At 55.4% G+C, this 126,583-nt stretch overlaps 10 protein-coding genes and 1 long non-coding RNA gene across 17 annotated transcripts; 9 read left to right on the top strand and 2 right to left on the bottom strand.

Moving 5' to 3' along the window:
* Positions 1 to 5,486: 5,486 nt before the first annotated feature.
* Positions 5,487 to 69,082, bottom strand: LOC127491461 (uncharacterized). Of its 3 annotated transcripts, none has more exons than XR_016225883.1 (3): positions 68,916 to 69,082; positions 44,943 to 45,057; positions 5,487 to 5,617 (listed from the first exon to the last, which is right to left on the bottom strand). It is a non-coding gene; the product is annotated as an uncharacterized LOC127491461 (long non-coding RNA). The 3 variants fall into 3 exon arrangements; XR_016225881.1 differs by lacking the exon at positions 5,487 to 5,617 and adding an exon at positions 31,740 to 32,189; XR_016225882.1 differs by lacking the exon at positions 5,487 to 5,617 and adding an exon at positions 36,843 to 37,599.
* LOC149120516 (zymogen granule membrane protein 16-like) lies at positions 15,196 to 16,718 on the top strand. Its single transcript, XM_089321186.1, has 3 exons — positions 15,196 to 15,257; positions 15,399 to 15,531; positions 16,306 to 16,718. Exons 1-3 carry the CDS (start codon positions 15,203 to 15,205, stop codon positions 16,661 to 16,663), a joined length of 546 nt encoding a protein of 181 aa, XP_089177312.1. The 5' UTR covers positions 15,196 to 15,202; the 3' UTR covers positions 16,664 to 16,718.
* On the top strand, positions 26,408 to 28,121 carry LOC100346271 (zymogen granule membrane protein 16). Its single transcript, XM_002711881.6, has 3 exons — positions 26,408 to 26,659; positions 26,801 to 26,933; positions 27,709 to 28,121. The coding sequence occupies exons 1-3, from the start codon at positions 26,605 to 26,607 to the stop codon at positions 28,064 to 28,066; spliced, it is 546 nt and encodes a 181-aa protein (XP_002711927.5). The 5' UTR covers positions 26,408 to 26,604; the 3' UTR covers positions 28,067 to 28,121.
* LOC100359023 (zymogen granule membrane protein 16) lies at positions 42,430 to 44,015 on the top strand. Its single transcript, XM_070064879.2, has 3 exons — positions 42,430 to 42,540; positions 42,682 to 42,814; positions 43,590 to 44,015. The coding sequence occupies exons 1-3, from the start codon at positions 42,486 to 42,488 to the stop codon at positions 43,903 to 43,905; spliced, it is 504 nt and encodes a 167-aa protein (XP_069920980.1). The 5' UTR covers positions 42,430 to 42,485; the 3' UTR covers positions 43,906 to 44,015.
* ZG16 (zymogen granule protein 16) lies at positions 52,407 to 55,689 on the top strand. The gene is made up of 3 exons (XM_070064880.2): positions 52,407 to 53,891; positions 54,033 to 54,165; positions 55,289 to 55,689. The coding sequence occupies exons 1-3, from the start codon at positions 53,837 to 53,839 to the stop codon at positions 55,593 to 55,595; spliced, it is 495 nt and encodes a 164-aa protein (XP_069920981.2). The 5' UTR covers positions 52,407 to 53,836; the 3' UTR covers positions 55,596 to 55,689.
* Positions 69,083 to 69,163: 81 nt separating the features above from the next.
* Positions 69,164 to 83,694, top strand: KIF22 (kinesin family member 22). Of its 2 annotated transcripts, none has more exons than XM_051839786.3 (14): positions 69,164 to 69,305; positions 76,638 to 76,833; positions 78,123 to 78,250; positions 78,338 to 78,492; positions 78,675 to 78,884; positions 78,963 to 79,193; positions 79,295 to 79,448; positions 79,538 to 79,673; positions 81,524 to 81,692; positions 82,072 to 82,240; positions 82,543 to 82,610; positions 83,141 to 83,353; positions 83,431 to 83,490; positions 83,574 to 83,694. In XM_051839786.3, the coding sequence occupies exons 1-14, from the start codon at positions 69,248 to 69,250 to the stop codon at positions 83,619 to 83,621; spliced, it is 1,995 nt and encodes a 664-aa protein (XP_051695746.2). In that variant the 5' UTR covers positions 69,164 to 69,247; the 3' UTR covers positions 83,622 to 83,694. The 2 variants fall into 2 exon arrangements, with proteins under 2 accessions (XP_051695746.2, XP_089177311.1); XM_089321185.1 differs by having other exon boundaries at positions 69,188 to 69,305; positions 76,641 to 76,833.
* Positions 83,695 to 85,000: 1,306 nt separating this feature from the next.
* Positions 85,001 to 89,239, top strand: MAZ (MYC associated zinc finger protein; the record flags this gene model as incomplete). The annotated part of the gene is given in 9 exon segments (NM_001082041.1): positions 85,001 to 85,080; positions 85,083 to 85,090; positions 85,092 to 85,106; positions 85,109 to 85,112; positions 85,114 to 85,203; positions 85,296 to 86,152; positions 86,474 to 86,537; positions 86,815 to 86,986; positions 88,205 to 89,239. Coding segments are annotated over 9 exon segments (1,434 nt in total). The 5' UTR covers positions 85,001 to 85,011.
* LOC149120517 (uncharacterized) lies at positions 88,025 to 90,984 on the bottom strand. The gene is made up of 3 exons (XM_089320816.1): positions 90,931 to 90,984; positions 89,622 to 90,459; positions 88,025 to 88,440 (listed from the first exon to the last, which is right to left on the bottom strand). The coding sequence occupies exons 1-3, from the start codon at positions 90,982 to 90,984 to the stop codon at positions 88,025 to 88,027; spliced, it is 1,308 nt and encodes a 435-aa protein (XP_089176942.1).
* On the top strand, positions 90,155 to 92,645 carry PRRT2 (proline rich transmembrane protein 2). Its single transcript, XM_008257963.5, has 4 exons — positions 90,155 to 90,292; positions 90,961 to 91,895; positions 92,229 to 92,361; positions 92,503 to 92,645. The coding sequence occupies exons 2-4, from the start codon at positions 91,020 to 91,022 to the stop codon at positions 92,511 to 92,513; spliced, it is 1,020 nt and encodes a 339-aa protein (XP_008256185.4). The 5' UTR covers positions 90,155 to 90,292; positions 90,961 to 91,019; the 3' UTR covers positions 92,514 to 92,645.
* Positions 92,646 to 93,681: 1,036 nt separating this feature from the next.
* Positions 93,682 to 95,952, top strand: PAGR1 (PAXIP1 associated glutamate rich protein 1). Its single transcript, XM_002711862.6, has 3 exons — positions 93,682 to 94,687; positions 94,826 to 94,908; positions 95,501 to 95,952. The coding sequence occupies exons 1-3, from the start codon at positions 94,206 to 94,208 to the stop codon at positions 95,698 to 95,700; spliced, it is 765 nt and encodes a 254-aa protein (XP_002711908.1). The 5' UTR covers positions 93,682 to 94,205; the 3' UTR covers positions 95,701 to 95,952.
* A 338-nt stretch (positions 95,953 to 96,290) lies between these two features.
* On the top strand, positions 96,291 to 118,366 carry MVP (major vault protein). Of its 4 annotated transcripts, none has more exons than XM_008257934.5 (15): positions 96,291 to 96,453; positions 106,051 to 106,210; positions 106,339 to 106,534; positions 109,592 to 109,715; positions 109,817 to 109,948; positions 110,922 to 111,016; positions 111,288 to 111,524; positions 113,523 to 113,804; positions 114,506 to 114,750; positions 114,845 to 115,042; positions 115,803 to 116,189; positions 116,506 to 116,622; positions 116,938 to 117,064; positions 117,512 to 117,700; positions 118,022 to 118,366. In XM_008257934.5, exons 2-15 carry the CDS (start codon positions 106,086 to 106,088, stop codon positions 118,238 to 118,240), a joined length of 2,673 nt encoding a protein of 890 aa, XP_008256156.2. In that variant the 5' UTR covers positions 96,291 to 96,453; positions 106,051 to 106,085; the 3' UTR covers positions 118,241 to 118,366. The 4 variants fall into 4 exon arrangements, with proteins under 4 accessions (XP_008256156.2, XP_089177310.1, XP_008256155.2 ...); XM_089321184.1 differs by having other exon boundaries at positions 106,066 to 106,210; XM_008257933.5 differs by having other exon boundaries at positions 96,291 to 96,380.
* The last annotated feature ends 8,217 nt before the right edge of the window (positions 118,367 to 126,583 follow it).

A 126,583-nucleotide genomic window follows, 5' to 3' on the forward strand; every position in this document is an offset into this window, starting at 1 on the left:
AGGGCGCCAGCCTTCGGTTTAGAATTTAAGCTGTCAGAGTCAAACGGTTTAACCTAAACAACTTCCCGTTGCAGCTTTCCCAATCAAGACTCATAATGGCAATAAAAACGCGAAAACTTCAAGACAGGTGAACGCTCTCAGATAAGTCAGGGACAGCAGCACAGAAAAGAACTCATCATCAGCGTATGAGCCCATTGCTTAGGCGTCCATAACTGCAAAGAGAAAAACCCATCAGGTTGGAAAGGTTGATGGATTAAGGGTCTCGCTCCCTTAGGTGAGGCCAGCAGTGGTACTGAATTGGAACTTCCTCCCGGGGAGGAAAAGAGCTGCCCTGGGGGCGCGCTCCCTAGAGACATCTGGCTATGCCTGCCTGGGTGCGGCAGGCCACGAGGACTGGAATAAAGTGCACAGAAAGGCTGTGGTCCCCCATTTACAGGGAAGACTGCGCACACCGGGGCCTGGCAGGACTAGCCGTGGGGTTGGGTAGGTGCGCCATTTCACCAAGAGTGCTGGGAACCTCCTATAATTCAACCAAAGCCAGATCAATTAGGACTACTGCAGACACTCAGTCAATTACAACAGGTAGTAAACTTTAGCTCTTTTCCAGATTTAGTCCTCAGGCAATCAAAGCTTAGCAACAGGAATAGTTCACAAAAACTTTAAGACGCACCAGAGCTACCATAAGCTGCAAAGATGGAAAACTTTCTACCAGATTGGGAAGGGTTAACAGGTAACAGGTAACAGCTTTTCCCTTAGGTGGAGAGACCAGTGGAATTTCCCTCTCCCTTTCTCCTGGCCAGTGGTATAGGAATGGAGATGAGGAGAGCAAAAGAGTGGGTGAGGGAGCCCCGGGAGGAGGAGGAAGGCAGAAAGCAATGGAGGACAAGACGTGCCCTCACCTTCCCCTGTGAATCTCAGCTGGAGGAGAGCATAGGGAAAGGCCCTCCTGTCTGGGGGCTGAGTGGAGTTCGAAATCTCCTATCGCTCAAGGTTACCCACTACCTAGTTGTCTGAGTTTACCTGGAGGGCCAATATTAGCTTCGACCGAAGCTAAGCCCTGCTCGCGTAGCAGTAGGCAGCGTGACCAGGCGTCCCTCCGAGAGAGAGACCTGGTCCTCGGGTCGCAGTCCAGCTGCCGGGAAGCTGAAGAGAGCTCAGGGGGTCTCCAGGCTCTCAGCCAACTGCCCTTCCTAATTTCCCTCCCATTTCTTACAATCCCTCTGGAGTTTCGGCCGTAGCTAAGCCGTGTCCGGGGGGCCTCCGCGTTCTCGGAGAGCTGTGGGGTGCAGCACACTCAATGGTCACTTCCACAGATCTGTTCCCACTTGAGGGAAGGAATACTGACCTCCGATGTCCTCAAAATCCCTTCGTGGTTGCCAAAAATGTTACCGGAGAAATTGCAGGGTTCTTGTCTTCGCGCAAGAAAGAATTCAGGCGTGAGACAGAGAGTAGTGGGAGGTAAAAGTAGCAAAGTTTATTAGGGAAGGGACATCCGTAAGAACGGATGGGCACCTCTCCAGACAGGACCTGAGAGAGAGTGCCCAGTCGCTCGGACTCGGGGGGGGGGGAAGGAGCGAGGTTACATAGTTGAGTGCAGAGATTACGCCTGGCCAGACCAGGCAGGCGACTCAGCAGAGAGGAAGAGGGCTGAGCACGCAGTCAGGTTGAGGCCAGGGGTTTTTAAGGAGATGGGTCTTGCTTCCCACCTCTGTTCCCCTTGGAACAAAGGGCTTTTGGGATGTAAATAGAAAAACTTCTACCTGAGTTTTCTCTTGAAGGTCTGAAACAAAGGACTTTATGGAAGCAAATGTTATCAGCCAGGAGGAAGGGTGGGCAGGACCCCCTAGAGAATGGGGATCCAGAGCAGGGTGTCTGAAATGCAGATACTGGGCTGCACCTGAGAGACATCAGGTGGAAGGGGTCAGGCAGGGCAGGATGTGAATACCGGGCTGCCCCTGACTTTGAGATGCAGCATATGCTGGTCATAGAGGTCTTCTCTTTAGGCCTTTATGTCGCACACACATAAGCTCATAACTGACTTCCTACCTAACAGCCACATTGCCACCATTCCAGAAGGATCTGTTGTACAACACTTCCGGTCCAAGGGTCACCCCATTGGTGTCTCCTGGAAGCACACTGCAGTGCGGTCGCAGGCTCCCCAAGACTGCAGAGTTGGAACGTTTAGCTCATCAGGCAACTCAGCTGAAATGCAGGGCACTGGCCCCCTGTTCTCAGCATCGGGAGCCCCCCGGGAGCTTTTAGGAGTGCCAGATGGCTTGGCTGAGCCGCCATCTGTGGGACCATGGCCAAACGTCTGTAAGTCAGAGTCCCCCCGGTTGGAAGGGCATGGCAACACAGGGAGGTTTGCTCAGCCTTGACCGGCACCATCCTGGAGGGCAGAGCGTGGCACACGGTGTGTCCTGCAGTGTACCAGGGCCCGGTCAGGTGCCAAGACAGGGGACAGGGCTGCAGGGTCGGGGAGGGGAGAGCTGCCCCTCATCCTTCATGCAATACACATTGATGGGCAACCTTGTGCTAAACTATTCTTTAAAAAACAAAGATTTATTTTGTTTGTTTGAAGGAGTCACAGAGAGAGGTAGACAGAGAGATCTTCCATTCGCTGGTTCACTCCTCAGATGGCAGCTTTACCCACCATGTCATGGTGTCAGCCCCCAAAACCCAACTTTCCAGACTTAACTTTATTACATGTGCCCTAATCTCACAATGAGACAAAGCCATAGCTCCCTGACTGACCTATGTATGTACTTATTTATCCATTCATCTGACCATCCACCCATCCATCCATCTGTCCATTGGTCCATCCGTCTGTCTGTCCTGGGCCACCTCTCTGTGCATCCATCTGTCTGTCCAGAGTCCTGTGACTACATCCCTGTGTTAGCTGCAGCGTCATTCACAATAACCAAGCTTTTAAATCAACCTGAACGCCCATCGGCAGATGAACGGAGAGAGAAAAACATGGTGTTTCTACACAGTGAGATCCCGTTCACCCACGAAAAGAAGGAAGTCCTGGCCCTCGAGACATCCAGGACGAACAAACCTGGAGGACAGTGTGGCCAGACACAGAAGCACAAACACCCAGGGCCTCACTCAGATGGGGGAATCTCAAAAATGCTGACATCATAGTGGTCAGTTGTAGAACAGTGGTTGGGAGAGATGGGGGAGGGGTGGAAGAGGGAGGTGAGGGGGAGGATGCCAGCAGCTACAAAGGGACACTAAGAGAAGAGGGGTGTGGCCTGGTAGGGTGACCTGGTTAACAAGAAGGTGTTGGATATTACAGCTAGAAGAAGGTTTGAGTGCTTCCACCAGGGAGTGATAATAAATCTATGAGGTGATACGCTAACCACTCTCATTCGATCCACATACGGTGCATACATATATTGAAACACCAAAAAGTGCCCCATAAATATGTACTCAAAGAGAGTCTGTTTATTACTTTCTTGCAAGATGTGTTGATTTAAAAGGCAGAGTGGCCAGAGGGAGGAAGAGAGAGAGAGTGATCATCCATCCTCTGGTTCATCCCCCTACATGGCCGCAACAGCTGGGCCTGGGGCCAGGCTGAAGCCAGGAGCCAGGAATTCCATCTGGGGCTCCCATGTGGGCCACAGGGGCCCGAGCACTTGGGCCATCCTCTGCTGCCTTCCTAGGTGCATTAGCAGGGGGCTGGATTGGAAGCAGAACAGCTGGGAGAGTCCATGTTGTGAATCCAGTGCTTTGGCTCTCTACCAGGTGCTGGGATCCACAGCCTTGGCCCTTGACGTTGGAACACCTTCTGTCTGGTTCACTTTGACTATTCCAACAGGGCTCAGCTGAAGCATCATCCCCGTGGAAACCTGGGATCTCTGCAGACGGACAGATGGAATTGTTTCAGGAGTGGGGGTACAGAAGGCACACCTCCCAGGGGGGAGCCATGCTGTCTCTTCACCCAGTGTTCACCCAGCGATTCCCAAAGAATGACTTCACTTCTGGGCTGGGTTTCAAGGACAATGATCAGGCAATACCCAGGATGGGTTGGCCTAGATTTCTGGACGCGACAGCCAAGCCAAGCTCACCGGCAGATTCAGCGTGCTCAAGGCGAGCTGAAATTCTCAGGAAGAGAAGCCAGTGGGGGTCAGAGTGTGGAAGTGTGTGTTCCCACATCTGTGAGTGCTGGCCCCAGCAGATGATGATTTAAAGTCCTCGAGCCCCTGCCCCCCATGGGGGGAGACCCAGATTGAATTCCTGGTGTTACAGTAGAATTAGAGTTGAATTGCTCTTGCCACCCCAAAAATACTCCAAGAGACCTTCTCTCATGTAATTAACAAAGGGTCAAGTTTATTGATGTTCCGACATGTCGGGGCCCCCGTCCCAGTACAGGCGAGCGGCCTCGAATAGTCTTGGGTTGGGGTTTTTATACACGTTTAAACAAAGAAAATCAATCATTGCGTAGAGCAGACAGTGGTATAGAGTAAACAATTGATACAAGTTAAGTGATTTTACAATCAGTTGATTTATGAACACAGGGAGTATCAAAAAGCCTCCTATTGCCAAAAGGGAGGGCCACACAAGATTGCAGGAACTGCCTTGATGATACCTAGGAATGCAGCCGAATGGCGATAAGGGACACCTGGTGGAGTCAGGGGTCCAGGAGGCAGAGATATATGGTGACTTCTTCTCTCTCACTTAGGTGAAACTGAGGTTACCTCACATTGGGGTAATTTACTGACTAATGGCTATGCAGAGCAAGTGTAACAAGTCAGGAAAGTTCACCAGAGGAGGTTGGGGGGGGAGCAGCTTTTAACTTTTTAACCCTTCATTCCCCACTCCTCTTAGGCCAGGGTCTCTAATCTTAGAGACCATCTGTTTCCCCTTTCCCATGTGTTACATATTGTTGACGAATTACCATGAGTTTAACATTTTTAGCTAGGGAGACTTAGTGAACCACGACTCAAACCATCCCTGTTGCTGAAGTCTGTCCCACTGTCTTTCCTCTAAGCGTTTACGTAGTTGAGCCATGTTGTCCCTCGCCACCCCTGTCTTGTCTACATAGAAGCAGCATTCCTCCTTAAGGGCTGCGCATAACCCCCCCCTCCTCTATGAAAATGAGATTCAACCCCCGCCTGTTCTGCAATACTGAAATGCAGATACTGGGCTGTATCTGGGAGGTTGTGGAAGATTTGTCAGGCAGAAGGGGTGGGGATCTCCACCTGGCAGGTTATCAGGTAGAAGCGGGCAGGGCAGGATGCAAAGGCCGGGCTGCCCATGAAACATTGTCAGGATGACTGAGGTGCAGATGCATACGCTGGACACATTAGGCCTTTATGTCACACACACATAAGCTCATAACTGACCTTCTGTCTAATATTTTCCCCTCAAGAGGTAATACCCAAAATTCTTCTTTGGGATTATGGATGGAGTTCCGTTTTCTGTAACTTCTTCGAAGCTGGCATGTGGGCGTCGAGGGGGGGGTTTGGGTATTTCCTCTTGCTACCTGTCTTATGGTGTGCAACAGTGGCCTTGGAAAGACGGTGCCGCTCGGTCCAGAGGGCTGTTCAGGTAGTCCAGTGGAATGGGCTGGAAGCCTTGCCTGATGACCATTTGGAGTTTAACAGCTTTTAGTCTGTTAGAGACAAAACGAACAAGGGCATTAAAAACACACAGTGCAAAGAGAAGCATCAAGATTGCAGAAGTTATTGGGCCAATGAGAGGAAACAGCCAGGATTTCCGTGACCAGCTATCAGGCCAGAAATCCCAGCCCTGCTTTGCCTGGTCCTGGAGCTGTTTGGCTTTTTCCAGGAAAATTTGGATTTGTACCTGTCTAGTCTGATTGACCCAGAGACAACATTTTTCCTAGAACATGGCACAGACACCCCCCAGAACAGCACTTAGCATGTCTAATTTTTTTTATAACCTTTTGTGACTTCACACACCCTCTTTAACTTACTTGTGTGGGGAGCAGCTCGGACTGGACTGAGTTACTGGAATTAAGACTTATTCTATGCATCTGCTCTCCCACAATATGGCGCTGGGAGAGAAGTAAACAGCTTCCGCACAGCTGCCTCCAGTTCAACCAATAAACTGTAGGACCTGCTCCTGATTGGAGAGCAGCGTACTCGGCGTGTGGGCAGCCGAGTTGGGATTGGCGGAGGAGGACTATAAAGGAGGAGAGAGACGGCATGCACCGGGGAACATCTAAGGGGAACATCTAGCTGAAGGAACACCTGTGCAGCCCCCGAGAAGAGCCGGCCAGCGGTGTGCCGCTCCCCTGCGGAAGTGGGGAATGTGGCCAGGGGGAACTGCCCTTCCACGGAGGTGGAAGGGACAGTAGCCAACCCGGGAAGAACCAGCAGCAAACCCGGGGAGGGCCGAGCAGACGAAAGAGCAGCGCAGGGTCTTGTGTCGTTCCCCCATGAAGACGGGGAGCGACAACTTGAAACATTTTATCATTTTTATTTTAGTTTAGAGTAAACTAGCCACCAGGATTCTTACAAACCATGTCCTTTTCTTATTTAAAAAGCTCTTTTCTTTTTAACCCTTTTTACCAAGAACACTCTTTCCTTCTAAACCTTACTTACCAAGTACTTATTTTTATCCTTGTGATAGAGCCTGGTTGGCTCTTTCTGCCTTACCGGAAGACTGAGGTCTCCATGCAGAGTGAAGGTGCCTTACAAATCCCTTGTGTGATCTAGAGCTCTGGTTAAGGCAATCAGTTCTGCTAAATGAACAAAAGTTCCTGGGGGCAGAGCATGCTGTAACTGTTGCATACCCTGAGAAGCAGGTCCCGTCTGACAAAGCTGCTTCCATCTATGAACCAAACTTTATCTGTGTTAGTCAGGGGGCTATCTTTTAGGTCCCTTCTGCTGGTATAGATCAAGTCTATAGTCTCAGTACAGGAGTGGAGGGGACCACTTTCCCCTGGAACTGGCAGGGAGGGCTTTTTAAGTTTATTTTTAAGGCCTGGCTGGGTGTGTGAGGCCCAGACCTATCCATGGGGTGCTATTAAGAGAATTGTAAGAGATGCAAATCTCCCTTAAGGGAGGCACCCTGTTGACTTGCATTACATGGCTGGACTAGGAGGAGAGCTGAATAGGAGGCTGATAGAAATAGGCAACTTGCATTTTACTGACCCTAGGCCATCCCCAATAGCAGTGGCTGGAGCTGGAAGCTGGGCAGAGGCTGGGCAGAGCCAAAGGCTTTTTAGCTCAGGGCCACAGGGTCTGTGGTTCTGAACCAGGAGTCCTTCGACACCCAGGGCAGTTCCATGTCCAGTAGCCTTGCTCTTGGCAGAGTTGACAGAAGGCAGTCGCTGTTACAACAGCTGCTTGCCCAATGCCCTGGCTCCTTATGTCAGCAACAGGTGCCATTTGGGGTACATTGGCTTTGCTGGGTTTCCTTGACAGTGGATCACCGTGTAAAGCAGCCACTGATTGGCCTGTTGCCCATCCTTATATCGCTCCTGCTGCTAGCTTGCTCCTCATTTTCCTGGTCTCTAATAAAGTGGACCAAGGAGGCAGCCTCTATGATGTCAGTCAAGGGGGTGCTCAACCCCGTCCCTGATTTTTGGAGTTTTTTTTTTTTTTTTTTTAACATTTTAAAACTTTTTATGACTTGTTTATACCTTTGGAAACTTTACATCCGTAGTTACTTTTATATAGCCTTGAATTGTCATGTGTGGACAACCTATGAGAATACATGCTAACAAACTCAAACAGTCTCTCTTATCGAATTTGAGATGTTAAAAGTACACATAATACACTTTTCCAAGTTTTACTTAGTACTGATGCCTAGATGACTTAAGACACAGAGTTATTCATGAATACCATACCAGTATCTGAAGTAAAAGTCAAAATTACATTTCCATGCTTTTAAGTAATATAAGGACAACACCTCCTGAGCAGCAAACACGGTCACTAGTGCATGGTTACAACTTTGAAAAGATCTTTATCATTAAGAGAAACAAGTTTAAAGCACATCAAAGACATGTAAAACTGAGCAAGCAAGCCACTGAGCAAACCGAAGGGTATTTGCATTACCTCAATTTTCTGAACCAATCTGCATTGGCTTACTTTAGTTAACAACATAAAGGCTTGTATACACAGAATTTACTCTTATTTTTATAAGACCATTTTAGCTGGAAAGTAAAAACATGAATACAGCATAGGTCTGACACCATTTATAACATTTTAATACATTTCACATAGTCTGAATTGACTCAAGCAGCTGTTACTTTAACAAATTCAGAGTCTCATCCTTTGAGAGTTCCAGGGATCCGACTGGAAGCCCAAAGTTGGAAGACTCGATTTAGAATTTAAGCTGTCAGAGTCAAACCATTTAGCCAAAATTAGTACATTTTTGATCAGTTGGGTAATTACTCAAACATTAAAAACAGATAAACAACGTAGTCTCAGTACTACAAATAATAAAACATGAAACCTTCAAGACAGGTGAACACTCTCATCAGATAAGTCAGGGACAGCAGCACAGAAAAGAGCTGATAAAAACCCATTTACATTTTGGAATAACCTGTTAAGAATTTTTAAATTAAGACAACATTTTTAAAGTTTTTATTATATAGTTTAGAACAGTTGGTTCTGAATGGAATTTTCCCATAATGTGTCCCCCTTGGTTGTACAAAACAAGAGATAAAGACCTCCGGAACAGGCACTGATCTGGAGTGAGATTGCTTCGCCCGCCTGGTGAACACGGAGCTGCAGGTTATGGCCCATTTAGACTCTGTAGCTGCAGGGCCGTGGAGCCACAAACACATTTACACCACACACACGCTCTTTTCCATTGCAGACACCAGGCAGGTCCCTGGTAGAGGGGCAACAGAAGCCCCCCCTTCCGCACAAAGGCGGGCCTGAGTACTGAGTGCCCCAGGGTGACTTACCGGGTCCTGAAGTCCAGGAGATCCATCCATTTGCCCCATTTGGTCGGCCATGGGGAGTCAGTCTGGGGGGACGGGTATGGCTCGGGGAGTTAGGGTCCTGAGGAATAAGTCAGGAGGCGCGCCTTCCCATCCTCCGCCTGCCATTCCTGGGCCCCAGCTGAGTCCTGCAGGTTGAGGCTCACAGGGCCAGCTTTGTTTGAACACACAGGGGGTTTCAGCACTTGCTAATGGCACAGCAGGGGTTTCCCTGCTGCCTGTGAAGGGAGAGTGGAGGGATCTGCTGGCCCCTGGGGAGCTGCTTCTCGTACCCTCTCCTGTGGCCCCCTCTGCCGGCCCCACAGCCAGGGCCGGGCGGCTGGTAGGGAGGAGGGAAAATCAAATCTTCAGAGTCGCCCTGTAAAACAGAATAGAGCGGCACCGAGGCTGAAGTCTTAGTTTGTTTTATCTGCTTTGCTGGGACGGTCCTGGACGACTAAAATCTTTTTTTGAAGGTTGTTTCTGAGGGAGTAAAAGAGGCTTTAACCAGGAAAGGGAGTTTTTACCAGATCTTGCCAGACCAGGATGTCAAGGGTGCCCTCAGGCGCCCACCCTACTTCAAAGGTAGGCCAATCTGCAGAACAAAGGGTGGTTAGTCTCCCTTTCTAAGAGTTGTCTAAATCCGTCCCATTGTCTGAATTTCAGAAAGGCAAATACAAATAGCCAAAAACAAACACCAAAGAGACTCACAAAAAGGCACTGAACAAAACAAAAAAGACAAAAAATGGAACATCGGCCTCACGCCTGCGGAGCGACCGGCTGCGTTCCTACAGAGGTGGGGAGCCTGCCCCCCTACAGAGTCCCAGGTGGGGTCCGAGAACCACACTGACACACAGACACAGATATGAATGCAAGTCCCGGAACCACTTCAGAACCTACAAATGCAGACTCTGGGACCACTTCAGAGTCTCGCGACAATGCCACACACAAACAGACAGACACAGACTCTGGAACCGCCTCAGAGCCCTGTGACAATGCCGGCAATACAAAATGTGAGTCTGAAAACAGTTTATGCAATAGAAGTAAAACCTGAAAGAAAAGGATGAATACTGATGCTGGCACCAAATTCCCGACCGCGGGAATTCCAGATGGGAATTTCGCTGAGCGTCCTCAGTCTCCCGGTCCTCCCGAGGCGTCCCTCGAGGCTGTAGCGTTGTGGCTTCCGGGCACATCTGCCAGCCCAACGTCTACCATGCCAGCCCGAAACCGCTTCAGGCCTGAACCAGATACAGAAACAGAAATGCACGTGCACAGAGTCCCTATCCTTTAGGCGCCTTTACTTACCCCGAGAGATGTCCATTGGACACGTCCGTGGGCAGCAGAGCCATCTCGGTGGAACCTCCATATGTTACAGTCGAATTAGAGTTGAATTGCTCTTGCCACCCCAAAAACGCTCCAAGAGACCTTCTCTCATGTAATTAACAAAGGGTCAAGTTTATTGATGTTCCGACATGTCGGGGCCCCCGTCCCAGTACAGGCGAGCGGCCTCGAATAGTCTTGGGTTGGGGTTTTTATACACGTTTAAACAAAGAAAATCAATCATTGCGTAGAGCAGACAGTGGTATAGAGTAAACAATTGACACAAGTTAAGTGATTTTACAATCAGTTGATTTATGAACACAGGGAGTATCAAAAAGCCTCCTATTGCCAAAAGGGAGGGCCACACAAGATTGCAGGAACTGCCTTGATGCTACCTAGGAATGCAGCCGAATGGCCATAAGGGACACCTGGTGGAGTCAGGGGTCCAGGAGGCAGAGATATATGGAGACTTCTTCTATCTCACTTAGGTGAAACTGAGGTTATGCTCACATTGGGGTAATTTACTGATTAATGGCTATGCAGAGCAAGTCTAACAAGTCAGGAAAGTTCACCAGAGGAGGTTGGGGGGGGAGCAGCTTTTAACTTTTTAACCCTTCACTAGCTTCCAGGGCCGGCACTGTGGCCTACTAGTGCAGCGATATTAGGCGCACGAGGCAATCCAAAGATGGCGCCCAAAGGAAGTAAGGTGGGTGGAACCCGAGGTTGTTTACCACCAAAGCTGATTGGCCGTGCAGCATCAGGAGAGATGACGACGACTGATGACAAGTCTACAGACATATGGCTGGTTCCGTAAAAATCGCCCCATAAAATGACCTTTTAAGCAATTGGTTGGTCCTTATGCTCTGACCCAATAATCGTGCAGTTTTGTGCTTTAAAAGGTTTTACTACGCGTGCAATAAACGAGTTCCTGCTTGACTCGACTTCCCGCTGCGTCCGATTGTCTCCGGGATCGGGAGGCTGGGGAACGGGTGAGTGGCGCACTTGCCTTTCCTGGGACCCAGTCCATCCGCGTTTGGGTGGACTCAGACCCTGCACACTAGGTTAAGCCTCTGCCTGCAGTGCTGACATCCCATATAGGTACCAGTTCAAGTCCCGTCTGCTCCCCTTCCAATCCAGCTCCCTGCTAATGGCCTGGGAAAGCAGTGGAAGATGGCCCAAGTGTCTGGGCACCTGCACCCATGTGGGAGACCCAGAAGAAGCTCCTGGCTCCTGGCTTCAGCTCAGCCCAGCTTCAGCCATTCTGGTTACTTGGGGAGGGAACTATTGGATGGAAGAACTTTCTCTCTTCCTGGCTCCCAGCTTCAGCCTGGTCCAGCCCAGCTGTTGCAAGAAGGTGTCAGAGTCGACCACCCGAAAAACGTCACCAAGAGACACGTCTCTTATGCAAACAGCACGGGGAAGTTTTATTGATTATCCAGCATGCTGGGGCTGTCTGATCATCATGAACAGAGCAGCCCCGAATAACCAAAGGTTAGGGTTTATAAAGGCAAAAACCGCAAAACCGGGAGAGGGGGGGAGAATACACAGTTGCTAAGCGGTTGCTAATATCTTACAATCAGCAATTATGATTTTAAGACATAGACAAATCACATCTTCATTATTAGCCCAGGTAATCCAGGTGCAACCTTTCTACTTTTAAGCTTGAGCAATCATGCTAGGGGGTTTTTGTGCATTGCCAAGGGTGATGTAGTGCACTGCTATTGTCCGACTAGTTGAGATCATAGTTTCAGACCAGAGTCTCACGGTGGGGGGGTTGCTTTCCCAGAATGCACTCTCAAGTGCTCCAAAATGGAGTCCCTACTGTCAAGGTGCTACTTTACTCTGTCTTATTTTCACAGCTGCACCAGGAAGGTTTAAACCTGTAAGCTTAAGCTTAACTTTTTACATCCGCACATATACAATTTTAACTCTTCAAAGGTAGGGAGTAAACCAGCAGATTGGAGCTCTCACTCCCTTTCTTTCTGCCTCTCAAATAAAGAACACATTAAAAATTAAAAAAAAAAAAAAAGGCAAGACAAACATACATTGTCCGCGCTAAAGTGAATTTAGGACATTTTGGCTACCAATGAAACTATGACTCCAAGCCCCATTTACTGAGTATCTGTACGCCAGGACTCAACCGGCAGTCTTCATGGGGCCTGCTCTTAGGAAGTTAACTTAAGGAGGACGGACAAGCAAACAAGCCTCACAGACCAGCAATGAGAGCCGGCAGCCCGCGCAGCCCAAGCCCCTGCTGTTCTCAGCGTGTGTTCTCTGTGTGTGGAATTCTTGGGGAGGCTTCCAGAATAAGTCTCCCTGATGGGTGTGGGGAGAGGGGAGACGGGGGAGGGGGTGGACTCAGGCCTTTCTAGTCGGACAGCTTCATGGAGGGCATGGGAACCCCCAAGGTCACGGTTCTGGGCTATGTTGTCTAACCAGAGGCCCAGAGGAGGCCAGGCCCAGTGGACATGGTCCCCAAGGGACAGGAAGCTCAGTGAAAAATCTCCTGGTTTCTCCCTGAATGCCTCCACAATTGTCTCCGAGAATTGCCCAGTCATATTATTGTATGTCATTTCATCCCCTAAAATAACGCGACACAGCCGGCGCCGCGGCTCACTAGGCTAATCCTCCGCCTAGCGGCGCCGGCACACCGGGTTCTAGTCCCGGTCGGGGCACCGGATTCTGTCCCGGTTGCCCCTCTTCCAGGCCAGCTCTCTGCTGTGGCCAGGGAGTGCAGTGGAGGATGGCCCAGGTGTTTGGGCCCTGCACCCGCATGGGAGACCAGGAAAAGCACCTGGCTCCTGGCTCCTGCCATCGGATCAGCGCGGTGCGCCGGCCGCGGCGGCCATTGGAGGGTGAACCAACGGCAAAAGGAAGACCTTTCTCTCTGTCTCTCTCTCTCACTGTCCACTCTGCCTGTCAAAAAAAAAAAAAAAAAACAAAACCCGACACAGGTGTTGTCACGTATTTACTAACAGGAAACAGGCTGGCCTGGGGTGGGTGGCAGATTTGAATGTCCACCAGCTTCGCCCGCTATCGTGGTCTGGAAGTCTGTTTTTGGAGAGTGGCCATCAGCCAAGACAGCCACTCCCCGGGAGAGCCTCAAGCAGGACAAGGCTTCTGTTCGTGGGGCCAGGGGGCATCTGTCGGGTCAGACGGAGGAGGCAGCTGAAGGAAACGCATGAAATAACAGAAACAAGGGCTTTTTTATTATTATACTTGAAGATTCCAGAGGGGGAAGGTAACATGACTTGTATGGCCAGTGGGAAGGTTAGCAGGGAGGGACTGCAGAACGAGAGAGAGAGAGAGAGAGAGAGAGAGAGGACCAAAGCTGTCATTGGGCCAGGGCATTCTCCAAGCAGGTTTCCCGTGGGGCGATCTAATTGGAGGGTTTAGCTCCAGCAGGCATGGTTCCTGGAGGCCACGCTGTGAAGGACAGATGGGCACCGCGGCCCCTGTGCACAGCCCGTGTGGAGTGGGGTCAGTGGAGTCAGTCATGTGGGTTGCATCCAGCTGTCCCACCAGGTGAAGGGCTGGTAACCAGGCCCCTGCTCCTGGGGTGAGCAGCCTGGACGCCACGGCAGCACAAACCCTGGGAACTCACTACGCTCTGAGGGCAGAGTGCGAAATCCTTTTGCAAGCATTTGGGTGTGTGAACCAGTGAATGAGAGTGTTTCTCTCTCTCTCTCTCTCTCTCTGCACCTCACATTAGAAAAACAAAAACAGTGCCAGCACCGCGGCTCACTAGGCTAGTCCTCCACCTTGGGGCACCGGCACACTGGATTCTAGTTCTGGTCGGGGTGCCGGATTCTGTCCCGGGTGCCCCTCTTCCAGGCCAGCTCTCTGCTGTGCCCAGGGAGTGCAGTGGAGGATGGCCCAAGTGCTTGGGCCCTGCACCCCATGGGAGACCAGGAGAAGCACCTGGCTCCTGCCGTCGGATCAGCGCCATTGGAGGGTGAACCAACGGCAAAGGAAACATTTCTCTCTGTCTCTCTCTCACTGTCCACTCTGCCTGTCAAAAAAAAAAAAAAAAAAGAGCAGGAGGGAGTGCTAGGAGCTGGTATAAAAGTTCTGGAAGGTTCTAAGGGGTTACCTTGCACCTGAAGCTCCCAGGTGAGAGGTGTTAGGGATTCCTGGGTCTGCCTTTGAGGGGGTGGGGATTCAGATCTGATCTGGTCTGGGGAAGGGGATGCCTGGATTGAGTGGCAGGGAGTGTTAGTGAAGTGGGCACCTGGGTTGAAGCTATCTTGGTGCAGAGATGTGTCAGCTGTCAGTTGAAGGACTAGGAACCTGGGACACTCAGGTCACTGGGAAAGGCCAGGCGTGTGTCGGTGGACAAAGAATCGTGACAAAGATCCCATCTGCTGGTTCACTCCCCCACATGGCCGCAATGGCCAGAGCTGGGCCAATCTGAGCCAGGAGCCTGGAGCTTCTTCCAGGTCTCCCAAGGGGGTGTAGAGTCCCAAGTGCTTGGGCCATCTTCCACCGCCTTCCCAGGGCACTAGCAGAGAGCTGGATCGGAAGTGGAGCAGACGGGACTTGAACAGGTGCCCATATGGGATGGCGGCTCCAGGGGCGGAGGACTCACCTACTGCACTCCAGCGGCCAGCTTGTCGGTGTTGGCTCTGATGCTGGGTTCAGGAAATTCAGCCGTCTCCAGGCTGAGGCCTATCCTCCAGTCCTTCTTCAGAAAGTCCCGGTCCTGGCTGTGTCAGGACACAGCGCACACCAAGAGTGAGCGCTGACCTTCTGCTTGGAGGGGAAAAGGAGGGCGTGGCTACAGCCAGACCAAGGGCGGGCCAGAGACAGTTGGACCCTGGAACACCAAGTCTGGAGGATGCACTGCAGGCTGTGGACAGTGCTGTGCACCTTGAGCCTGGGTCTGGCTAGGTGGGAGCTGAAGGGTCAGGCCACCCGGAGGCCAGAGGGAAAGGGGGAAACCTCCCCCTCTGCTCTCTTCTTCCCCACTGCAGCCTCACGATGTGGACCTTCATGCTCCTGGGCCTTCTCTGTGCCTCGGCCTCTGCCAGTGCCAGTAAGTGAGCCGCTGGGACTCTGGTGGCAGGTGGTGGGAAGGGGCCCCTGCTCGGCTGGTGGCCAAGGCTTGCAGGGCTGACCATGAGTGGTGGGAACCGGGAGGTCTTTGCCTCCAAGCCCCCCTTTCTTTCCACTGCAGTCCAGGCCAGGTCCTCCTCCTACAGTCGCGAGTATGGAAAGGGAGGAGGGGAGCCATTCTCCCACTCCGGCCTCCAGCTGGAAGGGCCCATCACAGCCATCCGTGTCCGGGCTGACAGCTTCAATATCGTGGGGTAAGGCTCCTCCGCGTTCCTCAAGCTCTTACTAGCTCAGGAAGTGCTCTTTCGCTCTGGGCCACCTGTGCCTCAACCAACAGGTCCCTAGTGTGGCAGGATATGGGGATAGCTGTGAGAGGACTCGGCTTCCAGAACCGTACCCTTTGGACTCCTCCCTCCCCGAATATGCCTGGTGGTGGCAAATCATTAATAACCACTAACTCTCAGGGGCCTGGAAGTCGACCAGCCCAGCCCACCCGCCTTCTGCGGTTTAAAGTTTCTTTCCAATATCCCTGCTGGGTGCCCTGCAACTTTGCTCAACGCCAATCTTGAGCAGTCCCCACTCCATTGCTAGTCGGAAAATTCTATCACGTGCAGAGCCAAAGTGTGTCCGCTGATCCTGGATCTGCCTCCTGGGACAGCAGGGACAAGCCTCTTCCCTCTCCCACAAGGGAGCCACTCAGCTGTTAGAAAATCCCTTTGCTTCCACAAGTGCGGGAAAGGGTGGGGCATCGTAGGAAGCTGGACTCTCCAAATTCAAGGCCTGCCATGTGCTGTGTGTGGGCGACTCTGGGCAAGCTGCCTTCCTTCTCTGCACCTGCTGTCAGCCAGGCCAGGAGCTGAAGTTCTTTGTGTGGTCCTCCAGGGCTCACCCGGCCTACACTTTTGGGGCAACTAGCAGGGACTGCTCATGCTAGCGTCCAGTTTGGAGGACTCCACGTGCAGGTCAAAAGGTCCTGAACTCTGATGACCTAATCAGTGTCCCCGTTCCTGCCCTCCCACCCGCCCCAGTCTCCAGGTGCGCTATGGCCAGGTGTGGAGCGACTACGTGGGTGGCAACCTGGGAGACCTGGAGGAGATCTTTCTGCACCCAGGGGAGTCAGTGATCGAGGTGTCTGGGTCATACGGTAACTATCTGAAGACCCTGAAATTTTTCACCAACTACGGTCGCATCCTGTCCTTTGGGAAAGGAAGAGGTGTAATCTTCTATGCTGTCCCTTTGCACCGGGACGAAGTGCTCCGATTCATCAGTGGCCGAGTTGGCTTATTCATCATCGCCATTGGCCTGCACTGGGACACCATCCCAGAAACTACCCCAGCAACTGCTGAGCCCGCCTCCTCCGTGGCAGGGCCCCGTGGTGGGGTGTGACAACTCCCTGATCACCATTCCCATACAAATGGCTCAATAAAAGGACATGGCTAAAGCTGGTGTGCATGTGGGTGTGTGCAGGCGGGACCCACTCTTGGAGGCGGTGTGACTCTCAGCTCTGGCTACCTGCTGCTAAGAGTGGGAGCACGAGGGAGACAGGTGTTGAGAATCCTGGGCTCTTCCGTACGTCGCAAGGAGAGGAGACGCTGGTTTGAACCAACTCTTTTCGGGGTTAGCTCTTGAGAATGTCTGTCCAAACAGGAGTTCTGAAGGGAAGGCTCAGCGGGGGCACACCGCCGAGCCCCAGGTGTGCCTCTCTGGCGCCCTCCCCCCTGAGAAGGGGCTTCTCTGACCAAAGGCTGTCCCCTCTCCCTGGAGCTCAGCTGCAGGTGGGTGGTCTGACCTCTGTCCTCCCATCTGTCCCAGATGCGATCTCCCTGCTGAAGTTTCGCCCAAGTTTGTGCTTAAGGACTCCACCCCATTCCCCAGGCCAGTTCTTCCTCGTCTTTACCCCTAACCTGGTGCTCTTGCTTAGCCCTCTCGGAACTGGCGCTCAGGCAGATGAGAAGCCCGTGGCTAAGACACATCCATGTCCCGTATTAGAGCGAGTGGGTTTCATTCCTGACTCCACCTTCCTGCTGACGTGGTTCCTGGGAGGCAGCAGGGACGGTTCAGGATGGTTCAAGTGCCACCCACATGGGAGAGCCGGTTGAGTTCTCCTCCAGCTTCTGCCCCCACTCCCACCTCTCTAACAAACAGAAAATAAAAACAGGGCCGGCGCCATGGCTCAATAGGATAATGCTCCGCTTATGGCGCCGGCAGACCCAGTTCTAGTCCCGGTCGGGGTGCCGGATTCTGTCCCGGTTGCCCCTCTTCCAGGCCAGCTCTCTGTTGTGGCCAGGGAGTGCACTGGAGGATGTCACAAGTGCTTGGGCCCTGCGCCCCATGGGAGACTAGGAAAAGCACCTGGCTCCTGCCTTCGGATCAGTGTCATGCGCTGGCCGCAGCGGGCCGGCCTCGGCGGCCATTGGAGTGTGAACCAACGGCAAAGGAAGACCTTTCTCTCTGTCTCTCTCCCTCACTGTCCACTCTGCCTTGAAAAAAAAAAAAAGATCGGAGAGTCTTTCCTTAGGGACCCACCATTTCAACAGTGTGAACTTGGCCAACACCACAGCCAAAGTGGAAATTCTGGGGCAGGTACTTAGTATGGTGGTTAAGTTGCCACTAGGGGCTGAGTCCCATATCTGAGTGCCTGAGTTCAAGGCCTGGCTCTACTTTTGTTTTTTAAGACTTTTGCAAAAAATATATTTATTTGAGAGTTACAGAGAGGCAGAGGCAGAGAGAGAGAGAGGTGTTGACATCTGCTGGTTCACTCCCAGATGGCGACAACGGCCGGAGCTGGGCCGATCTAAAGCCAGGAGCCTCTTCTGGGTGTCCCACGTGGATACTGGGACCCAAGGACTTGGAGCATCTTCTACTGCTTTCCCAGGCCATAGCAGAGAGCTGGATCACAAGTGGGGTAGCCGGGTCTCGAACCGGTGCCCATACAGAATGCCAGCACTGCAGGCGGCAGCTTTACCCACTACTCCACAGCCTGGCTCCACATTTGATTCCAGCTTCCTGTTAATGCCAACCATGTGGGAGGCCTGCATTGAGTTCTGGGCTCCTGGCTTCAGTCTGGCCCAGCCTGCCTATCATGGGCATTTAGGGAGTGAACCAATGGATGGGACATCTCTGTCTGCCTTTCATAGAGCATGAAAATAAATTTTTTACAAAAGTAAAGCCAAAGTAGAGACATTTTCATCTTTGATTGCCCCAAGTACAAGGGGTTAGTTAGAATTCAGGGGAAGCATTAGGATGGCTGGATAGAGTCAGTGAGGACACGAAGCGGCTTTGGGAAGAATTTCGAGGACTCTAAAATACTGGCAGTTTTGGTTTCGGTGGTAGTGGTGGGCAGTAACATATTGCTTCCCATAGAGGCCAATGTCAAAATCATATTTCGCCCAGTTAGACAAAGAGAATTTACAGACATGTAATTTTGTAAAAAACAAAAACAAAAACAAAAACCCCAAACACTATAAAAATAAGCCCACCACTAGCACGTTTTTATAACAATTCCTTGGGTGCCAGATGTTGCTGTGGATCCATTTTGAGAGGAGGATCATGGTGGGGGCAAGAGGCGTGGAGTCACCACAACACCCCAGGTGTGGGTGAAAGCAGGCCAGAGGCGAGCAGCTGGAAGACTCATTTATTTCAGTTGGTACAGCAGCGTATAGAGCCAAGGCAGCCAATCTGGTCAAGGGGTGGTCTATGCCCTAACCAATCACAGCCTGTTGCCAGGCAGTTTCCAAAGCCATCCAATCACAGCGTGTTGCCAGGCAGGCTCCGTTGCCATGTCATTCCTGAAGCCATCCAATCACAGCCTGTTGCCAGGCAGTTTCCGTTGCCTGCGGCCATCTTGGCATGGCCTTCTCGTTCCACCACAAATTCCATCACAGATTATTATGCCATTGGAATTCTTTTTGAGCTATAAATATCATAGATCTTACCCTTTTCAAGTGTGCAAGTGATTTTTAGTATATTTATAAGGTTTGTACATCCAGCATCGCCAATTCCAGAATACTGAAGAAAACAACAACAGCAACAACAAAAAAACAAAAAACGTGAATTGTCTCCCCAGCCTCCCTTTAGCCCAGCAGAGTCATGTTCTCATGTGTGAACCTGAGGAAGAATTAAGTCAGGCTGATAACAAAGCCATTGCCTTACATACTCATTTGTGGTGAAAACATTTAGGATCTACTTTTAGCAATTCTGACGAAAGTCACCATTCCATGAGATCTATTGATCACTAAAGGCTGCTTCTTCCTTTCACCTGAAACTTTGTATGCTCTGATCAACATCTTGCCTCTCTCCATCCAGTGTTCTGCCAAGCTTCTCATGACTACCACTTTTTTTTTTGTAAAGATTATTTATTTGAAAGGCAGAATGACAGAGAGAGGGAGAGACAGGGAGAGATCTTCCATCCACTGATTTACATCCCAAACAGCTACAATTGCTGGGGCTGGTCCAGGCTGTAATCAGGAGCCTAGAATCTCATCTAGGCCTCCCACGTGGGTAGCAGGGACCCAAGCAGTTAGGCCACCCTCCACTGCTTCCCCAGGTGCATCAGCAGGAAGCTGGATCAGAACTGGAGCAGCTGGGAGTCAGATCAGCCTCTGATACAGGAAGCCGCTTAGCCCACTGTGTCATTACTCTGGCCCCTGCTGACGGCCACCCTGCTCTCAAATTCTGAGTTGGTATTTCTTAGATTCTACACGTAAGTGGGATATGGTATGTATTTGTCTCTCTGTGCCTGATTTCCCTTAGCATAGTGCCTTCAGGTTCACCCCTAGGATTACAAAGGACAGCTTACTCAAAGGTCATCAGCACATAAATAGTGAAGTTCAAGTGCTACAGTGAAGTTCATGTGCTGGGTGTGGAAGAAGCCATTCAGGAAAGCAACAGGTATAGAAAAGGAGAAAGGCAGGAGTAAGCGAATTGGGAAACACCAGTGGTGGTTGGTACAAAGAGGAGGCAGTTACAGAACTATAGAAGGGAGGTTAATGTTGTGGCACAGCAGGTTAAGGCACCACACTGCATCCCATACTGGAGTGCCCGTTGGAGACCTGGCTACTCCCCTGGTCCAGCTCCCTGCCTCTGATAATGGCTCAAGTGATTGTGTTCCTGCTACCCATCTTGGATGGAGCTCCTGGCTCCTGGCTTTATGCAGGCCCAGCCCCAGCTGTTGTAGGCTTCTGGGAAGTGAACCAATGGATGGAAGATCTCTCTCCTTCTCTGTCTGCATTTCAAATCAATAAATAGGGAAAAAAGAACTAGAGAATGGAGTGGTATGGGAGGCAATGAGAAGGCAAGAGAGAAATTCCAAGAAGTGGCTAAGGCCACGATAATGGAGAAAAGGAAAGATCTCCGTTTCTTCCATGGTGGCCGTGAGGAGGTCATTCATTTTCATGACAAGCACAGCTTCAGTGGCCTGCAGGAATCAGCTGAAGCAGGCTGCAATTTGCTAAGGAATGAATGGGAGGTGAGGATTCCCAGAGGCGAGGGCTATTTCAAGAAGTTTGTCTCTAGAGAGACAAAAATAAGCTGGTAGTCATAGCTCTGGGGACTGTGATGTTGTGGTGGATTCCTTCTGAGAGGAGGAGCATGGTAGGGGAAGAGGCATGGAGTCACCACACAGACCCCAGGTGTCAGGTGAAAGCAAGCCAGAGGTGAGCAGCCCACAGACTCGTTTACTTCAGTTGGTAGAGCAGCTTAAATAACCAAGGCAGTCAATCGGGTCAAGAGGCGGTCTATGCCATAACCAATCACAGCCTGTTGCCAGGCAGTTTCCAAAGCCATCCAATCACAGCCGGTTGCCAGGCAGGCTCCATTGCCATGTGGTTCCCGAAGCCATCCAATCAAAGCCTGCTGTCAGTCAGGCTCCATTGTCATGTTGTTTCCCGAAGCCATCCAATCATAGCCTGTTGCCAGGCAGTTTCCATTGTCAGCGGCCATCTTGGCATGACCTTCTCTTTCCACCACATTTCTTCCTTTTCATTTATTTTTGAGCAATGGGAGGCATGATTCTTGGCCATACCATTGCTGACCCCGTTTCCATGTGGTCTCTGCACGTGGCTGTGCTTCTCTTAGGTTGTCTCCCAGAGGATCTTACCCATTGTTGACTAACCAGTGCTTAAAACCAGAGGCCACAGGAGTGCTTGCTCAGATAGGGAAAGGAATGAGGAACAGTGGTAATCAGGAATGGCGTGTCTGCACACAGGCTGTGGGCCGTTTGAGTGGCTGACCAGAGCTAGTGGGGTATAAAGCAGTAGCAGATGTGGCTATGGGCACTTTCTCAGGGTAGGATGATAGGGCAGGTGCATCCGCTAACAAGGCAGACTCTCAGTCGTGTTCAGCTGGTTCTGGTTGGCTGAGAGTTGTAGGCTTGATGTTTCTGGCTGGTACCCAAATGGGCTGTCCCGCATGCTCTGGAAAGACACAAGCATATCCTCGGCCCTAGGTTAGCAGAAGCCTTTTTACAGGCGTTGGAATCCAGGGCCTGAATTCTGTGTTCACTTCGAGATTAACGGCAAACATGTGGGTGGGATGGGGTCTAGCAGCTGTCCTGAGAGCCTGGGTGCCTGGGGACTGCCACAAACGTGGGGATCCTCACTGGGTGCGGATGGGATGACCTCGCATGGGTTACTGCTTGGAGATTGTCTAAGTTCAGCCCATGGATATTTGGGGGTGGTTGTCTAGGGATTTCTGCATTGTTTGCTACATTGTCGTTTTCACTGTTGGAGCTCTCTCTCCCTAAGTTTCAGCTGTTGCCTGTGAGGCAGCAGCCTGAAGTGACAGGCTCTTATCACTCACAGACTCACTATATTTCTCCTGTGCTTAGTGGGGGACTTCCTTGATTCATTAGGTCAAGGCCGTATGCCCACACGGTGTCTCCGGAGCGTCACCTCTCTCGAGTGAGGGACAATGACATGCTTCCGAATTCTGGCATGATCAGTCCTTATGTGAATTCGCCGGGCGAACCGACAGTAAAAGGAGGAGCTGAGAATTGGCGTTAGGCTTCTGGGTGGTGTGTGCCTGCCTAACCTGGGGGGACTTAGACCGAGGGCAAGGACCTGGAAAGGGGCGTAGGAGGGGGTCCACAGGAACACCTGTCCTATTTTATACACAGAAGTGTTCAGCCTGATTCTAGAATCACAGACAAAAGCCAGTTAGGATCTTTTTGATTAAACTTGTTGTATTTTGTCTTTTGACAGGTGAAGGAGGCTCAGTCCCACCATGGGGTCTGGATTGCACCAAGACTCGAAAAGAGGGCAAAGGCTGCTTTGTCGTTTTCAGGCCACACAGGAGGGGAGGAGAGAGCTGGGACCCAGTGACATGGAAGCCATTGCCTCCCTTTTCTGCTGTCACTTTTGCAAAGTCCTGAGAGGAACTCCCTGGAACTCCTTGTCACACGTGACAAGATCAGGTTGCTCTGAGCTAGGTAGCTCCGCTGCCCTCTTGGTCAAAACACAACCTGTGTTGCTGGTCCTTTGAGAGAGGAGCTGTGTCATTGGCTCAAAGGAGGCAGGAGCATGTGACGGTTCCAAGCTGCTTCCCCCATGGTGTGGGGGTGCAGGGGGCATTTTATAGATGACGCAGCAGACAGCTGGTGTTGGGAGATGCAGGTTGGGCAAGTTCTCATTGGAGGAGCTTGGAAACAGGCTAGCATGGCACTGGCTCCTGCATACAGCTGCTTTGCCAAGCAAAACACTGAAAACACAAAGACCTTTGGACTTTCATAGCCTGTAGCACTGGGGCTGGGTGAAGTTTAAGGCAACGTCCTTGACATTTTCAGGGGCAGTAGGCCGGGCCCCTGGGTTAAATGGAAAACAGGGGGCAGGGGTTCAGGGCAACGGATTAAGCCACCACTTGGGATGCCTGCATCCCACATCAGAGTTCCCGGTTGGACTCCCAGCTGCTCCACTTCCACTCCAGCTCCCCTAATGCATCCTGGGAGACAACAGATGATGCACAAGTGCTTGGGCCCTGCTGCTCATGTGGGAGCCCAGATAGAGTCCCTGGCTAGTGGCTTCAGCCTGGCCTAGGACTGGCTGTGCGGGCACGTGGAGAGCGAAACCGTGGATGGAAGATCCCCATCTCTCTCTCTCTCCCTGTCACTCTACCTTTCAAGGAGAAGAAAATAAACACGTTTTAAAATTGCCAAAGAGAGAATAAACACGTTTTTAAATTGCCAAAGAGAGGACCGGCATTGTGGCACAGCGGGTTAAACTGCCTACCTGCTACACCACAATCCTATAACTTATTTTATTTTTACTTTTTATTATTTTTTATAGAAAGCTTTTTTAATAAACATAAATTTCAAAAGTAGAACTTTTGGATTCTCCAGTGCATCCTGTAAGTTGAAGTGCTGGTTCGAGTCCTAGCTACCTGCTTCCCATCTAATTCCCTTGAACACCCCTCAGAAGGTAGCAGACAAGGGAACAAATATTTGGGACACTGTCACCATGTCTGAGACCCTAAGAGAGAAGCCTGGCTCCTGGCTTTGGGCTGTCCCATCCTCAATGTGGTAGCTATTAAAAATATATTTATGTCTTATTTGAAAGAGTGACAGAGATAAAAGAGAGAAAGAGAAAGATCTTCCATTCCTGGCTTCACTTCCCAGATGACCACAACGGACAGGCCTGGACCAGGCCAAAGCCAGGATCCAGGAGCTTCATCCGGGTCTCCCACATGGGAGCTGGGGTCCAGGCACTTGGGCCATTCTCTGCCTCTTTCCCAGGCGCATTAGTAGGGAGCTGGGTTGGAAGTGGAGCAGCCGGGACACGAACTGGTGCCCATACACGGGGTGCTGGCATTGCCGCCAGCAGCTTTACCCACAACGCCACAACGCCGGCCCCCTAAATAAATAGTGTTACAAATTCTAGTGTGAACAGATGGACAGGTGGGAGCTTGGTGTTCCACCGCCTTCCCGCTCTGCGCTGGTGCTTCAGTCACTACATGGGCAAATGTGGACTCCTGGAAAGGACCGGGCGGGGCCCTGGGACCCCTTCAGGGCCTCTGTCTTAAGGGTCCTGGGCGTTTCCTGCAGGCATCAAGGGAGAGAATCAGCAGAGAAAGGCAGACAGAGGACAAGGGACAAGGCCAAGCCCAGTGGCTGGGTGAGGAGACAGTTCCGTCAAAGGGTACCTGAAGGCCAAGGAGAAGAGAGGAGACACCTTGGCGTTCCTGGCCTGGGTGCACCTGTGCTCCCGGAAGTGCGCCGCCCTACTTCTGGCTCTGGAGGGCGGGACTCCCTTTGCCATCTGGGCTGAGCCCCCAGTCCCAGATGATGAGCCAGCTGGAGGGGAGGGAGTGGGATGCCCTGAGCGACGGGTCAGGAGCCACTGATAAGCGATGCTAGTTACTCCAGACCCTCCCTGGCCTCCATGCTTCTGTCTTCTTGGAAGACCTGCTGACTCAGAGGGGTCACAGGGACCAGTCCTGGAGACGCCAGACAACAGGACTCGGGGCTTGAGGTGGCCGAAAGATCCACCCTCGCGGGGCCGAAGGAGTCTGACACCCAATCTGAAGTCTCAGACCCGAGGGTGGGGGAGGGCTCCAGGACCTTTCTGCCATGGTGTCTGAGAGTCTGGGGCAGGGGCCCAGCCCCACCCTGCCCCAAGGAGCACCTGCACCCCCTCAGCCCCTCAGCTTCCTTCATGCTCCCTGGAATGACATCTCTTGGGAGGGGGGCAACTTGCAGCCCAAGTCACCCTTCTCAGAGACAGAGATGGTTTGAGAAGGCGCTGGCAGGTTGAGGCTGGCTGGCTGGCTAGACTTGCTAATTTATAAGATAGTCCCCATGATGTGATAGAACTCATAAAGTGGTATATGGTTGTACGGGTGTTTGCCATGCCATTGTTAACCTTTACTGCCTGCTTGTTTTTCGTTTTTTTTTTTTTCTTCGTTTTTTTTTTTTAATTTTGTATCAAAATATCAGGAAAGAGGGGGAAAAATTCTTTTTTTAAAAAATTTATTTATTTATTTGAAAGTCAGTGTTACACAGACGGAGAAGAAGACGCAGAGAGAGAGAGAGAGAGAGAGATAAAGAGAGAGGTCTTCCATGTGATGGTTCTCTCCCCAGATGGGGGAACTTCCATAGCGATCCATCGGATCGGCTCAGTTCTGGCCATTGCAACCATGTGGGGAGTGACCAGTGGATGAAGACCTTGCTCTCTCTCTCTCTCCCTTCCCACACTTAATAAATAAAATGAGTTAATCGAAAGCTGTGGTGACCATGTCTCAAGCTTGTCCTGCCCCTCCTGGGCTCTGGCACTCAGCCGAGTGGACCCCACCTTGTCATCCCTAAGCTTTACGAGAGCGACAGACCCTGCCCAACACCTGATCCCAAGAGGTTGACCTTGTTTGCTCAGGAGGTGAGGTTCCCTTGATAAAGAGCAGGAGGGAGGGCTAGGAGCTGGTATAAAAGTTCTGGAAGGTTCTAAGGGGTTACCTTGCACCTGAAGCTCCCAGGTGAGAGGTGTTAGGGATTCCTGGGTCTGCCTTTGACGGGGTGGGGATTCAGATCTGATCTGGTCTGGGGAAGGGGATGCCTGGATTGAGTGGCAGGGAGTGTTAGTGAAGTGGGCACCTGGGTTGAAGCTATCTTGGTGCAGAGATGTGTCAGCTGTCAGTTGAAGGACAAGGAACCTGGGACACTCAGGTGACTGGGAAAGGCCAGGCGTGTGTCGGTGGACAAAGAATCGTGACAAAGATCCCATCTGCTGGTTCACTCCCCCACATGGCCGCAATGGCCAGAGCTGGGCCAATCTGAGCCAGGAGCCTGGAGCTTCTTCCAGGTCTCCCAAGGGGGTGCAGGGCCTCAAGTGCTTGGGCCATCTTCCACCGCCTTCCCAGGGCACTAGCAGAGAGCTGGATCGGAAGTGGAGCAGACGGGACTTGAACCGGTGCCCATATGGGATGGCGGCTCCAGGGGCGGAGGACTCACCTACTGCACTCCAGCGGCCAGCTTGTCGGTGTTGGCTCTGATGCTGGGTTCAGGAAATTCAGCCGTCTCCAGGCTGAGGCCTATCCTCCAGTCCTAATTCAGAAAGTCCCCGTCCTGGCTGTGTCAGGACACAGCGCTCGCCAAGAGTGAGCGCTGACCTTCTGCTTGGAGGGGAAAAGGAGGGCGTGGCTACAGCCAGACCAAGGGCGGGCCAGAGACAGTTGGACCCTGGAACACCAGGTCTGGAGGATGACACTGCAGGCTGTGGACAGTGCTGTGCAACCTTGAGCCTGGGTCTGGCTAGGTGGGAGCTGAAGGGTCAGGCCACCCGGAGGCCAGAGGGAAAGGGGGAAACCTCCCCCTCTGCTCTCTTCTTTCCCCCTGCAGCCTGGCGATGTGGACCTTCATGCTCCTGGGCCTTCTCTGTGCCTCGGCCTCTGCCAGTGCCAGTAAGTGAGCCGCTGGGACTCTGGTGGCGGGTGGCAGGAAGGGGCCCCTGCTCGGCTGGTGGCCAAGGCTTGCAGGGCCGCCCCTGAGCGGTGGGAACTGGGAGGTCCTTGCCTCCAAGCCCCCCTTTCTTTCCACTGCAGTCCAGGCCAGGTCCTCCTCCTACAGTGGCGAGTACGGAAGTGGAAGAGGGGAGCCATTCTCCCACGCCGCCCTCCAGCTGCAAGGCCCCATCACAGCCATCCGTGTCCGGGTTGACAGCTTCAATATCGCGGGGTAAGGCTCCTCCGCATTCCTCAAGCTCTTACTAACTCAGGAAGTGCTCTTTCACTCTGGGCCACCTGTGCCTCAACCAACAGGTCCCTAGTGAGGCAGGATATGGGGATAGCTGTGAGAGGACTCGGCTTCCAGAACCGTACCCTTTGGACTCCTCCCTCCCCAAATATGCCTGGTGGTGGCAAATCATTAATAACCACTAACTCTCAGGGGCCTGGAAGTCGACCAGCCCTGCCCACCCCACCTTCTGCAGTTCAAAGTTTCTTTCCAATATCCCTGCTGGGTGCCCTGCAACTTTGCTCAATGCCTCTCTTGAGCAGTCCCCACTCCATTGCTAGTCGGAAAATTCTATCACGTGCAGAGCCAAAGTGTGTCCGCTAATGTGGATCTGCCTCCTGGGACAGCAGGGACAAGCCTCTTCCCTCTCCCACAAGGGAGCCACTCAGCTGTTAGAAAATCCCTTTGCTTCCACAAGTGCGGGAATGGGGGAGGGGCATCGTAGGAGGCTGGACTCCAAATTCAAGGCCTGCCATGTGCTGTGTGTGGGCGACTCTGGGCAAGCTGCCTTCCTTCTCTGCACCTGCTGTCAGCCAGGCCAGGAGCTGAAGTTCTTTGTGTGGTCCTCCAGGGCTCACCCGGGCTACACTTTTGGGGGAACTAGCAGGGACTGCTCATGCTAGTGTCCAGTTTGGAGGACTCCACGTGCAGGCCAAACGGTCCTGAACTCTGATGACCTAATCAGTGTCCCCGTTCCTGCCCTCCCACCCGTCCCCAGTCTCCAGGTGCGCTATGGCCAGGTGTGGAGCGACTACGTGGGTGGCAACCTGGGAGACCTGGAGGAGATCTTTCTGCACCCAGGGGAGTCGGTGATCCAGGTGTCTGGGTCATACGGTAACTATCTGAAGACCCTGAACTTTTATACCGACTACGGTCGCATCCTTTCCTTTGGGAAAGGCACAGGCGTAATCTTCTATGCTGTCCCCTTGGACCTGGACGCCGTGCTCCGATTCATCAGTGGCCGAGCTGGCTTATTCGTCAACGCCATTGGCCTGCACTGGGACACCATCCCAGAAACTGCCCCAGCAACTGCTGAGCCCGCCTCCTCCGTGGCAGGGCCCCGTGGTGGGGTGTGACAACTCCCTGATCACCATTCCCATACAAATGGCTCAATAAAAGGACATGGCTAAAGCTGGTGTGCATGTGGGTGTGTGCAGGCGGGACCCACTCTTGGAGGGCGGTGTGACTCTCAGCTCTGGCTACCTGCTGCTAAGAGTGGGAGCACGAGGGAGACAGGTGTTGAGAATCCTGGGCTCTTCCGTACGTCGCAAGGAGAGGAGATGCTGGTTTGTGCCAACTCTTTTCGGGGTTAGCTCTTGAGAATGTCTGTCCAAACAGGAGTTCTGAAGGGAAGGCTCAGCAGGGGCACACCGCCCTAGCCCCAGGTGTGCCTCTCTGGCGCCCTCCCCCCTGAGAAGGGGCTGGCTTCTCTGACCAAAGGCTGTCCCCTCTCCCTGGAGCTCAGCTGCAGGTGGGTGGCCTGCACCTCTGTCCTCCCATCTGTCCCAGATGCGATCTCCCTGCTGAAGTTTCGCCCCAGTTTGTGCTTAAGGACTCCACCCCATTCCCCAGGCCAGTTCTTCCTCGTCTTTACCCCTAACCTGGTGCTCTTGCTTAGCCCTCTCGGAACTGGCGCTCAGGCAGATGAGAAGCCCGTGGCTAAGACACACCCATGTCCCGTATTAGAGCGAGTGGGTTTCATTCCTGACTCCACCTTCCTGCTGACGTGGCTCCTGGGAGATAGCAGGGACGGTTCAGGATGGTTCAAGTGCCACCCACACGGGAGAGCCGGATGAGTTCTCCTCCAGCTTCTGCCCCCACTCCCACCTCTCTAACAAAAAGAAAACAAAAATGGACAGTCTTTCCTTAGGGACCCACCATTTCAACAGTGTGAATTTGGCCAACACCACAGCCTAAATGGAAATTCTGGGGATAGGCACTTAGTATGGTGGTTAAGTTGCCACTAGGATCTGAGTCCCATATCTGAGTGCCTGGGTTCATGGCCTGGCTCTACTTTTGTTTTTTAAGATTTTTTCAAAAATGTATTTATTTGAGCGTTAGAGAGAGTCAGAGGCAGAGAGAGCGAGCGAGAGAGAGAAAGATGTCTTCCACCTGCTGGTTCACTCCCAGATGGCTACAACGGCCAGAGCTGGGCCGATCTGAAGCCAGGATCCAGGATCCAGGAGCTTCTTCTGGGTCTCCCACGTGGATACAGGGACCCAAGGACTTGGAGCATCTTCTACTGCTTTCCCAGGCCATAGCAGAGAGCTGGATCACAAGTGGAGCAGCCGGGTCTCGAACCGGCGCCCATACAGAATGCCAGCACTGCAGGCGGCAGCTTTACCCACTACTCCACAGCCTGGCTCCACTTTTGATTCCAGCTTACTATTAATGCCAACCTTGTGGGAGGCCTGCATTGAGTTCTGGGCTCCTGGCTTCAGTCTGGCCCAGCATGCCTGTCGTGGGCATTTAGGGAGTGAACCAATGGATGGGACATCTCTGTCTGCCTTTCATAGGGCATGAAAATAAAGTTTTTACAAAAGTAAAGCCAAAGTAGAGACATTTTCATCTTTGATTGCCCCAAGTACAAGGGGTTGGTTAGAATTCAGGGGAATCATTAGGATGGCTGGATAGAGTCAGTGAGGACACGAAGTGGCTTTGGGAAGAATTTCCAGGACTCTAAAATACTGGCAGTTTTTGGTTTTGGTGGTAGTGGTGGGCAGTAACATATTGCTTCCCATAGATTTCTTTGTGTTATAGGAATGCAAATTCATATTTCTTCCCAATTAGACAAAGAGAAGTTACTGACATGTAATTTTGTAAAAAGAAATTTATAAACCCCAAGCACTATAAAAAGAAGCCCACCACTAGCATGTTTTTATAACAATTCCTTGGGTGCCAGATGTTGCTGTGGATCCATTCTGAGAGGAGGATCGAGGTGGGGGCAAGAGGCGTGGAGTCACCACACAGACCCCAGGTGTGGGTGAAAGCAGGCCAGAGGCGAGAAGCCTGAAAACTCATTTATTTTAGTTGGTACAGCAGCTTATTGAGCCAAGGCAGCCAATCTGGTCAAGGGGTGGTCTATGCTCTAACCAATCACAGCCTGTTGCCAGGCAGTTTTCAAAGCCATCCAATCATAGCTCGTTGCCAGGCAGGCTCTGTTGCCATGTCATTCCTGAAGCCATCCAATCACAGCCTGTTGCCAGGCAGTTTCCATTGCCTGCGGCCATGTTGGCATGGCCTTCTCATTCCACCACAGAATATTATGCCATTGGAATTCTTTTTGAGCTATAAATAGCATGGATCTTACCCTTTTCAAGTGTGAAAGTGATTTTTAGTATATTTGTAAGGTGTGTACATCCAGCATCGCATATTCCAGAATACCTAAGTAAAAAAAAAAAAAAACCCGAGGCCATGAGTTGTCTCCCCAGCCTCCCTTGAGCCCAGCAGAGTCATGTTCTCATGTGTGAACCTGAGGTAGAATTAAATCAGGCTGATAACAAAGCCATTGCCTTACATACTCATTTGTGGTGAGAACATTTACGATCTACTTTTAGCAATTCTGACGAAAGTCACCATTCCATGGGATCTATTGATCACTAAAGGCTGCTTCTTCCTTTCACCTGAAACTTTGTATGCTCTGATCAACATCTTGCCTCTCTCCATCCAGTGTTCTGCCAAGCCTCTCATGACTACCACTTTTTTTTTGTAAAGATTATTTATTTGAAAGGCAGAATGACAGAGAGAGGGAGAGACAGGGAGAGATCTTCCATCCACTGATTTACATCCCATACAGCTGCAATTGCTGGGGCTGGTCCAGGCTGTAATCAGGAGCCTAGAATCTCATCTAGGCCTCCCACGTGGGTAGCAGGGACCCAAGCAGTTAGGCCACCCTCCATTGCTTCCCCAGGTGCATCAGCAGGAAGCTGGATCAGAACTGGAGCAGTGTGGTGGAATGAGAGGGCCATGCCAAGGTGGCCACTGGCAAGTGAGCATTAGTTACTCAGGAATGGCTTTGGAAACTGCCTGGCAACAGGCTGTGATTGGATGGCTTTGGAAACTGCCTGGCAACAGGCTGTGATTGGATGGCTTTGGAAACTGCCTGGCAGGCTGTGATTGGATGGCTTTTGTATGAGGTGAGCAGTGGCCCCTAGAATTGGGGGTGAATCTTACTTGTAGGTTCTCCATTAAAGCTGCTGGCTTGTGGAGATTTGTGATCCGTAGCGAGGACCGCTTGCATTTGTGAGAGTACATCTCTCCCCCATACGGTCATGGAAACTTCAGCAATCAGTGGAAAGATGGTTCCTGTATCTCCATTGTCATCTCGCCAAGTTACAGTTGTGATGACCTGATTAGCCAATTTTAATCCTCCAACACCTTGGAGGTCAGGTCCGGGTGCTGTCTTCCAATGTTGTATTTTTCTGGCATCTCTAGCTTTTAAGACAGTAACATCTGTTCCCGTATCAATTAAACCCACAAAGGCAATGTCATCTAAATATAGGGTCAATTTCAGCCTCAGATTGAAGATGGGCATCGACCAGTTAATGGTAGTGGGACTCCCTCTTACTTGCTGGGCGGAGGGCCGCCCCACTGGGAGTTTAAAGGTTTGGTCTTGCAATCTTTTGCCCAATGAAAGCCTTTTTTACATCTGGGACACAGCGTTTTCGGTTTGCCCCATTGTTAGACCCTCTGAGTGAGGATGCTAACACGTCGAGAGGCACACCCCAAAGACTCAGATTCCAGACCAGCTGATGCAAAAGCAAGAGGATTTATTCGGCGTCTGCGCAGACGGGCCTCCTGAACTCGGGAGTCCAGAGAGCACCCCCAGCACAGAGCCACACGGTTTATATACCCGCAGCGACCAATCAAAAGCACTATAGTGTCCATGTACACAGCAGTCCAATCCGTGAGCTGATCATGTGAAAGGCATGCGTCTTCTGTCCAATCAGCTACGGGATCACATGGGAGGCATGCACACAGCAGTCCAATCCGTGAGCTGATCATGTGAAAGGCATGCTTCTTCTATCCAATCAGCTACGGGATCACATGGGAGGCATGCACCTCGTCGCCATTTTGTTGTTTACTTCTTCAGCAGTTCCTTTCCCTGCCAGCGCCATCTTGTTCACCCTGAGGGGGACGACATCTTGCTCCCTTCGTTCCCCTGGAGGGAGAGCAGTGTCCCGCTTCCCACACCGTTATCTGAGTATTAGGAGGCATACAAACTGGGTTAGGTCTTAGCACAGCCAGGCACAAGTGTCGCAGCTAGCTAAGCATAGGGCCCCTTATTTTGATAGCTGCACCTAATGTTAGCTTTGGGGGAAAAAGTCTAGGGCTATAATTTTTAAACTTTAATTTTATTTGGGGCAAAGGTGACTTCTTGTTTTTAATAGTGTTAGCTTAAGTCACTCCATCTTGGTTTGATTTTTAAGGTTCTTCACCATCTTTTAGCGTTTGGGCAGTTTTGCCATAGGTGTCCTATTTCCTGGCATCCCCAACAAACTGGAGGGTCATTAGACTTCTTTGTGCTCGATTTGTTAATGGCTGCAGTCAGGGCCTGTATGGGAAAATTGGCAGGGTTTACTTCCTTTGTGGCTATTATCCATTTAGAAATGTCTTCATTACAGACTGGGGCGATTGCTGCTTTTGCTCTTTGGTAGCACCTTCCCAAGCTCATTGTTTGACCAAATTGTCTTGATCGGGGCCAGGCAGTAATCTTTTCTCTACTGCCTCCAAGACTCTGGCAAGGAAATCGGGGAACCATTCGCCTGGGCCTTGAGCTAGATTTCTAAAGAGCTGACTATAATCAGGAGGATTTATATTTTTTAAGGCTTTAATTGCCAAATCTTTGACCTGATCAAAATAGGCAACTACTCCAATGCGGGCCTGTTCTTGAGGATCTATGTAGGCGCCACGGCTTGTAAGCATATCAAAGGTTACTGCTGTTCCATAGGCAGCATCATTCCTCGCCACAGTTTCAGCCTCTTCCTCCTAGGAGGCTTTCCACTGTAAGAACTGTGGTCTCGACAAACATGCTTTGAGCAGGGCAACCCAGTCAAAATGAGTTTGAAGGTTCACTGCCCGTTGTGTGAGCACCTGTTCAAAGTAGGGAGAGTCGGGGCCTGACCCTTGAGAAGCCTTTTTTAGCATAGTAAGGTCATTTATGGGTGTTGGAATCCAGGGCCTGAATTCTGCATCTGCTCCTACATTAACAGCAAATGTGCAGGTGGGATGGGGTCCAGCTGCTGCCCTAAGAGCTTGGGGTGTCCGAGTACTGCCACAAATGTGGGGATCCTCACTGGGTGCGGATGGGATGACCTTGAATGAGTTATTGTGTAGAGGTCCTCTAAGTTCATCCCACGGGTATGTGGGGGGTGGCTGACTAGGCATTGCTACCTTGTTTGCTACCTTGTTTGCTACATTGCTATTTTCACTGTCCGTGCTCTCTCTCCCTAAGTCATCAATTGTCTGTGAGACAGGGACCTGGAGTGCCAGGCTCTTATCACTCACAGATTCACTATCTTTGATAATCTGCGCAGGATTCTGAGAAGGGGCTATCTTTCCCATGTCTGAGTGCTTAAGAGCGGCACGGCATGCCAGCTCTAGCCAAAGGAAAGACACGCACAGAACTGCTGCCACAACAAAGCAAATTCCTAGCACCTCAGCTGTTGATGGCATTTTGCAGGAGGTTTCCCTACGTTAGACAAACAGATAGTGGTATATCACATCCTAAGTATGTCCTGTGCTTAGTGGGGGACTTCCTTGATTCATTAGGTCAAGGCCGTATGGCCACACGGTGTCTCCGGAGCGTCACCTCTCTCGAGTGGGGGAAGATGACTTGGTTCCGAATTCTGGGATGATCAGTCCCTTATGTGAATTTGCCGGGCGAACCGAAAGTAAAAGGAGGAGCCAAGAGGCGACGTACGCTTCTGGGCGGTGTGTGCCTAACCTGGGGTGACTTAGACCGAGGACAAGGACAAGGAAAGGGACGTAGGAGGGGGTTCTGTGCTCACCCTCACAGAACCGAACAGTACACAAAACACTGAGGGGCCTTCTTGCTGAAAGCAATGGGGGACCTCGCCGAGTCCGACACACTGTCTTTTCTCTCAGTCAGGTTGGCGTGCCAGATGTTGCCGTTGATTTCTCAACAATGTTGCAGTGGATTCCTATCTGAGAGGAACAGCGAGCGTGGTGGGGGCAAGAGGCGCAGAGTCACACAGACCCCGGGAGTCGGGTGAAAGCAGGATTCAGGGGCGCAGCCCGCAGACTCAGACTCGTTTATTTCAGTTGAAACTACGTCTTATATAGCCAAGACCAGCCAATCTGGTCGAGGGGCAGTCTATGCCCCATCCAATCACAGACTGCCAGGCAGTTTCCAAAGCCATCCAATCACAGCCTGCCAGGCAGTTTCCAAAGCCATCCAATCACAGCCTGCCAGGCAATTTCAAAGCCATCCAATCACAGCCTGTTGCCAGGCAGTTTCCAAAGCCATCCAATCACAGCCTGTTGCCAGGCAGTTTCCAAAGCCATCCAATCACAGCCTGTTGCCAGGCAGTTTAAAAGCCATTCCTGAATAACTAATGCTCACTTGCCAGTGGCCACCTTGACATGGCCCTCTCATTCCACCACATTAGATGTTACTGTCTTAAAAGCTAGAGATGTAAGAAAAATACAACATTGGAAGAGAGCACCCGGACCTGACCTCCAACAAACCTGCAACTGACAGCCAACCAGAACCAGCTGAACAAAACCAAGACTCTGCCTTGTTAGCAGACACACCTGCCCTATCATCCAACCCTGAGAAACTGCCCATAGCCATGCCTGCTACTGTTTTGTACCCCACTAGCTTGGTCAGCCACTCAGATGTCCCATAGCCTGTGTGCGGTCATGCCATTCCTGATAACTATTATTCCTCATTCCCACCCCTATCTGAGCAAGCAATCCTGTGGTCTCTTGATTTGAGTGCTGGTTAGTCAATGACGGGTATGATCCCCTGGGGGACAACTTAAGACAGGCACAGCTGCGCACGGAGACCATATGGAGATGGGGTCAACAATGGTATGGTCAAGAATCATGCCTCCCGTTGCTCAAAAATAAACGAAAAGAGGGCAATGTGGTGGAATGAGAGGGCCATGCCAAGGTGGCCACTGGCAAGTGAGCATTAGTTACTCAGGAATGGCTTTGGAAACTGCCTGGCAACAGGCTGTGATTGGATGGCTTTGGAAACCGCCTGGCAACAGGCTGTGATTGGATGGCTTTGAAACTGCCTGGCAGGCTGTGATTGGATGGCTTTGGAAACCGCCTGGCAACAGGCTGTGATTGAATGGCTTTGGAAACTGCCTGGCAGGCTGTGATTGGATGGCTTTGGAAACCGCCTGGCAACAGGCTGTCATTGGATGGCTTTGGAAATTGCCTGGCTGGCTGTGATTGGATGGCTTTGGAAACTGCCTGGCAACAGGCTGTGATTGGATGGCTTTGGAAACTGCCTGGCAACAGGCTGTGATTGGATGGCTTTGGAAACTGCCTGGCAGTCTGTGATTGGATGGGGCATAGACCACTCCTTGACCAGATTGGCTGGTCTTGGCTATATAAGACGTACTTTCAACTGAAATAAATGAGTCTGCAGGCTGCTCACCTCAAGCCTGCTTTCACCCAACTCCCGGGGTCTGTGTGACTCCACGCCTCTTGCCCCCACCACACTGTTCCTCTCAGAAACTAATCCACTGCAACATTGTTGAGAAATCAACAGCAACATCGCAGCTGGGACTCAGATCAGCCTCTGATATGGGAAGCCGCTTAGCCCACTGTATCATTACTCTGGCCCCTGCTGACGGACACCCTGCTCTCAAATTCTGAGTTGGTATTTCTTAGATTCTACACGTAAGTGGGATATGGTATGTATTTGTCTCTCTGTGCCTGATTTCCCTTAGCATAATGCCCTTCAGGTTCACCCCTAGATTTACAAAGGACAGGGTTTGGGAATGCAGCTTACTCAAAGGTCATCAGCACATAAATAGTGAAGTTCAAGTGCTACAGTGAAGTTCATGTGCTGGGTGTGGAAGAAACCATTCAGGAAAGCAACAGGTATAGAAAAGGAGAAAGGCAGGAGTAAGCGAACTGGGAAACACCAGTGTTGGTTGGTACAAAGAGGAGGCAGTTACAGAACTATAGAAGGGAGGTTAATGTTGTGGCACAGCAGGTTAAGACACCACACTGCATCCCATACTGGAGTGCCCGTTGGAGACCTGGCTACACTCCTTCTGGTCCAGCTCCCTGCCTCTGATAATGGCTCAAGTGACTGAGTTCCTGCTACCCATCCTGGATGGAGCTCCTGGCTCCTGGCTTTATGCTGGCCCAGCCCCAGCTGTTGTAGGCATCTGGGGAGTGAACCAATGGATGAAAGATCTCTCTGTTTCTCTCTGTCTGCACTCAAATCAATAAATAGGGAAAAAAGAACTAGAGAATGGAGTGGTATGGGAGGCAAGGAGAAGGCAAGAGAGAAATTCCAAGCAGTGGCTAAGGCCAGGAGAAATGGAGAAAAAGAAAGATCTCCGTCTCTTCCATGGTGGCCGTGAGGAGGTCATTCATTATCTTGACAAGCACAGCTTCAGTGGCCTGCAGGAATCAGCTGAAGCAGGCTGTAATTTGCTAAGGAATGAATGGGAGGTGAGGATTCACAGAGGCGAGGGCTATTTCAAGAAGTGTGTCTCTAGGAATACAAAAATAAGCTGGTAGTCATAGCTGTGGGGACTGTGATGTTGCTGTGGATCCATTCTGAGAGGAGGATCATGGTGGGGGCAAGAGGCGTGGAGTCACCACACAGACCCCAGGTGTCAGGTGAAAGCAGGCCTAAGGTGAGCAGATGGAAGACTCATTTATTTCAGTTGGTACAGCAGCTTATAGAGCCAAGGCGGCCAATCTGGTCAAGGGGCGGTCTATGCCCTAACCGATCACAGCCTGTTGCCAGGCAGTTTCTAAAGCCATCAAATCACAGCTTGTTGCCAGGCAGGCTCCATTGCCATGTGGTTCCCGAAGCCATCCAATCACAGCCTGTTGTCAGTCAGGCTCCATTGTCATGTTGTTTCCAAAGCCATCCAATCACAGCCTGTTGCCAGGCAGTTTCCATTGTCAGTGGCCATCTTGGCATGACCTTCTCTTTCCACCACATTTCTTCCTTTTTGTTTATTTTTGAGCAACAGGAGGCATGATTCTTGGCCAGACCGTTGCTGACCCCATTTCCATGTGGTCTCCGCACGTGGCTGTTCCTGTCTTAGGTTGTCTCCCAGAGGATCGTACCCATCGTTGACTAACCAGTGCTCAAAACGGGAGGCCACAGGAGTGCTTGCTCAGATAGGGATAGGAATGAAGAACAATGGTAATCAGGAATGGCGTGTCTGCACACAGGCTGTGGGCCGTTTGAGTGGCTGACCAGAGCTAGTGGGGTATAAAGCAGTAGCAGATGTGGCTATGGGCACTTTCTCAGGGTTGGATGATAGGGCAGGTGCATCCGCTAACAAGGCAGACTCTCAGTCGTGTTCAGCTGGTTCTGGTTGGCTGAGAGTTGTAGGCTTGATGTTTCTGGCTGGTACCCAAATGGGCTGTCCCGCATGCTCTGGAAAGACACAAGCATATCCTTGGCCCTAGGTTAGCAGAAGCCTTTTTACAGGCGCTGGAATCCAGGGCCTGAATTCTGTGTTCACTTCGAGATTAACGGCAAACATGTGGGTGGGATGGGGTCTAGCAGCTGTCCTGAGAGCCTGGGTGCCTGGGGACTGCCACAAACGTGGGGATCCTCACTGGGTGCGGATGGGATGACCTCGCATGGGTTATTGCTTCGAGGTCGTCTAAGTTCAGCCCATGGATATTTGGGGGTGGTTGTCTAGGGATTTCTGCATTGTTTGCTACATTGTCGTTTTCACTGTTGGAGCTCTCTCTCCCTAAGTTTCAGCTGTTGCCTGTGAGGCAGCAGCCTGGAGTGACAGGCTCTTATCACTCACAGACTCACTATATTTCTCCTGTGCTTACTGGGGGACATCCTTGATTCATTAGGTCAAGGCCGTATGCCCACATGGTGTCTGCGCAGCGTCACCTCTCTCGAGTGAGGGACAATGACATGCTTCCGAATTCTGGCATGATCAGTCCTTATGTGAATTCGCCGGGCGAACCAACAGTAAAAGGAGGAGCTGAGAAGCGGCATTAGGCTTCTGGGTGGTGTGTGCCTGCCTAACCTGGGGTGACTTAGACCGAGGACAAGGACAAGGAAAGGGGCATAGGAGGGGGTCCACAGGAACACCTGTCCTATTTTATACACGAAAGTGTTCAGCCTGATTCTAGAATCACAGACAAAAGCCAGTTAGCATCTTTTCGATTAAACTTGTTGTATTTAGTCTTTGACAGGTGAAGGAGGCTCAGTCCCACCATGGGGTCTGGATTGCACCAAGACTCGAAAAGAGGGCAAAGGCTGCTTTGTCACTTTCAGGGCCACACAGGAGGGGAGGAGACAGCAAGGACCCAGTGACATGGAAGCCATGGCCTCCCAGTTCTGCTGTCACTTTTGCAAAGTCCTGAGAAGAACTCCCTGGAACTCCTTGTCACACGTGACAAGATCAGGTTGCTCTGAGCTAGGTAGCTCCGCTGCCCTCTTGGTTGAAACACAACCTGTGTTGCTGGTCAATAAGAGATAGCTGTGTCATTGGCTCAAAGGAGGCAGGAGCATGTGACAGTTCCAAGCTGCTTCCCCCATGGTGTGGGGGTGCAGGGGGCATTTTATAGATGATGCAGCAGACAGCTGGTGTGTGGAGATGCAGGTTGGGCAAGTTCTCATTGGGGGAACTTGGAAACAGGCCAGCATGGCACTGGCTCCTGCATACAGCTGCTTTGCCAAGCAAAACGCTGAAAAGGCAGAAGACCTTTGGACTTCCATAGCCTGTAGCACTGGGGCTGGGTGAAGTTTAAGGCAACTCCTTGACATTTTAAGGGGCAGTAGGCCGGGCCCCTGGGTTAAATGGAAAACGGGGGCAGAGGTTCGGGGCAACAGATTAAGCCACCGCTTGGGATGCCTGCATCCCACATCAGAGTTCCCGGTTGGACTCCCAGCTGCTCCACTTCCACTCCAGCTCCCCTAATGCATCCTGGGAGGCAGCATATGATGTACAAGTGCCCTGGCCCTGCTGCTCATGTGGGAGCCCCAGATAGAGTCCCTGGCTTGTGGCTTCAGCCTGGCCTAGGCCTGGCTGTGTGGGCACGTGGAGAGCGAAACCGTGGATGGAAGATCCCCATCTCTCTCTCTCTCCCTGTCACTCTACCTTTCAAGGAGAAGAAAATGATAAACACGTTTTTAAATTGCCAAAGAGAGGACCGGCATTGTGGCACAGCGGGTTAAACTGCCTACCTGCTACACCAGCATCCTATAAATTTTTTTATTTAATTTTTTACTTTTATTATTATTAGAGAAAGATTTTATTTAATAAATATAAATTTCAAAAGTAGAACTTTTGGATTCTAGCAGTGCATTCTGTAAGTTGAAGTGCTGGTCGAGTCCTAGCTACCTGCTTCCCATCTAATTCCCTTGAACACCCCTCAGAAGGTAGCAGACAAGGTAACAAATATTTGGGACCCTTTCACCATGTCCAAGACCCTAAGAGAGAAGCCTGGCTCCTGGCTCCTGGCTTTGGGCTGTCCCATCCTCAATGTGGACATATATTTATGTATTATTTGAAAGAGTGGCAGAGAGAAAAGGGAGAAAGAGAGAAAGATCTTCCATTCCTGGCTTCACTTCCCAGATGACCACAACGGACAGGCCTGGACCAGGCCAAAGCCAGGATCCAGGAGCTTCATCCGGGTCTCCCACATGGGAGCTGGGGTCCAAGCACTTGGGCCATTCTCTGCCTCTTTCCCAGACGCATTAGTAGGGAGCTGGGTTGGAAGTGGAGCAGCCGGGACACGAACTGGTGCCCATACACGGGGTGCTGGCATTGTCGCCAGCAGCTTTACCCACAACGCCACAAAACCGCCCCCTAAATAAATAGTGTTACAAATTCCAGTGTGAATTGATCGACAGGTGGAGCATGGTGTTCCACCGCCTTCCCGCTCTGCGCTGGTGCTTCAGTCACTACATAGGGCAAATGTGGACTCCTGGAAAGGACCGGGCGGGGCCCTGGGACCCCTTCAGGGCCTCTGTCTTAAGGGTCCTGGGAGTTTCCTGCAGGCATCAAGGGAGAGAATCAGCAGAGAAAGGCAGACAGAGGACAAGGGACATGGCCAAGCCAAGTGGCTGGGTGAGGTGACATTCCGTCAAAGGTTACCTGAAGGCCAAGGAGAAGAAAGGAGACACCTTGGCGTTCCTGGCCCGGGTGCACCTGCGCTCCCGGAAGTGCACCACCCTGTTTCAGGCTCTGGAGGGCGGGGCTCCCTTTACCCTCTGGGCTGAGCCCCCAGTGCCAGATGGTGAGCCAGCTGGAGGGGAGGGAGTGGGATGCCCTGAGCGACGGGTCAGGAGCCACTGATAAGCGATGCTAGTTACTCCAGACCCTCCCTGGCCTCCACGCTTCTGTCTTCTTGGAAGACCTGCTGACTCAGAGGGGTCACAGGGGCCAGTCCTGGAGACGCCAGACAACAGGACTCTGGACTTGAGGTGGCCGAAAGATCCACCCTCAGAGGGCCCAACGAGTCTGACACCCACTCTGAAGTCTCAGACCCGAGGGTGGGGGAGGGCTCCAGGACCTTTCTGCCATGGTGTCTGAGAGTCTGGGACAGGGGCCCAGCCCCACCCTGCCCCAAGGAGGACCTGCACCCCCTCAGCCCCTCAGCTTCCCTCATGCTCCCTGGAAGGACATCTCTTGGGAGGGGGGCAACTTGCAGCCCAAGTCACCCTTCTCAGAGACAGATGGTTTGAGAAGGGGCTGGCAGGTTGAGGCTAGCTGGCTGGCTAGACTTGCTAATGTACAAGATAGTCCCCATGATGTGATAGAATCCATAAAGTGGTATATGGTTGTACGGGCGTTTGCCATGCCATTCTTTAAACTTTACTGCCTGCTTGTTTTTCAGTTTTTTTTTTTTCTTTTTTTTTTGTATCAAAATATCAGAAAAGAGGGGGAAAAATTCTTTTTTTAAGATTTACTTATTTATTTGAAGGTCAGAGTTACACAGACAGAGAAGAGGCAGAGAGAGTGAAAGAGAGAGAGAGAGAGAGAGAGAGAGAGAGAGAGAGAGAGAGGTCTTCCATGTGCTGGTTCTCTCCCCAGATGGGGGAACTTCCATAGCGATCCTTCAGATCGGCTCAGTTCTGGCCATTGTGACCATGTGGGGAGTGAAGCAGTGGATGAAGACCTCGCTCTCTCTCTCTCTCCCTTCCCACACTTAATAAATAAAATAAGTTAATCGAAAGCTGTGGTGACCATGTCTCAAGCTGTCATGCCCTCCTGGGCTCTGGCACTCAGCCGAGTGGACCCCACCTTGTCATCCCTAAGCTTTCCGGGAGGGACAGACCCTGCCCAACACCTGATCGCAAGAGGTTGACCTTGTTTGCTCAGGAGGTGAGGTTCCCTTGATAAAGAGCAGGAGGGAGGGCTTGGAGCTGGTATAAAAGTTCTGGAAGGTTCTTAGGGGTTACCTTGCACCTGAAGCTCCCAGGTGAGAGGTGTTAGGGATTCCTGGGTCTGCCTTTGAGGGGGTGGGGATTCAGATCTGATCTGGTCTGGGGAAGGGGATGCCTGGATTGAGTGGCAGGGAGTGTTAGTGAAGTGGGCACCTGGGTTGAAGCTATCTTGGTGCAGAGATGTGTCAGCTGTCAGTTGAAAGACTAGGAACCTGGGACACTCAGGTGACTGGGAAAGGCCAGGCGTGTGTCGGTGGACAAAGAATCGTGACAAAGATCCCATCTGCTGGTTCACTCCCCCACATGGCCACAATGGCCAGAGCTGGGCCAATCTGAGCTAGGAGCCTGGAGCTTCTTCCAGGTCTCCCAAGGGGGTGTAGAGTCCCAAGTGCTTGGGCCATCTTCCACCGCCTTCCCAGGGCACTAGCAGAGAGCTGGATCGGAAGTGGAGCAGACGGGACTTGAACCGGTGCCCATATGGGATGGTGGCTCCAGGGGCGGAGGACTCACCTACTGCACTCCAGCGGCCAGCTTGTCAGTGTTGGCTCTGATGCTGGGTACAGGAAATTCAGCCGTCTCCAGGCTGAGGCCTATCCTCCAGTCCTAATTCAGAAAGTCCCCGTCCTGGCTGTGTCAGGACACAGCCCACACCAAGAGTGAGCGCTGACCTTCTGCTTGGAGGGGAAAAGGAGGGCGTGGCTACAGCCAGACCAAGGGCGGGCCAGAGACAGTTGGACCCTGGAACATCAGGTCTGGAGGATGCACTGCAGGCTGTGGACAGTGCTGTGCACCTTGAGCCTGGGTCTGGCTAGGTGGGAGCTGAAGGGTCAGGCCACCTGGAAACCAGAGGGAAAGGGGGAAACCTCCCCCTCTGCTCTCTTCTTCCCCCCTGCAGCCTCACGATGTGGACCTTCATGCTCCTGGGCCTTCTCTGTGCCTCGGCCTCTGCCAGTGCCAGTAAGTGAGCCGCTGGGACTCTGGTGGCGGGTGGCGGGAAGGGTCCCCTGCTTGGCTGGTGGCCAAGGCTTGCAGGGCTGACCCTGTGCAGTGGGAACTGGGAGGTCCTTGCCTCCAAGCCCCCCTTTCTTTCCACTGCAGTCCAGGCCAGGTCCTCCTCCTACAATGGCGAGTACGGAAGTGGAGGAGGAGAGCGATTCTCCCACTCCGGCCTCCAGCTGGAAGGCCCCATCACAGCCATCCGTGTCCGGGTCAACAGCCTCTATATCGTGGGGTAAGGCTCTTCCGCGTTCCTCCAAGGTCTTAGAACTCAGGAAGTGCTCTTTCACTCTGGACCACCTGTGGCTCAACCTGTTGGTCCCTAGTGAGGCAGGATATGGGGATAGCTGTGAGAGGATTCGGCTTCTAGATCTGTGCCCTTTGAACTCCTCCTTTCCCGAATGTGCCTGATGGTGGCAAATCGTTAATAACCACTAACTCTCAGGGGCCTGGAAGTCGACCAGCCCAGCCCACCCGCCTTCTGCGGGTTAAAGTTTCTTTCCAATATCCCTGCTGGGTGCCCTGCAACTTTGCTCAACGCCTCTCTTGAGCAGTCCCCACTCCATTGCTAGTCGGAAAATTCTATCACGTGCAGAGCCTAAGTGTGTCCGCTAATGCTGGATCTGCCTCCTGGGACAGCAGGGACAAGCCTCTTCCCTCTCCCACAAGGGAGCCACTCAGCTGTTAGAAAATCCCTTTGCTTCCACAAGTGCGGGAATGGGGGAGGGGCATCGTAGGAGGCTGGACTCCAAATTCAAGGCCTGCCATGTGCTGTGTGTGGGCGACTCTGGGCAAGCTGCCTTCCTTCTCTGCACCTGCTGTCAGCCAGGCCAGGAGCTGAAGTTCTTTGTGTGGTCCTCCAGGGCTCACCCGGGCTACACTTTTGGGGGAACTAGCAGGGACTGCTCATGCTAGTGTCCAGTTTGGAGGACTCCACGTGCAGGCCAAACGGTCCTGAACTCTGATGACCTAATCAGTGTCCCCGTTCCTGCCCTCCCACCCGTCCCCAGTCTCCAGGTGCGCTATGGCAAGGTGTGGAGCGACTACGTGGGTGGCAAGCTGGGAGACCTGGAGGAGATCTTTCTGCACCCAGGGGAGTCGGTGATCCAGGTGTCTGGGAAGTACAAGTACTATCTGAGGAAGCTGGTCTTTGTGACCGACAAGGGTCGCTACCTGTCCTTTGGGAAAGACACAGGCACGAGCTTCAACGCTGTCCCCTTGCACCCAAACACCGTGCTCCGATTCATCAGTGGCCGAGCTGGCTTATTCGTCAACGCCATTGGCCTGCACTGGGACAACTACCCCAGCAACTACCCAAGCTACTAACCCAGCAACTGCTGAGCCCGCCTCCTCCATGGCAGGGCTCCATGGTGGGGTGTGACAACTCCCTGATCACTATTCCCATACAAATGGCTCAATAAAAGGACATGGCTAAAGCTGGTGTGCATGTGGGTGTGTGCAGGCGGGACCCACTCTTGGAGGGCGGTGTGACTCTCAGCTCTGGCTACCTGCTGCTAAGAGTGGGAGCACGAGGGAGACAGGTGTTGAGAATCCTGGGCTCTTCCGTACGTCGCAAGGAGAGGAGACGCTGGTTTGTACCAACTCTTTTCGGGGTTAGCTCTTGAGAATGTCTGTCCAAACAGGAGTTCTGAAGGGAAGGCTCAGCGGGGGCACACCGCCGAGCCCCAGGTGTGCCTCTCTGGCGCCCTCCCCCCTGAGAAGGGGCTGGCTTCTCTGACCCAAGGCTGCCCCTCTCCCTGGAGCTCAGCTGCAGGTGGGTGGCCTGCACCTCTGTCCTCCCATCTGTCCCAGATCCGATCTCCCTGCTGAAGTTTCGCCCAAGTTTGTGCTTAAGGACTCCACCCCATTCCCCAGGCCAGTTCTTCCTCGTCTTTACCCCTAACCTGGTGCTCTTGCTTAGCCCTCTCGGAACTGGCGCTCAGGCAGATGAGAAGCCCGTGGCTGAGACACACCCATGTCCCGTATTAGAGCGAGTGGGTTTCATTCCTGACTCCACCTTCCTGCTGACGTGGCTCCTGGGAGGCAGCAGGGACGGTTCAGGATGGTTCAAGTGCCACCTACACGGGAGCGCCGGTTGAGTTCTCCTCCAGCTTCTGCCCCCACTCCCACCTCTCTAACAAACAGAAAATAAAAACGAGGACGGTGCCGTCGCTCAATAGGCAAATGCTCCGCTTATGGCGCCGGCACACCGAGTTCTAGTCCCGGTCGGGGCGCCGGATTCTATACCGGTTGCCCCTCTTCCAGGCCAGCTCTCTTCTGTGGCCAGGGAGTGCAGTGGAGGATGATCCAAGACCTTGGGCCCTGCACTCCATGGGAGACCAGGGGAAGCAACCGACTCCTACCTTCAGATCAGTGCAGTGCGCTGGCTGTAGCGCCCCGGCCTCGGCTGCCATTTGAGGGTGAACCAATGGCGAAGGAAGACCTTTCTCTGTCTCACTCCCTCACTGTCCACTGTGCCTGTCAAAATAAAAAATAGAATTAAAAAAAAAAATCGGTGAGTCTTTCCTTGGGACCCACCATTTCAACAGTGTGAACTTGGCCAACAGCACAGCCAAGTGGAAATTCTGGGGCAGGCACTTAATATGGTGGTTAAGTTGCCACTAGGGGCTGCGTCCCATATCTGAGTTCCTGAGTTCAAGGCCTGGCTCTACTTTCGTTTTTTAAGACTTTTTCAAAAAATGTATTTATCTGAGAGTTACAGAGAGGCAGAGGCAGAGAGTGAGAGAGAGAGAAAGATGTCTTCCATCTGCTGGTTCACTCCCAGATGACTGCAATGGCCGGACCTGGGCCGATCTGAAGCCAGGAGAAAGGAGCTTCTTCTGGGTCTCCCACGTGGATACAGGGACCCAATGACTTGGAGCATCTTCTACTGCTTTCCCAGGCCATAGCAGAGAGCTGGATCACAAGTGGAGCAGCCGGGACTCCAACCGGTGCCCATACAAAATGCCGGTGCTGCAGGCTGCAGCTTTACCCACTACTCCACAGCCTGGCTAAACTTTTGAGTCCAGCTTCCTGTTAATGCCAACCAAGTGGGAGGCCTGCATTGAGTTCTGGGCTCCTGGCTTCAGTCTGGCCCAGCCTGCCTGCCGCGGGCATTTAGGGAGTGAACCAATGGATGGGACATCTCTGTCTGCCTTTCATAGAGCATGAAAATAGATTTTTTTTTTTTTTTACAAACATTAAGCCATTAGAGACATTTTCATCTTTGATTGCCCCAAGTACAAGGGGTTAGTTAGAATTCAGGGGAAGCATTAGGATGGCTGGATAGAGTCAGTGAGGACACAAAGTGGCTTTGGGAAGAATTTCCAGGACTCTAAAATACTGGCAGTTTTTGGTTTTGGTGGTAGTGGTGGGCAGTAACATATTGCTTCCCATAGATTTCTTTGTGTCATAGGGAATGTCAAAGACATAATTCTTCCCAAATAGACAAAGAGAAGCTATAGACACGTAATTTTGTTAGAAAAAATTTTAAAAACCCCAAGCACTATAAAAAGAAGCCCACAACTAGCATGTTTTTATAACAATTCCTTGGGTGCCAGATGTTGCTGTGGATCCATTCTGAGAGGAGGATGGTGGTGGGGGCAAGAGGCGTGGAGTCACCACACAGACCTCAGGTGTGGGTGAAAGCAGGCCAGATGCGAGCAGCTGGAAGACTCATTTATTTCAGTTGGTAGAGAAGCTTATAGAGCCAAGGCAGCCAATCTGGTCAAGGGGTGGTCTATGCCCTAACCAATCACAGCCTGTTGCCAGGCAGTTTCCAAAGCCATCCAATCACAGCGTGTTGCCAGGCAGTTTCCGTTGCCTGTGGCCATCTTGGCATGGCCTTCTCATTCCACCACAAATTCCATCACAGAATATTATGCCATTGGAATTCTTTTTGAGCTATAAATATCATAGATCTTACCCTTTTCAAGTGTGCAAGTGATTTTTAGTATATTTATAAGGTTTGTACATCCAGCATCGCATATTCCAGAATACCTAAGTAAAACAAACCAACAAACAAACAAACAAACAAAAATACACGAGGCCATGAGTTCTCTCCCCAGCCTCCCTTTAGCCCAGCAGAGTCATGTTCTCATGTGTGAACCTGAGGAAGAATTAAGTCAGGCTGATAACAAAGCCATTGCCTTACATACTCATTTGTGGTGAAAACATTTACGATCTACTTTTAGCAATTCTGATGAAAGTCACCATTCCATGTGATCTATTGATCACTAAAGGCTGCTTCTTCCTTTCACCTGAAACTTTGTATGCTCTGATCAACATCTTGCCTCTCTCCATCCAGTGTTCTGCCAAGCCTCTCATGACTACAACTTTGTTTGTTTTTTTGTGTTTTTTTTTTTTTTGTAAAGATTATTTATTTGAAAGGCAGAATGACAGAGAGAGGGAGAGACAGAGAGAGATCTTCCATCCACTGATTTACATCCCATACAGCTGCAATTGCTGGGGCTGGTCCAGGCTGTAATCAGGAGCCTAGAATCTCATCTAGGCCTCCCACGTGGGTAGCAGGGACCCAAGCAGTTAGGCCACCCTCCACTGCTTCCCCAGGTGCATCAGCAGGAAGCTGGATCAGAACTGGAGCAGCTGGGACTCAGATCAGCCTCTGATACGGGAAACCGCTTAGCCCACTGTGTCATTACTCTGGCCCCTGCTGACGGCCACCCTGCTCTCAAATTCTGAGTTGGTATTTCTTAGATTCTACACGTAAGTGGGATATGGTATGTATTTGTCTCTCTGTGCCTGATTTCCCTTAGCATAATGCCCTTCAGGTTCACCCCTAGATTTACAAAGGACAGGGTTTGGGAATGCAGCTGACTCATAGGTCATCAGCACATAAATAGTGAAGTTCAAGTGCTACAGTGAAGTTCATGTGCTGGGTGTGGAAGAAGCCATTCAGGAAAGCAACAGGTATAGAAAAGGAGAAAGGCAGGAGTAAGCAAACTGGGAAACACCAGTGTTGGTTGGTACAAAGAGGAGGCAGTTACAGAACTATAGAAGGGAGGTTAATGTGGCACAGCAGGTTAAGACACCACACTGCATCCCATACTGGAGTGCCCGTTGGAGACCTGGCTACACTCCTTCTGGTCCAGCTCCCTGCCTCTGATAATGGCTCAAGTGATTGAGTTCCTGCTACCCACCTGGATGGAGCTCCTGGCTCCTGGCTTTATGCAGGCCCAGCCCCAGCTGTTGTAGGCATCTGGGGAGTGAACCAATGGACGGAAGATCTCTCCTATCTGTCTGCATTCAAATCAATAAATAAAGAAAAAAAGAACAAGAGAATGGAGTGGTATGGGAGGCAAGGAGAAGGCAAGAGAGAAATTCCAAGCAGTGGCTAAGGCCAGGAGAAATGGAGAAAAAGAAAGATCTCCGTTTCTTCCATGGTGGCCGTGAGGAGGTCATTCATTATCTTGACAAGCATAGCTTCAGTGGCCTGTAGGAACTGGCTGAAGCAGACTGCAATTTGCTAAGGAATGAATGGGAGGTGAGGATTCCCAGAGGTGAGGGCTATTTCAAGAAGTGTGTCTCTAGGAATACAAAAATGAGCTGGTAGTCATAGCTCTGGGGACTGTGATATTGCGGTGGATTCATTTTGAGAGTAGGAGTGTGGTAGTGGAAGAGGCATGGAGTCACCACACAGACCCCAGGTGTCAGGTGAAAGCAAGCCAGAGGTGAGCAGCCCACAGACTCGTTTACTTCAGTTGGTAGAGCAGCTTAAATAGCCAAAGCAGTCAATCGTGTCAAGGGGCGGTCTATGCCCTAACCAATCACAGCCTGTTGCTAGGCAGTTTCTGAAGCCATCCAATCACAGCCTGTTGTTAGTCAGGATCCATTGTCATGTTGTTTCCCGAAGCCATCCAATCATAGCCTGTTGCCAGGCAGTTTCTGTTGTCAGTGGCCATCTTGGCATGACCTTCTCTTTCCACCACATTTCTTCCTTTTTGTTTATTTTTGAGCAACGGGAGGCATGATTCTTGGCCATACCATTGCTGACCCCGTTTCCATGTGGTCTCCGCACGTGGCTGTGCCTATCTTAGGTTGTCTCCCAGAGGATCGTACCCATCGTTGACTAACCAGTGCTTAAAACCAGAGGCCACAGGAGTGCTTGCTCAGATAGGGATAGGAATGAAGAACAATGGTAATCAGGAATGGCGTGACTGCACACAGGCTGTGGGCCGTTTGAGTGGCTGACCAGAGCTAGTGGGGTATAAAGCAGTAGCAGATGTGGCTATGGGCACTTTCTCAGGGTTGGATGATAGGGCAGGTGCATCCGCTAACAAGGCAGACTCTCAGTCTTGTTCAGCTGGTTCTGGTTGGCTGAGAGTTGTAGGCTTGATGTTTCTGGCTGGTACCCAAATGGGCTGTCCCGCATGCTCTGGAAAGACACAAGCATATCCTCGGCACTAGGTTAGCAGAAGCCTTTTTACAGGCGTTGGAATTCAGGACATGAATTCTGTGTTCACTTCGAGTTAACGGCAAACATGCAGGTGGGATGGGGTCTAGTAGCTGCTCTGAGAGCCTGGGGTACCTGGGGACTGCTACAAGTGTGAGAAACCTCACTGGGTGTGGATGGGATGATCTTCAATGGGTTATTGCCTCGAGGTTGTCTAAGTTCATCCCACGGATATTTGGGGGTGGTTGTCTAGGGATTTCTGCATTGTTTGCTACATTGTCGTTTTCACTGTTGGAGCTCTCTCTCCCTAAGTCACCAACTGTTGCCTGTGAGGCAGCAGCTTCAAGTGACAGGCTCTTATCACTCACAGACTCACTATGTTTGTCCTCTGCTTACTGGGGGACTTCCTTGATTCATTAGGTCAAGGCCGTATGCCCAACGGTGTCTCCAGAGCGTCACCTCTCTTTTTGAGAAAAGATGTCTTGGTTCCGATTTCTGGAATGATCAGTCCCTTATGGGAATTCGCCGGGTGAACTGACAGTAAAAGGAGGAGCTGAGAAGTGGTGTTACGTTTCTGAGAGGTGTGTTCCTAACCTAGGGTGACTTAGACCAAGGACAAGGACAAGGAAAGGGGCATAGGAGGGGGTCCACAGGAACACCTGTCCTATTTTATACACGAAAGTGTTCAGCCTGATTCTAGAATCACAGACAAAAGCCAGTTAGCATCTTTTCGATTAAACTTGTTGTATTTAGTCTTTGACAGGTGAAGGAGGCTCAGTCCCACCATGGGGTCTGGATTTGCACCAAGACTCGAAAAGAGGGCAAAGGCTGCTTTGTCGCTTGCATGGCCACACAGGAGGGGAGGAGAGAGCAGGGACCCAGTGACATGGAAGCCATGGCCTCCCAGTTCTGCTGTCACTTTTGCAAAGTCCTGAGAAGAACTCCCTGGAACTCCTTGTCACACATGACAAGTTCAGGTTGCTCTGAGCTAGGTAGCTCCACTGCCCTCTTGGTCAAAACACAACCTGTGTTGCTGATCCTTTGAGAGAGGAGCTGTGTCATTGGCTCAAAGGAGGCAGGAGCATGTGACAGTTCCAAGCTGCTTCCCCCATGGTGTGGGGGTGCAGGGGGCATTTTATACATGACGTAGCAGACAGCTGGTGTGTGGAGATGCAGGTTGGGCAAGTTCTCATTGGAGGAGCTTGGAAACAGGCTAGCATGGCACTGGCTCCTGCATACAGCTGCTTTGCCAAGCAAAAAGCTGAAAAGGCAGAAGACCTTTGGACTTCCATAGCCTGTAGCACTGGGGCTGGGTGAAGTTTAAGGCAACGTCCTTGACATTTTAAGGGGCAGTAGGCCCGGCCCCTGGGTGAAATGGAAAACAGGGGGCAGGGGTTCAGGGCAATGGATTAAGCCACCGCTTGGGATGCCTGCATCCCACATCAGAGTTCCCGGTTGGACTCCCAGCTGCTCCAATTCCAATCCAGCTCCCCTAATGCATCCTGGGAGGCAGCATATGATGCACAAGTGCCCTGGCCCTGCTGCTCATGTGGGAGCCCCAGATAGAGTCCCTGGCTTGTGGCTTCAGCCTGGCCTAGGCCTGGCTGTGTGGGCACGTGGAGAGCGAAACCGTGGATGGAAGATCCCCATCTCTCTCTCTCTCCCTGTCACTCTACCTTTCAAGGAGAAGAAAATGATAAACACGTTTTTAAATTGCCAAAGAGAGGACCGGCATTGTGGCACAGCGGGTTAAACTGCCTACCTGCTACACCAGAATCCTATAACTTATTTCATTTTTACTTTTTATTATTTTTTATAGAAAGCTTTTTTAATAAACATAAATTTCAAAAGTAGAACTTTTGGATTCTAGCAGTGCATCCTGTAAGTTGAAGTGCTGGTTCGAGTCCTAGCTACCTGCTTCCCATCTAATTCCCTCGAACACGCCTCGGAAGGTAGCAGACAAGGGAACAAATATTTGGGACCCTGTCACCCATGTCCAAGACCCTAAGAGAGAAGCCTGGCTCCTGGCTTTGGGCTGTCCCATCCTCAATGTGGTGGCCATTAAAAAATATATTTATGTATTATTTGAAAGAGTGGCAGAGAGAAAAGAGAGAAAGATCTTCCATTCCTGGCTTCACTTCCCAGATGGTCACAATGGACAGGGCTGGACCAGGCCAAAGCCAGGATCCAGGAGCTTCATCCGGGTCTCCCACATGGGAGCTGGGGTCCAAGCACTTGGGCCATCTTCTGCTGCCTTCCCAGGCGCATTAGTAAGGAGCTGGGTTGGAAGTGGAGCAGCCGGGACACGAACTGGTGCCCATACACGGGGTGCTGGCATTGTCGCCAGCAGCTTTACCCACAACACCACAACACTGGCCCCTAAACAAATAGTGTTACAAATACCACTGTGAACAGATCGACAGGTGGAGCATGGTGTTCCACCGCCTTCCCGCTCTGCGCTGGTGCTTCAGTCACTACATAGGGCAAATGTGGACTCCTGGAAAGGACGGGGCGGGCCCTGGGACCCCTTCAGGGCCTCTGTCTTAAGGGTCCTGGGCGTTTCCTGCAGGTATCAAGGGAGAGAATCAGCAGAGAAAGGCAGACAGAGGACAAGGGACATGGCCAAGCCAAGTGGCTGGGTGAGGTGACAGTTCCGTCAAAGGTTACCTGAAGGCCGAGAAGAGAGGAGACACCTTGGCGTTCCTGGCCTGGGTGCACCTGTGCTCCAGGAAGTGTGCCGCCCTACTTCCGGCTCTGGAGGGCGGGACTCCCTTTGCCATCTGGGCTGAGCCCCCAGTGCCAGATGGTGAGCCAGCGGGAGGGTGGGGTGGGATGCTCTAAGCTACAGGTCTGGAGAAACTGATAAGAGATGCTACTTACTCCAGCCCCTCCCTGGCCTCCATGCTTCTGTCTTCTGGAAGACCTGCTGACTCAGAGGGGTCACAGGGGCCAGTCCTGGAGACGCCAGACAATAGAACTCGGGGCTTGAGGTGGCCGAAAGATCCACCCTCGCGGGGCAGAATGAGTCTGACACCCACTCTGAAGTCTCAGACCCGAGGGTGGGCAACAGCTCCAGGACCTTTCTGCCATGGTGTCTGAAAGTCAGGGGCAGGGCCCAGCCCCACCCTGCCCCAAGGAGCACCTGCACCCCCTCAGCGCCTCAGCTTGCCTCATGCTCCCTGGAAGGACATCTCTTGGGAGGGGGGCAACTTGCAGCCCAAGTCACCCTTCTCAGAGACAGATGGTTTGAGAAGGGGCTGGCAGGTTGAGGCTGGCTGGCTGGCTAGACTTGCTAAGGTACAAGATAGTCCCCATGATGTGATAGAATCCATAAAGTGGTATATGGTTGTACGGGTGTTTGCCATACCATTCTTTAACTTTACTGCCTGGTTGTTTTTCAGTCTTTTTTTTCTTTTTTTTTTTTTTTTTTTGTATCAAAATATCAGAAAAGAGAGGGAAAAATTCTTTTTTTAAGATTTATTTATTTATTTGAAGGTCAGATTTACACAGACAGAGAAGAAGAGGCAGAGTGAGTGAGAGAGAGAGAGAGAGAGAGAGAGAGGTCTTCCATGTGAGGGTTCACTCCCCAGATAGGGGAACTTCCATAGCGATCCATCAGATCAGCTCAGTTCTGGCCATTGTGACCATGTGGGGAGTGAAGCAGTGGATGAAGACTTATCCTTCTCTCTCTCTCTCTCTCTCCCTTGCCACACTGAATAAATAAAATAAGTTAATCGAAAGCTGTGGTGACCATGTCTCAAGCTGTCATGCCCTCCTGGGCTCTGGCACTCAGCCGAGCGGACCCCACCTTGTCATCCCTAAGCTTTCCGGGAGGGACAGACCCTGCCCAACACCTGATCGCAAGAGGTTGACCTTGTTTGCTCAGGAGGTGAGGTTCCCTTGATAAAGAGCAGGAGGGAGGGCTTGGAGCTGGTATAAAAGTTCTGGAAGGTTCTTAGGGGTTACCTTGCACCTGAAGCTCCCAGGTGAGAGGTGTTAGGGATTCCTGGGTCTGCCTTTGAGGGGGTGGGGATTCAGATCTGATCTGGTCTGGGGAAGGGGATGCCTGGATTGAGTGGCAGGGAGTGTTAGTGAAGTGGGCACCTGGGTTGAAGCTATCTTGGGTGCAGAGATGTGTCAGCTGTCAGTTGAAGGACTAGGAACCTGGGACACTCAGGTGACTGGGAAAGGCCAGGCGTGTGTCGGTGGACAAAGAATCGTGACAAAGATCCCATCTGCTGGTTCACTCCCCCACATGGCCACAATGGCCAGAGTCGGGTCGATCCGAAGCCAGGAGCTTGAGCTTCTTCCTAGTCTCCCAAGGGGGTGTAGAGTCCCAAGTGCTTGGGCCATCTTCCACCGCCTTCCCAGGGCACTAGCAGAGAGCTGGATCGGAAGTGGAGCAGACGGGACTTGAACCGGTGCCCATATGGGATGGTGGCTCCAGGGGCGGAGGACTCACCTACTGCACTCCAGCGGCCAGCTTGTCAGTGTTGGCTCTGATGCTGGGTACAGGAAATTCAGCCGTCTCCAGGCTGAGGCCTATCCTCCAGTCCTAATTCAGAAAGTCCCCGTCCTGGCTGTGTCAGGAGACACAGAGTGAGCGCTGACCTTCTGCTTGGAGGGGAAAAGGAGGGCGTGGCTACAGCCAGACCAAGGGCGGGCCAGAGACAGTTGGCCCCTGGAACATCAGGTCTGGAGGATGCACTGCAGGCTGTGGACAGTGCTGTGCACCTTGAGCCTGGGTCTGGCTAGGTGGGAGCTGAAGGGTCAGGCCACCCGGAGGCCAGAGGGAAAGGGGGAAACCTCCCCCTCTGCTCTCTTCTTTCCCCCTGCAGCCTGGCGATGTGGACCTTCATGCTCCTGGGCCTTCTCTGTGCCTCGGCCTCTGCCAGTGCCAGTAAGTGAGCCGCTGGGACTCTGGTGGCGGGTGGCGGGAAGGGTCCCCTGCTTGGCTGGTAGCCAAGGCTTGCAGGGCTGACCCTGAGCGGTGGGAACTGGGAGGTCCTTGCCTCCAAGCCCCCCTTTCTTTCCACTGCAGTCCAGGCCAGGTCCTCCTCCTACAATGGCGAGTACGGAAGTGGAGGAGGAGAGCGATTCTCCCACTCCGGCCACCAGCTGGAAGGGCCCATCACAGCCATCCGTGTCCGGGTCAACAGCCTCTATATCGTGGGGTAAGGCTCTTCTGTGTTCCTCCAAGGTCTTAGAACTCAGGAAGTGCTCTTTCACTCTGGACCACCTGTGGCTCAACCTGTTGGTCCCTAGTGAGGCAGGATATGGGGATACTGTGAGAGGACTCGGCTTCTAGATCTGTGCCCTTTGAACTCCTCCTTTCCCGAACGTGCCTGATGGTGGCAAATTGTTAATAACCACTAACTCTCAGGGGCCTGGAAGTCGACCAGCCCAGCCCACCCCACCTTCTGCGGTTTAAAGTTTCTTTCCAATATCCCTGCTGGGTGCCCTGCAACTTTGCTCAACGCCTCTCTTGAGCAATCCCCACTCGAATGCCAATTGGAAATTTCTATCACATACAGGCCAGCACCCCTGCTCAAGAGGCTAATCTCCTCAAGCGGCGCCGGGACACCAGGTTCTAGTCCCATTTTGGGTGTCGGATTCTGTCCCGGTTGCTCCTCTTCCAGTTCAGCTCTCTGCCTTGGCACGACAGTGCAGTGGAGGATGGCCCAAGTCCTTGGGTCCTGCTCCCGCATGGGAGACCAGAGGAAGCACCGGGCTCCTGGCTTCGGATCAGTGCGGTTTGCCCGCCGCAGCGAACCGGGTGTACTGGCCACTGGAGGGTGAACCAACGGAAAAGGAAGACCGTTCTCTTTGTCTCTCTAATCACTGTACACTGTGCTTGTGAAAAAAAAATTTTCTAACATGTGCAGAGCCAAAGTGTGTCCGCTGATCCTGGATCTGCCTACTGGGACAGCACACAAGCCTCTTCCCTCTCCCACAAGGGAGCCACTCAGCTGTTAGAAAATCCCTTTGCTTCCACAAGTGCGGGATGTGGGAGGGGCATCGTAGGAGGCTGGACTCCAAATTCAAGGCCTGCCATGTGCTGTGTGTGGGCGACTCTGGGCAAGCTGCCTTCCTTCTCTGCACCTGCTGTCAGCCAAGCCAGGAGCTGAAGTTCTTTGTGTGGTCCTCCAGGGCTCACCCAGCCTACACTTTTGGGGGAACTAGCAGGGACTGCTCATGCTAGTGTCCAGTTTGGAGGACTCCACGTGCAGGCCAAACGGTCCTGAACTCTGATGACCTAATCAGTGTCCCCGTTCCTGCCCTCCCACCCGTCCCCAGTCTCCAGGTGCGCTATGGCAAGGTGTGGAGCGACTACGTGGGTGGCAAGCTGGGAGACCTGGAGGAGATCTTTCTGCACCCAGGGGAGTCGGTGATCCAGGTGTCTGGGAAGTACAAGTACTATCTGAGGAAGCTGGTCTTTGTGACCGACAAGGGTCGCTACTTGTCCTTTGGGAAAGACACAGGCACGAGCTTCAACGCTGTCCCCTTGCACCCAAACACCGTGCTCCGATTCATCAGTGGCCGAGCTGGCTTATTCATCAACGCCATTGGCCTGCACTGGGACAACTACCCCAGAAACTGCTGAGCCCACCTCCTCCGTGGCAGGGCCCCGTGGTGGGGTGTGACAACTCCCTGATCACTATTCCCATACAAATGGCTCAATAAAAGGACATGGCTAAAGCTGGTGTGCATGTGGGTGTGTGCAGGCGGGACCCACTCTTGGAGGGCGGTGTGAATCTCAGCTCTGGCTACCTGCTGCTAAGAGTGGGAGCACGAGGGAGACAGGTGTTGAGAATCCTGGGCTCTTCCGTACATCACAAGGAGAGGAGACGCTGGTTTGTACCAACTCTTTTCGGGGTTAGCTCATGAGAATGTCTGTCCAAACAGGAGTTCTGAAGGGAAGGCTCAGCGGGGGCACACCGCCGAGCCCCAGGTGTGCCTCTCTGGCGCCCTCCCCCCTGAGAAGGGGCTGGCTTCTCTGACCAAGGGCTGTCCCCTCTCCCTGGAGCTCAGCTGCAGGTGGGTGGCCTGCACCTCTGTCCTCCCATCTGTCCCAGATCCGATCTCCCTGCTGAAGTTTCGCCCAAGTTTTTGCTTAAGGACTCCACGCCATTCCCCAGGCCAGTTCTTCCTCGTCTTTACCCCTAACCTGGTGCTCTTGCTTAGCCCTCTCGGAACTGGCGCTCAGGCAGATGAGAAGCCCGTGGCTAAGACACACCCATGTCCCGTATTAGAGCGAGTGGGTTTCATTCCTGACTCCACTTCATGCTGACATGGCTCCTGGGAGGCAGCAGGCACATTTCAAGTGCCACCCACACGGGAGCGCCGGTTGAGTTCTCCTCCAGCTTCTGCCCCCACTCCCACCTCTCTAACAAACAGAATTAAAAATTGACAGTCTTTCCTTAGGGACCCAGCATTTCAACAGTGTGAACTTGGCCAACACCACAGCCAAAGTGGAAATTCTGGGGATAGGCACTTAGTATGGTGGTTAAGTTGCCACCAGGGGCTGTGTCCCATATCTGAGTGCCTGGGATCAAGGCCTGGCTCTACTTTTGTTTCTTAAGACTTTTTCAAAAAATGTATTTATTTGAGAGTTACAGAGAGGCAGAAGCAGTGGCAGAGGCACAGAGAGAGAGAGAGAGAGAGAGGTCTTCCATCTGCTGGTTCACTCCCAGATGGCTACAACGGCCAGAGCTGGGCCAATCTGAAGCCAGGAGCCAGGAGCCAGGAGCTTCTTCTGGGTCTCCCACATGAATACAGGGACCCAAGGACTTGGAGCATCTTCTACTGCTTTCCCAGGCCATAGCAGAGAGCTGGATCACAAGTGGAGTAGCCGGGACTCCAACCAGCGCCCATACAGAATGCCAGCACTGCAGGCGGCAGCTTTACCCACTACTCCACAGCCTGGCTCCACCTTTGATTCCAGCTTCCTATTAATGCCAACCATGTGGGAGGCCTGCATTGAGTTCTGGGCTCCTGGCTTCAGTCTGGCCCAGCCTGCCTGTCGTGGGCATTTAGGGAGTGAACCAATGGATGGGACATCTCTGTCTGCCTTTCATAGAGCATGAATATAAATTTTTTACAAAAGTAAAGCCAAAGTAGAGACATTTTCATCTTTGATTGCCCCAAGTACAAGGGGTTAGTTAGAATTCAGGGGAAGCATTAGGATGGCTGGATAGAGTCAGTGAGGACACGAAGTGGCTTTGGGAAGAATTTCGAGGACTCTAAAATACTGGCAGTTTTTGGTTTCGGTGGTAGTAACATATTGCTTCCCATACATTTCTTTGTGTCACGGGCAATGTCAAAATCATATTTCTCCCAGTGAGACAAAGAGAAGTTACAGACATGTAATTTTGTAAAAAAAAAAAAACAAAAACAAAAACCCAATGCCTATGAAAATAAGCCCACCACTAGCACGTTTTTATAACAATTCCTTGGGTGCCAGATGTTGCTGTGGATCCATTCTGAGAGGAGGATGGTGGTGGGGGCAAGAGGTGTGGAGTCACCACACAGACCTCAGGTGTGGGTGAAAGCAGGCCAGATGCGAGCAGCTGGAAGACTCATTTATTTCAGTTGGTATAGCAGCTTATAGAGCCTAAGGCAGCCAATCTGGTCAAGGGGTGGTCTATGCCCTAACCAATCACAGCCTGTTGCCAGGCAGTTTCCGTTGCCTGTGGCCATCTTGGCATGGCCTTCTCATTCCACCACAAATTCCATCACAGAATATTATGCCATTGGAATTCTTTTTGAGCTATAAATATCATAGATCTTACCCTTTTCAAGTGTGAAAGTGATTTTTAGTATATTTATAAGGTTTGTACATCCAGCATCGCATATTCCAGAATACCTACGAAAACAACAACAAAAAACAAAATCCGAGGCCGTGAGTTGTCTCCCCAGCCTCCCTTTAGCCCAGCAGAGTCATGTTCTCATGTGTGAACCTGAGGAAGAATTAAGTCAGGCTGATAACAAAGCCATTGCCTTACATACTCATTTGTGGTGAAAACATTTACAATCTACTTTTAGCAATTCTGATGAAAGTCACCATTCCATGTGATCTATTGATCACTAAAGGCTGCTTCTTCCTTTCACCTGAAACTTTGTATGCTCTGATCAACATCTTGCCTCTCTCCATCCAGTGTTCTGCCAAGCCTCTCATGACTACCACTTTGTGTTTTTTTTTTTTTTTTTTTTTTTTTTTTGTAAAGATTATTTATTTGAAAGGCAGAATGACAGTGAGAGGGAGAGACAGGGAGAGATCTTCCATCCACTGATTTACATCCCATACAGCTGCAATTGCTGGGGCTGGTCCAGGCTGTAATCAGGAGCCTAGAATCTCATCTAGGCCTCCCACGTGGGTAGCAGGGACCCAAGCAGTTAGGCCACCCTCCACTGCTTCCCCAGGTGCATCAGCAGGAAGCTGGATCAGAACTGGAGCAGCTGGGACTCAGATCAGCCTCTGATACGGGAAGCCGCTTAGCCCACTGTGTCATTACTCTGGCCCCTGCTGACGGCCACCCTGCTCTCAAATTCTGAGTTGGTATTTCTTAGATTCTACACGTAAGTGGGATGTGGTATGTATTTGTCTCTCTGTGCCTGATTTCCCTTAGCATAATGCCCTTCAGGTTCACCCCTAGGATTACAAAGGACAGCTGACTCAGAGGTCATTAGGACATAAATAGTGAAGTTCAAGTGCTACAGTGAAGTTCATGTGCTGGGTGTGGAAGAAACCATTCAGGAAAGCAACAGGTATAGAAAAGGAGAAAGGCAGGAGTAAGCGAACTGGGAAACACCAGTGGTGGTTGGTACAAAGAGGAGGCAGTTACAGAACTATAGAAGGGAGGTTAATGTTGTGGCACAGCAGGTTAAGGCACCACACTGCATCCCATACTGCAGTGCCCGTTGGAGTCCTGGCTACACTCCTTCTGGTCCAGCTCCCTGCCTCTGATAATGGCTCAAGTGATTGAGTTCCTGCTACCCACCTGGATGGAGCTCCTGGCTCCTGGTTTTATGCTGGCCCAGCCCCAGCTGTTGTAGGCATCTGGGGAGTGAACCAATGGACGGAAGATCTCTCTCTGTGTCTGCACTCAAATCAATAAATAAAGAAAAAAAGAACAAGAGAATGGAGTGGTATGGGAGGCAAGAAGAAGGCAAGAGAGAAATTCCAAGCAGTGGCTAAGGCCAGGAGAAATGGAGAAAAGGAAAGATCTCCGTTTCTTGCATGGTGGCTGTGAGGAGGTCATTCATTATCTTTTTTTTTTGGACATGGCAGAGTTAGAGAGTGAGAGAGAGAGAGAGTGAGAAAGGTCTTCTTTTTCTGTTGGTTCACTCCCCAAATGGCTGCTCCAGCTGGCGCTGCGCCGATCCAAAGCCAGGAGCCAGGTGCTTCCTCCTGCTTCCCATGCGGGTGCCGGGCCCAAGCACTTGGGCCATCCTCCACTGCCTTCCCAGGCCACAGCAGAGAGCTGGACCGGAAGAGGAGCAACCGGAACAGAATCCAGCGCTCCAACCGGGACTAGAACCTGGTGTACCGGTGCATTCATTATCTTCATAAGGACAGCTTCAGTGGCCTGCAGGATTTGGCTGAAGCAGACTGCAATTTGCTAAGGAATGAATGGGAGGTGAGGTCACACAGCAGCGCTGGTATTTCAAGAAGTTTTTCTCTAGAAAGACAAAAATAAGCTGGTAAGTCATAGCTGTGGGGGCTGTGAGGAAGAACTTTCTTTTTTTTGTACAGACGAGAGAGGAGAATGTTAATGTGATGGAGAGGAAGGAGGAAGCTGATGATTCTGGAAAGATGAGATAATGACTGGAACAGGTGAGAGGAGACCGAGGAAGCTAACTGGAGAGTGAGAAAGGCAGGAAGAAGACTGACATGTGTGAAGTTACAGGTTACTCTGCATGGGGGGCAGTGAGAGTAAAACTTGAGGGAATGCTGAACTCTTATTTGTTAGGTTAAATAGAGTTATGGCTGTACAGTCTAGCAAGAGAGAAACATACACATACATAAAGGTGTTTCTGCGTTAAATCACAGAAGGCCAATGTTTTGGATTAAGGTCCCCACGCAGGGTCCCGAGACACCAGATCAAAACAGGGTCACTCATACTAAACGTCATCATCACCAAACTGAAACTGGTCTTCTAAGAAACCAGGAGGGGGATGAAAACCCAAACAGGCCAATTTCAATTGGCATCATAATGAAGTCCCTTACAGAAAGGGAACCTAAGGGCCAGCACTGTGGCGTAGTGGGTAAAGCCTTGCAGTGCTGGCATCCCATATGGGCACTTGGTGAGTCCCGGCTGCTCCAGCTCCGATCAAGCTCCCTGTTATGGCCTGGGAAAGCAGTGGAGGATGGCCCACGTGGGAGACCCACAAAAAGCTCCTGGCTCCTGATTGGCACAGCTCTGGCCATTGTGAGCCAGGAGCCAGGAGCTTCTTCCGGGTCTCCCAAGTGGTGCAGGGGCCCAAGGACCTGGGCCATCTTCTACTGCTATCCCAGGCCATAGCAGAGAGCTGATCGGAGGTGGAGCAGCTGGGTCTCGAACCGGAGCCCACATGGGATGCTCACACCATAGGCGGCAGCTTTACCCACCATGCCACAGTACCGGTCCTCCACGGCCCCCCAGGGTGTTTTTTGTTTCTGCTTTCTTCAGCTCTTCTCTATTTATTTATTTATTTTTTGGACAGGCAGAGTTAGACAGTGAGAGAGACAGAGAGAGAGTTATAGACAGTGAGAGGGACAGAGAGAAAGGTCTTCCTTCTGTTGGTTCACTCTCCTAATGGCCGCCACGGCCGGCGTGATCCAAAGCCAGGAGCCGGGTGCTTCCTCCCGGTCTCCCATGCAGGCGCAGGGACCCAAGCACTTGGGCCATCCTCCACTGCTTTCTCGGGCCACGGCAGAGAGCTGGACTGGAAGAGGAGCAGCTGGGACAGAATCTGATTCCCCAACTGGGACTAGAACCTGGGGTGCTGGCGCCGCAGGCAGAGGATTAGCCTAGCTGGCCAGCTCTTCTCTGTCTATAAAACTGAAATCAAGTCCTTGTGGTACTCACCGAAGTTGTGAGTTCACTTCCTGGTGAGTACTAAGAAATGTGCCAGGGGGCCGGCGCCGTGGCTCACTTGGTTAATCCTCAGTCTGCGGCACTGGCATCCCATATGGGCGCCAGGTTCTAGCCCCGGTTGCCCCTCTTCCAGTCCAACTCTCTGCTGTGGCCAGGGAGTGCAGTGGAGGATGGCCCAGATGCTTGGGCCCTGCACCCGCATGAGAGACCAGGAGGAAGCACCTGGCTCCTGGCTTCGGATTGGTGCAGCGCCGGCCGTGGAGACCATTTGGGGGGTGAAGCAACAGAAAAAGAAGACGTCTCTCTCTGTCTGTCTCAAAAAAAAAAAAAAAAAAAAAAAAAGAAAGAAAGAAAGAAAGAAAGAAAGAAAGAAAGAAAAGAAAAAGGAAATGTGCCAGAGAAGCTGTCTCACAAAGTAATGTATTTGCAGCAAATCAAGAGAGCACAAGGATTCATTCCCAAAGCCCTGACTCCAAGAGCAGGGGTAAATGTGCATCTTTTCTTTTTAGGGGAAATCAATCTATCAGAGGGAAAGTTCCCGCCATCACATGTAAGGGCAGGCACAAGCTCGTGCTGGCCCAGTTTAGAACATGTTCCTGGCCAGCGCCGTGGCTCACTAGGCTAATCCTCCGCCTGTGGCGCCAGCACCCCGGTTGCTCCTCTTCCAGTCCAGCTCTCTGCTGTGGCCCCAGAGTGCAGTGGAGGATGGCCCAAGTGCTTGGGCCCGGCACCTGCATAGGAGACCAGGAGGAAGCACCTGGCTCCTGGCTTCAGATAGGCGCAGCGCGCTGGCCATGGCGGCCATTTGGGGGGTGAACCAAGGGAAAGAAGGCCTTTCTCTCTGTCTCTGTCTAACTCTGCCTGTAAAAAAAAAAAAACAAACAAACAAAAAAAAAAAAAAAACACGTTCTCACACAGGTTACACGTGATGGTAAGAAGGCTTAAGGTGCCAGCGCTGTGGTGTAGCGAGTAGAGCCGTTGCCTGCAGCGCCAGCATCCCATATGGGCGCTGGTTCAAGTCCTGGCTGCTCTACTTCCGATCCAGCTCTCTGCTGTGGCCTGGGAAAGCAGTAGAAGATAGCCCAAGTGCTTGGGCCCCTGCACCTGCTCCTGGCTTCGGATTGGCCCGGTTCCAGCTGTTGCAGCCATCTGGGAAGTGCACCATCAGATGGACGACCTCTCTCTCTCTCTGCCTCTGCTTCTCTGCAACTCTGCCTTTCAAATAAATAAATAAATCTTAAAAAAAAAAAAAAGGCTTTAGCTCCTCCTGGAGCAGATATCTTCGTAATTTTTAAAAAGATTTATTTATACGAAAGGTAGAGTTAAAGAGTTAGAGAGAGAGAGACAGGGAGAGAGACAGAAAGATCTTCCATCTGCTGGTTCACTACTCAAATAGCCAAAACAGCCGGGGTCAGGTCAAAGCCAGGAGCCTGGAATTACATCTGGATCTCCCACGTGGGTGGCAGGGGGTCAAGTACCCAGGCCATCTGCTGCTGCTTTTCCAGGCAGATTATCAAGGAGCTGGATTGGAAGTCGAACAGCTGGGCCTCAAACCAGGGTTCATATGAAATGCCAGTGTCACATATCTGCATATGAAAATGAAGTGTCACCTATCTTAGAATTAAAATGAAGCAGTGGAGCCAGTGTTGTGGAGTAGCAAGCTAGGCTGCAGCCTGCATCCCATATCAGAGTGCTCCCCTCTAGAGCGCCTGGGAAAGAGGAAAAAGGCCCAATGCTTGGGCTTCTGCCACCCTTGTGGAAACCCTGGATGGAGTTCCAGGCTCCAGGCTGCCGCCTGGCTCTGCTCCAACCCTTGTTGCCATGTGGGGAGTGAACCAGCACATGAAAGAGCTCTCTCTTTCTCTCACTCTGCCTTTCAAATAAATCTTTATCAGAAATAAAAGGAGGGGCCAGCATTGTGGCACAGAGTGTATAGCTGCTACCTGCGACGCCAGCATCCCATATGGACACTGGTTCTTGTCCTGGTTGTTCCACTTCCGATCCATCTCCCTGCTAATGGCCTGGAGAAAGCAGTGGAAGATGGCCCAAGCCCTTGAGCCCCTGCCAGCCACGTGGGAGACCCGGAGGAAGCTGCTGGCTTTGGCTTGACCCAACCCTGGCCATGGCAGCCATCTGGGGAGTGAACCAGCAGATAGAAGAATTCTCTCTTTCAAATAAACAAATAAATCTTCAAAAGAACAACAACAAAAAATTCAGTGGTGATCACTTTAAAAAAAATAAACAGATTAAGCCAAAGGTGACCTTTGGATGCTTCCTGGGCCGTCTGCACAGGTAACTGCCCTTGTAGTAGGGTGTGGACCCGTCCAGCATGGGCCGGGATTGTACCTCTCCCTGGAATATGAGTAAAAACCTCAAAGACAGCTTTGGAGAACATCAGGCGCTTTTAGGGTCTTTGAAATAGAGATGAGTCACTATACAGACTTTTGAGCTGCTTGGGGGCACCGTTAGCCAGGGACGACCTGGCCCCGGGCCAGCTGTTTCGCGGGCAGATCTCCAGGGCGGTGGACTGCTCCTGAGTTGGGAGGCGCCCAGTCTGTCATCACAAAAACCGGCCTCTCCAGTGTAGTGATCCGATCGGATCGGAGTGTAGGATCATCCGATCCTGACCACAAAAAAAGCCACTCGCGATCTTTACGTAACGGGTCGCTGAACCCAGTGTCCGGGCCGGTGTCACCTCAGACATGCAACAAACACAAGACGACAGCACACGGTGGCCTCGGGCTCTGCAGGAGGGGAGCGCTGACCCGCCGCTGACAGCACCCAGGCCCCGATCCGCGGACGACCCCCGCCCCGCACACAACCTGTAGGACCCCAAAAGCGGTGTCCTCTTGTGACGACCCCAGAAACACAGACTCCGGACCAGACGATGCAATAGAACAGGAGGTAATTTATTTCATTTGTACAAATGGGCCCTCTACTGCTGCAAGCAGCAAGCAAGCGAGAGGAGCCCCGAGCAGCTATCTCACACAGCTTTTAAGGGGCAAAACCACAAAATTAACATATTATAGGCTGGCGTAAGTTTATTGGATAATTTTCAGTAGCAGGCCTTGTATGGCAGTCTAAAAGTGGTAATGTCGGTGGAAAAGTACTAGGTCAAAGGGATACATTAGGGGAGGGGGTCTCTAGGAGAGAGGAATAGGTTGCTACATGCCTTGCAGCTTTCTTAGTTAACCTTGAGCAAGCGTAGGGAAGGGGCTTATCTACAAGGCAGGTGTTCTGTGTATCTCTGGTTAGTAGCTGACTGCTTTCTCTGTGAACCGGTTTACTCCCCATTTCCCAAGGCCGTCTCTGGAACGGTTTGTCTCAGGAGCCCCATTTTTTTTATGGTGGCTCTTGGCTCCTTTCATTCCCCCATTTTCTCTTTGAACTAATTTTAATCCTAAAATTGTGTGCCGTTAATGAGGGGTTTTAATACGGTCACTGGTGGCCAGGGCTTGATACTGTTGCGTGAGGACTAATGCCAATGATCAGCAAGCCAGGCCTTAGCATGTGGGCCCATGGCCAGCCATGGGTCCCCACATTTTCCCCTTTTTTTATTAAATTGAGAATGGCCTCTGTCTTAGGTTGCCCTCAGTCATCTCTGTCCTTACCCGTCATCGGTAACTCTGGCAGCTTGGCCTAGAGCCCTGTCTTAGGTTGGTACAGGATGCTGAGCGTCTTACCCGTCTTTGAGTACCATTCCAGCCCAACATTAGGTGAGAGATGAAACATACAGCCAAATATCAATTATTTTGATTACAAAGGAGGTTTGGTACGAAGTTTTAAATGATGAATCTCAGTCCATTTATACTATAGGGAAGTCAGCATAAAATGCAGAACACACGGAAGACATCCCATACAAAGTGGGAAAAGCAGTAGCAGTCCAGCCAACATTAATAACCAATGACTCCATTGAAACCCTTTAAATGAATAGTGGGTTAGTAATAAACATATGTTGCATTTTACTCTTAAGTTTATCAATAACAGACTCTGTATATGGCACATTGTTAGTAATGTTAAAGCAATATCCCCCAGGTGCAGGTTTACAACTTAAATGATCTTTTTAACAGCAAGTAATTGTTAGCTGCATGGCTTAAAAGCACTCCTGAGTGAACTTGATTCAATTCTTTGGCTATATTGGATAGCACAGTAGCAGTAAGATTGATTGCTTTGGTCACCAAACATGTAAGCCTTTATAGTCCACGATTATTTCCAAAAGCCAGTCCAGGAACACTTACTACTGATGCAGTCATGGTAAGGGCAGTGTCCTCTCCTATTAGGATGATTGTTATTGTAGTCTTCAGGTAAAGCACGCCACTGACGTGCTCTATCCGCTGCTGTAAATACAGATGTTAGCATCAGGGCCACACGGCCCAGGGAGCAATTGCAGAAAGGCATGTTGGTTACATGGAAAAACCCATCCCTTAGGAGCCCTTGTCCCATACCAGTACTGGATCAGGTCCATTCCATTGATTGGTGATAGGATCCCTCCATTTCACCACTGCTCTTTTTACAGCTGTTTTTAAGCAGTTAGAATTTAACAGAGACATCAAGAGAACATAATAGATTACTTTAACTCATTGCTTTAACAGAGGATCAGATTTTGATTTTATGTCAAAGAAAATAACATTTCTTTTTTCCATAACATTTTGCGACTTTTTCACACCTTCTGTAACTTGCTCAAACCTTTCTCTTTCCCCCCCCCTTTTTTTCATTCCAGTATAAACCAGCCATTAAGATAAACAATTTTTACAAATCATATTTTTTTTAAAAGTATCTTTTTTTTTTAATTTTCCTTATCAAGAACACGCTTTTATGTTTGTGACCTTTTACATTAAAATGATGGTATCTGGGACTGTAGCAGTCAATGGGAGAGTAACTTTGTTTAATTCCCTGTAATCCACAGTCATTTTTCAGGTTTCATCTGATTTCTTAACATGCCAAATTAGATAATTCCTTTTAGTGATTATGGGAATCATCACTCCAGCACTAAGATAATTTTTTTTACTGTTTTAGATATTTCCTTATATCCACCTGGAATTCTGTATTGTTTACACTGAATAACCTTAGTTGGCCCTGGCAGCAGTACAGGAGCTTGATATAATTTTTTTACCACTATCTAGCAGTTTGACTCCAAAGGGCAGCATTTTTTTTTCCCAATTTACATTTATCCTGTACTTATTTTTCTAATTGCTTACACATGCATCAGTATGCAGATAACAAAATCCATTCTCACCTCCCCAAAGCCTATAGTTCATCCCCCTTTTCCACCGGCACTGATAGCAAAATCTCAATAACTTGTGGAGGCTGTGCACTCTGTAACTTGCCATCCCAATTCTCACTCGATTCTGAGCAGAGAGCCCATTCCTTCACCAAAGAGGCGAACTGAAGGTCTTTCCAGCCAGGAACATCACAGGTTACACATGCAACTTTAGTTTTTCTTTTAAAGAAAGGCATTGCTTTGCATACTTGCAGATCCTGCCAACTACGCCAATTTGTGACAGTAAATTACTTTTTAGCTGTCTGCTGTGTACAGACTTAGTTACTTTTAATCTGCAAGAAATACGCTGCAAGCCTTGTAGTGCACACTAAAATTATTTACAGGAAAGATGGTAAAGGAGCATAGATTAACAGAATGTTGCAATAAACATGGCTCCATTGCTTTAATGATACTATAGCAAGATGGTCCACTGATCCCTGTAGGGAGGGCCTGAGGCTGGCCCCGCTTCCAGTTTCCTGAACTCTGTTTTTTAATGAATTACCTTCTTTATCAGTTTTGGAGTGACACTTATTGGCCCAATGCCTTTCCCTTTAGCACTGGAAGCAAATCCCAGGAAGAGCCTTATTTTGATTTTTGACTTCTGGACAATTTTTGTACATGTCCCTGTTGCCCACATTTATAGCACCCTCATTTATCAGGCATAGCCCTCCTTGATGATTTTTGTAATGACATACCAAGCAGAGCGTCAGGTCCTGAATGTCCTGTTATTAATTCATTTTGTTAATTTTTCATTAAAGGGACTGTCACAGAACACCTCAATCACAGTAGCCAATTGATCATGTAATCATTACGGGCACATTTAACATTTAGCTTGACTGCGTGTTCCCCCAGGATGAAACAGCAGCAACAGAGGCTTGCTCCGGCTCCCCCCTAAAGCCTCCAAGGACAAGGGTGGCTCATTGCCAAGATTTTAGGCAAGCAGTGCGTCCCATCTCGGGTCTTGGCCAGAGAGCCGAGACATGAAGCATGCCCACCTGTTTATCAGAAAACATTCCTTTATCCTCCTCCCCGGGAACTGGCCAGGCTCCCAAGGAGCAGGAGAAAGTCATCCGGCAGCAAAGTTTCTTGGTTACCAGAGCCAAATCTAGGTACAAGCCTCTCCAGCCCAAAAATTTGTCCTTACATTTGGCCCTAGAGTTGCATTGAGAGGTAGACATAATTAACACATTATAAGAATACAATACACATTTTTCATATAAGTATACATCTAGCAATCAAACACAACAATAAAAACAGATGGGGGAGACAGTAAGAGATAAAGGACAACAAAAACAGTGACACACAGAACACAAATCACAAGCCGCGCGGCAACAGACCGAGACAAAACCGAAACTATCAGAAGGGAGCGGCAGTCTAGCCAGGCTCTCCCCTGGAAGAAAGGAAATTCCCTCTTTCCCTCCTTCCCAGACCACCACCGGAGCGTTCTCCAGGGTTGAACCAGGGGTCTCAGGACACGTCTGAAATCACAAGCCGCGCAGCAACAGACCGAGACAAAACCAAACCCAGAATTTCAGAAGGGAGCGGCCGTTTGGCCAGGCTCTCCCTTTGAAGAAGGGAAACGCTCTCTTTCCCTCCTTCCCAGACCACCACTGGAGCGTCCTCCAGGGTTGGACCAGGGGCCTCACGACACGTCTGTCTCCCACTTTGGTCCAGTCAGTACTGAGCCTGTACAGGCGCCCCAGGACGGATTCCACGTCGTCCTGGCAGACAAGGACAAACAGTACAAACCACAGTTACAACAATACACAAATAAGCAAACTTACCTCCGTCTGGCCGATGGAGTGTGGGAGTCTGGGGTCCCCCAAATCCTGGACGAGCCCCCATATGTAGGACCCCAAAAGCGGTGTCCTCTTGTGACGACCCCAGAAACACAGACTCCGGACCAGACGATGCAATAGAACAGGAGGTAATTTATTTCATTTGTACAAATGGGCCCTCTACTGCTGCAAGCAGCAAGCAAGCGAGAGGAGCCCCGAGCAGCTATCTCACACAGCTTTTAAGGGGCAAAACCACAAAATTAACATATTATAGGCTGGCGTAAGTTTATTGGATAATTTTCAGTAGCAGGCCTTGTATGGCAGTCTAAAAGTGGTAATGTCGGTGGAAAAGTACTAGGTCAAAGGGATACATTAGGGGAGGGGGTCTCTAGGAGAGAGGAATAGGTTGCTACGTGCCTTGCAGCTTTCTTAGTTAACCTTGAGCAAGCGTAGGGAAGGGGCTTATCTACAAGGCAGGTGTTCTGTGTATCTCTGGTTAGTAGCTGACTGCTTTCTCTGTGAACCGGTTTACTCCCCATTTCCCAAGGCCGTCTCTGGAACGGTTTGTCTCAGGAGCCCCATTTTTTTTATGGTGGCTCTTGGCTCCTTTCAAACCGAGGAAGAGGGCCAGCATCACTATACCGGTCGCTCAGAGCCCGCCCGCGTCCAGGCAGCAGCTTCCTTATTCGTATAAGCTCCCCTCAGGAAAACCGAAAATCCCCTCAGGAAAAAAAGACCTTTTAGACGAATCGGCTTGATTCTATCAGCTTGATTCGCACAATTCGTAGCTCAGAGGGAACACTTACGGCGAAGAGCCGGGACACGCCAATGCCGGAAGATGAGAGGAACCCCAGACCCGCGGCGAACGACAGCTGTCCCCAACTACCACGGGACGCGACGCCCCGAGCGCCCGGCTTCGTGCCGACGTCAACGGCTGCGCGGCTAATGGCGCGCGCATGCGCCCTCCAACAGGGGACGCTTTTTCCCGAGGGACCCGGAAGCGCGGTCCAGAGGGCGGCAGAGGAGCGAGTCGGAGCAGGGGCTTCCGGCGGAGAGAAGCTGTGATTGGTGGAGCCGAGGCGATGGGCGGGGCATCGGAGAATTCGAATGGGAGAGGCGGGACGAGGGAGGGAGTGGAATGGACGCGGGGGCCTCGGCGCAGCAGAGGCGGCGCGGGATGGCGGCGGCGACCACAGGTACGGCAGGCCGGCCCTGGACGAGGTCGGCCACTGAAACCTGGAGCCCCGCGCGGTAACGCTTTGGAGTCGTCGTGGCTGCGCGGAGTGCCGGGGAGAAGGGACGCGGGAGTGTGCGGGTGGCGACTTGGCCGGCCCGCCCCGCTCTTTCCTGCTCTGCGCTCGGGTCAGGAGGCGGAGGCCTGGCCCCGGTCCCAGCGCTGGGTTGGAGCCCTCCGCCCTCTTCCCTTTGGAGCTTCAGTGAAATGGGGACCGGTGATCCGTTTTTGGAGATTACTGGAGTGATCGGGAGAAAGCGACTAACACCAGCCGTGGGGACAGGAAGGAGGGAGCTGGGGTCGGGCGAGGGGAAGGGCTGTGGGTGTGAGGCGGTGATTGGATGCGGGGAGGTCTCTGGCGAGGTCCAGCCCCGGCCGCGGCTGCGTGGGAGTTGACAGCTTGGGGTTCGCAGCGATCCCAGAGCAGGGGAGCAAGGGACTGTCTGGGTTCGCTCGGAGCCGTGGAAGTGAAAGCTGTTTTGGGGTTGAAAAGGCAAGTTAGGACGTTTGGAACCTTGGATGCGAGGATTCAGTGACCTGCACGTCTGCCCTGTTCCTGTAGACGGAGCCCTGGCAGTGGTCGTGGCCGAGTGGGCGCTCTACTCATTTATTTCTCAGTCCCTCGCTGTTAGGCCCCTGGGGAAACAAAGACGTGTGGGAGGATGCCTCACACCTCGTGAGCCCTTGCTTGGTGCCAGGCGCAGCTCCAGGCATTTTATGGTGATGAACCATTCCTGGGCACACAGAGCCGGGAGGCCGTTGCTGTTACTGTCCCTGTTTTAGATACGAGGGAAAGTGGGGGAGACACCACCAGTAAATGTTGGGGCCCGAATTCACCCTCAGGCACTTTGATTCTAGAAGCTCCACTCTTAACCTTTTATTTTTTTAAGATTTATTTTATTTATTTGAAAGAGCCATATATATATATAGAGAGAGAGAGAGGGGTGTCTTTCATTCTCTGGTTCACTTCCCAACTGGCCACAATGGCTGGAGCTGAGCTGATCCGAAGCCAGGAGCCAGGAGCTCCTTCCGGATTTCCCATGTGGGTGCAGGGGCCCAAGGACTTGGGCCATCTTCTACTGCTTTCCCAGGCCACAGCGGAAAGCCAAATTGAAAGTGGAGCATCCAGGACTCGAACCGGTGCCCATATGGGATGCTGGCACTGTAAGCGGCAGCCTTACCTGCTACGCCACAGCGCCAGCCCCCAAAGCTCTTAACCTCTATGTCCAAGTGTATGCTATTCCTGCTTGGGCACACCCTCCCCTCCCCTCCAAGGCCCGCACACAGCAGATGTTGAAGATGCTGGGGTGACTTGTCCCTTCCCTGGAGGAGCGCACAGTCTGGTTCAGTAGTCAGTCCACAGGCACAGAGATGGCGGGATCAGCCGCTACAGAGCGTGTGGGATCTGAGGTGAGCCCTTGGGGTTCTGGGAGGACTGCATTAAGCAAGTGATGATTCCGGTGGGCTTCAAAGGTTGGATAGGAGTTTGCCAGGCCTTGGCTGGGAAGAAAAGGACGCCCAGTATTCTCTAGTTTGTGACATGAAGGGAGACCCACGATGCTGTCTTGACTGAACCTCCTCCTCAGTAACAGTAGGCTGAAGGGGACTTGGGAACCGGGGAGAGGGGCGAGTTAGGAGCAGCAGCCAAGGACAGCCTCGCGCAAGCCCAGAGTTGCTTCTGATGACGAAAGGGGTGTTCTTGTACTGGGGGCAGCTTGCGCGCCTCCCTGTCCTTCCGCGCGGGGACTGTGAGCGCGGGGGCACCAAGAACGTGAGCCTCACTCATGCTGAACGCCAGGTGATTATGCTGGTTCACTGCCCAGATCTTAGTGCAGCCGATACCCCCCAGAGTGCCTACCTGGTCCAGGCACTGGGGAACGAGAGGTGAGCAGGGTCAAGCTTGCTCTCCCAGAGTTCCCAGTTAGAGGGAGAGGACAGCACACAGGCAGTGAGGAGCGGTGCCGTGAGTGCCTGCTTGGAGGAGCCGGAGAGAGCTATGGCGGCACCTGACAGCGGGGTGGGGTAGGAATGTCTGCAAGTGCCAGGGTTGTTTTGTGGCTTCTTCTTGAAGCATAATGCTCATCGACCCCAGCGTCTTGGGGAGCCGAGTGGAAGCAGCAGCGAAGACCTCCGGGGAGACAGAATAGCAGCTATAAAGGCCCCGAGGTTGTGAGAGAACTCGGGAACTGCAGGGCATTCCTGGGCCCGCAGTGCAGGGAGGAGCGTGCAGAGAGAAGGACCGGCGAGGCGAGGAGTGAGGCTGGAGGCTGCGGAGGTGGTGATGAGCTGGGGCCAGGGCAGGGCAGTGGGGACGGAGAGGGGCGGGCTCAGCCGGGAGGTGCACTCTGGGATTGGCTGAGGGGAAGAGGGAAGGCGGAATTAAAGACTCACCTTTGCGGAGGCGTATGATGAGATGCAGAGGTGGGGACGCGCTCAGTTGGGACAGGCAGAGTGAGGGACCTGAGCTGCCCGGCAGCAGCTCAGCAGAGAGCTCTGGTGTGAGGGCGAGGCAGCGCCACACGGCTTAGGATGGCGCCTGAAGTCCAGAGAGCAGTGACCACGCCAGTGAAGGCCATCTGGGTGTCTCCGCGGGCAGCACTTCTGTCCTGCGCCGGGCAGCTCTCTGTGTCACAGCGTGGGGCGGGCATGCTGCTGCGTCTGGGGGGTGCGTGCTCAGGAGCTGCAGCACAGACAGCCCCGCGCGCACAATGACCGCGCCGGGATGTCAGCGGCGCCGCGGTTGGGAAGCCATGGCCTAGAAAGAGGATAGAAGGAGCCCGGGAAAGAACATGAAGACGGCAGAACCTGGGGAGACACCTGGACAGGCGGGGCGCGTGGGAACTAAGGGGAAAGTCTGTCCGCCCAGAGTGTGGACCCCTGCGGTCGGGACTGAGTGTGCTACTGGGTCCGGCGGTGGGGAGTCGCTGGTGACCCTGACAGGAGGACAGGTGCAGGTTGCAAGGGCTGAGGAGTGAGGAACTGGAGGAAGGCTGCAGTACCGAGGCAGCTTCACAGGCACGGGCACTTGCTGCAAGGCTCTGCGGTAAACACTGTTTCTTCAGTGGTACTTTGAATCCATTTTATGAGGCCAGAAACTGTTATTTTTTAGAAAGAGACTGAGCTTGCAGCAGTTAAGTAAAAAGTAACCTCTCCAAGGTCATGCAGCTGCTACAGGGACTGGGTCTCTGAGTCCAGGTTCATGGGGATACAAAGACAAGGGGGCCGAGAAGGCCTTGGCCTTCGTGAGGGACTTTGGAGTTGGGCCTTCATTTGAGGCGCTCTCATTAGCTTGGCCGTGGCAAGTTAGCTGATCCCGTCATCTGGAAAATGGTGGGTGAATATTACAGTGAGCTTTTGCCAAGTCCAGGATGCTGTTCTAAGCACTTTATATGAATTACCTTCATTAGTCCTCAATGGACAACCCAATAGATTCTTTTATTCCTATTTTATAGGCAAGGAAACTAAGGTAGAGTTAGAGAGATCTTCCATCCACTGGTTCACTCCCCAAATAGTGTCAACAACTAGTGCAGGGTCCAGCCAAAGCCAGGAGCCAGGAACACCATCGGGGTCTTCAGTGTTGGCGGCAGGGGCCCAAGAACTTGGGCTACATTCTGCCCCCTTCCTAGACGCATTAGCAGGGAGCTGGATGGGAAGTTGGGGACTGGAACTGGCACTCACATGGGATGTTGGCATTACAGGTGGCAGCTTGACCCACTGTGCCACACACTGGCCCCTGTATCTGCCATCTTCCTGTGTTCTCTACCATCCTGAGGAAGTGAGGCAGAGGCGGCACCTGTACATGTTTGACAATGGGAGATTTATTGACTTTTTATTTCAAAGGCAGTCAGAGTAAGAGAGAGAGACAGTCTTCTCATCTGCTGGTTGCTCCCAAATGACTGCAACAGCCAGTGCTGGGCAAGCCAAAGCCAGGCGCCAGGAGCTCCACCCAGGTTTCCTGCCTGGAGCTGGGGGCCCAGGCACGCGGGCCACCCTCTGCTGTCTTCCCAAGCGCATTAGCAAGGAGCTGGATTGGAAGCAGAGCAGCCAGCAGTCGGATGCCGGCGTTGCAGGCAGTGGCTTAACCCACTGTACCACAACGCCGCCCCTCAGGTGCTCTCTAGAGGTAATTGGTCGTCCTTTTTGCCTCGCCGTGTGTGGTGGCCTCATACGGCAAAGCAGCATTTGTCTTCCATGAGGCCGATGGCTCCCCACAAGCAGCTGCTATCCCAGTGAGGAGGAGGAAGTCGGAGCTGCCACGGGCTCCCTGGTTGGCACACAGTAGGAAGGCAATAGGGCGTCTTCATTAAGAGCAGATTTTGCAGGTGAAGGGATCTAGGTTGGAATCCAGCAAGCTACTGTGTGCTGTCCTCCGCAGTAAAACAGTCACGCCACACCTCGCTGCTGTGTAGTGGGTTAAGCCTCCGCCTGTGGCACTGGTGTCGCATGTGGGCACCAGTTCGTGTCCTGGCTGCTCCTCTCTGATCCAGCTCTCTGCTAATAGCCTGGAAACAGTGGAAGATGGCCCAAGTGTTTGGGCCGCTGTACCGAAAGACGTTCCTGGCTCCTGGTTTCGGATTGGCCCAGCTCCGTTCGTTGCAGCCATTTGGGGAGTGAACCAGTGGGTGGAAGGCCAACCTCTCTGTCTCTCCCTCTCTCTGTAACTCTGCCTTTCAAATGAATAAATAAAGCTAAAAGAAAAATTTTTTTTCCAGTTCACTTAATTCTCACAAAAATAGGGACTTTTTAAGAAGTTTTATCTTTGTTGTGTTTTCTAAAGCTATTTACTTCTTTTTTTTTTTTTTTTTTTTTTTGACAGGCAAAGTGGACAGTGAGAGAGACAGAGAGAAAGGTCTTCCTTTTGCTGTTGGTTCACCCTCCAATGGCAGCCGCGGCCGGCGCGCTGCGGCCGGTGCACCGCGCTGATCCGATGGCAGGAGCCAGGTGCTTCTCCTGGTCTCCCATGGGGTGCAGGGCCCAAGCACTTGGGCCATCCTCCACTGCCTTCCCGGGCCACAGCAGAGAGCTGGCCTGGAAGAGAGGCACCTGGGACAGAATCCGGCACCCCGACCGGGACTAGAACCCGGTGTGCTGGCACCACTAGGTGGAGGATTAGCCTAGTGAGCCACGGCGCCAGCCCAAGATATTTACTTATTTGTATTTCTTTCAAGAGTAGAGAGACAGTTAGCAGACAGAGATTTTTCCGTCCACTGGTTCACTCCCCAAAAGGCCTGCAATGGCTGGGATGGAGCTGAAGCCCGGAACTCAATCCAGATCTCCCATGAGGGTGGCACCTGCCGCCTCCCAGGGTGCACATTAGCACATTAGGGAAGTTGGAAGCAGAGCTCAAACTCAGGGACTCTGATAATGGGATGCAGGCACCCGAGTGGGGTCTTAACCGCTGCTGCACCAAATGCCCCCCCCACACACACACACAATGACTTAGATTAATCATCAGAAGCAAACTAAACGGAAAGCTTACAAGAGAAGAATTTCTTTTTTCTTTTGACAGGCAGAGTGGACAGTGAGAGAGAGAGAGAAAGGTCTTCCTTTGCTGCTGGTTCACCCTCCAATGGCCGCCACAGCCAGCGCACCGCGCTGATCCGAAGGCAGGAGCCAGGTGCTTCTCCTGGTCTCCCATGGGGTGCAGGGCCCAAGCACTTGGGCCATCCTCCACTGCACTCCTGGGCCATAGCAGAGAGCTGGCCTGGAAGAGGGACAACCGGGACAGAATCTGGCGTCCCGACCGGGACTAGAACCCAGTGTGCCGGCGCCGCGAAGCGGAGGATTAGCCTAGTGAGCCGCAGCGCCGGCCAAGAACAATTTCTTGTCAGGGCCTTTTGCAGACTGAGTTGGCACAGCAAGGGATCGGGGGGGCTGCTCCTCACTCAACCTAGTCCCTTCTGAGCAAAGATGTCCAGTGTTAGTGGTTTGTAAAAGTGCAAACGTTATAGCATCATGAAAATGTGTAACAAAAACAAAATACACCCATGTAATCCTCCATGAGGAGAAAACGATCATTAATAGGCAGAGTGTGTGTGTGTGTACACGTGTGTGTGTGTACATCCGTGTATTTTAAACCCAGGTTAGAAACAGAGCACAGAGAATTAGGTCATTGTCTGGTTTTAGGTGGGGTTGGCTATCAGCACATTTAGTCCTTAGAGCAGCTCTGCTCACCTTGCGGTTCAAACCATGCCCAGCAGCTGCACACGGGAGCTTGTTAGAAATGCAAGCTTGGCCGGCGCCGCGGCTCACTAGGCTAATCCTCCGCCTAGCGGTGCTGGCACACCGGGTTCTAGTCCCGGTCGGGGTGCCGGATTCTGTCCCGGGTGCCCCTCTTCCAGGCCAGCTCTCTGCTGTGGCCAGGGAGTGCAGTGGAGGATGGCCCAAGTGCTTGGGCCCTGCACCCCATGGGAGACCAGGAGAGGCACCTGGCTCCTGCCTTCGGATCAGCGCGGTGCGCCAGCCGCAGCGCACCAGCCGCGGTGGCCATTGGAGGGTGAACCAACGGCAAAGGAAGACCTCTCTCTCTCTCTCTCTCTCACTCTCTCACTGTCCACTCTGCCTGTCAAAAAAAAAAAAAAAAAAAAGAAGAAGAAGAAGAAGAAGCAGCAATGCAAGCTCTCGGGGCCAGCGTTGTGGCATAAGCAGGTTAAGCCGCTGCCTGCGATGCCGGCATCCCAGCTGCTCCACTTCCAATCCAGTTTCCTGGAAAAGCAGCAGAAGATGCCCTGAGGACGTGGGCCTCGCACCCACATGGGAGACCTGGAAGAAGCTCCTGGTGCCTGGCTTCGGCCTGGCTTGGCCCCAGCTATTGCAACCATTTGGGGAGTGAATCAGCTGATGGGAGATCTTTGTCTCTCTCTAACTCTGCCTTGTCTCAGGTCTCCGCCCCAGGGACTGAAGCTAAATCCGCACTTCAGCCGGATCGTCCCAGTTATTTGTGTATTCATTACAGCCTGAGGAGCCTGCTGGCCACCCCACTGGACCTCCCTGTAGGCCACGGAGGACCTGGGGCTGCCCACGGCGGAACAGGGTGGAAAGGACTCTCCCTATAGTGAGCTGTGACCATCAAACTTCATGCCTAAAACTTACATCTCTCCGCCTGTACCCGCGTGGGAGACCGGGAGGAAGCGCCTGGCTCCTGGCTTCGGATCTGCGCGGCGTTGGCCATAGCAGCCATTTGGGGAGTAAACCAACAGAAGGAAGACCTTTCTCTCTGTCTCTCTTGCTCACCATCTATAACTCTACCTGTCAAATAAAAACAACAAAAACAAACCTTACATCTCTCCTCCAGGAGCTGGTCGCTGTCGGCTGAGCAAGGTTGGGGCTGGCCGCCGCCCACCTCCAGCCCGCGTAAGGGTGGCTGTGCGCCTGCGTCCCTTCGTGGATGGAGCAGCGGCAGCGAGTGAGCCCCCTTGCGTCCGGGGCATCGACAGCTGCTCCCTCGAGGTTGCCAACTGGAGGAACTACCAGGAGACTCTGAAATACCAGTAAGGTTCCGGCCGTTCCGCTTCCCTCTCGTGGGCCGGCTCGCATGCCCACCTGCCCAGACGGTTTCTCAGACCTGCCTCCTCACCCCAGCTGTGGGCCGCGCACCGCGTTTGTTCACTCGCAGGTGTTCCCGGGCCTGCTGCCGTGGGTCCTGTGTGGGCCGCGTCAGACACTGGGGGGGAGATGGCAGCATGGGAGGGGCGGGGAGCCGCAAGTGGGACAGCGACAGGTGGGAAGGGGGTGGAAGCCCAGGGCAGGTAGGCTGCCCAGGCTGCTGCTGGGTGGGGTCAGAGACCCCGGGGTCTGCGGACAGAGCTCACAAGGGCAGCTACTTTAAAGTCCTGTGAGGGATTTAAAGATCAAACTCCTGGGCCTGCTATCCTAGGCTGGGGGTTGGGGAACCACAGCCTGCGGGTCAAATCTGAGCAGCAGTCTCTCTAAATAGTTTGATGACTTATTTACGCAGCGTCCGTGGCTGCTTTCCAGGCGCAGTGGCAAGGCTGAGGAGTTGTGAAGGGAACCACGTGGCCTGCGGAGCCCAGGATATTTCCTTTTTTTTTTTTTTTAACTTTTATTTAATGAATATAAATTTCCAAAGTACAGCTTATGGATTACAATGCCCCCCCCCCCCATAACTTCCCTCCCACCCGCAACCCTCCCCTCTCCCACTCCCTCAGGATATTTCCTGTTTGGCTCTTTCCAGAAAAAGTTTGCCAGCTTTGTTCTAGGCCTTTGACAGTTGGCCTTCAGTTTCTTCCCAGCCTCATCTCCCCCACCACATGCTAAACCCCTGAGCCACAGCTTCTCCACAGAGTGCCGTGGGTGGGCTAGAGGTGTTCCCCCAGGCTGTGCAGATCCCGCCTTCTGTAGATGCCGCCGTGGGAAGAAAGATCGGCCAGCCCTGGCCTTTCACAGCACGTCTTGTCTCTGTGCTGCTCTTACTACTTAGAATTTCTTTCTCTTGTCTCTGGTGGCGAAGTCCTCCTTCTGCAAGCAGAATGGGTTACTCCTCCCAGTGCGCTCTCAGCTTTGTTTCCTGAGGCCCAGCAAAGTCTAGGTTATCTACCGTCCCCGCAGACTGCAAAACCCCCAAGAGCAGGGCCATCCGATGCAGCCCTGTATCCCTAACACCAGAACGGGGCCTGGGCCGGAGCAGGTGTTCCGGGGCTGCTCGTTCAGGTCACTGTGCAACACAAGCGATGGAGGCCCTCCATTAGACCTGGGGCCAGTGTCCCCCAGGTCAGGGTGGGCCCGGAACCCCTGCTGATTGCTTCCTCTCTGCCTCCAGGTTTGATGCTTTCTATGGGGACCGGAGCTCTCAGCAGGACGTCTATGCAGGCTCTGTGCAGCCCATCCTGAGGCACCTGCTGGAAGGGCAGAATGCCAGCGTGCTCGCCTATGGGCCCACTGGGGCAGGTGAGGGGCCAGACACGGCCGCTACAGGTCAGCAAGGGGCGGGGAGATGCAGAGCCGGCCCTCACAGCTTTCTCCACTCTTCCCCAGGAAAGACGCACACAATGCTGGGCAGCCCGGAGCAGCCTGGAGTGATCCCCCGAGCTCTCATGGACCTCCTGCAGCTCACGAGGGAGGAGGGAGCTGAGGGCCGGCCATGGGCCCTCTCTGTCACCATGTCCTACTTAGAGATATACCAGGAAAAGGTGAGGCCCCCTTCTGGCTGGGGAGGGAGAGACAGAAGGGTCAAGACGACTCAGTTCTAGAACATCAAGCTGCACTCCAGCAAGTTGGTAACATCAGGTAGCCGATGGGACAGCCCTGCGTCCCAGGCAGAGCGCGGCCTGTGTGTGGAGAGCCGGGCCCCCAACCCGCAGTGCTTCGACAGGTATTGGACCTCTTGGACCCTGCATCCGGGGACTTGGTGATCCGAGAAGACTGCCGGGGGAATATCCTGATTCCGGGCCTCACTCAGAAGCCCATCACTAGCTTTGCTGACTTTGAGCAGCACTTCCTGCCAGCCAGTCGAAATCGGACGGTAGGAGCCACCCGGCTGAACCAGCGCTCCTCGCGCAGTCACGCTGTGCTGCTGGTCAAGGTGAGGCCTGCTGGCCAGGGCGAGGGCTGGGCAGCCCGGGCAGCCTGAGCTGAGCCTGGGCCCCTGCTCTTGCCCCAGGTGGAGCAGCGGGAGCGCCTGGCCCCGTTTCGCCAGCGAGAGGGAAAACTCTACCTGATTGACTTGGCTGGCTCAGAGGACAACCGGCGCACGGGCAACCAGGGCCTTCGGCTCAAAGAGAGCGGAGCCATCAACACCTCTCTCTTCGTCCTGGGCAAGGTGGTCGATGCGCTGAACCAGGGCCTCCCTCGTGTGCCCTACCGGGACAGCAAGCTCACTCGCCTGTTGCAGGTCAGGCCCGTGCGCCTCAAGGCAGATGGGGCTCCCAGGCCTGCTGGGGTTAGGGAATGGGGAAACTGACCTGCCCACTCTGCCCTAACCCCGTCCCTCAGGACTCCCTGGGAGGCTCAGCCCACAGCATCCTCATTGCCAACATTGCCCCCGAGAGACGCTTCTACCTAGACACGGTCTCCGCGCTCAACTTTGCGGCCAGGTCCAAGGAAATAATCAACCGGCCTTTCACCAACGAGAGCCTGCAGCTCCACGGTGAGGCCGGGGCAGGCAGGGGGATGGCTGCAGGCGTGCTGGCGCTGCCACCCGCCTTCCCTCTCACTGCACCCTCCATCTCTTCCCAGCCTTGGCACCTGTGAAACTGTCTCAGAAAGAACTGCTAGGCCCATCGGAGGCAAAGAGAGCCCGGGGCCCTGAAGAGGATGAACTCGAGAGCCCTGAGCCCACAGCAGCTCCGGCCTCTGCCTCCCAGAAACTCAGGTGAGCGGTGAGGCCCGGTGCCTTCCCTTCGGCCATGTCTGGGCCAGTGCAGGGCAGCACTGTTTAGCCTGTGAGATCCCCGGGCAGGGACGGCTGTGCGCTTGTTTCTTTCCTGATGAACTCAGCCCAAAGCCGACTCTGGAGTGCAGTGCAGTGCTGAGAGTCTGCTGCCGCCAATGCTGCTGTCTGAAGGCGGCCTCTCCCCGGGACTCCCGCCCCTTCCCTTTCCATTCTCCAACCCCTCTAGGCCTTCGGCAGCTGTGGGGCAGCTCTCTGCAGGATGAGCACTTTGCCTTCCAGTCCAGGCAGTGCCCGGGATCTGATCTTTCAGGTCCAGAGTTTGAGTGCAAAGCAAAGGAGCAGAGGAAGACAGACGTCTCCTGGAGACCGCTCAGGCCATGTGAGGGGCCGGACTCCAAGGAGCTGGGTGCTGTCCTAACTGTGCTGCTTCCACTCTGTCTAAGCAAAGCCTCTCAAGTCATCCCCTTGAAGTGTGTAGCCCGCTCCCCAGTTCTGATCGCCTCTGGTGACCCAGTATGTACTAATGCTCAGGTCACCTGGTCAGTGGTCTTGCTATGTCTGGCCACTTGGGCCTCTTTGACTCCCAGGAGCCAGCTGCAGGTTTCTACCCTGAGCTCAGATAAAACTTTCCTCAAGTGTTAAGTCCTAAGACTGCTCAACAGGGGCTATTACAGTTGGGGGAGAAGCGTCTCTCGATCTTGTCTTTCCCAAGTCAGCTGTCAGCTGTTCCCTCTGCTGCAGGCACAGAGTCAGAGAAACCCACACGCACATCTGCATTATGCACGGGCAGGCACTCGGGGTGGGGGGACCTCAGAAATGGGGCAAATCAAGCCAAGACTCACCTCGGGGGTCCCTTCTGGGGAAGTAAGATGGGAACATCCGTGAGTTCTGCACCCCCAGATGGAAGATATTTGAGGGAAAAACACTGTCTGTATTGTACATGCAGACTTCTTGTCATCGCTCCCTAAACAACACAGTGTAGCAATTCTGCACTGCATTTCCATTGTCCTGGCTGTTTAAGCCAGCCCGCGATGACTTAAAGTATACGGGAGGATATGAGTAAGTGATAGGCAAATGCTATACCAGTTTATAAAAGGGACCTGATGACCTTTGGATTTGGGGATCCTTGGGGGTTCTGGGACCACTGCCCCCAAATACCAAGAGACAACTGGATCTTGACGACTGGTCAAGACGACAGGTAGACAGCACAGCGAAGGTGGAGAAGGAGCTGTGTGTTTTGTGAGAGCCAGGAAGCAGTGACCTGTTTGCCCACCTATCTTCTGATCTGTCCTAAGGTGCTTGTGTATGCACAGCAGGACAGAGGAGCCAGCCCACGTGTAGGAAAGATGATGCACAGCCACGTGGGGCCTCAGAGTGACTGACAAGTAGTGAGGAGGATGGAGAAGAGCCAGGCAGAGGGATGGACGGTGGACACTGCCCTGTGCAGGTGTCTGGACCCTGTTTGGACAGGCCTTTCCTCCTGCCCACAGGGTAAATTTGGCATCCGAGGTCTTCAGTGGCTTTCAAAGCCCTGCTGGAGACGACCTCCTCCGTGACGCCTTCTCTGACTGCTCCAATGGACAGGCACTCAATCCCACTGTCACCTTATCCTGGTCTCTTAGTTTCCTCATTAGACAGTGAATGCCTGTGCGCAGGGCAATGTCCTAGATTCCCTAAAAGCCGGCACTCAGGTCGCCTGGCATCCCCGAGAGGGGACCTTACCTGGTAGACTCGCTCAGGTTGCCCAGCGAGTTAGCACCACATGGGAGGATGGCGAGGGAGGGGATTCCTGCTGCGGGACTAGGTGGGGAGTAGCCTTGGTCTCTCAGCCCCCTGCAGAAGCTGAGCAGCATGGACCCCGCCATGCTGGAGCGCCTCCTGAGCTTGGACCGTCTGTTGGGCTCCCAGGGGAGCCAGGGGACCCCTCTGCTGAGCACCCCAAGGCGAGAGAGGATGGTGCTTATGAAGACAGTGGAAGAGAAGGACTTGGAAATCAAGGTCAGTGTTGGGGAATGTGGGGTAGGATTCCTCCTGGCCTGGTCTTCAGACAGGGCTCCACTCAGAGGCTGGGCTACAGTCCAGTTTGCACTCAGTACTGGAATGTGCTGGAATGTTCTGCTTTAATGGCCTTACCGTGGCTGAGCTTTCAAAGTAACTGAGACAGACGTGAGGAGGCTAGAGGGAAGAGTCCCAGCTAGAAGGAAGAAACGTTAGCTGCTGTGTTTCCTGAACTCTCTGCCTGAACAGCTGTCCCATGCGCGCCAGCCCCTTGCTCTAGGGGCTTCAGAGCTCTGCATACTCCCCCACCCCCACCCCGCTAACCTGCTGCCCTTCAGGGTAGGTCTGGGGCGTAGCTCTGCCTGATCTTTCCCAACAGAGGCTTAAGATGAAGCAGAAAGAACTGGAGGCCAAAGTGCAGGCCCAGGAGGCTGTGGACCCCAAGGAGAAGGAGAACTACTCCCCCACCCTGCTCCGCCCCCTTCCCCGCCGCACTGGCACGGTTGCAAAGCCCCTGAAAAAGGCTGTGGTGATGCCCCTGCAACTGAGTAAGTTTGGCTCCAGGGGCTCCGATGGCCCACATACCCGAGATCCCACGGGGCAGGTGTCTGGAGCGGCTGTCCTCCTGTCACACACATCCTCCTCCTGCACCTAAGCCCCCAGGGAGGGGGAGGGCCGGCTGCTCGCCCTGGGGAGTGAGTACACACAGTGCCTGACTCAGGATAGTGCGGGACCAGCCGCGAGCACGCTGAAATCCGGGGGAAGAAAGCTCGAGGACACAGCAGGAGGTCACCTGAGGGTGGAGGGGAGTGAGTCTGCCCTCTGCCCAGTTCACAATTCCTGCTTTCAGTTCAGGAGCAGGCAGCCTCCCCAAGCACGGAAATCCACATTCTGAAGAAGAGAGGCCGGAAGAGAAAGGTGAGAAGAGCTGGGGCCTCAGGCTATACCTGCAGCTGCAGAGGGAGGAGGTGGTGAGGCCACCTGGCAGGCTGGCCCCGCCCATGGGATGGCACCTCAGGCCGTCCACCGCCTGCTCCGCTGCTCGGGCCGGGCCGTGCAGGGCCTGGCTCCTGCCCCCTGCAAACTCAAGAGCACACTTAGAGAAAGGAGACCCGAGCACCACGCAGGTGCGCGCGTGGACAGAACACAAGCCCCCCCCCCCCCATGACACTGCGGTAGGGGCTGCTTCCTTTTTGGAGTGGGGGACAGATTTGTTTGTGCTGAACAAACTCATTTGGTCTTCACGGTCCCCGAGGAAGGTTCTACAAGTTGGTAAAATGAGAATGCGCCCAGAGTGGCCAGAGGGAAGGATTTTGGGGGAGACACTCGGCAGGAGGGGGAGCGAAGGAGGGCGGGAGGCAGCTGCTGCTGGGCTCCCGGCCTCGGCAGAGGCGTCCAGAGCGCCTCGCGGCCGCCTCCGCCCCTCACTCCCCTCCCCGGCCCTGCAGCCGGAGCCCCTGGATGCCTCGGAGCCCGAGGAGAAGGCTGAGGACGGCTGGGAGCTGCAGATCAGCCCCGAGCTGCTGGCCCGCGGCCGCCAGAAAATCCTGCATCTCCTCAACGAAGGCTCGGCCCGGGATCTGCGCGGCCTGCAGCGCATCGGGCAGAAGAAAGCCCAGCTCATCGTGGGCTGGAGGGAGCTCCACGGCCCCTTCAGCCAGGTAGGGCAGGGTCCCGGCGGGCGGGCGGGCGGGCGGGTCCTCGCGCCCGCGGCCCCCGCCCACGCTGCCGTCCGCAGGTGGAGGACCTGGAGCGCGTGGAAGGCATATCCGGGAAGCAGATGGAGTCGTTCCTCAAGGTGCGGTGCCAGCCCCGCCCCGCCCCGGCCGGCCGGCCCGCCCGCGCCCGGCGCTCACGTCCCCCCCGCCCCGTGTCTTGCAGGCCAACATCCTGGGTCTCGCCGCCGGCCAGCGCTGCGGCCCCTGCTGACCGCCGTCGCCTCCCTCCCCCTTTTTAATCCTTGTATAACCGAGTGTTGTGTAAATACAGTTGTTACTCTGGTGCTTCCGCCTGGTTTTTGGGACTGAGGGCGGGGCTGGGGACTCCAGGCGCCCTGGGGGTGCGCCACGAGCTCCGCGGGCAACCTCCGGGCGCCATCTTCGGGGAGCCACGACCCAGCGCCGGATTGTAAATAAACCTCTGGAATGGGGAGGGGAAAAGACGGCGGCCGAAAGGAAACAAAAAGCTCACGCGAAAGCCGGGGCCGCCGACCGTTAGGCGGGCGCGCGCGCCGGGATTAGCCCCGCCCCCTCCGCACCCCCGGCGCGCGCTCCCCTGTTCTCCCGCTCAGCAACGACAGCGGTATTGTGCGCGTGCGCGCGAAATAACGGCTGCCGGCGGAGGGAGGGAGGGGGGAGGAATCGTTGCAAGGGGGGGAGCAGAAGAGAAGCCGCCCCGTCTCCCGCGCGCCCACCACCTGCGCCGCCGTCAGCCAATCAGCGGCCGTCTCAAGGGTCTCGCGCTCGGGGCGACTCGGGCTGCTGGGTGGCTCCCTCGTCCCTCCGCCCGCCACAGGCCCTCCCGTCCCTCCCCCTCCCGCCGGCCCCGCGCGCGCGCGCTCGCGCCCGCTCCAGCCTCTTGTGTGTCCTCGCGCCCCCCGCCCGCCCGCCCCGCGCGCAGTGTGCTCCGCTCCCCCCACCTCCTCCTCCTCCCCCCGCCCCGCGCGCCTCCTCCCCGGGCTCCCCCCTCCCCCACCGCCGCCGCCTCCTCCTCCCGCCCCGGGGCGAGCGCGAGCCACCTCCCTCCCTCCCACCGCCATGGATCCCAGCAACTGGAGCAGCTTCATCTTCCAGGTAACAACCCCCTCCCCCCGCCCCCACCCCCCTTCCCACACCCCCTCCTGCCCGCCCTCCCTCCCGTCCCACCCCCCCTCCGCGCGCCCGGTGCGCGCGCAGCTGTCCCCCTCCCTCCCTCGCGCCCTCCCCCGCCCTCCCCGAGGCGCCGGCTGGGCGCGCGCGCGGCGGGGGCCGAGGCTGCTCCCTCGCTCCCCCCACCCCGCCCCGCCAGGCTCCAACCGCCGCCGCCGCCGCCGCCGCCGCCGCCACCGCCGCCCGGGCCCCCGCCCCCGGCCCCGCGGGGCCTCCCGCCCCCACCCAGGGGGCGTCGCCGCCGCCGCCGCCGCCGCGCTCCGCGGCCCGCAAGGCGCCCTCCTTCCCTCCCTCCCGCCGGCCGGGGTGCGCGGGCGGCGGGGCGGCCCGCGGGCCATGCGTTCGGCGCGGCCCAGCGCGGCCGGCCGGGGGCGGCGCCCCGAGCCCGGGCCCCGCGCGGCCCGCGCCCCCGGCCCCCGCTGAGCCCCAGGGGCCCCGCCGTGGCCGAGGCCATGTTCCCCGTGTTCCCTTGCACGCTGCTCGCCCCCCCCTTCCCCGTGCTGGGCCTGGACTCCCGGGGGGTGGGCGGCCTCATGAACTCCTTCCCGCCACCTCAGGGTCACGCCCAGAACCCCCTGCAGGTCGGGGCTGAGCTCCAGTCCCGCTTCTTTGCCTCCCAGGGCTGCGCCCAGAGTCCATTCCAGGTGAGTAGGGGCCGGCCGTGGCGGGCTGGCCGCGGCGGGCCGGGAGGGCGCCGACCCGCGGCCGCGGCCCACACGGCGCCTTGTCTCTGCAGGCCGCGCCGGCGCCCCCCCCGACGCCGCAGGCCCCGGCGGCCGAGCCCCTCCAGGTGGACTTGCTCCCGGTCCTCGCCGCCGCCCAAGAGTCCGCCGCGGCTGCTGCGGCCGCCGCCGCCGCTGCCGCCGCCGCCGTGGTGACGGCGCCCCCGGCCCCCGCCGCCGCGTCCACTGTGGACACAGCGGCCCTGAAGCAGCCCCCGGCGCCCCCGCCGCCGCCCCCGCCCGTGTCGGCGCCCGCCGCCGAGGCCGCGCCCCCCGCCTCGGCCGCCACCATCGCCGCCGCCGCCGCGGCCACCGCCGTCGTCGCCCCGACCTCGACGGTCGCCGTGGCCCCCGTCGCGTCTGCCTTGGAGAAGAAGACAAAGAGCAAGGGGCCCTACATCTGCGCCCTGTGCGCCAAGGAGTTCAAGAACGGCTACAACCTGCGGAGGCACGAAGCCATCCACACGGGAGCCAAGGCCGGCCGGGTCCCCTCGGGTGCTATGAAGATGCCCACCATGGTGCCCCTGAGCCTCCTGAGCGTGCCCCAGCTGAGCGGAGCCGGCGGCGGCGGCGGCGAAGCGGGCGCCGGTGGCGGCGCGGCCGCCGTGGCCGCCGGCGGCGTGGTCACCACGACCGCCTCGGGGAAGCGCATCCGGAAGAACCACGCCTGCGAGATGTGCGGCAAGGCCTTCCGCGACGTCTACCACCTGAACCGGCACAAGCTGTCGCACTCGGACGAGAAGCCCTACCAGTGCCCGGTGTGCCAGCAGCGCTTCAAGCGCAAGGACCGCATGAGCTACCACGTGCGCTCACATGACGGCGCTGTGCACAAGCCCTACAACTGCTCCCACTGTGGCAAGAGCTTCTCCCGGTGTGCAGGGGCCTCGGCCGCCGCGGGCCCCGGGGAGGGAGAGAGGGAGGGAGGGAGGGGACCTCTCCTGGTTACCAGCGAGCAGGGGGTGGGCCTTTGCCGAAGGGGGTGGGCCCAAGGGCTGAGGGAAAGCCTCTTGTGGGTGGAGGAGGAGGAGGAGGAAGCAGCCGGGGTCGAGGGGAGGGATTTCCTGGTGCTGCAGGGTGGTGGAGCCCGGGGCTGGGGGAAAGAGGCTGGAAGCCTGCGGGCGGCGGGGCAGCGGGCAGGCAGGCGGGGGGCGCGCGTCCTCGGCCCTAACCCCAGCCCCGACCGTGTCCCCAGGCCGGATCACCTCAACAGTCACGTCAGACAAGTGCACTCGACAGAGCGGCCCTTCAAGTGTGAGGTAGGAAGCCCGCCTGCTCCCGGCCTGGTTTTCACGATTTTGATCCTCATTGTAGCTGTCTGAGTTCAGCCTCTCAGACCCCCTTTTTCTCTCTCTTCTTTTTGCCTTTTCACTCCATTTTCTCATTCCTCCTTCAAGGCCTCGGCATCTCACTCCCATTTCCTACAGATCAAAGACCCCCAAGGCTCTGATCCCTTTAACCTCTTACTCCCCGCTCCCCACTCCCCAAAGCTTTAACTCTCCTGTGACACCCCCCACGCCCCTCCCCCCTCCCCAGAAATGTGAGGCAGCTTTCGCTACGAAGGACCGGCTGCGGGCGCACACAGTGCGACACGAGGAGAAGGTGCCGTGTCACGTGTGCGGCAAGATGCTGAGCTCGGCGTACATCTCGGACCACATGAAGGTGCACAGCCAGGGCCCGCACCACGTCTGCGAGCTCTGCAACAAAGGTATGTGCGGGGCCGGGGGCACGGAGCAGAGCCCTCCCTCGCCGCGGGGCCTAGGTGCTGTAGCCGAGAGCTTGTGGCCTTAGAGCCCTCGAGGGAGCGCACGGAGCAGCTCTGGGGACCACTGAGCACCATTAAGTTCTGAGAAGTTGTGGCTGGAGGAGCCGACCTGCCAGAGAGTTTTCACCTCTGAGGGGGGAGGGGAGCAGGACACCTGGCTGCTTTGGCAAAGAGCAGTCGAGGTCAGGGGTCAGAAGGCGAGGTTTCAGCTGTGTAGCCACAAGTTCTTGTCTCCAGCGCCTGGGGCAGGTGGAGGGCCTGGGGCAGGGCAGGGGGTGAACAAGGCTGCGCTCTGCTCACTTGTTGCCTGCCGAGTGGCCGGGCTGAGACTAGGGGGCACTGGAGGGAGGGGACACAGCCGTCTCTGCTGAGGGTCACCCTTCAAGTAGCTAGGGACCGCTCCCCGCTGCGGAGGATGAGCTCGGTACCACAGCCGAGAAGCGGGCACCACTCCACAGGGCCCCTAGCCGGGGCGGGGCTGAGCCCCCCCCCCAGCACCTGCAGCGTAGTTGGCCCCAGGCTATCGAGGAAGCGGTGGGAGGAGGACAGGGCCACCTGAGGGCGCCCCCAGCCTGGGAGAACAGCCCCGTCTCTGGGGTCTCCGCCTGGCTGACCCCAACCCCCATCCCAATCCCCCCCCCATAGGCTTCACCACGGCAGCATACCTGCGCATCCACGCGGTGAAGGACCACGGGCTCCAGGCCCCGCGGGCCGACCGCATCCTGTGCAAGCTGTGCAGCGTGCACTGCAAGACCCCTGCCCAGCTGGCCGGCCACATGCAGACCCACCTGGGGGGGGCCGCCCCCCCTGTCCTGGGAGACGCCCCCCAGCCACAGCCCACCTGCTGAGGGGGACCCCGCACCCACCAGGCAAGGCGTGGGGCATGGCTGGGGGGGGTGGGATGGGAGGGTGGGCAAAGGGGGCTCCAAGGGCCCAGTAGGGGATCTCAGGCAGGCCAGGGATGCCCCGTCTGCCCTCAGCTCAGGAGCTTTCCACGGGCCTCTCAGGAGAACTGCTGTGTGTGCCTGAGGACGCAGGCCAAGGGCCCTGGGAAGCAGACAGGAAGTCAGCAACGGCTGTGTCCCCGGGAAGCAGTCTGGGGACGGGGCAAGGCTCTTGCCATTCAGGTTGCGCTGTGATCTTGTGTTTCTCGCTGTGCAGGTACCGGCGAGGTTTGTCCAATGGCGGCGGCGGCAGCAGCGGCGGCGGCGGCAGCGGCGGCGGCAGTGGCGGCCCCCCCCACAGCTGTGGGCTCCCTCTCGGGGGCCGAGGGGGTGCCCGTGAGCTCTCAGCCACTTCCCTCCCAGCCCTGGTGAGCTCCAGGTTGGTGGGCGGGAGGGGAGAGTGGAGGCTTGTCCCTTGGTACAGCCTCCTCTCCCCCCTCTCCCCACCAACACCTCACTACTTCCCCACCGGAAGGAAAGGAGGAAGACACGTCTTAGGGGGTCGGCTAGGTTTTCACGACTCGTTTCTCCTGCTCCTCTCTCCTCCCTGTCAGAGATGACCCTACACACACCTGTCCCCTTGGTTGTGTTGAAGTCCCCTGGACAGTGGGCGGGGACGGCAGAGGACAGGAGCAGCCACTGCCCGGCCCCTCTCCCCTCTGCCCTGCCCTGCCCTGCCCTCCCAGGGCTGTGTGAGCCTCTCCCCTTCTGGCCCTCCTGGCCCTGCTCTCCTCCTTCCGGTCCTCTCCCCTACTTCTGTCTGCTGCCCCTCCCGGGGAGCTGGTGCTTTTTTTGTTTCTTTTCTTTCTTTTTTGTTTCTTCAGGGGGAGGGAGGAGAGGAAGGAGAGGATCAAGCAGTTCTGTCCTGGGGAGGGAAGGTGAGATTTGAGGGCAGACGCAGGAAAGGCAGAGGTTGTACCTACTTGGGAATCTGGCGGGGGCGGGGGGCGGGGAGGCCAGGGGAGCAAAAGAGGGAGCTGCTAGGGCCAGAGGCAGAGCGAGATGGAGTCCTAGGGGCCAGGGTGAGAGGATCCGGGGACTAGAGGTGCTTCCGGGGGCGGGGAGAATGCAGCCACAGTGTCTCCCCCTTCCCTCTCCACCCCAGCTCCAGCCCTGGTCTCTTCATCCCTTTTCCCCACGACAGAGCTATGGCCCTGGCCGTGTCATCGTGTTCCTGTGTCCCCTGCATGCTCCCCGCCCTCCACCTCCTTTTGCGCGGACCCCATTATAATAAATTTTAAATAAAAACCTGTCTCTGTCTCTGGGGTGAATGAGTTTTCCCCACTCCCAAGGGGTCTCTTCATCATTGGGCAGCCCTGCTTGGCCCCGGGTGGTGCTGGGGTTCCAGCTCCTCTCCCAGCTGCAGCACGGATTCCTGGTGGGGCGCGGGCGAGTTCTGGGACTCCCGGGTCTCTGGGGAGTCCCCAACCTGGGCAGGCCCAGAATAGTCTGGAGACTTGGAGCAGCCCAGGTTAGAAAGTCCGCAGGGCCCGCTGCCAGCCGCTCTGACCCCATCCCAGTACCTGCGCACCCTCAGGGCCTTGGAAAGCGCTGGTGGGTGGCGGAGCTGCGGAGCGGCTGCGGGCGGCTTGAGCCCGAGGACTGGGAGCGGTGAGGTCCAGCTCAACATGCACTCGGCGGCTCCTGCGGCCCAGCTTTGCCCCTTGGAATTCCTCTTCCCGGACTTGAGTCTTCCCGTCCAGGGTCCCATCCTGAGCCTTCCAATACCCGTCTCTGCTGCTGCCGCCTCGGGGGTCTGAAGCCCTGCAGGCTCTCTGCTCTTGAAACCCCACCCTGCTGCTCTGCACCAGTTCCTCTGCCCCATCTTCCATGCCCTCTTCCAGCTCTCGGGCTGCCCCCAGCCGGCCCTGCTAGTCTCTTAGGTCCCGGTCTCCTCAAAGACCCTTCTCCGTTTCCCCCAACCCGGTCACGGCCAGGACCCCTGGTGACCGTTAGCGGGAGGGGCCGGGGACTTAGGAAGGGAAGGGGGCGCCCCTCCGGGAGGCGCGCGTGGGAGGGGGCTTGAGTGGTCCCCGGGCCGGTTGCCTGGTAACGCGGGGCCGGGCACGAGAGCTCCCTTGGGCTGGCCGGGAGGGGCCGGAGGCGTGCGAGGGGCGGGGGCGGCGCGCGGCGGCACTGGAGCGTAGGGGAGGGGACCGGAGGAGAGGGGACGAGCGAACGGGAGGAGAGAGGAGGGGAGACCCGTCGCCTCCCTCCCTCGCTCGCTGACTTGCTCCCTCCCGGGCTGCGGCTGCTGCAACGGCGGCAGCGGCGCGGCGGGAGCTGCCCGGAGGCCGGCGTCGAGGTGAGCCGGGGACAGAACTGAGGCTGCGGGGTAGGAGTGGACCGACAGACGGCCGGCGCCGGGCAGCTTGCACGGGAATGCGGGTGCCTGGCGGGCTGGTCCGGCGATGCCGGGCGCGCCGCGCCATCGGGGGAGGAGGTGTCGGCCCACCGAGGGCGAGGGAGTCCCTAGGAGAGAGGCCAGGAAGGGGTTGTGAGGAGGTAATCTAGGCACCCCAGGGCGGGGCGGGGGCGTCGCAGCCTGAAACGCGCAGCAGGAAAACCAGCACCGCCTGGGCGCCCGGGGAGGGGAGGATGCCGAGGCAGTGGAGTGTGTGTCGGCTCCTCTGCCGTCTGCCTGTCGGAGCGTCCAGGTGCCTGGACAGCTGGCTGATTTGGGGGTGCTGGGCATGCGAGTCGGTGGACCCAGGCGGAGACCCGGGGGGGGGGGGCACGGTCCTGTTTATAAAAGGGTTGATGTCCCCAGGGGCTCTAGAAGCAGACTTGAGTAAGGCACCCCTTCCCCAGGGATGTCCCACCCCAAGGCAAAGGAAACCCCAACTCCCCTTGCTCTCCCTAGGGGCAGCACAGGGCTGGCCCAGGGACAGGAGCATGGCTCTCTTGGGGCTGCAGTGCTGAGAGCTCCTGTTCCCCTCTCACGCCAAGCCTGTCTGTCTCTTCCTCCTCCAGGATTTGCTTTTCTCCACTGTCCATCCTCCCCACAGGGACCCTCTGCCCTCTCTCCTAAGATGGCAGCCAGCAGCTCTGAGGTCTCTGAGATGAATGGGGTGGAGAAGAGTCCCGAGACCCAGGGAGGAGGGCCTGGCTCTACTGAAACCCACCCAGCAGGGGTCCCTGACCAGCCAGAAGCTGGGCAGGCAGACCCAGACAGCACCGCAGCCCCTGTGGACTCAGGGCCCAAGGCTGAGCCGGCTCCGGAAACCTCAGAGACCCCCGCCGAGGCCCCAGCGACAGCCCTGGCCACAGACCTCAGTTTGAGCCCAGGAGGGGACTCAAAGGCCAACTCCAGCCCCAAAGAAACATGCCAAGAGCCAGTGTCCAAACCCGAAGTGAACAAAGAGGCCCCTGCAGACCAGGGGTCCAAGCTGGAGCCTGCAGCCCCGCCTGAGCCAGCCGCAGAGCCGGAACTCCAGTCACAGCCCCAGCCAGACGCTCAGCCAGACCCCCAGCCGGCTGCCCAGCCCGCCCCCAGCCAGCCAGAGGCCCCTGCCCAGGAGGACCCCGCCCCTGAGGTCCTGACCGAGAGCCCAGAGCAAAAGCAAGAAAATGGGGCAGTGGTCCCGCTGCAGGCTGGTGATGGGGAGGAGGGCCCAGCCCCCCAGCCTCACTCACCACCCTCGACCAAAACCCCCCCAGCCAATGGGGCTCCCCCTCGTGTGCTCCAGCAGCTGGTTGAGGAGGACCGAAAAGGGAAGGCGCACAGCGGGCACCCGGGCTCTCCCCGAGGGAGCCTGAGCCGCCACCCCAGCTCCCAGCTGGCCGGGCCTGGGGTGGAGGGCGGGGAAGGCTCCCAGAAACCTCGGGACTACATCATCCTGGCTATCCTGTCCTGCTTCTGCCCCATGTGGCCTGTCAACATCGTGGCCTTCGCCTACGCCGTCATGGTGAGCCCCTGGGGACCCTGGCCCAGGCCCGCTGCAGCTGTCAGCTTCCCGCCAGCACTGGGGCTGGGACGGGAGCCCCGGGAGCAGCCACGCCTTCCCTCCCCTCTCTGCATGGATCCTACTTCCCCAGTTAACCCGGGACCCGCTGGTGCCCTGCCCCTCTGGGTGGGAGGGGTCCGGAGCCAGGGGTTAAACACCTGCTGACCTCTTCCCCTGCCTCTCCAACCCCTCCTCCCTGGACCCGGTGGGATGATCCCTGCCGGGCTGGCTGCTTTTCCCTCCTGCCGACGGACCCCGGGCCACGGCACCTACACCCCTGCACCCTAACCCCAGTCCCGGAACAGCCTGCAGCAGGGGGATGTGGACGGGGCCCAGCGTCTGGGTCGCGTGGCCAAGCTCTTAAGCGTCGTGGCGCTGGTGGGCGGTGTCCTCATCATCATCGCCTCCTGCGTCATCAACCTGGGCGGTGAGTGGAGCTCGGGGCCAGGCAGGGGAGGAGCGGGAGGGTGGTCCAGGGGCGGCGGCGTTACTAACCCCGCCCCTGCTCTCTCCTGTCTGCCCTCCCTACTTTGTCTCCCCCTGTCCCCTCCCTCCTCCTCTCCCGCAGTGTATAAGTGAGGGGCTCTGCCCCGCGCTCCGACTTTTCTTCCTGTTGGGAGCTGCCTTGGGTCCATCCCTCCCCTGGGGGGAGTCCAGTCGATGGCCCTGGCCCCCCACCCCTAGGGACCAAGGGAGCCTGAGCGGCCTTGTTTACAGCTTCTCTCCTGCTCCTGCGTCCTGCCAGGCTCTGCCAACCGTAGGCCTCCCTTCTCCCCACACCTCTGCCTCTCCTGCACTAATGGAAACCTTGACCATGTCCCAGCTCTGCGTCCCCTAGCCCCCCAGAAATCTGAACCTCAACCCGGCACCTCGCCCTGGCTTCTCTCCTCGCTTTCTGGACGTCTTCCCCATTCATTTCTACCCAACTTTTTATTTTCTTTTAAATCATCCCCCCTTCCCTTTGCACATCGCCCACCGCTTTCCTCTCCCAGCCTCCTCCTCGCCACCCCCTTTATTCTGCAGAACCCCAGCTCTTAGAGCAGACTGGGGGAGGGGAGTGGTGTCGGGGAAGGGGTCCCCAGCCCCCGGGGCTCTGACTGTTCTCTGCTGGGCCCGCCCTGCCCCCTTCGCGGGTCGCAGACTGCGGTGACCCGGCTGCCCCTTGGGGACCCGAGCAAGGGTGGCGCGGCGCGCTCCGGTCCTGAACTCTCGGAGGGAGGGGCGCCGCGCCCGGGCCGTGCACCCCGGGTCAGCGGGTTTCCCTCCTGGAGGCTTTGTACGGAAAGAAAGAATCCAAAAAACTGGGACCAAAGCACCGAGCTGCAGGGAGCGAGGGCGGGCGGGGCTGTTTTCTGAGGACCAGGGAGGTTTGCTGCACGCGGGAACCCGCCGAGGACCCAGCCGCCCTGTGGTTCGGAGTTGGCGGGGTTTTTGTTTTCTTTAAAAAAGAAAAAAAAAAGGTCTAAGTCTGGGGGGATAAAACTAAAGTTGGTAAAAAAAAAAAAAAAAAAAAAAAGAGAGAGAGAGAAAGAAATTGATTCTCCCTTTTTGTATGCTGGATGCTGCATGAGTCTGAAACACCAATAAAGGGAGACTGCATGAGACTCGCCTCCAGTCTCGGTTCGTGCGTCGGTCCCGCCCGGCCCGCGGTGCCGCCTCCTCACGGGCAGAGCCTATGGAGGTCGGCGGCGTACGCATGCGCCATTCTGGCGGCCATCTTTACTGTGGGCCGAAGCCTGTTACCGCCCGGGCGCCTGTCTACGCATGTGCAAGCTTTCCCCCTACTTTCCTCTTCCAAGTAGCTTTTACTAGAGCGGAGCCTCCCGCGCCATTTCTGTGCGCCTGCGTCCTGTGCCCCTGCGCAGCCCGGGAGGCGGGTCTTAGCTCCAGGTGCGTGCGGCGGCTCCTTTGACGCGGCCCGGAACTGTGAGATCTGGGGAGAGGGCGCCGGGTACAGCTGTGGAGAGGGGCGGTGGAAAGGCGAGAAGCCTGGACCGCTCCCCTCTGCGGCTCGGAAAGTGGTGTCTGCGGGTCCCCGGAAACATCGGACTCCGAGACCTCCCATTGATCCACGGGGCGGGGTCCTTGGAGGGGACTGAGCGCCCCCTCCTGGGGACCGGCCCCCTTGGCCGTGGAGACGCAGTGGGACCCAGATCGGTCGGAGACACTCCCTAAGCCCCCAGGGAGCCCCCGCTGGGCAGGGGGCGGGACCCCGGCTTCGGCCTCCGGCCTTCGGCTACGATCGCCGCCGGGGCCATTCCCGAGTGGCCTATGTCCCTCGCGCGGGGTCATGCAGACACTGCGGCCACCACGGCGGCACCTCTGTCGGAAGAAGGAGAAGTGACCTCCGGCCTCCAGGCTCTGGCCGTGGAGGACAGCGGAGGCTCCTCCGCCTCGGCCGGTAAGGCCGAGGAAGAGGGGGAGGGAGGCCGGGAGGAGGCCGAGCGTGAGGGCTCCGGGGCCGAGGACGCGCAGGGAGACGCCCCCGGCGCCGCTGGGGAAGAGGCTACGGAGGACGACCCCGAGGACTGGTGCGTGGCCTGCAGCGACGAGGAGGTGGAGATGCCAGCGGCCGGGCAGGCCTGGATGCCCCCGCCCGCGGAAATCCAGCGGCTCTACGAGCTGCTGGCCGCCCACGGCACCCTGGAACTGCAAGCCGAGATCCTGCCCCGCCGGCCGCCCACTCCGGAGGCCCAGAGTGAAGAGGAGCGGTCCGATGAAGAGCCGGAGGCCAAAGAAGAGGAGGAGGAGAAGTGAGGACACGCCCATCACCCTCACTCCCGGGATTCCAGCGGGGGCTGGGGTGGGGGGCGGCGGGACCGCCTCAGGAGAGGAGAAGCAGGTCTGTGGGGTGGGAGGGCCGCCCCTCACTCTCTGTCTGCCTCTCCCAGACCACACATGCCCACGGAATTCGATTTTGATGATGAACCGATGACACCAAAGGACTCCCTGATCGACCGGAGACGCACACCAGGTACAAACAAGAAGGAACCGGGTGGGGAGGTCTCAGCTCCCAGGGACGCCAGAGGTGGTTCCCTTCAAGAGGCGGGAGGGAGCGAGTTGACCTAATTTCCCACCCCACGTGCCTTCCTAGAATTTACCCCAGCAGTCACCCTGAACCCAAACCTTCGAGCCAACACCCAGCGCCCTTCGGAGCTCTGCCCCCACCACGTTCTCACTTCCCTCTGCTCTGCCCTTCACCTGCAACACCACGCCCTCTCTGGCCCACCAGCTCGCCTGGCGACTTGCCGCCTCCCTGTTTCCCATCTCAGCAATCAAAACAGTCCTTTGAAAACATAAGTCATGTCATTTCTAGACTCAGAATCCTCCAGAAGATTCCATCCATGGGAAGAGAAGAGCCCCCCTATGCTCAGACCGCCTTTGTTATGGCCCCAGGGCCTTTGCACTTGCCCTCCCCCCTCCCTGGCATGTCCTTGTCTGGGCCTGGGAGCCGCTAGGTGCTAGGTCTACCTCTAACAAGCTCCCGGAGGGATGAGTAAGATCCAGGCGGGCGTGGTGCACATTGCCTCAACCCCTTCCACACCTCTTACCTTCCTGCGCTCCAGGAAGCTCAGCCCGGAGCCAGAAGCGGGAGGCCCGCCTGGACAAGGTCCTCTCCGACATGAAGCGACACAAGAAGCTGGAGGAGCAGATCCTGCGCACGGGCAGGGACCTCTTCAGCCTGGACTCGGAGGGCCCCGGCCCCGCCAGCCCCCCGCCCCGGGCCCCGGCCAGTAGCCTCTTCCCCCGGCAGCGGAAGTACTGACTGCGAGGCGCGCAGCTTCCAGGGTGTCCAGCGTCTGTGCTGCTGGAGGCTGGGAAACTTGGCAAGAGAGAGACTCCAGGGTCCCAGCGCAGCACCTGCAGGAAAGCGGTGTGTGTGTATGTGTGTGCGTGTGTGTGTGCATGTGTGTGTGTGCATGTGCACGTGTGTGTGTGCATGTGTGTGTGTGTGTGCGCGTGCAGACCATCGAGCTGAATTTGCTAAAACTAAAATAAAAGATGCAGTGTTAAAGAAGGGGCGCAGCCGGAGCCTAAACACTTGAGCAGAGAGGCAGACCTGCGTTCGCTCAGATTGGACAACTAAAGCCGGATGGAGCAGAAGCCAACTCAGCCAGCTCCCCACCCCACCCCCCGCCTCCCCCATCTCGAGCCCTCTGACCCCTGCTGGGTTCAGGCCAGCGCTGCCCGCTGCCCGCTGCCCGTTGAGCTGGGACCCCCCCTCCACCTCCAGCGACAGCCCAGAGAGGAAGTGACCGCGGGTTGCCGAGGCTCTTTAAATCCCCGGGCCCCGCCTCCGGCCCCGCCCACGGCCGTCTGGGAAGTGATCCCCAGGGCTGGGTGAGGGAGTTTCCCGGGCAGAGGGTAGCCAGAAGAGAGTGAGTTGCAGCGAGACGCGCTTCGGGAAGGAGCCACCTGGTCCTGGTGCCCCAGCCCCACGCAGCGGTGAGTCCCTGGCCCTCGGCAGCCCTGCCCGGCTTTCTGGCCTGCTCCCTCGGGCCTGTGTCTGCTGGGGCAGGTAAGACCTTGAGATGAGAAGGGGAGGCTGGTGGCGGAGGCCTTGCCCTGGGAGCTTTTGCTTTTCGTACTGGGGTTAGATCAACTCGCCGGCACCCGCTCCCCGTCGCAGGCCGCGCTCCCTTCAGGGGCCCAAGTCAGAGCTAGGCTGGCCCTTGCGAGACTGCCCTGCCCCTCCTCCCAGGGACCTGGGCTCCGGCCTGTCCCCTTGGGCTCCTAGGATGTGACTTTGTCTCCCCTTCGACTTCTCAACTCCGCCGAGTGTTGGCGTTTTGCAGCTGCCACGTGCCAGCTGCGGGCCTTGCTGGGCTCTGGAGAGTGACCTCACTCTAGGCCTAGTTTCCAGACGCCGATGGAGTCGGGTGGGCAAGCAGGGGTGGGCGGGGTGAGGCCCAGAAACAGGAAGCTGAGCCCCATTGTGATTCCTGCATCTCACTCTAAGTGCCTTGTACTGAGTTCTGGCTCCGCTCTGACTCCAGCTTCCTGCTAACGCACACTCAGCCTGCGCCTTTGCTGGCGTTTGGGGAGCGGCCCCGCAGGTGGGAGTGCACTCTCTTGTTTCTCTGTGTCTCTGACCCTCAGATAAGGGCCTGGCCAAAGCCAGGAGCCAGGAGCTTCTTCCAGGTCTCCCACGCGGGTGCAGGGGCCCAAGGGCTTGGGCCATCTTCCACTGCTTTCCCAGGCCATAGCAGACAGCTGGCTTGGAAGAGGAGCAGCCGGGACTTGAACCAGCATCCATATGGCCAGGGCTTTAACCCACTGCGCCACAGCGCCGGCCCCAAGGACAGACGTTTTCAACAAGAGAAATGGGGAAGCTCCCTTGGCCCCCGAGGCTGTGCTCCCCAGGAACTTGAGAGCTGTCACTCCGGCGTGAGCTCTTGGAGGTGGGGGCTGCAGTTGGTCAGACGCCCCCCACACCGAGTTCTTGGCCTCCATCCTGGTGGACCCCTGGACGAGCAGGGAAAGACTGGCCACACGTGGGTGATGGAGCCGCCTTATCAGGTGCTCTCTTTGGAAACCTCTGCCTGTTCCTGTGCTTGCTCACAGAGCCCCCAGCGTGCCCTGGGGTGGGGCCGGGGGCCAGGACAGCTTCCTGTAGTGGAGCAGGAAGGCTGGAGTAGGTGATCCAGAAACAAACTGAGGGCTCCATGGTAACAGCGCTGGGGCCATCTGGTTGGATGCCACCCTCCCAGCCACAGGGGGGTGGTGGTGAAGGCTGGTCCCTGGCCTAACCTTTGCTATCATTTCCTGGGCAATACCCTGCCCCACCCAGGCCCATAAGCTCTAGGATTAGTCTCATTGCTGTTCCACGGCTCTGCAGCCATGATACTCAGGGGAGCGGTCTGGCTCCCTCCGTCTTCAGGGAACTGCAAATGAGTTGATTAAAGGCACTTAACACGGAGCTGGCTTTCTGGCGCCGTGGGTTAAGCCACTGCTTGCCACCCCAGAATCCCTTATAGGAGTGCCAGTCGAAGTCCCGGCTTGGATGGAAGATGGCTTAGGTGCTTGGGCCCCTTCTACGGAGGTGGGAGACCAGGGTGAAGTGTTCAGCTTGGCCCAGACCTGACTGCTGTGGCCATTTGGGGAGTGAACTAGTGGAGGAAAGGTTGTGTGTGTGTCTGTCTGTCTGTCCTGGTCTTTCTGTCACTCTGCCTTTCCAATCTTTTTTTTTTAAAGATTTATTTTATTTGAAAGGCAGAGTTACAGAGAGAGACAGAGATCTTCCACCTGCTGGTTCTTTGGCTGGACCAAACCGAAGCCAGGATCCAGGAGCTTCCTCTGGGTCTCCCATGTGGGTACTGGGGCCTGAGCACTTGGACTGTCCTCTGCTGCTCTCCCAGGCACATTAGCAGGGAGCTGGATCGGAAGTGGAGCAGCCGGGACTCAAACTGGCGCCCACATGGGATGCCAGCATTTGCTGGCGACAGCTTAACCCACTACACCACAGTGCTGGCCCCCAATACATTTTTTAAGGCACTTAACCCAATGCCTGGCAGAGATTAAGCTCCTAGCAAACAAGAGCTGTTATGGAGACACTTGACTACACACATTCCAGATTGTCTCTTCTGGAACTTTGACCTGTGGTCCAAGGTGAGGCCAGAGAAACAGCAGGGGCAGGATTAGGAATCCCAGCCAAACCCTATAATTAGACTAGTTTAGAAAGATAGATGGTAGGATCTCACGTTTGGCATGATGGTCAAGACATTACTTGGGATACGTGTTCCACTTCTGATTCAGCTCCCTGCTCATGACCTGGGAAGGCATTGGGGGATGGCCCCTGCCACCCACATGGGAGACACAGATGGACTTCCAGGATCCTGGTTCAGCCTGGCCCAAACCTAGATGTTGGGGCTACTGGAGGGAAGTGAACCTGCAGATGGAAGATCTCTCTCTCTCTTTCTCTCTCTCTGTTACTCTGCCTTTAAAATCTGTGTGTGGGGGGGAAAGTCCCTAAAATTTAGCTGCTGAAAAAGAGTGATTGATACAACACAACCACAACTTCTCAGCTTCCGTTAATAGTGCCCTAAAGTAAGACATGGTGTCCATAAACCAGGAAGTTGGTGGTGAAAACAGGCTCGCTCTCTCTCTCTCTGCAGTCCTGTCAGATAACTCATTTCGTAAACAATGACCAGAATGTTCATCTTAGCATCCGTGAAGGAAAACTCCCCCCAGAAAACCTTTTCCCTCAGCCTGAGCTTGGTTGAGGTGGGGTCTGGTGACAGGGCCGGGTCACCAACGTCACCTCCACCTCCAGGGCTGCCCAGGGCCAGGGCCAAGAGGGCTTGGGCCTGAGACGGGAGGGCGCTGGAGAGGAGTGAGTGGAGGAGCCTGCCCTCGGGCCTGACTCCCACCGCCGCCTCCTTCTCTATTCCTATACCTTCGTGAGATGGCTGCTCTCCTGCCCAGTGCCCACTTGACAGCTGGGCAGAGGAATATTCTAGTGGGTGGCCTGTGACCACGCTGCTGGAAGTACCTTTGTAGAGTCAGCAAGTGGGTGGCTTTTTTTTTTTTTTTCCTTTTCTTTAAGTTCCTTAGTTTAATCAACTTGAAAGAGTGACACAGAGAGCTTCCAGCCACTGGTTCCCTCCCCAACTGCCCTCAACAGCAAGGCTGGGCCAGGCTGAAGTCAGGAGTCAGGAACTCCCTCCGGTCTCCCACATGGGTGGCGGGGACCCAAGCACTTGGGCCATCTTCTACTGCTTTCCCAGGCCACAACGGAGCAGCTGTCCGGGTGGAGCAGCTGGGACTCAAACCAGTGCCCCACGGGATGCCAGCACTGCAGGCAGCGGCTTTACCCGCTACGCCACCGTGCCGGCCCCAGAAGGGCTTTTAAAAATAGCAGTCTGGTAGCCCACTCCAGACCCATTCCATCAGCTCCCAAGATGGGTGAGCTTCCAAAGGTCTCCAGGTGCCTCTGATGCACAGCCCAGCGTGAGAGTGGCTGCCTTCCACCCGAGCTGCCCGTGTGAGGTGAACCCAAGACACGGGATCTGGGCAAGACACTGCTGGCCTCCGCAGCTCGGGGCGGGGGCCTCCTAAGACTCAGCAGTGTGAACAGGCTCACGAATGGCCTGCTTACAGGTGCTCCTGCGGCTTTGTGGGGGTGCTTGGGCGTTTGCTATTTAAAACCCACCATGTCGGCCAGTCGCCGTGGACCCTGAAGATGTCTGCCTTGGAATGCCTTGTGACTCACCTGTTTCATAATTTAGTTATTTGAAAGGCGGAGTCAGAGAGAGGGAGAGGTCTTCCATCGGCTGATTAATTCCCTAAATGGCCACAATGGCCAAGACTGAGCCAGGCTGGAGCCAGGAGCTTCATCTGGGTCTCCCACATGGGTACAGGAGCCCAGGCATTTGGGCCATCTTCTGCTGCTTTCTCAGGCATAATAGCAGGGAGCTGGATGGGAAATGGAGCAGCCGGGACACCAACCAGCACCCATCTGGGATGCTAGCATCACAGGTGGTGGCTTTACCCGTTAGGCCACAGCACTGGTCCTGCCCCCCCCCCCCACTCACAAGTTTTACTTTTAACTCAGGAGATTGGGACCAACAGCCTATCTTGTAACTGGAGGGTGAATCTAGTTTGGTAGGTGACGGAGAGCCCTCTGCCGGGAGTCGCCGTGGTTCTTGTAGGCGCCTCCTGACAAGTCTGAGACAGGAGTGGGCAGGCAGGGGTGGACGTGGACCCAGAGAGCTGTCTAGGGGGCCAGATCTCGGGGCTGAAGGGAGAGTGGGTGTGAGGAGTTGGAGCCAAACCTGAGGGCTGAGCAGGACCTTCCTGGGGGTCCCCCCAGTCCTTTTCATTATCTGTTTCCTGCCTTCAAAGACAGAAGGATCTCCCATCAGCCAGTTCACTTCCCCGGATGCCCACAACAGGTGGGGCTGGGCCAGGCCAAAGCCGAGAAGCCAAGAACTCTGTCCAGGTCTCCTCCATGGGTGTTAGGGAGCTGCCTTCCAGGGACCACAATAGCAGGAGGCTGTAGTGGAGTGCGGAGCTTGGCCATGGCCGCGGGCATCCTGATACGGGATGTAGGTATCCCGGCTGCCGTGCCAAACGGCCACCCCCCCATTGTTCTTTCCAAGGCTTCAACAAAAAACAAAACCCGTGTCACCTGATGAAAACCACAGCAGTCCCAGTCGCGTCACAATGGCGAGGGGAGAAAGGCTGTGCTCTGGGGGGACTTGGCCGAGGGCCAAGGTCTAGGAGGCGCGGCGTCAGGGCCGTGGTCAGGAAGGTAAAGTGGCCCTGGCCTCAGAACCCGGCCCGGCGAGCCGTGAGGATGACAGTTGCTGAGTCACACCGAGCTGGGCGTCTCTCAGCCCCCCTGACTGGGCCCAGCTGGGGTGGCAGGTGGTGGCGAGGCCTCAGCCACGGGGGAGTGGGAGAGAGTCCAACAGGGAGCCCACGGGGGCCGTAACCAGAGCCTGCCGCTTCCAACCCAGAGCTCCGAGCTCCCGTGCAGGGACTCAGCCCTGGCCCTTCCTCCTGCCCATCTGGTTTCCTGGCCCTGCAGCCACCCTGCAGAGAACCTGGCCAAGGAGCCACCGGGCAAAGCTTCCCTTGGCTGCTGAGGCCCCAGCCCTGGGGTGACCCGGATCTTGTCACCTTCCTGATGAGAAGGCATGCGAGGGTTAAGTCAGGATGCTGGGGGTGGAGGGCAGGTAGAGCCAAGATCAGTCCCGGTGGACTTCTGATAGGCAGCAGGCTAGTTGGGGCCTGCTGAGTGGGAAGTCACCAGCCGCCGTGTAATCCCACCACCGCCTGACCAGTCCTTTGTGTGCTGTCTCCCTGCCTCCTGGGGGGAGATAACACATCATCTCCCAGCAGGGCCGCAGGGCCGTATTCCCAGAAGTCCCGAGCTGCAGGCAGAATTCCTTCGGTGACTAACTAGCCGTGTGCAGGCCTGCACGTGGTAGACTGACCCAGAGGTTGGGACACTGAAGAGAAGAATGCAGTATGACGGCAGAGAGGCCGGGCCACACCTTTTCACCCTGTGTGTGTCCTAGCCACTGTCCCATGCTGCCCCCCTTTTTATTTTTAAGAAAAAATTGTCGCCGGCGCCGTGGCTCACTAAGCTAATCCTCCGCCTAGCGGTGCCGGCACACCAGGTTCTAGTCCTGGTCAGGGCGCCGGATTCTGTCCCGGTTGCCCCTCTTCCAGGCCAGCTCTCTGCTGTGGCCAGGGAGTGCAGTGGAGGATGGCCCAAGTCCTTGGGCCCTGCACCCCATGGGAGACCAGGAGAAGTACCTGACTCTGGCCATCGGATCAGCGCGGTGCACCGGCCGCAGCGCGCCGGCCGCAGCGGCCATTGGAGGGTGAACCAACAGCAAAAAGGAAGACCTTTCTCTCTGTCTCTCTCTCTCTCACTGTCCACTCTGCCTGTCAAAAAAAAAAAAGAAAGAAAAAAGAAAAAATTGTCTTTTTATTGCCATTTGGATTTTTGAAGACCAGAAAATCTAATTCTTTGCCCTGCTTATTACGTTGCAACCAAAATATCCAGTTTTTTTTTTTTTTTTTTTTTTTTTTTTTAAGATTTATTTGAAAGAGTTACACACACACAGAAGTTTTCCATCCACTGGTTCACTCCCCAGTTGGCCACCATGGCCGGAGTTCTACCGATCAGGAGCCAGGAGCTTCCTCCACGTCTCCCACGTGGGTGCAGGGCCCAAGGACTTGGGCCATCTTCTGCTGCTTTCCCAGGCCATGACAGAGAGCTGGATCAGAAGAGGAACAGCCGGGACTTGAACCGGCACCCATATGGGATGCCAGCACTGCAGGCAGCAGCTTTGCCCGCTATGCTACAGTGCCGGCCCCCAGTGTTTTCTTTACGGTGCTTTCCCACAAGGCACTGTGCTTTAGTTCTTGCTGCTGGGCTTCATCTCATTGGCTTCAGTCTTCTAAAACCCGCGCTGCTGTTTTTTCTGAGTCACATCCGAGAGACCCAAAGCATACGGAAGTCACTCAGATACATTCAGACGACAGATTCCGTATAGATGAGTGGTCTTAAGAGGAAGACGTCACAGATCCCATATCGTGTTATCAGAATTATCGGTATGCAACTGTGCCGTGGCTTGCAGAGGTTTATCTGCTGCATAAAAAAAAATCTGCAAGAGGGGCCGGCGCTGTGGCGCAGCAGGTTAAAGCCCCAGCCTGCAGAGCCAGCATCCCATATGGGCACTGGTTCGAGTCCCGGCTGCTCCATTTCCAATCCAGCTCCCTGCTAACATGCCTGGGAAAGCAACAGAAGATGGCCCAAGTGCCTGGGCTCTTGCACCCACATAGGAGACCTGGAAGAAGCTCCTGGTTCCTGGCTTTGGTCAGGCCCTGGCCCTGGCCGTTGTGGCCATTTGGGGAGTGAACCAGCAGATGCAAGCTTCCCTCTCTTTGCCTCTGCCTCTCCCTCTCTGTAACTCTGCCTTTCAAATAAATAAATAAATCTTTTTTAAAAAAATCTATTTATTTGAAAGAGTTACAGAGACAGAGAGAGATCTTCTGTCCTCTGGTTCACTCCCCCAAATAGCCACAATGACCGGGGCTGGGCCAGGCTGAAGCCTGGAGCCTGGAACTCCATCTGGGTCTCCCGTGTGGGTGGCAGGAACCCAAGTTTTTTTTGTTTTTTTTGTTTTGTTTTGTTTTGTTTTGTTTTGTTTTTTTTAACAGGCAGAGTGGATAGTGAGAGAGAGAGACAGAGAGAAAGGTCTTCCTTTGCCGTTGGTTCACCCTCCAATGGCCGCTGCGGACGGTGCACTGCAGCCAGCGCACCGCACTGATTTGAAGGCAGGAGCCAGGAGCCAGGTGCTTTTCCTGGTCTCCCATGGGGTGCAGGGCCCAAGCACTTGGGCCATCCTCCACTGCACTCCCTGGCCACAGCAGAGAGCTGGCCTGGAAGAGGGGCAACCGGGACAGAATCCGGCGCCCTGACCGGGACTAGAACCCGGTGTGCCGGCGCCGCAAGGCGGAGAATTAGCCTAGTGAGCCGCGGCGCCGGCTAGAACCCAAGTATTTGGACCATCATCAGCTGCCTCCCAGGCACATTAGCAGGAAGCTGGATTGGAAGCAGAGCATCTGGGACTTGAACCAGGCACTGATATGGGATGCAGGAATCCCATGTGTCGGTTTAACCTGCTGTGTCACCACACCTGCCCCTCCTAATATTTCAAGAGTAGCAGCGGTTGGGAGTGTGTGGAAACTCAGTTTCTAATGAAGCAAATTGAAACTTCACAGACTGTGTGGACCGAGTAACACTCCCAGACCTCTTCCAGCCTTGATTCTGTAGTGTTGTGGCTCCTGCCTCTTCTGCCCTGTTCCAAGCCACGCCCCTTCCTTCTCACTTCCATTTCTTACTCAGGTTGGACGCAGCGTGTGGGGAATGGGGAATTGATGAGAAGCTACTCCTTTCTGGTGATAGTTTCAGAAATGTCTGGCCTGAGTCTTCAAGGACAAGGCTGAGTTGTGTTGGGCGCCAGATGTTGAGGTGGATTCGTTCTGAGAGGAGGAACATGGTGGGGGCAAGAGGCGCGGAATCACCACATAGACCCCAGGAGTCAAGTGAAAGCAGGCCAGAGGCGAGCAGCCCGCAGACTCGTTTATTTCAGTTGGTACAGCAGCTTATATAGCTGAGGCAGCCAATCCAGTGAAGGGGCGGTTTATGCCCTAACCAATCACAGCCTGTTGCCAGGCAGGCTCTGTTGCCAGCGGCCATCTTGGCATGGCTTTCTCATTCCACCACAGGTTCCCAGTGTATGGACTCACGGAGACACAGCCAAGGTCTGTGAAGCACTAGAGGCAGGGATGGGGCTAAGGTAGAGGGTGCAGTGTTCCTGGACAGGCCAAGCACTGGGACTCAGAGGCAGGGAGGGCGTGAGTGTTTCACACAGAAGGTGGACTTCTGGGTTCCAGGCTGGCTCCACTTCTTCCTGTTGATGTGTGGTCTGGGAGGGCAGCAGATAATGGCCCAAGCACTTGAATTCCTGCCACCACATGGCGTCCTGGGCTCCTGGGTTGGGCCTGGCCCAGCCCTGGTTATTGCAAGCATTTGTGGAATGGAGTAGCAGATGGGAGACCTCTCTCTCTCTCCGCCCCCCTCTCTCTGCCTTTCAAATAAATAAGTAAATAATTTTTTTAAAGAAGCAGATAGGCTGGGTGTGGATAGAATTAGGTAATCGCTTGCCTCTCCTCCCCACTCCTGCCCATCACAGCAGGGAGCTGTCCCTCACCCAGCTGATCCTAGGGAGGATCAGTTGCACTGGGGATTCCCGCCCAGCCCAGGTCTGGACAGCTCAGCGGGGGGGGTGGGGTGGGGGGGGGGACGAGGGGCAGCAGACAAAGGTCACGCAAATACCTCTGGCTGTGTGCTGGCCTGTGAATATACAGCCAGGCCCTGGGGTCCCCCTGAAATGTGGGCCACCTGCCTCTGAAGGAGCCAGAGAGCTGCCCACCTGTCTCGTCGCAGACTTGCTTGCCACTCCCCACCCACAGCGTACTCCGCTTCCCCTGCCCTGGGGATATCCACTCCAAAGCCCCCTCTGGCGCTCAGTGCTGGAGGCTGCTTGCTCATGTGTTGGTTACAGATTTATTTTACTTGTTTGAAAGGCAGAGTGACTGAGAAAGAGGAAGAGAGAGAGAGAGAAAGATCTTCTATCTGCTGGTTCACTCCCCAGATGGCTGCAGCGGCTGGGGCTGGGTCAGGTTAAAGCCAGGAGCCTGGAACTGCAGTCCGAGTCCCCGACCTGGGCAGCAGGGCATCTTCCGCTGTTTACCTATTAGCAGGGAACTGCATCCAAAATGGAGCACCCGGGACTTGAACTGGTGGTCTGTTATGAGATGCCAGCATGGCAGGCAGTAGCTTAACCCGCTGTGCCACAGCACCGTCCCCACAGGCAGTTTAGAGGGAGGTGGTTGATGGGAGCCAAAGAGAGGAGCTGGTAGTTTACCCATCTGTGCTTAACCGTGACAAAGAAGTTCTCAGCAAGTGGGAGGTCGGGCGGGACTGCGCTGTCCTGGGAAGGAAGCAGGGAATTATCTGAGCTGGAAAACGGAGCCCCCTGGCTGCCCAAGCGCCTGCCCCGTGCTCATCTGTCTCCTCCCCACCCATCAGTCCTTCTCTGTTCAGCCTGAAGCACAGCCGTCACCATGGCAACGGAGGAGTCCATCATCCGCATCCCCCCCTACCACTACATCCACGTGCTGGACCAGAACAGCAATGTGTCCCGCGTGGAGGTCGGGCCCAAGACCTACATCCGGCAGGACAACGAGAGGTTGGCGTGGGGACTGCGCGCCGGGGAGGGGCTGTGGGTCCGGGTGGTGTCCTCTTCCCTGGGGCCACTGTTTGGGTGGCAGCGAGGTGTCTCCCTGGGTCCTCACACCCATTTTCCTCCTCTGACAGGATCCTGTTTGACCCCGTGCGCATGGTGACAGTCCCTCTACGTCACTACTGTGTGGTGGCCAACCCTGTGGTCCGGGATGCCCAGGGCTCCGTGGTGTTGGACGTCACAGGGCAAGTTCGCCTTCGCCATGCTGACATGGAGATCCGACTGACCCAGGACCCCTTCCCCCTGTACCCAGGGGAGCTTATGGAGAAGGTACCTGGCCTGCCTCCCCCACTCCACCCCTCCACCCACTCCACCCACTCCACCCGTCACCTCGTCCCCGGCTGTAACCCTGCCCGGCATGAAATCAGTTGTGCCAATGTTAAGCTCCTCATTCATTCAAATGGTGCCCGACACTGGTGGGCAGTGAGCAAAGGATAATGGCCGAGACAAGGTCCCAGTGGCTCAGATGCCTGTAATCATCCTGCCGGAAGCCATTGCAGGCTGGGACTTCCAGCCAGACCCTGGTGCCTGCTGCCATTAGACCCTGGGCCCAAACACGTGGGCATCCCACCCTCATTTCCTGAACTGTTCTTCCTTCGTCTTCTTGTCAGTCTGTACTTTTGGAATCTGACGTTCTCCCCTAGCCAAGGGCTTCTTTAAATATATATATTAAATTTAGTATTTAAATATTTCAAATATATATATTTGAAAGGTGGAGTGACAGAGAGAAAGAGAGAGAGACCTTCCATTGGCTGGTTCACTCCCCAGGTAGCTGCAGCGGCCAGGGGGACTGGGCCCAGGCCAAAGCCAGGAGCACAGAACTCTATCCTGGTCTCCAGCATGAGTGCCAGGGGCCCAGGTACTGGGGGCCATCTGCTGCTGCTCTCCCAGATGCACTGGCAGAAGTGGAGCAACGGGGATTCAACCTGCACTCCAGTATGGGATGTCGGTGTCACAAGCGGTGACATCTGTGCCACAGCGCCGCCCCCAAGCAGTGCTGCTTGATCCCGAATGTTCAATAGCACGAGCCGCGTGGAGAATTCAGGTCTGCTTAGGAGCAGTCTGGGGAAGAAGTGTGGGTGTATGGAGAGAGAAAGCGAAGCCTGAGTAGAAACTTAGCCCTAAGAAATCAAAGCAAACGGTGTCTAGGAATTCTTTGTAATATTCTTGCAACTGTTCCTTAAGTCTGAAACTGTTGAAATTTAAAAAAAAATTTTTTTAAAAACCTGTGTTCAGGCCGTGTCTCAGATCCACAGGTCTCCCTGTGGGTTTGTGTGGGTGGGGCCACCAGGACATAAGAGCTCCCCAGGCTGGGATTGAAAGCTTTGTTCATCCCTCCAGCCTTGCTTTAGCCCAGCCTTCCCCAGCAGATCCAGTGTGCACTCCCCAGGCCAGGCCAGCAACAAGGACACACAGGCGACCCTTTCCACCCTGCAGGGACACCTGCCTCTGGCCTCCCTTCCCTCCCACACACCTGCCAACTCATATCCTCACAATGACCCTGCCAACACCTGGCTTCTCAGCCTCACCCTGCCCAGTGCTGGGTCCACGTTATCCCCCTCTGCCCCACCCCGAGACCTAGACTCCAGTACCTCCCTCCTACCACCTCCTTCTCCTCTTCCTTGTTGAGCCCTCCAGGCTTTTGATCCCAGTCTTCTCTCCCATCCCTCCTTCTCTTCCTTGTCTTTTTTTTTCCCTCATTGTTCTAAGGAGACCAGGGCTACCACCCATTGCTTACATTCTCACGCCCCACACCCCAGGAGTGGTTTCCCCTGGGGACAGACACCCCCACCCCCACCCCAGCAGTGGTATAAGCAGCGAATAGGTTGAGTGGTTCCTCCCACCCCAAGCTCACTTCCTTTCTCACTGGGTCTTCTGAATACTTACCTTTCTCAGCTCACTTCCTGTTTTCTACTCCTTGGCTCTTGAACAACTTGGTCACAAGTCACTGAGTTCCAAATTTAAGCCATCTGGCACTCAGTGGGTCTGTGTGCATCCCCTTCCCCTACCTGACCCTCATCTCTTGCACCTGCAGGAGCCTTGGGGAGGTCCCCATCCGTCAGGTGGTCCCAGGAACCCGACACATTCCTCCCTGTCTCTCGGGACCCCCTGCTCCCTTCCCCTCTTTCTCTAACTTCTCCACTACTGATGCCTTTGTGGTGGCCAGTGATCAATCAAACTCTGCTTCCTCCACCCTGTGCTGGCCTTGAAGGCCACCTTGTGTAAGCCTTCATTTTTTTAAAAAAGCAGAACTTATTTAAAAGAGCTTCAGAGAGAGAGAGAGAGAGAAATCTTCTGTCTGCTGATTCACTCCCCAAATGGCTGCAACAGCCAGGGCTGGGCCAGGCTGGAACCAGAAGCCAGGAACTCCATCCGGGTCTCCCACGTGGGTGACAGGGACCCAAGGACTTGGGCCATCCTCTGCAGCTTCCCCAGGTGAGCTGGATCAGAAATGATACAGCCAGGACTTGAACCAGTGCTCCAACATGGGATGCTGGTCTCCCAGGAGGCAGCTTAACCACAATGCCAGCCCCTCAGTTTTCATTTTAAAGAAGCTATTTTAGGGGCTGGTGCTGTGGTACAGTGGGTTAAAGCTCTGGCCTGCAGTGCCTGCATCCCATATGGGCACCAGTTCAAGTCCTGGCTGCTCTACATGCAATCCAGCTCTCTGCTGTGGCCTGGGAAAGCAGTGGAGGACGGCCCAAGCGCTTGGACACCTGCACCTGCTTGGGAGACCTGGAAGAAGCTCTGGGCTCCTGGCTTCGGATCAGCGCAGCTCTGGCCATGGCTGCCATTTGGGGAGTGAACCAGCAGATGGAAGACCTCTCTTTCTCTCTCTCTCCCCCTCTCCCCCCAAACCCGTCTGTCTCTGTCTCTGTCTCTACCTCTCTCTGTGGCTCTTTCAAATAAACAAAATAAATCTTAAAAAAAAAAAAAAAAAAAAAACCTCCCGAGGATCCCAGTTTAAACCTGCCTTCCCTGCTCCCTAGAGAACCCCAGTGTGCACCAGGCCATGAATTCTCTCTTATTTGGCTTCCTGGAGATTTCTCCCCCTGAGCCCTGTGCCTGGCTTCCCTCGTCGTCAATTTCCAGCTCTAGGCATCCCCTAAGCACGTGCTGCAGGGGAAAGCGTGTTCCTGTCGCGTGCCGGCTCCATCCCATGTCTTTAGGCCAGATGGCCTAGGAGCCCCCGCCCCCACCTTGGCCCTTCCCCGGCGGGGTGGGGGCTTCTTCCGGGGGGGGGGGCGTGGAAGGATCGACACCACGAACTCTGATCTCCTGGTCCCAGCACTGAGTGCCCTGTGCCCCCTCTTCTTCCGCCGCTAGGGCATCACCCCGCTCGAGGTGGTTCTGCCCAACACCGCCCTGCACCTGCGGGCCCTGCTGGACTTCGAGGATAGCAATGGAGAAAAGGTGGTGGCAGGAGACGAGTGGCTGTTTGAGGGGCCCGGTGAGTTCTGTCTCCACGGGGGGCGGTCTGGGGCTTCCCGCTTTCCCGCTGTGGCCGTGACACCTCCTGACCGCCCACGCCCACTCGTCTGCACTCCCCAGGCACCTACATCCCCCAGAAGGAGGTGGAGGTTTTGCAGATCATTCACGCCACCATCATCAGGCCCAACGAGGCACTGCGGCTGAGGGCTCGCAAGGAATTCTGTGACCGGGACGGCAAGCAGAGAGTGACAGGTGGGACAGCAAGGGGCACCGGGAGAGGCAGGTGAGGGCTGGGGGTGGGGCGCGTCCCTGGTGTCTCCTGAGACTGTTGAGGGCTGCTTCCCCCATCCCCACCTCCACACTGGCCTCAGCCTGGCCCCTTCCCTGTGATCACAGTCCTCTTCCTGCTCTGGCCACAGGCGGTAGCCGTGTCTTGTCTGGTTCTAAATCAACCAAGCAGATGTTCCGATACAAGGAACAAACGCATCACGTGCTAGGTGCTACGTGTTGTGCAAAATACTTCACAGGGGAGGGCGCTGACCCAGGCAGCTGGGCTGCTGGGGGTGTGAGGTCGGGAGGCTGTGCCTCGCCCCGGGCGCCGCCGCACTGCAGTCGGCTGGGTGACGGCCACGCCTGCTACCTGCACCGAGGGAAGGAGCCGTGGGTCCTTGGAGCTTTGAGCAGGCGTAGCAAGCCGTCAGAGCGGCCGCCTGAGCAGCCCGGGCTGGCTTCTGCTTCTAAAAGATTTGTTTATTTGAAAGGTAGAGTGACAGAGAGAGAGAGAATCTTACATCTGCCGGTTCACACCCGGAATGGCCACAGCACATGGGGCTGGGTCAGGCCAAAGCCAAGAGTCTGGAACTCCTTCTGGGCTTCCCACGTGGCTGCAGGAGCCCGAGCACCGAAGCCATCTTCCACTGCCTTCCCAGGCACTTTAGCGGGGAGCTGGATCAGAAGCGGAGCAGCCGGGACTCAGCTGTGCTACTGATTCCAGAGGGGCTTAACACCCCCCCGCCCCGAAACTGGGCTTTTGAAAATTCCCTTGGGGATATAGGGGTTCGTTTTCCTCTGGCCTCAAAGAAAGGAATGAGTTCAAGGACCCCTGTGTGGTGCTGAAGTCTGGGGAAGTGACATCTCATGGCTTACAAAGATCCCCCCACCCCTTGTCTCCCAAGGGGGAGGGGACAGCTGGGTGACCTCTGGCCCTTCCCTCCGCCCGGCCCAGGAGAAGAATGGCTGGTCCGCTCGGTGGGTGCCTACCTCCCTGGAGTGTTTGAGGAGGTTCTGGACTTGGTGGGAGCCGTCATCCTTACGGAGAAGGTTTGTGTTCCGGGACTGCAGGCCGAGGGGCTGAGGGGCTGTGGGCTCAGGCTGCGGGCGGAGAGTGAGGGAGGAAACAGAAGCAGCGCTGCTGGGGTCACCACCCAGATGCAGGCATCGCTGGGTCCCCTGAGAGGCTTACAGAATGCGCCCGGCTCTGGGAGCACTTAGTGGTGTGGGGGTGCGGGGTGGGGGAGGGACCTCCCAGATCTCCCCAGAGGCAGCCGGGGTGGAGGGGTCTCGCTCAAGCCGCCAACGCCTCCTTCCACAGACAGCCCTGCACCTCCGGGCTCGGCGGAACTTCCAAGACGTGAGGGGCGTGACCCGGCGCACCGGGGAGGAGTGGCTGGTGACAGTGCAGGACACGGAAGCCCACGTGCCCGACGTCCACGAGGAGGTGCTGGGGGTCGTGCCCATCACCACCCTGGGCCCCCAAAACTACTGTGTGATTCTTGACCCGGTCGGACCGGACGGCAAGAACCAGCTGGGGCAGAAGCGTGTTGTCAAGGTGAGGGCCGCCCTGGAGCGCGTGGGACCCCCCCCCACACTCCTCCTTCCCCCGCCTCTCCGCCTCCCCTGCATTCTAGAAGTCCCCTGGGGGTCTTCGCATGTTGAATCCAGTTGGCCCAAAGCAGCTTCCCGGCAGCCCCTGCCATAGCCCCCAGACCTCCGAAAGCTCATAGAAAGATGAAATTGGCAGAGAAGTTTGGGGCTGGGTGTTGGGGGCAGCGGTTGAGATGCCGTTAGCGGTGCCCGCATCCCATAGCGGAGCATCTGGGTTCGAGTCCCACTCCACTCCTGCTGCCAGCTCCCTGCTCGTGTGCACCCTGGGGAGCAGCAGGGGATGGCCCACATGCTCGGGTTCCTGCCACCCACCGGGGAGACCTGGTTCAAGGTCCTTGTTCCTGACCTTGGCTCAGCTCAGTCCTGGCTGTTGTGGGCATTTGGGGCGTGAACCAGAGGATGGGAGGTCTCTCTTTGTCTCTGTCTCCCTGGCTTTCATATAAAATGAATGAATGAATAAATAAGTACATTTTTTTGGAAGATAAGTTTGAGGGGCTGGCGTTGTACTGCAGCAGGTTAAGCCACTGCCTGGTACGCCGACATCCTACGTCAGGTGCTGTTTTGAGTCCTGTGGCTCCGCTTCTGATCCAGCTCCCTGCTAATGCGTCTGGGAAAGCAGCAGAGGATGGCCCAAGTGCCTGGGCCCCTGCACGCACGTGGGAGACCTGGGAGAAGCTCCTGGCTCCTGGCCTTGGCCTGGCCCAGCCCTGACAGTTGTGGCCATCTGGGGAGTGAACCATGGATAGCAGAGCTCTCTCTCTCTCTGTTTCTCCTCCTCTCTCTAATTCTGCCTTTCAAATTTATTTATTTGAAAGGCAGAGTTACAGAGAGACAGAGGCAAAAAGAGAGAGGTCTTCCATCCACTGGGTCACTCCCCAAATGACTGTAATGGCCAGAGCTGCGCCGATCCGAAGCCAGGAGCCTGGAGCTTCCTCCTGGTCTCCCACATGGGTGTAGGGGCCTAAGGACTTGGGCCATCCTCTGCTGCTTTCCCAGGCCATAGCAGAGAGCTGGATGCAAAGTGGAGCAGCCGGGACTCAAACTGGCACCCATATGGGATGCGGGCGCTGCAGGTGCAGCTTTACCCGCTATGCCACAGCACTGGCACCAATAAATAAATCTTAAAAGATTTTTTTTTTTTTGCGCACCAAGAAGCTTTCTGAAGTACCCTGCCATGGAAACACCACCCTGTTTTGTGTAAGGGGCTTGAGTGTCCTTGGGTTTTGTTATCTGCTTGGGGATCTGGTACCCATCTGCCGTGCACACCGTGGGCTGAGTGTGGATAGTCACACGAGACAGGCCAGGCCACGGGGCGCACCCGTGTCACACGGGGTTGGAGTTTGCCAGCCTCTGCATTCTACCAGCCCAAGAAAGCAAAGTGCGGGAGAAATGAAAAGGAACACTAGGTCAATGCTTTTTTTGTTTATATATTTTAAATTTTCACATCATTTTATTTATTTTCATCTTGTTTAAAAAGCAGAGAGACAGAGACAGATGGAGAGAGAGCTTTCGTTTGCTGGTTCACTCCCCAGATGCCCACAACGGTGAAAGCTGGGCCAGGCCATAGCCAGGAGCCTGGAACTCCATCCGGGTCCCCCGTGTGGGTGGCAGGGGCCCAAGCACTGGAGCCATCGCTGCTGCCCCCCAGGGGGCACACGAGCAGGGTGCTGGATCAGAGGCCAGGGAGCCGCGGTTCAAAACCAGCAGTCCGGTACGGGATGTGAGTGTCCCGGGCGGCCTCTTAACCGCTGTGCCGGACGCTAGCCCGCGAGCAAGTCCGCCCTCCCCCGCAGTTGTGATCCTGACACTGCGCAGACTCTGGGAGCAGATGAGTTCCTACAGGCCTGAGTCTCCTCCCCACCCCCGGGGGTTGGGCAGGTGCCATTGGGGCGCCTGCCACCCTGGCTGGCGACGGCTCCTAACCCCACGTCTCCCCCACCAGGGCGAGAAGTCCTTCTTCCTGCAGCCCGGGGAGAGTCTGGAGCAAGGCATCCAGGACGTGTACGTGCTGTCGGAGCAGCAGGGGCTGCTGCTGCGGGCCCTGCAGCCCCTGGAGGAGGGCGAGGGAGATGAGAGGGTCTCCCACCAGGCCGGGGACCGCTGGCTCATCCGCGGGCCCCTGGAGTACGTGCCGCCCGCCAAGGTGGAGGTGGTGGAAGAGCGCCAGGCCATCCCCCTGGACGAGAACGAGGGCATCTACGTGCAGGATGTCAAGACTGGAAAGGTAGCGGGGATGGCTGGGGGGAGGGGGAGGGCAGGGGGAGATGGGGGAGGGGGCCACTGTTGCTGTGTGGCTTCCGCTGGTGACACCAGAGGGTGACCCTGACGGGGGAGGGGGGTGAGGAGGGGAGGCACTCGGCAGAGGTGGGGGAAGGGGCACCTGGGCTGTTCACGCGTGTGTGTTCCTGTGTACATCTGTTGGACACGGGCACATGGTTCTTTTGGGTTTGTCCTTGGGGGCAGAATTTGCTAGAAGGTTCAGCTCTGCAAGGGGGTTCGAGTATCCTACCTGCTTCCCAGGATTGCGTCCGCCCTGTGAAGGAAGGTTCTAGAAAGAACAGTGTCGCACGCTTACTGCCTGCCAAGGGCTGTTCTTTGAACTACACGTGTAAATGTCGCTCATTGCTTAACCCCAGGAGACAGCACTGCTCTTTGGAGATTTACTTATTTGTCTGTCTGTCTGTCTGAAAGGCAGAGTGACGTACAAAGAGATCCTCCCTCTGCTGGCTCACTCCAGACGCCAGCCAGGGCCAGGCCAGTCTGAACGCAGAAGCCTGGAGCTCCAGCTGTGTCTCCTACATGGGTGACAGGGACCAGGGACCACATGCAGCCACGCGGCTGGCCATGCCCCCAGCTGACCGCCAGGTGGCCGTCCCCCTGCCCCCTCCACTGGCAGCAACGTCCCCTTCGTCCTGCTCCCTCCAGGTGCGCGCCGTGATCGGAAGCACCTACATGCTGACCCAGGACGAGATCCTGTGGGATAAGGAGCTGCCCCCTGGGGTGGAGGAGCTGCTGAACAAGGGGCATGACCCGCTGGCCGACAGGGGTGAGAAGGTCATGGCCAAGCCCCGGCAGCCCCCGGGGCCCCGGAACAAGACCCGTGTGGTCAGCTACCGGGTGCCTCACAACGCGGCGGTGCAGGTGTATGACTACAGAGAGAAGAAAGCTCGGTGAGGGCGGCCTCGGGGCAGGGTGGGAGGGGGCGCCAGGCAGGTGCGCACCTCCGCGGGTCTGACTTCCGGCTTGTCCTCTTCGCCCGCGCAGCGTGGTGTTTGGGCCCGAGCTGGTGTCGCTGGGGCCCGAGGAGCAGTTCACGGTGTTGTCGCTGTCGGCCGGGCGGCCCAAGCGTCCCCACGCCCGCCGTGCACTCTGCCTGCTCCTGGGGCCTGACTTCTTCACTGACGTCATCACCATCGAGACCGCCGACCACGCCCGGCTGCAGCTGCAGCTTGCCTACAACTGGTGAGTGCCCAGGGCACCCGCTGTCTCTCGGCTCCCCGCCACGCTGGGAGCCACGCCTCGGCCCCCGCCACGCTGGGAGCCACGCCTCGGCCCCCGCCACGCTGGGAGCCACGCCTCGGCCCGGCAAGGTGACAGAACCCCCCCTCCCACCACGCCTGGGAGTAAAATCGCAGCAGCTCCTGATAGGGACAGAAGGCCTGGCTCAGCGCCACGGTCAAAGGCGAACCAGGGGAGACGCAGGCTCGGGACTCCAGGGACCCGTGGCAGGACACACCCCAGCTAAACAGCCAGCCGCATACCCAATCTGTAAAATGGGGAGAATCCTCATCCCCACCACATCAACAGGCCGAGAGGGTTAAAGGAGAGCATGTAGGAAGATTCTTGGGCCCTTGCTGGCCATACCAGCAGCCCCTATCGAAAGAGACTCAGCCCAGACACGGCCAGTGGGCGTGGAAGTCCTTTCTTTATTAATCTGAAAGGGGGAGAGAGAGAGTGCGTGCTTTAATCTGCTGGGTCATCCTCCAAATGGCCAGGTCTGGACCAGGCCAAAGCCGGGAGCCAGAAACTCCATCCAGGTCTCCCACGCAGGTGGGTGGCAGGGCCATCATCCACCGCCTCTCGGGAGCGTTGGCAGGGAGCTGGAGTGGAAGTGGGGCAGCCAGGAATCGACCAGGCACTCCATTAAGGGGAGGCTGGCCAGCCGCACGAGTCCCCCTGGGGAGAGCTGTGTCTGGGAAAACAGCCCCCTCTTTGCTCACAGGCACTTTGAGGTGAGTGACCAGCGGGACCCCCAGGAGACCGCCAAGCTCTTCTCGGTGCCCGACTTCGTGGGTGACGCCTGCAAGGCCATCGCGTCCCGGGTGCGGGGTGCTGTGGCCTCCGTCACCTTCGACGACTTCCACAAGAACTCGGCACGCATCATCCGCGCGGCTGTCTTTGGCTTTGAGACGGCAGAAGCCAAGGGCCCCGACGGCATGGCCCTGCCCAGGCCCCGGGACCGGGCCGTCTTCCCCCAGAACGGGCTGGTGGTCAGCAGCGTGGACGTGCAGTCGGTGGAGCCTGTGGACCAGAGGACGCGCGACGCCCTGCAGCGCAGTGTGCAGCTGGCCATTGAGATCACCACCAACTCCCAGGAGGCCGCAGCCAAGTGAGTGGGACCCGGGGCCCCCACTGCCCACCCCCCACAAGCCCTGCGGGAGCCGGTCTCACCCCCAGGAGCCGTGCCCTGCCCGTGGAATACAACCCACATCCACGCTGCCCTAAAACCCCAGCTCCCGGTTGGGCCCCCCATCCCCCACGCTCCAGCCCGCACCCCAGCTCCCTTCTGCTGCTCCCCTGTGGGCACAGCCTTCGCACCGCCTGCGGAAGTGCCTCCCCTGGCGGGGGTCTGCTGCAGGGGCTCGCTGGGCCCTGCCCCGGCGCTCCTGGCCCAGCTCTGGCCCTCTGGCCCCGCCCTGCTGCAGGCACGAGGCGCAGAGACTTGAGCAGGAGGCCCGGGGCCGGCTGGAGAGGCAGAAGATCTTGGATCAGTCGGAAGCCGAGAAGGCTCGCAAGGAGCTCCTGGAGCTGGAAGCCCTGAGGTGAGTGGATGGAGGAGGCTGGAGAGGGGTCAAGGTCATGGGAAAGCAGCGGGGTGAGGGTGGGGGGCACAGGTGGAGGTGTCTGTGTGTGTGTGTGTGTGTGCGCACATCTGTGTATGTACTTGTGCACGAGTGTGGCTGTGTGCACGTGTGTCTGTGTGTGTGTGTCTGCATGGGTGTGCATCTGTGTATGTCTGTGTGCTTGTGTGTATCTTTGTGTCTGTGTGTCTGTCTGAGTGCTGCTGCACGGGGAATCAAGGCCGTGGGTGGGCGGGGCTTTCTCCCGGCCCTCACCGGCTCTGCCTCCTCCTCCAGCATGGCCGTGGAGAGCACCGGGACCGCCAAGGCCGAGGCTGAGTCCCGCGCAGAGGCGGCCCGCATCGAGGGGGAAGGCTCTGTGCTGCAGGCCAAGCTGAAGGCGCAGGCCTTGGCCATTGAGACGGCAAGTGGGGGGGGTGCCCCTGGGAGGGGTGACCCTGGGACGGGGATGGGGCTTGGTCATTCATATAGGACACCCGGTACCCTGGCGCAAGGCCCTGGGCAGGTACAGTGATTCCCTCCGGACCGGAGTCCCGGGCAGGTGGGCGCCCAGGCCCTGGGGGCCAGGTGTTGCCCGCGCTCCCCCTGCAGGATTGAGTTCCATGCCGGAAGTCCCTGGAGGCGTGGGTGGCATCTCCAGGTGCAGAGCCACAGCTCAGGGTCAAAAGCTCGCCCGGGTCGTGAGCTAAACAAACGGTTGGCATAGCTGGGACCCGCGCCTGTCTACAAGTTGATGGCTCCACCCCTTCTGCCTCGGTTTCCCCACGGCCAGCGAGGGGACGCGACTCATCAGACACCTCCCAGAAGCCACCTGACTTAAAGAACACTGGGCTTCTCTCCCCCACCCCAGGAGGCCGAACTCCAGCGGGTCCAGAAAGTTCGAGAGCTGGAGCTGGTCTACGCCCGGGCCCAGCTGGAGCTGGAGGTGAGCAAGGCCCAGCAGCTGGCAGAGGTGGAGGCCAAGAAGTTCAAGCAGATGACAGAGGCCCTGGGCCCCAGCACCATCAAGGACCTGGCCGTGGCCGGGCCAGAGATGCAGGTGAGAATGGCGGAGGCCTGAGTGGGGGAGCGTGTGTGTCCTGGGCACGGCTCAGAACCAAGAAAGCAGAACCAAGAAGGCCGGGGGTGGGGACAGAGCACGGGGAAAGGTGGCCAGCGAGCCGTGCCTGGTACTGCAGTATCCGTACTGGGCGCTGGCTATTAGGACAGACAGGAAACCAGGCAGGGAGGTAAGATGAAGGGGGCGGTGGCGCTGCAACTCTTTTGGTGTAAGGAGGCAGCTGAGGAGCGGAGCACCGTGAGCAGGGTCTGACTGCAGCTTCTCACCTTCCTCCTCCTCCTTCTCACTCCCTCCTTCCAGGTAAAACTGCTGCAGTCCCTGGGCCTGAAATCAACGCTCATCACCGACGGCTCCACTCCTGTCAATCTCTTCAACACAGCTTTCGGGCTGCTGGGGCTGGGCGCCGACGGTCAGCCCCTAGGCAGGATGACGGCTGGTGGGCCCCGCCTGCAGGAAGCGGCGTCTCCCCAGTCCCCATCTGCTCCGCTGGCTCCCGGGAGCACCCACATCCTGCCTTAGGCCAGTGCAGCAGGGGCAGCTGGCAGATGAAATCCACCGCTCCGAACTCCTAAACCTTTCCTGCTCGCGCAAGCTCGCGTCTCGAGGGACCTTTAAATCATTAAATCTTTAGATCATTGCTAGGAACTCTACGTGTCCGTACAGTGGAGGGGAAACCGAGGCGGGGAGAGGGAGGAGACGAATCCCAAGCCACACCCGCAGGAATGCGACACACACATACACACACACCCAGCACGCCCAGCTGTCCTTTTGGCAAGAAGGGGCGATCCCAGGAGGAGGAGCTGGTGCCAGAGGCGAGCGGAGGGGCTCGGCCTGCCCAGCCCCCCTCGGATGCCTCCGGCTGCTGCCGCTTCACCCTCCAGCTCTGCGTGGATCCATCCCGGCTGCCCACTTGGAGGCTCCTCTTAGCGCCACCTGCTGGTCGCACTGGCAACTAGTGGCCAGTGGCACCAGTCTGCACCTGTGCACTTGACCCTTCTCAGATGGGCAATGTCAGATTGGAGAAGAGGACCCTGCTCTCTCTGTTTCTTCCTCTCACTGTCTGTAATTCTACCTCTCATATAAATAAATAAAATCTTTAAAAAGGGAGGGGGGTGGCGCCGTGGCGCAGCAGGTTAATCCTCCTGTGGAGCCGGCATCCCATATGGGCACTGGTTCTAGTCCCGGCTGCCCCTCTTCCAGTCCAGCTCTCTGCTGTGACCTGGGGAAGCAGTAGGAGATGACCCAACCCAAATGCTTGCCCCTGCACCCACATGGGAGACCTGGAAGAAGCTCCTGGCTCCTGGCTTCTGATTGTCACAGCTCCGGCTGTTGCAGCCATCTGGGGAGTGAACCAATGGAAGGAGGACCTCTCTCTCTGTCTCTCCCTCTCACTGTCTGTAACTCTACCTCTCATATAAATAAATAAAATCTTTAAAAAAAAAAAAAAAAGAAGAGGACCCTGCCCAGGGGCCACTCCCCCTGCCCCCAAGCTTCTGGTCTGGGCTCTGTGGGAGCTTCATGGGAGGAATGCCCCGTGTCCGCACTCCCCTACCACCAGTCAGGAGCCCTTATTTTTTTTTTTTTTTTTTTTTTTTGACAGAGTGGACAGTGAGAGAGAGAGACAGAGAGAAAGGTCTTCCTTTGCCGTTGGTTCACCCTCCAATGGCCACCGCGGAGGCGCGCTGCGGCTGGTGCACCGCGCTGATCCGGTGGCAGGAGCCAGGAGCCAGGTGCTTTTCCTGGTCTCCCATGGGGTGCAGGGCCCAAGCACCTGGGCCATCCTCCACTGCACTCCCTGGCCACAGCAGAGAGCTGGCCTGGAAGAGGGGCAACCGGGACAGAATCCGGCGCCCCGACCGGGACTAGAACCCGGTGTGCCGGCGCCACTAGGCGGAGGATTAGCCTAGTGAGCCGCGGCGCCGGCAGGAGCCCTTATTATTTAGGAGAAAATCCCCACACCAGCGCAGGCTCAAGGTGCACATCAGAGCTGGCCGTGGCTCTGATGAGGAAGGTAAAAGGTCCCAGGGTCGGGACATGACCTTGGGCTCGCGCTGTGTGGCAGCTTAGCCTCTCTGATCCCTCTTCCCATCTCTGAAATGGACCTGCAATTCCCCTGCTGAGCAGGGTTGGTGCCGGATGCAAGTGCTGAGGCCGGGCCCCGGGAGCCGTGTTCCTTTCTTGGCTGTGTGTGTGCGGCAGCGGCAGAGCCTGCTGGGACTGGGACTGTCGGGAGCGTGCCGGCCTGGCGGGGCTCGCCGGCTCAGTGTCTGTGGAGTAGGCACCGGAGCTGCCTCCCTCCCCTGCGCTGCCAAGGCTCCTACAGCCTCCCTCAAGGGAAATTCATTTAAACCCTTCATCTGGTAGCTGGTACATATTAGTGCTGCTGGCTTCCCCAGGGCCCCTGGGGACGGTGGCAGCAACTGGCAGGATTGCCCATGGGATTAACCTTTCTGTCCCTACCGCCTGCTTGCATAACCGTCCTTTTTCTTTAAAAAAAAAAAAAAAAGTATTTGAAAGAGTTACATAGGTCTTCCATGTGCTGGTTCACTCCCCAAGTGGCTGCAACGGCCAGGGCAGAGCCAGGCCAAAGCCAGGAGCCAGGAGCTTCTTCCGGGTCTCCCATGTGGATGCAAAGGGCCCAAGTCCACTGCTTTCCCAGGCACATTGGCAGGGAGCTGGATCAGAAATGCAGCAGCCGGGGCTCGAACTGGTGCCTGCATGGGATGCCAGCACCGCAGGTGATGGCTTTACTGGCTACACCACAACAGCGGCCCCACCGCCCTTTGGCCTTACCTGACATGAAGTCCCCAGCCTTCCACCAGCCAGTCCTCCAGCCACTGTGGCACCGACAGCCCAGCCCCTTAGCACTTCAGTCCGGCCCAGTTCCCACTCTGTGATCTAGGGGGCTGGCGTTTGGGCACAGTGGGTTAAGGCCCCACCTGCGATGTCAGTGTCCCATATCAGAGCGCTGGTTCAAGTCCTGTTGGCTCCGCTTCTGATCCCACTCCCTGCTAATGCACCTGGGAAAGCCGTAGAAGATGGCCCAAGTGCTAGGGCCCCTGCACACACGTGGGAGACCTGGAAGAAGCTCCTGGCTTCAGGCTAGCCCAGCCCCAGACTTTGCAGCCCTTTGCGGAGGGACGAGCTCTCTCTGTGTGTCTCTGTCACTCTTTCAAATCAATCAGCCTTTTCTTCTTTTTTTAAGAGGCTGTGATCTGCCCATGTAGATCACTCTAAACATCCCCCAACTGCGCCCCACCCCCGACACTGGGTGGACAAAGCCCCTGCACCGCCCCCTGACCAGCTGCGAGTTCCTGGAGGAGGGGCACCCCCCAGGGGCTCCCTAGCCCGGTTTTAGACTCACAGCAGCCCCCAACTTCCCTTCCTGGCGAATCTTCGCACCGCCTCTCTTCCCAGCCGCCTACCTTCTCTCACCCCAGAGAAAATAGAAGCGGAGCCGGGGACAGGAAGACCCCTCCCTTCCCAGCACACTGGCGGCATCTGGACCCCCTGTCCTGTTCCCACCAAGGACCCCTGCCCACCCACTCAAGCCCACCGGGGCAGCCACTCCTCCACTGTTGCGGTCCCGCCTGGACTGTGTGTTTGCGTTTCTTCCTCTCGCACACGTGAAGCGAGCAACCAAAGACGCCCTTAACCTGGCTTGCGTGCGGCCGCGCTGCTCAGCACAGGTGAGATTCTCTCTCTCTCTTTCTGATGCTTTGATTTTCAAATAAATATTTTAAAAAGAAGAGGAAGAAGAAGATGCCACTTGGGACGCCTGATCCCAGTCTGAGTGCCTGGGTTCGAGTCCCAGCTCCGCTTCAGAGTCCAGCTTCCTGCCCGTGTGCACCCTGGGAAGCCGCAGGCGATGGCCCAAGCACTTGGGTCCCTGCCACCTCTGTGGGATTAGGTTCTGGGGTCTGGACTTCGGTCGGGCCCAGCCTCGGCGGTTGCAGTCATTTGAGGAGTAAAACAGCAGATGTCTGAGCTCTGTCTAGCTTGGTCTCTCTGCCTTTCAAGTGAATAAAAATAAATGTTAAAAAATAGTAAACTGGATGCAGGCAGATGGGCCCGGCACGGAGCAGATGACTGGGGAGACAGCGACGGGGCAGCAGCCCCTGCTGGGAGCAGGAGTCCCAGGTCAGCTGCAGCAGGTCAGGCCGGGGTGGCCTTCGGCTGCCCTTACACTGCCCATAGAGTCAGAACCGCGTGGCCTCTGGTGAAGCTCAGCCCAGCCCGTTTTCGCCCAGCACTGGAACAAATGCCTTTTCTTCGGTTGAATGTCTGATCAAGCCATTGATTTGCTTAAGGACCCTCTTTATAAGAACTATCTGTCTTTCAACAGTGAACTTACACTCAGGGGCCAGGACTGTGGCAATATGGATTAAGCCATCACCTGCTACACCTGCATCCCATATGGCCGCCGGTTCGGATCCCGGCTGCTCCACTGCTGATCCAGCTCCCTGCTAATGTGCCTGGGAAAGCAGCAAAAGGTGGCCCAAGTGCTTGGGCCCCTGCATCCACATGGGAGACCCAAATGAAGCTCCTGGCTCCTAGCTTCAGCCTGGGCCAGCCCCAGGCTATTGCAGTCGTTTGGGGAGGGAACCAGCAGATGGAAGACCTCTCTCTCTCTCTGTAATTCTATAAAAAAAAAAAAAAAAAAGAAGAAAGAAAGAAGAAAAAAACAAACTTGGTAAGAAGCTGTTTACCAAGTCAATTTCCTCTTCATCTAAGGCTCCCAGCTACTCTGTCTTCCCCAGCCTCTCTTGCACCCAGATGTAGACATGTGACAGAGCTGTAACCAATGGGGTGCCAGTAGAAGTGATCTGTGCTAAATCCCCACCCTCCCATAAAAGCCTGCCTTGGGCAAACCTCCGTGCACATCTCTTAAAAAAAAATGCATCTATTTGAAAGGCAAAGCAACCCAGAGATATGTCTTCCATCCACCGGCTCACTTCTCAAATACCCACAACAGCCAAGGCAAGACCAGGCTAAAACTAGGAGCCAGGAGCTTCTTCTGGGTCTTGTGTGTGTGTGTGTGTGTGTGTATGTGTGAGAACCCAAATACGTGGGCCGTCTTCCATTGCCTTCCCAGGTGCATTAGCAGGGAGCTGGATCAGAAGTGGAGCAGCCAGGACTGGGACTGATGCTCCGATATGGGATGCTGGCATCGCCGGTGAGGGCTTAACCCACTGAGCGGCACCACCAGCCCCCACCAATCTCCCTCTGCCTGCAAGCTGCAAATAAACCAGGCGATCTGGAAGCCAGGTGTCGAAATCCAGGGAATTGCCCAAGTCCGTCAACCCCCACTTGCAGATGAGAGCCCCAGATGAGAACTGCAGAGGAGTTAGACACCAACTTCCATCCCTGGGGAGCCACTGGTGAGCCCAAGTATTCCGCCTAAGTTGACAGAAATGCACCCTGCTCTGTTATCTTACAAGCCTATCTTGGGTTTGTTATTGTTCCTGGTTTGTCATTGTTAACTGTTATCTTACAACCATATTCTGGGTTTCTTTTATTGCTCACTGCATACCAGGGGTTGGAAATTGTGAGCCCGAGTGGACAGAATACCATAAGAAGCTGTGTAACTCGCTTTTCTGGTAAGGAGCTCCGTCCTGGTCAGTGGCCTTGCCTCTCATTTTCATTAAAATTCATGTGTGACCGTCACTGGTTTTTGTAATATTTTATTTAAGCTGAGTGGATGCAATTCCTTCCAGAAGTTCATGGAAATGGAATTAAAAGCTATTTACCTTAAACCACTAGGCTAAATGCCTACTTCCTCCATACTCTTTTACAAAAATTTTTTAAAGATGTTTTTTTAATTTCAAAGGCATAGTTACAAAGAGAGGGAGAGACAACGATTTTTCCACCCATTGGTTTACTCTCCATGTGGTCGCAACAACAGGAGCTGGGCCAGATTGAAGCCAGGAACCAGGAGCTTCTTCCATGCGGGTGCAGGGGCCCAAGGACTTGGGCCATCTTCTGCTGCTTTCCCAGGCCATAGCAGAGAGCTGGATGGGAAGTGGAGCAACTGGGACTTCAACCAGCGCCCATGTGGGATGCCAGCACTGCAGGCAATGGCTTTACCTGCTACACCACAGTGCTGGCCCCTGGTCCTAGGCTGTAAAAATGGGCTCTGGGGGCTAGCGCAACAGGTAAAGCTGCTGCCTGCAGTGCCAGCATCCCATATGGGTGCTGGTTGAAGTCCCAGTTGCTCCACTTCCAATCCAGCTCTCTGCTATGGCCTGGGAAATCAGTGCAAGATGGCCCAAGTGCTCGGGCCCCTGCACCCATGTGGGAGACCCAAAAGAAGCTCCTGGTTCCCGGCTTCAGATCAGCACAGCTCAGGCCATTGTGGCCATTTGGGGAATGAACCAGCGGATGGAAGACCTCTCTCTCTCTCTGGCTCTACCTGTCTGTAACTCTGCCTTTCAAATAAATAAATAAATAAATCTTTGGGGCGGGGGGTGCGGCTCTGGCCTCTGCAGGTGCCTCTGGAACTCAGCCCAGCCATGGCCACAGAACCGCAGGTGTCCGGCTACCTGAGGCCTCAACCCTGGGCAGGCCTGGCCGCATCATTAGTGCCTGCCCCCTTCCTGACTCTTGTCCGTTACCCCTCTCAACCTCGATTAGGTGGATCGACGTGAACCAGAGCCTTCTGGAGGCCCTGCAGAAGCTGAGAGCCTGCAGGTGCCCCCAGGGCTGTGGGAGCTGGGAGGGCAGAGAGCTCTGGGCTCCGGGGCTCCCCGGGACAACAGGATCTTTTTCCGGGACCAGGAGCTGGGAAGCCTTGGAAACAGGACTTGCATAAGGCCCTTGGACGTCCAGCCCCCAGGCTGGGGATTAAGGTGGCGTAATGGGTAATTACGGGCATTCCCTGCGGCCATTAGGGAAGGCGCTGATGGGGACTGTGCAAGCTCACGGTCAGTGCCACGATTCCCTCCCTGGAAATGAGGGAATCGCTGGGGCTGGCCCAGGCTGAAGCTATGAGCCTGGAACCCCAGCCAGGTCTCCCATGTGGATGACAGGGGCCCGAGTCTTGGGGTCATCATCTGCTGCTTTCCCAGGTGCATTTGCTCAGAGCTGGATGGGAAGTGGAGCAGCAGGCAGGACTGACCAGTGCTCACACAGTGGCTTAACCCACTGCACCTCAACACCTGCCCCAGAAGATAGGTTTTGAACAATGGGAATCTGCACACACACACACACACACACCTTTGTCCTGCAGCTCTCCTTGGGCCTCGCCCTGGCCCCTTCCCCTTCACAGCACCCAGCCTGAGGTGGCCCAGCCGCATTGATCTGGATCTAGCTCAGAGCATTAACCCTTCCCTCCCCGGCCCCACCAGCGTTCCCTGCTCTCCAAAGCCTACGACGGGCTCCGCACGGCACCTCCTCCGCCCCTCCCTAACTGCAGTGAACAGCAAGTGGGCCAGAAGCCAGCTGGGGGCACAGCATATGATGGCCTCAGCCCATGGGGCTCAGTCCAGTGTAGTTTAAAAAGAAATCCGGGGCCCCATGCAGTGGCTAGCAGGTAAAGCCACCACCTGCGGTCTTGGAATCCTGGCTGCTCCACTTCCGATCCAGCTTCCTGCTCATGTGCCTGGGAAAGCAGAGGAAGATGCCCCAAGAGCTTGCTTGGGCCCCTGCACCCACATAGGACACCTGGAAGAAGCTCCAGGCTCCAGCCTGACTCAGCCCCGGCTGTGGGGCCATCTGGGGAGTAAACCAGATGGAAGATCTCTCTCTCTTCTAACTTTGACTTTCAAATAAATAAGTCTTTAAAAATAAAAGTGCAGGAACTGGCACTGTGGCGTAGCAGTTAAAGCCACTGCCGCCAGTGCCCGCATCCCATATGGGCACCGGTTCGAGTCCTGGCTGCTCCACTTCTGACCCAGCTCTCTGCTATGGCCTGAGCCCTTGGGCCCCTGCACCCACGTGAGACCCAGAAGCTCCTGGTTTCAGATCAATTCAGCTCCGGCTGTTGTGGCCATCCGGGGAGCTAACCAGTGGATAAAGACCTCTCTCTCTCTCTGCCTCTCCTCTCTGTGTAACTCCAGCTTTCAAATGAATAAGTAAATAGATCTTTAAAAAAAAAAAAAGGGCCAGCGCTGCAGCTCACTAGGCTAATCCTCTGCCTGCAGCACCGGTACCCCGGGTTCTAGCCCCGATTGCTCCTCTTCCAGTCCAGCTCTCTGCTGTGGCCCGGGAGGGCAATGGAGGATGGCCCAAGTGCTTGAGTACCTGCACCCGCATGGGAGACCAGGAGGAAGCACCTGGCTCCTGGCTTGGGATCGGCGCAGCGCCGGCTGTAGCGGCCATTTGAGGGTGAACCTCTCTCTCTCACTGTCTAACTCTGCCTGTCAAAAAAGAAAAAGAGGCCGGCGCCACGGCTCAGTAGGCTAATCCTCCGCCTTGCTGCGCCAGCACACCAGGTTCTAGTCCCGGTTGGGGCGCCGGATTCTGTCCCGGTTGTCCCTCTTCCAGGCCAGCTCTCTGCTGTGGCCAGGGAGTGCAGTGGAGGATGGCCCAAGTGCTTGGGCCCTGCACCCCATGGGAGACCAGGAGAAGTACCTGGCTCCTGCCATCAGATCAGCGTGGCCACGGCGGCCATTGGAGGGTGAACCAACGGCAAAGGAAGACCTTTCTCTCTGACTCTCTCTCACTGTCCACTCTGCCTGTCAAAAAAAAAAAAAAGAAAGAAAAAGAAAAAGAGACTCTCATCTACTGCTCCACTCCCCAGTGCCCACAAACAGCCAGGGCCAGCCCAGGCCCAGGCCAAAAGCCTGGAACTCCATCCGGGTCTCCCACAAGCTGCCCCCCACCCCCGCCTGTGCATTAGCAGGAACTGGAAGGAAGAATGGA

Source organism: Oryctolagus cuniculus, chromosome 19, assembly GCF_051225735.1.
Source record: "Oryctolagus cuniculus isolate XC-2025 breed Fujian yellow rabbit chromosome 19, ASM5122573v1, whole genome shotgun sequence".
NCBI lineage: Eukaryota > Metazoa > Chordata > Mammalia > Lagomorpha > Leporidae > Oryctolagus > Oryctolagus cuniculus.

Coding starts and splice junctions, on each gene's coding strand:
- LOC149120516 (XM_089321186.1), top strand. CDS start 15,203: ATGTGGACCTTCATGCTCCTGGGCCTTCTCTGTGCCTCGGCCTCTGCC. Junction 15,258..15,398: donor CTCGGCCTCTGCCAGTGCCA/GTAAGTGAGCCG, acceptor TTTCCACTGCAG/TCCAGGCCAGGTCCTCCTCC. Junction 15,532..16,305: donor GACAGCTTCAATATCGTGGG/GTAAGGCTCCTC, acceptor CACCCGCCCCAG/TCTCCAGGTGCGCTATGGCC.
- LOC100346271 (XM_002711881.6), top strand. CDS start 26,605: ATGTGGACCTTCATGCTCCTGGGCCTTCTCTGTGCCTCGGCCTCTGCC. Junction 26,660..26,800: donor CTCGGCCTCTGCCAGTGCCA/GTAAGTGAGCCG, acceptor TTTCCACTGCAG/TCCAGGCCAGGTCCTCCTCC. Junction 26,934..27,708: donor GACAGCTTCAATATCGCGGG/GTAAGGCTCCTC, acceptor ACCCGTCCCCAG/TCTCCAGGTGCGCTATGGCC.
- LOC100359023 (XM_070064879.2), top strand. CDS start 42,486: ATGTGGACCTTCATGCTCCTGGGCCTTCTCTGTGCCTCGGCCTCTGCC. Junction 42,541..42,681: donor CTCGGCCTCTGCCAGTGCCA/GTAAGTGAGCCG, acceptor TTTCCACTGCAG/TCCAGGCCAGGTCCTCCTCC. Junction 42,815..43,589: donor AACAGCCTCTATATCGTGGG/GTAAGGCTCTTC, acceptor ACCCGTCCCCAG/TCTCCAGGTGCGCTATGGCA.
- ZG16 (XM_070064880.2), top strand. CDS start 53,837: ATGTGGACCTTCATGCTCCTGGGCCTTCTCTGTGCCTCGGCCTCTGCC. Junction 53,892..54,032: donor CTCGGCCTCTGCCAGTGCCA/GTAAGTGAGCCG, acceptor TTTCCACTGCAG/TCCAGGCCAGGTCCTCCTCC. Junction 54,166..55,288: donor AACAGCCTCTATATCGTGGG/GTAAGGCTCTTC, acceptor ACCCGTCCCCAG/TCTCCAGGTGCGCTATGGCA.
- KIF22 (XM_051839786.3), top strand. CDS start 69,248: ATGGACGCGGGGGCCTCGGCGCAGCAGAGGCGGCGCGGGATGGCGGCG. Junction 76,834..78,122: donor CAGGAGACTCTGAAATACCA/GTAAGGTTCCGG, acceptor CTCTGCCTCCAG/GTTTGATGCTTTCTATGGGG. Junction 79,674..81,523: donor TCTGCCTCCCAGAAACTCAG/GTGAGCGGTGAG, acceptor TTGGTCTCTCAG/CCCCCTGCAGAAGCTGAGCA.
- LOC149120517 (XM_089320816.1), bottom strand. CDS start 90,984: ATGGACAGTGGAGAAAAGCAAATCCTGGAGGAGGAAGAGACAGACAGG. Junction 90,460..90,930: donor AAGAGACAGACAGGCTTGGC/GTGAGAGGGGAA, acceptor CCTCTCTCCTAG/GGACTCCCTCGCCCTCGGTG. Junction 88,441..89,621: donor TGGGCCGCAGGAGCCGCCGA/GTGCATGTTGAG, acceptor GGAAGTAGTGAG/GTGTTGGTGGGGAGAGGGGG.
- PRRT2 (XM_008257963.5), top strand. CDS start 91,020: ATGGCAGCCAGCAGCTCTGAGGTCTCTGAGATGAATGGGGTGGAGAAG. Junction 91,896..92,228: donor CCTTCGCCTACGCCGTCATG/GTGAGCCCCTGG, acceptor CCCTAACCCCAG/TCCCGGAACAGCCTGCAGCA.
- PAGR1 (XM_002711862.6), top strand. CDS start 94,206: ATGTCCCTCGCGCGGGGTCATGCAGACACTGCGGCCACCACGGCGGCA. Junction 94,688..94,825: donor AAAGAAGAGGAGGAGGAGAA/GTGAGGACACGC, acceptor TGCCTCTCCCAG/ACCACACATGCCCACGGAAT. Junction 94,909..95,500: donor CGACCGGAGACGCACACCAG/GTACAAACAAGA, acceptor CCTGCGCTCCAG/GAAGCTCAGCCCGGAGCCAG.
- MVP (XM_008257934.5), top strand. CDS start 106,086: ATGGCAACGGAGGAGTCCATCATCCGCATCCCCCCCTACCACTACATC. Junction 109,716..109,816: donor GTGGCTGTTTGAGGGGCCCG/GTGAGTTCTGTC, acceptor TGCACTCCCCAG/GCACCTACATCCCCCAGAAG. Junction 117,065..117,511: donor AGGCCTTGGCCATTGAGACG/GCAAGTGGGGGG, acceptor CCCCCACCCCAG/GAGGCCGAACTCCAGCGGGT.